This window comes from Perognathus longimembris, chromosome 2 (genome assembly GCF_023159225.1).
Source record: "Perognathus longimembris pacificus isolate PPM17 chromosome 2, ASM2315922v1, whole genome shotgun sequence".
NCBI classification, from domain to species: domain Eukaryota; kingdom Metazoa; phylum Chordata; class Mammalia; order Rodentia; family Heteromyidae; genus Perognathus; species Perognathus longimembris.
In genome coordinates this window covers 136,388,610-136,532,788 of record NC_063162.1, presented here as the reverse complement: position 1 = coordinate 136,532,788, position 144,179 = coordinate 136,388,610, and the positions used below count along the sequence as shown (strand labels likewise).

Sequence of the window (144,179 nt, the reverse complement as noted above, 5' to 3'; positions counted from 1 at the left end):
TGTCAGAGTACAAATGCCAATCTGATCATGCCAAAGCGCCCATGGCTTAGGAATAAAATCCTGATGCCTGCAGAGGGTCCACGATGTCTTTTTTTTTTTTTTTTGCAACGGGATCTAGCTTCATCACCAGTTGGGGCAAGAACCCCCTCCCCACCTCCCTTTCCTTCCCCCCTCCCTCCTTCCCAGCTCTTCAGTCACACCGTAATTACCTCCTTTTCCACACCAGGACTAGCAGTGCAGCTCTCATATCCGCTCCCATAGCAACCTGTGTTCAGCCACTCCATTGTAATCACCCATTCACTCCCTCCCTCCCATCCCCCACACCCTCCAAGTCCCCTGCACACAGCTCTAGATTTTTCTTTTTTTTTTAATCTTTGGGTTTCTAGCACCTTTCTCAATGTCCAGCACACAGTAGGCATCTCTGTGTTTGTAGGTGGGTTGAATAATGCACCCACCTCATCTTCCCAAGCTGCAGGCTGAGCCCTAAACCAGGAAAGAAGGGAGGTACTTTGCAAGCCAGGGAGCCCTTGGCTCAGACCTGTAATCCTAGCTACTCCAGAGGCTGAGATCTGAAGAACCTTTGCAGTCTTTGTCCAAAGTGAACTCAGAGAGCAAAGGTTTGCTATACTCCCCTTAGTCTGGCCCTAGCCATCAAACATCCTTCTTCTTTCCTCCTTCTTTCTCATACCCATTGATTTGACTAACACTTACTAAACCCCAACTAAGTAATATTACTCTTTTAATATTACTGAGCCTTAAAGGGTGGAGGGCAGGCAGCCAAGGAGACAAAGGTCGACCTATTAATGAGACCCCTCTGTACATGCTTATTCTAACCTGCCAGTGAACTGTATCGTTCTGCAGACATAGTCTGCCCACCTGAGGGCTTGCTCTGTAGAGGAAACTTTGGCAAATGCTGGGTTTGACTCGATCAACTGATAGTGAGGACAGACAGAAAAGCAGGCTTGTGTCAATGTGTGAAACAAGCCTGGTCTCCAACCACTACACAGCCCTTTCCATCGTGTTGGTGCCTCTGAGCCAGTCCCCTTTAAGATTCTTCCTCCATCATTGCCATAAATCAAGGAAACAATCATCGCTCCCCACTCCAGGCACCCTGACATCCACGGAATGATCTCAAGGATGGCAGTCAAAGCCTGACGCTTTGCAGCCTTCTGCCAGGCAGGGTTAGGGTTAGGATGGAGAGTTCAGAGCATGTTCCTGAGAAGGTCAACAAAGCCCCAGAGAGATTCGGGGCTGGAGACATCTGGGAAGGACAGGCAAATGACAACTCCAGAGGGACCACCAAGGTCTGTGCATATGTGTTTGTCAAATGCTGAGCCCCCCACATCCTGTTTTGAGGACACAGCAGAAGCAGAGAAATATGAACGTCAAAATAAAATAGGCTCAAAATGAGAAGTTAAGTTCCATTTCCTTTTGATGTGGCGGCCTCTTTTGTCTGTGGGAGTTTCTCCATTTTTGTTGGTGGGGGACTTAATTAAGGAATCATCCCACCCCTACATGTTGGCGGGGGAAACAGATGTGCCTGATGAAGGATAAAGGACTGAATGGATGTGAGTGTCACAGCCCTGGGGTCGCCTGGGAAAGGAATGCTGCTTAATGCGTTTATCCCTCGGCATGCGGTGTCAAGTGTGTGTGCCCTGGGAGGCTCCACGTTCCCACACTCAGCCCTTAGAGGAGATTACTGCTGAGCCACACATCTGGGAATGAGTCTGGGTGGATGCAATTCCACAGGTACAAGGGCCAGCCGCAGCATCTGCGGAAGGATGTAGCTGAGGAGGATTACCCTGAGCGGTACCCAAGAAAAAATGTGTTCCAGTAGGAATCTGTGCATCCAGCACATATCAGAGGGTCTTGGGGATATCCTTGTAGATGGAACAGATGAGCTGGAATTGCATGGTGTTCAGGAAAGACATTATTAGCAGGTACAGTGTCAAGTGGAGGGCAGAGAGGTCGGGGTGCCAGGATAGATTTCCCTTCATCCTCCTCGGTAGCTTATCTCCCAAAGCACTGCAGGGTTCCCCTGGACTTATTTCCCCATGGACCACCCCCCCAAGTCTGGCATAGCAGAGACACAATGGGGACAGGACAGAAAAGCAAAGGAAGCCATCAGAGGTTAGGGGAGACTCGGCAGTTTCCTTTTGTCTCTATCTTCCCCATTTCCTGCTTTGCTGCTAGCTACAAAGTCCTCCACAGGAGATGCACTCAAGACTCCTTCCTAGGGCCTCGCCATGAGCTCTCTCCCTGAACTCTGTCCTAGGTTTAAAGTTTCTGAGAACTACACAACTTAATTCCTTCCATGGTATGCCCATTCACATGTGGGGATACAAAAACAAATTGCCCACTTTTAGCCCATTTTTCTGCCATGATGGAGAAGAATGTGGAAGGCAAGACCCTCACCATACCAGATGGGACCTCACCTGGATGTCCTTTATCATGACGCTGTAGGCAAGGCCATGAGACCGCAGATACGCCTTGACGTCGCTCAGCTCAGAGAAGGGAACTCTCATGTCCACAGGGAGGCTGGGTCTGGCAGGCCCACGCCAGAAGTCCACCTGGGTCACCAAGAAAAGAAGAACACTTATGTTTATTGCTTTTCCCTATACAATGTTATAGGTGCCCTGGAGAGCCAGGGGGTTTTCTCTGATACTTAATAGGACTCCAATTCCATAATGAAAGCTCTAAGGTGAGCGGGAAGACAGAGACAAACAAGCATACTCTCCAAATGAGGAAAGTAACAGTCTCTTCTTTGATGCACCTGTGGCTCCCAGTCTCCCTTGCTCTCTCTCCCATTGTAACTTCACCTGGATCCACAGAGCATGAAAGAGTTCTTAAAGGGGAGAGTGTTCATCACTGGCACATTAACACAGACAAGGACTCAGGCAGAAAGCGGGAGGCCGTCATTGCTCCTGGAAAAGCAGAGCTCAGGTTCGGCACTGTTGTCACTTTATAAACTGTAGACACTTATAAAACGTCTCATTATAAGGACGTTCATACAAATAGAAGTAAGGGCTTTGGGCTACCCCCATAAATAGCTGGTTGTGTCTCCAGCTCTGAAACAAAATTCCTCTCCTATCATCGTAGAAACTGTTTCCCATTATGAAAACGTGTAGAGACAAATGTTCTTGAAACCAAACACTCCAGCTGGTAAGGAGGAACCCAAATAAAAGACAGGTTTGCTAAGCTAAGTCATTTCAATCAGAACGTAGAGGAGTCCAGTCCCAGTGCTGGATAGCACCCCACCAGGGACATCTGCACTTCCCATGTGGCTTTGGGACACTCCAGCTGTTTCCAGAATGCACTCAGCAACCCCCCCCCACATCTGTGACAGAGGGGAGGGCTAAAAAGAACACCCAACTTCGTAAGCCAGTGTTCGGGAGAGGAACCCTGTGTGATTTTCCCACAGTTTAGTAATCATTGGTAGATTCCTAGAAGGGCAAGTTTGGGGTGTGGAGAGCTGGACAAGGAGCCGAGGTGTAAGCGGCTGGGGGTGAGGGACAGCTGGCCCCGAACCCTGCGAAGTCCTCACCTTCTGGGGCTTCAGGCCCTCTAGATCCCTGAGAAGTGACAGCTGCTTCTCATCTTTGGCCAGGACTCGAAGAACCTGGTCCCTGGAAAGACATGGGGAAGGTAGAGGAAGCTGCAGAGGGTGCCCCCCTGGAGTTGGTGGCACTTGAAAAGGGTGGAGTGGAGAAGAAGCTCAGTGGTGGGGACCTGGCACAAGGGGCTCAGCGCTCTAAGAGCTAGACAATCCTTTAGCCTAGCATTGGTGGTCACTCCAAACCCAAGGCTAGATCACCCAAAGGACCAAATCAAGCCTATCAGAGAAAGAAAGGTGGCGGGGGCGAGGGGGGGAAGGACCGACGCAAGGGAATGGAGGGGAGAAAGACACAGATTGTACAAGGGTTCAGGGGAACAGTCATGGCCCTGAGACTGAACCTTTCTCTAGGCTGTGCCTCCTTTTCTCTGTGGAAAATGTATTGTTATATTCACAGGTGTCCTGGGGCATATACTAGAACTTACTATCATTTGAAAGACAACAATGACACATCTATTTGAGGCAGGGGTACATAGCCTTATAGAAACCACTAGATTCTTCAAGAAACAGAAAAGTTATGTACCCTTCACTCTCAAAGAAGTGACTATGACACATGATCTCAGAGGATTCCTGGAGCCCTAAAAATCACCTGAACCCTAGATTAAGAACTCCAGATTTGAGGAGGGATAATGACAGGGCAAGACTAGGGAAACTGAAGTAAGTTCTGGATGGGAACTCCACTCTAACTTCACCTTGGTCTAGTCCTACCAGGCCAGACACCACACACACACACACACACACACACACACACACACACACACACACCCCTCCCAGAAGGATCTTCTCACCCCCAGCCAGCCTTCCTTCCCACTGAACGACTCACCCTGTGAAATTCATCTGGCCCCAAGCTGATGCCAAGATAAAGCTGCAGACCAGGAGCGTCCGTCCATCCACAGGGGACAGCCCAGGCCCTTCCCTGGGGGTGCCCTGCATGCTTCTTCCTCCAGGCAGGCTTCAAGGGCTTTCCTTGTGCCCAAGCATGGTGCAGGCTCTGGACAGACAGACAGTACAACACATAAAGGCCAGCAGACCTGGCCTGAGACTGGGTAGTAGGCTGTGTGGGGACCCAACATGGGGTTCGCTGAGGTCAGGCCTTGGGGGAGCCAAGTCAAGTCCTCTCCCCACCCGCTGCTGAGGCCCATCTTCTCTTGGGATGAGCAGAAGGAAGCAAGGAAAAGGAGGCCATCTCCTCATCTTTTCTTTCCTCTCAGGGATGGGAAAGAGGTTGGCTAGGCCAGTTCCCTCCTGAACATCGAATCTTTCATCTCCAGAGAAAGAGGAGTAGTGAGTAGCCCTGGAATGACACTCCTTTCTTCCCTCCCCTGAAAAATTTCTCTTTTCCGTTGCTTGGCCTTCCCCATCCACTCACACTGTCCCCAGACCATATCTTCCTTACACAGAAAGGCATGGACGTCATTGAAAGGCCACTGGACTCAGAGACAGAGAACAGGGTGCTCAGGATCTGGGACCTGTGACCTAATCTAATCACAGTTAACTAACTCTCTAGTTAAGTGGGGTTAATAATATCTCCCCTCCCTACCTCACAGGGGCTTTGGGGCATTAGATGAGACAGCCTGCGTGAATAAGCCTGGCGAAGCCTACAAAATATAATGTATTATAATTTCAAAGGCATTGACCCTGAGTCACAGCTGCGGTCTGTATTAGGTCTGCAATGGAGGGGCAAGAGGGAAGAACAGAGAAGAGGATGGGGAGGGGAAAAAATAAGCATATATCATCTAGGGGAAAAAAACAACCCAACCAAGATGTTTTGTCTCTATCTTCTGGTTGACTACCTCCCCCCCCCCGCCCCCTCCCCTAATTATGGCCTGGGTGTAGTAGGAGGAAAGCAGAGAAGAAGAAAAAAAAAAGAGGCCCAAGTAACAAATTTAAAAGAAAATGTACTAGAGGTAGGACAAGACAGGGACAAAATCCACCCAACTTGTTGCACACAGGCTGCCAACAAAAGGCCACTTAACTGTCCCCAGAAGTTTTCAGAAGCCCCCCTCACCAGCCGTACTTTCCCAGAATGCCCAATTAACTGGCCATGTGCAGAGAAAGGGCTCTTCTGTTGCTAGAATGCCCTGGTCCTGGCCTCTCCTGCCCTACTCCATTACTTCATGGGTCAGCTGATGAGTTGCCCCAGGCTCTCCTAGAGCGGTGACCTTGGCAATTCTCAGACAGTAGCATTAGCAAAGAGTTTAAGGAAATGAGAAAGGAAAGCAATTATGCAAGCAACATGCAGCTTAAGCAGCAATGGGAATAAAAGAATGGGCTGGCGAACATTAAGTAGCTCAGGAATGAAGAACAACAAAAAAAAGTGAGAATAGTACTAGTCACCAAAAGCTCCCAGCATCTTCTTGTTCAAAAGCATCTTTTAAGTCAGTCACAATGAGACAACTATTCCTGGACTCTGGTTTAGGGATGAGAGAGACAGAAAGAATGAAAGTGAAAGCAAGAGAGAGAGAGAAACAGAGGGGAACCGTTTGGAATTCTTGAAAATTCTATGGCAGCACTTCCATAGAACTTTCTGTGATAATGGGAATGTTCTACATCCATGTTGGCCAGTACAGTAGTCATTAGATACTTGACGTGTGGTATACTTGGCTGAGGGCTTGAATTCTTGATTGTAATCAAATAAAATGTCAGTAGCTACAAGGCTACCATGTCGGACAGCACAGTACAATGGGAAGCCACCAACTGGAAATGCATTACCTCCGTGGGCTGAATTTGAAGCAAAGACCCAAAGCTCTGCTTCACCTAATGCTTCATAGTGGCTTCTCACTCATAGTTAATTACCCATTAATCCTTTGCCCAGTAAATAGGTACGGAACATTTACAAGGCACTTGCTGATGTCTAAGGAGTGAAATGGAGACTGACACTGCTCTGGCCCTTACATTTCTAATGTGGTAAGTAAACAATGAACTTTAAAAGCATACAGGTAAGGGACATGAGTCCACTTGCAGTCGCTGGCTTTCTGATAAAGACTCCCTGTTTGGCCTCTCCAGAAAAAAAAGGAAAGTTAGAACTAGTGTATGTGCTGTTATCAGGAAGGTACATTGTACCCTAGGACAACTAACACAGGCTTCCTAAAGTTTTCCCTCAAGAAATGTTGTCAGAGCACTTTTCTTTCCTGGGGATGGGCAGGTTAGATACCTACTCAATTCTGCCTGAATCAAACAGCTCAACTGTGGTGTAAGATACTTGAACAGTAACTTTTCTAATGGGTTGGCTTCTAATGGCTCACTGGGTTGGCACAAAAAGTGTTTGCAGATGCCAAACAGTTGTAGAAGGAGACCGGCAGACCTTTGAGAGGTGAGCGCGTTTCCCACGTGGATTTCTGGGAACACTGGAGCTCTGCCACCTTCTTCCTAAAAGACTTCCGACTTCCCTGGGCCGAAGCTCCTTTCCTTCCTGTTTGAAGTCTCTCTTCTCCAACTTTCCTTGAGCAAACGTTTCTTTGTATTCAGTTGAAAATTATTTGAAAGAGTTTTAATGGGCTTAGATTCTAGTTTGATTATTGCGTTTCTCTCAACATACTGAACAAAATATTCTGGCTTCCATTTTTGATGTTTAATTAGTTGGTCTACTTCATGTTTATTTAGGATGGGATTTTTTTTTCCTTATTCCCCATTGCTTTGAAGATCTCCTTGCTTTTGATGTTCCACAATTTTATTATGATATATTCTCCAGATACACCATTATACAATCTAGGTACTGTTCTCTCTTAGCTTGAGGACCATTTAGTTTCCTGTAGTTGAGTATCACTCTCTTTCCACTGTTTGCAGATTTTCTCAGCCATTATAATTTCCATTCCCTCTTTCCTGCATCGAGAGCTTTGGGATTGCTCCTTAGGCCTTCTCATGTTATCCTCCAAGACTTGGAACCATTCTGTTGTATTTTTATTTTATTGTCTCTCTGGGCTACATTTTAGAAAATTTATTTGTATCAAATATTTGTTTCTTTTTTTTTTTTTTTTTTTTTTTTTGGCCAGTCCTGGGGCTTAGACTCAGGGCCTGAGCACTGTCCCTGGCTTCTTTTTGCTCAAGGCTAGCACTCTGCCACTTGAGCCACAGCGCCACTTCTGGCCGTTTTCTGTATATGTGGTGCTGGGGAATCGAACCCAGGGCCTCATGTATACGAGGCAAGCACTCTTGCCACTAGGCCATATCCCCAGCTCCAAATATTTGTTTCTTTATTCCAGTAAATGATTTTTCCCATTGATTGAATTTAATGTGATTTAATCGATCTTCTAAGTTTCAAATTTCAATTACTTATAGCACATTGATTCTGAAACATTTTCCCCTGCATTTTAACACCTCAGAAATCAAGATGCTTCACACAATTTGTGACATATTGTAGTGATAAGTGGCAGTGTTTGATGGCACATAAAATTATGGTGCATCTATAATCATTTCTGTTTTATAGTCAACACAATATGGTACTCCCTTTTTCACTTTTAGAAGTTCTATTTAATATTTTTAGCTCAAATTATTCAAATTCCTTATATATTTTAGAACTTCTTTGCTTCTTTAAACTTACAAAACATAGCTATTGTATATACTATATGAGATCATTACAATTTTTTCTTCTTTTTTTTTTTTTTTTTTTTTTTTTGGCCAGTCTTGGGCCTTGGATTCAGGGCTTGAGCACTGTCCCTGGCTTCTTCTTGCTCAAGGCTAGCACTCTGCCACTTGAGCCACAGTGCCACTTCTGGACGTTATATATATGTATGTGGTGCTGGGGAATCAAACCCAGGGCTTCATGTATACAAGGCAAGCATTCTTGCCACTAGGCCATATTCCCAGCCTCAGATCATTACAATTCTAGAAGGCTTTGTCCTTCTGCTCATTCTCACTCATGGTACATCATTTGTGGTATAGCTGTGAGCTGATCCTTTGCTTTGATCATATATCTTTAGAAACCCTTTTAGGTCTGTATTCTTGAATAAGAAAATGCAATGTCATAAAATTATTCATTCTCCCTAACAAATCCAGAGAGTCAGTGTAGTTCCACCCAAAGAGCCCAATGATTATACAAAACTTACAAACTGATTTAAATGTATATGGAAAATCAAAGATCCTAAGAAGCATCAAGACAATCCTGAAGAAGGAAATAGGGGAACTTTCTACACCAAACATTAAAATGTATTAGAAAGCTACAGATATCGAGACAATGTAATACTGTGGAGAGACAAATAGATCATTTGATGCTCAGAAACAAACCCAAGCATATTTGGAAACTTCATCTTTTCAAATCTACTTGATAGTCGATCAATGTGGAACAGAGGGACTATATAATAAATGTTCCCAGGACTATAGATCTGTATGTGGAAATGAAATTAAATCCCTTTCATACCACATACAAAATCAATTTCAGGTAAATTAAAATTCTTAAATATAAAGGAAAAACTATAAAACACTAAGAAGACAATGTAGGGGATCTTTTTATGACATTGGGGTAGGAAATAGTTTTTATAAATAAGACACAAAAGGCAAAGAATAAAAATTCCCATGTAGAGAAAAATAGATTAAAAATCAGCTACATTAAAATTAAGAACTTGTTGTTGGGCAAGCCTGCATATCAGCAACTTGGAGGTTGAGGAGCCCAAGAGTTTGAGGCCAGCCTAAACAACATAGTGAGTCCCTATATCTTAAATAATAGCAGTAGTAGTAGTGGTAGTGGTAGTAGTAGTAAATTGCCTGGTATAACGGCACAAACCTGTAATTCCAGCATTGTGAGGCTAAGGCAGAAGTAACATGAGTCTGAGGGCAGGCTACACTGCAAGTTTCAGGCCAACTGGAGACCTGTCTCAAAAAGATTTAAGAAATAGAAAAATTAAGAATTTCTAAAATGAGTGAAGTTTCATATGCCTAAGATAACTTAGGCAGGAAGCTAAAATTTTAATGCCAACCTGGGAAACTTTGTAAGATTCTATCTAAAAGGAAAAAAAAAATCTGTTCCTAAGACTATTGATTGAGAGCAGAAGACATCTCAAATTGAGAGGATGTGTGTATAACAGAAAACTGGTAAAGAATTCATCCTAAGGTATCTACAGCACATCTGTGAGGGAGGGGCTGGACAAATAGAGAGCAAGTTGGGGAAACGCAGTCATAATACTCCACGAACCTAAATTGAGGGGAGAGGTTTGGATGGGAGGGATGAGGGAGGATGATGAAAAGGGTGACATTGATCAAAATATGTTGGGTACTCATAAACTGATATGGTGAATGGTAACCCTTTTGTGCAACTACTTACATATAATTTTTAAATGATTTTTTAAATGAACATCTGTGGATCAATCTTTCTTTCTCTCTCTCTCTCTCTCTCTCTCTCTCTCTCTCTCTCTCTCTCTCTCTCTCTCTCTCTCTCTCTCTCTCTCTCTCTTTCTTTCTGATCCTGGAGCTTGAACTCAGAGCCTGGGTACTGCCTCTTAGCTTTCATGCTCAAGGCTAGTGCTCTACCACTTGAACAGCTCCATTTTACAGGTCTATGTTGTTTGATTGGAGATCGTCTCATGGACTCTTCTGACCAGGATAGCATCAAACCACAATCCTCAGATTTCAGCCTCCTGAGTAGCTAGGATTGCAGGCATGAGCCATTGGTACCCAATATATAAATCAGTTTTAATGGGCAAAAAAACACGAAAGATTACTTCACAGAAGAATCACAAATTACAAAAAAAAATTGTAATCCGGGAAAAGCAAATGAAACACAATAGAATTGCTCTAGCATATCACCAAATTGGCAAAAGAGAGAGAGAAAGAAGAAAGAATCAGTCAATACTAACCATTAATAAGAATGCAGCAATACAATCTCTCATCTACTACTGATGGAGCTCTAAATTGAAGAAGTCACTAGCAAGAACCTGGTAGAATCAGGGACCAGGATATCACTCAGTGGTAAATCACTTGCCTAGTGTGCACAAAGCACAATTCCCAACACTGAAAATAAAATTGTTCAAGTCACTTTTCCTACTACAGTGGGAAAAATACTGTGCATCATATGCCTAACAAATCCACCACTACACATCCTGAAGAAACTCTTACACACACACACAAAAGCACAAGATGGAATAAATAAATGGAGCTGTCATCAAGCACAAGGCTCCAGCACAGCAGAGAAGATGGATCAATGGCAGGTTTATGTACGCACACCGATGACGAACTCAAAATGTGATGTGAGTGGAAAAAAAGCCAAATGAGACTGCACACTGTATGTTTACATTTATAGAAATCCATACCACAATATACAGCTTAGGAATATGTGTGTGCATGATCATTGTACGGAAATACATAGTTACAGAGCAATGATTTTGTGTGGGGAAGGAAAAGGAGTGTATCTGAGGAATAGGTCAAGGTTACTCAACTAGGATTGTGTTCTTGTCCTTCAGATGGATGGTAGGTAAGGATTAATTTCATTTTTAACACAACATGGAAGGTTTACAGGCTCTTGTATTATATACTTCAGAATAAATGAATAACCTTAAAGGAAATTTGGAAAAGTTAAATCTTTAGTTTTCAAAGTGAAAAATCAATAGAAAATGTCTAAAAAGGCTGGGTGGCAGTGGCTCATGCCTGTAATCCTAACTACTCATGAAGCTAAAATCTGAGGATTGCAGCTCAACGCCAGCCTGGGCAGGAACGTCTGTGAGACTCTTATCTCCAAGAAACTACGCAGAAAAAGCTGGAAGTGGTGCTGTGGCTCAAGTATTGAACACTAGCCTTGAACACAAAGACGCTCAGGGATAGTGCCATGCCCCCAGTCCAATCCCAAGGACGTGTGTGTGTGTGTGTGTGTGTGTGTGTGTGAGAGAGAGAGAGAGAGAGAGAGAGAGAAGAGAGAGAGAGAGAGGGAGGGAGGGAGGGAGGGAGGGAGGGAGGGAAGGAGGGAGAGAGAGGGGGGAGGAGGAGAGATGGGGGACAGAGGGGGGAGAGGAAGAGAGAGGGGGAGGGAGAGAAAGGGGGAGAGAGGGGGAGAGAAAGGAGAAGAGAGGGAGAGAGAGAAGGAGGGAGAGAGGGGGGAGGGAGCAGTAACTGGGTTGGAAAGAGCTGGAATGTATCTCACATGTTGAGAACCTGCCCATCAAGTGTAACATCCTGAGTTCAAACCCCAGTGAAACCAAAATAAAAGTAGTAGCAATATAAGTGCTTTATGTAGGTTTATGAATATGAACCCCAGGACTAAGAGAAATCATCATAGTTCCTGCCAGAGGGAAGGGCAGGGAGCAAAACTCTGCTGCCTGCCTTCCATTCCAAGTCTTGTAGAAAGACTGGACTTTTCAGACAATGTGCTGAGCAACTGATTAAGCTAAGTGGAACTTAAAAAGTGGTCTTGGTACCTGGAGTAAATCACCTCCGTAGAGAGACAGCAGAATGGCAGGTGCCCAGTGAAGGGTGGGCAGGAAGCGGGGAGAGGGAGTTGCTTAAGGGGTAGAATTTCAGTTTAGCAAATGAAAAAGCCCTGGAGATGACTGATACTGATGGTTGAACAGTCATGGGGATGTATTAATGCCACAACGTTATATGCTTAAAATGACTAAAACACTAACTTCTGTGCTATACACATTTTAACACACATACAGACACACAAATAAACCTTAAAAAAAAATCACAAACAGAAAGTGGCATTTGAGCTGTTGGGGAAGATGGAAGGAGTTAGCTAGCTGAGACAGGGTAGGGAAGTTTCAGGAAACCTGATTCTTGTCCTGAATCCCTTTCTCATTAGAGATATTAATTCTCCCTGCTGGTGGGGACCACCCTGAGGGGCTCCAGAGACCATGAGATGCTTCAACATTCACAAATAAAGCTCCCAGACTAAATTATGTTTAATCTCCAAAAGTCCCCTTTGGGTGCTTTATGGAAATTAAGATATCAAATGTAATCTTTAAAACAACAGAAAAACAGGACTGCCATCCTCCACACTGAATTCTTTGAATAACAAGAGGATTTACTCCCCCCGCCCCAAACTCTTAAACTAGCCGCTCCCAGGATGCTCAGAATGTTACTGAATTCACTAAAACCCAGGCTTAGCTCACCTTCCAGAAATATACCGAAGAGGTGTTTTCAGGGGAAATTGAGTATTGAAAACCCAGAAAACAATGACCCATAAAGGGGTGGGCTAATTCCCCAAGGACTGGGATTGGAAATCTATTTCCTCATTCAAAATCTCACCTAGGATTTCCCACCCCCTAGCACTACCCCCTCACCATATCTCCCCAATTTAGCTAATCATGCCTTGGGCTATTCTCGTTAAGCACAGACTAATGCCTCCCAGGAAGTCCCCAGTGTGCAGAGACCGGCCTCATGGGCTGGCGCCATGTCATTCATCCAAGTGACCCTAGGAGCCCTATACAGGGCCCAGGCCACTGCCTGGAACGTATCTGTTGCTTGATCTGTCAGTTTACTCATTGGCATGACCGACATCCCTGCCTCCCCACCAGCCCCAATGTTTAGGGGAACAAATCTCACTTCCTAGGTTTTGGTCACTACCTCTGTGTCTAGCTCTGTAATCCTTGCCTTAGAATCCCCAAATCATTGACCTGCTCCCTATTTTCAGTTACTGAATTCTCAGTGTCTCTCTCTCTCTCTCTCTCTCTCTCTCTCCCTCCACCCCATGTCTTCTCTTGCTGTCTCTGTTTCTGTCTGTCACACACACACACACACACACACACACACACACACACACACACACACACACACACCCCACCTGCTATCATCCCTAAGTACAGCCCTTCATCAAGACTGAACTATACCCATTGCTCTTACTGCTGGCTGGCCACTCCAGATCACATTAATGACCACCATGTAGATAGAAGTCTTGATCCCAGCAAGACAGGGAGGGATGTTGCTTCTTGTTCTAAGGAGGAAGCACAGCACAGGCTAAGCGCTGCTGCCCTGGAGATGCACAGGCCTGCGCGGACCTTTGAGAAGCAAAGGAAACACAGAAGTCACACACACACACACACACACACACACACACACACACACACACACACACACACACACACCCCTGACTAGGGCCTGTCAACTCATTTCTAGAAAGAGCCCAAAATGAAATGGTATAAAGCAGGATAGAACAACCGTTGTCACCAAGGAGTCTTTTGGACACTTCAATAAAAAGTAAAAACCATTCTTAACTGTAGGACAACAGGCAGAGGGTAGATTTAATCTGCAGACTGGAGGCGGTGTGCGCTGGCTAGGGAGGTTTCTGAATGTCTAGCCCTCAGATCATATAAGGCCCTCAAAATCATTTGGTGTGTGGTAGATAGACACAGAGGCTTCCTAGCTGCCTGCAACTGTCTGCCTGTATTGATAGTTTTGTGTGGCCCTCAAAAGATGTTATAAATATCCAAATGGCCCTTTGACAGCAAATGGAGCCCCCCACCCCCCATTCCTAGTTGAAGAGCAGCCATTCATTTCCCACACTATTAGAGGGAGCAAGTGAGTCAGACACAAGGACAGTGGGCTGGATTGCTGATGAGGAAATGAGAGTCATTCCTCCCCCAGGGTGAGGGGGTGGAGGGAAGATTAAGGCTTCTATTTTTAATCTCAATTTTTGTGTTTCATAAAATACAAAATATGAGTGCATGGTATTTTGCAGAATTTGTAAGTAATATAATTACATAGGTTGGATGTGACAGGCTAATTTTCTTTTTAATTATAAGGGTACACGATGGAAAAAATCCTGAAGAAAGCTGGCCTAATCTTACTTCAATTAATTTTGAAAAGCTTCACACTGTCTTGTCTTTGTTTCTATAAACATCCTTCTCTTGCATAGCCTTGGGTGGCAAAAATCTTGAGTTTTTTTAAATTAAAATTTAGTTAAATAAAAGTTGATAGATACTGGAGACTTTCACTATCCAGGCAATAAATGTATTGTGGGGGGAAATACTAGGTATTGCCATAAACAAGGTTGTCCCCACCCCCCAAGCTGAGGCTGGTGAGGAGTTTGAATCTTTACTACCATGTGTGGTCTTTCCCATCACTCCAGCCAGGCCTTTGGGATCAATCATCTTCAAACTTAACACTGGGGCCTTCAGGCTGGTCTTCACTCACACAAATGACATAGCAATGTTGTTTGTATGTGCTAGATTCTGTCTCTTGTACAAAGCCCGCTTGGGGACAGGCATGGAAGGAATGCAGGCAGGGTAGAAGAAGCTCAGGCTGCCAGTTCAGTTCCTCCTCCTCCTCCTCCTCTTCCTCTAAACAGCAGCATTTGTGAACATTGCATCAAACTTCATGGAAAATGGAATGCTGATATGATTACTGCCAGTGGTTAAATAGTTGAGATAAATTTGACATGATTGATGGGGCTGGGGATATGGCCTAGTGGCAAGAGTGCCTGCTTCATATACATGAGGCCCTGGGTTCGATTCCCCAGCACCACATATACAGAAAATGGCCAGAAGTGGCTCTGTGGCTCAAGTGGCAGAGTGCTAGCCTTGAGCAAAAAGAAGCCAGGGACAGTGCTCAGGCCCTGAGTCCAAGCCCCAGGACTGGCCAAAAAAAAAAAAAAAATTTGACATGATTGGCCTGGCGCTGGTGGCCCACACCTTGTCATCCTAGCTACTTAGGAGGCTGAGATTCGAATCTCCATTCTAAGCCTGTCCAAACAAAAAAATGTTCATGAGACTCTTAACCTTTAACAATTAACCAGAAAAACACTGGGAGTGGAGCTGCTTGATTGGCACTAAAATGGTAGAGTGTCAATCTTAAGTGAAAAAGCCAAGTGAGAAGGCAAGGCCCTGGGTTCAAGTCCCAGTGTGCCACCATGGGGTGAGGGTGGGGGGAGGGGCATGGAGAGGCTTGATGGGAGGCATAAAGAACTAAACACAGTGTAGGCAAATTATTGGCCTTACTTACCATGGATTGGATCAATCCAGATATGTAGGAGTTGGTTTGGATAGGAAAAATTAAAACTGTAAGAGAGTCAAGAACTGCAAAAGGTTTGGTTATTTTTACTTTTTTAAATAAGCTTAAAAAATGAAATGCCTGTTAAAATTTAGCGGATGCTGGCAGAAGACACTTGACTCTTGGGTCTGAGATCAAGACCTTTATCCCTTGTGGCAATATCAGCATTTATGCCTGTTTGCTGAACCCTGTTTTTCAGAGTCTGTCCAGGTGACACCTGCAAAGCCAGTGGATTGAATTACAGGACAGGAATCATAAGCACAGAGAACCTGAAACCGTGCATGATTTCTACTCTTTGAAATTTGCTGATCTTTTTATGGCCCCGCAATGTGGTCTATCTTCTTGAATGTTCCATGTGATCTTGAGAAGAATGTGTGTTCTATGGCTGTTGGATAGATTATCCCATAAATGTCGATTAGATCAAGCTGATTGATGACGCTATTCAACTCAACTATATTCTTACTGATTTTCTGCTCACTTTGCCTATAAATTTCTGGAAGAAGAGGTTTGATGTTTACATCTGTAAGTGAATTTATTTTCTTCCTCCTGTACTATAACACTTTTAACCTAGTAGTTTCCCTAGAGCTTGCAATATAATTCTAACTAATCTATGTCCACCTTCAAATAATACTATACTATGTCAAATGTTAGACACCCTGTAACAAATATTCCCAATTCCTTCCTTGACTCCCTTATGTCAATATGAAAGCTTATTTTATTTATTCATATGCTGTCATCATGGAATACCTTGTCACCATAATTACTTTAAACCACTGATCTTTCACATCAGTGAAGAGTGAGAAAAACATTCAATTTTGCCTTCAGTTAATCCTTTCTCCTTCTGTTTCTACATGTCTACTTGGATGTCTGACTTTTTTATCTTTTTCCTCCTCCCAGAGGCACTTTCAATATTGCTTGCAGAGCAAGCTGCTGGTGATGAATACTCTGAGATTTTGCTTGACTGAGACAGTATTGATCTTTACTCTTGAAGAATATTCTCAATAGATAGAAAATTTTAGCTTGGTGGGTCTTTCTTCCAACATTGTCCTCCACCACTCTTTTCTTACTTGCATAGTTTCAGACAAGAAGTTCACAAAATTCTTATTCTTGATTCTGTGTGGGAAAAGAAGCGGGGGGTCCCCTCTGGCTCTGTGTGTGTGTGTGTGTGTGTGTGTGTGTGTGTGTGTGTGTGTGTGTGAGAGAGAGAGAGAGAGAGAGAGAGAGAGAGAGAGAGAGAGAATATGTGTGTTTGTGCTTGTCTGTCCTAGGGCTTGAACTAATGGCCCAGAGGTTGTCCCTAAGTTTATTTAGAGATTCTGCTCGATCTGTCTTTGAACTATATTCCTCAGATCTCAGCCTCCTGAGTAGCTGGAATTATAGGCATGAATCACAGGTGCCCAGGAGTCCCTCTGACTTAAGACTTTATTTTTCTGTAGTTTGATTATATACGTCTAGGTACAGTAGAGATAGATAGATAGATAGATAGATAGATAGATCGATAGATAGATAGATAGATGTAGATATATATCCTGCTTCATGTTCTCTAAATTTCCTAGATAACCAGTTTGGTATCAATTAATTTTGGGAAAGTCTCAGCCATAGAATTTCAAATATATTTTTTCCTGTTCTGGTCTTTTTCCTTCTGGTATTTCAATTACATGTATGCCACATCTTTTGAAATTGTTTCACAATTCTTTGATGTTCTGTCCTGTCTTTATTTTGTTTCATTATTTTTTCTCTCTTGCATTTCAATTTGAGGAATATCTGCTGAATATAGCTTCAATCTCACTGATTCTTTCTCTGGCCTTTCCCATTCTACGACTAATGAGCCATCAAAGGAATTATTCACTCTATTACAGTGTTTCTGATCCCTAGTGCCCCCTTTTAAGAGAGAGAGAGAGAGAGAGAGAGAGAGAGAAAGGTGTGTGTGTGTGTGTGTGTGTGTGTGTGTGTGTGTGTGTGTGTTGCTGGGGATCAAACCCTGAGCCTTACATATCCTACAAGCACTCTACTACTGCACTACATTCCACATCTCTTTCCCTTAGTTTTCATCTTCCTGCTGTTTACATTGTTTATTTTTTCTATTAAAGCTCTCAATATAAAGTTTTTTTTAATTTCTGGCCTGGTAATTGAAATAGCATCATCATATCTGAGTTCCAGTGTTTTTCCTTGCCCTTTGGTATGTCTTGTAACTGTTTTGGTGAAAGACAAGATGTGATATATTGAGTATTAGAACTGAAGTGAGCAGGTCTATGGTGTGAACTTCCTATTAGTCCAAATAGGAGCTGGGCTCCTTGTTTGCTTTCTTGTTTGCTATAGATATGGACGCCAGAGGCTACAAATCCCTCAAGGGTTATTTTGTCACCTTGTTGTCTTTGAGCTTCTCTGAATATCATGCTCTTGACAGTATTTTACAGCTCTTTACAGCCCTGTTGGTAGGGTAGTATGGGGTGGGGAAATTAAATGCTCTATAACCTTTGGTTAAATCTTTTTTTGTGTGTCTCTGGGCTGCAATCTTTGCAAATGTTTTTCAGCTTCTTTCCTCCCTTGGGGAAGAGAGGAAGACCAAAGGTGCTAGGACTTCCATTTTCCAAAGTCAGATAAGACTGTTCTGCCAAGCCATGCTGGTAGCTCACACTTACAATCCTAACTGCTCATGAGGCAGAGATCTGAGGATTGAGGTTCAAAGCCATCCAGGGCAGGAAAGTTCATGAGATCCTTGTCTTCAATTAACCAGTCAAATGCCAATGGAGGTGGGGCTCAGTGGTAGAGCTCTAGGCATGAGCAGGAAAAGCTGGGCAAGAGCACAAGACTTGAGTTCAAGCCCTACCACCAGCCATCCTCACCAAACAAAATCATGTGTAGTCTTCATTCAGCAGACTAGGCTTTTTTTTTTTAAATGGTATATAATAAAACATGTGACTAGCAAGGTGCAGCTCTGAGTTCAAACCCCAGTATACTGCCAAAACAAAACAAACAAAAAATTCTCTCCACTGTACTATAGGCCTTTTCTTGCAAAGAATAATCTGGATATATTTCAAAATGGTTAACTTTCTTCTCCCCCTTCAAATATGGTAGAGAATTTTTATGGTCTTTCACCAGGAGAAAGTGTTGGGCTCTTAGAGGTAAGACCCACAGAGTATGGAAAGCCTGGGTTCTAGTGGCTCGCACCTGTAATCCTAGCTACTCAGGAGGCTGAGATCTGAGAATCACAGTTCGAAGCCAGGCCAGGCAGAGAAGTCGATGAGGCTCTTTATCGCTAATTAACCACCAAAAAGCTGTGGGGCTGTGTCTCAAGTAATGGAGTTCCTGCCCTGAGGGGGAAAAAACTCAGGGACAGACCCAGGCCTTGAGCTCAAGTTGCAGTACTGGTGTCTGCACACACATGCACATGCATGCACGTGCACGCACACACACACACACACACAGAGACCATGGAAGTGAGGGGCTAAGACTACAGACTCCCTCATGCAAATCCACACTCTGCCTCCAATTACTATGCAAGTCTTCGTCTCAACTGTGGTAAATAGATCACAGCCATGGTGCTGGACTCGGTGCTTATCTGGATTTCAGGTCCTCGCTTTGCTCTCTAGCCTCAATTCTCTGCTAAGTCAAAGAAAAGTCATTGACTTTCAGTTTGTCCAGCTTTTTGTTCATTAATAAAGCAGGAGTGACAAGTTTTCAAGCTCTTTATGTGTCAGAGCTGAGACCAGGAGTCCCCAAACTTTTATTACAGGCAATGAACCCAAGAGTCCTTTGCTCCTCCTTTGTAAGAGACATTATTTTTATGATACTAGACAGTAAATAAATCTGCCCTTCACGCTAGAGGGAAAAATTATGTATATTTTTTCTAAGGCTTTTAGTGTTCTAACATCCTTGATATGATAGTGAATGTGTAGAAACGTAAGAGATCCTCACCGATGGGGAAGTGGCACTGGAAATTGAGTTTTTAAATGTGGTCCTTGCTGGGTGCTGGTGGCTCACACCTGTAATGCTAGCTACTCAGGAGGCTGAGCTCTCAGGATAGCAGTTCAAAGCAAGGAGCCCTGTGAGACTCTCATCTCCAATTAACTCCCCAAAACTGGATGTGGTTCAAGTGATAGGGTGCCAGCCTTGGAACAAAAATGCTAAAGTTCAAGCCCCAGTACTGACACATGTGCATGGACACGCATGGACACAGACACAGACAGACAGACAGACAGACAGACAGACAGACAGACACACACACACACACACACACACACACACACACACACACACATGTCCAGAGGCCCAAGCATGAGTAGTTTGCAAGAACACCCACATGAGTCTAATGTAAAGCGTGAATAAAGATCACCTGTCATGTTGTGAGGTGTAATTAGCGATATTTTTCTTTTGCTCAGTGCTTCCCAAACGTTGCTGTGTATTTTAATTACCCGAGAATTATGCTCACTGAAGATTCTGATCGATGAGTCTGGAAGGGAGCCAGAGATTCTGTTTCTGACAAGCTCTCTGCTGTTGTCATTCCATTTTGAGCACAAGGATTTGGCTCATCAGAACTAACTTTCTCATTGTAATCTGTCTTCTGCTAGACTTTCTTACTCCAGGCTTTAGGTCCATATCCAGGAGCAGATTGTGCACAAGAGGAGAATCTGGTGTGACCCTGGAAGATGGTATTTGCAAGAAGAGGCCAGGCCAAGCTCAGTGTTCTCCCTCATATGTGAAAAAAAAATGAGTATATGACCTGATTGTTAGGGGGAGATGGTTGGCTGGGGAGAACCTCTGAGAACGGGGGAGAGGGGAATGGAGAAGGCTATGGAGAGAATATGATTAAATATATATATATATATATAAAGCATTAAAGTGTTATGAAAATAGCCTAATGAAACCATTAAAAACTACTCAAAAGGACTCATGTTAAGAATAACATAGGGCTGGGAATATGGCCTAGTGGTAGAGTGCTTGTCTTGCATACATTAAGGCCTGGATTCCATTCCTCAGCACCACATATATTGAAAAAGACAGAAGTAGTGCTGTGGCTCAAGTGGTAGAGTGCTAGCCTTGAGAAAAAAGAAGCCAGGGACAGTGCTCAGGCCCTGAGTTCAAGCCCTAGGACTGGCATGAGTAACATAGATGGGATAAATTCGGTCATACTATATTATATGTGAGGCTTATCAAGGAGACTGAGGTAGAAAAATGACAACTTCAAGACTAGCCTGAGCAATTTAGTGAGACCCTATCTCAAAATAAAATTTAAGACAAAAAGAGGGGGGCTCCTATAGCCAACCTAGCATTGTATGAAAGCCTGGGTTCAATCCCAAGTACTAGAAACCAGGACCACAGAAACACCCTACGTATTGGAATCCTGAGACAATTCGAGATATACTTTAGGATTTTTTTTAAAAAAAGGCATAGATCTTGAACACAGGACATTAAGTCCCAACCAACAGCTTCACTCTGAGCCTTACTACATGGCTTAAGTGTTAATGGTAGCAGCTAGGGCAGGATCTATGAATTTGGACCTACACTTCAGAAAAATAAAAGGTAAAATCTTAAGTTTCTGGAGTAAAAGTTCCATCAGGTATGAGCAAACTCCTTCATCACCACCACCATCAAAGAATAAATAAGACAAAACTTGGTTAATAGAAGAAAAAAAATCTCTATCTCCTCTTCACCCTTTCTCCCAGCCTCCTGGCTTGAATTCTACAGGCATGATATCATTGGCAATGGGGAAGCTGGCACCTGGACCCTTGCTCTGTAGCACTGGAAAGGAGTGGGAGAAGAAATCTTCTTCCAGGGCTAGTGTTGCTCGTACACGGGCCTTCCCTAGCTCAGGGATATGCCTCTCTTTCCAACTTGAACAGATTTCTTTCTGGTTACAGCGTAAACTGAAGCATTTTAAACAAGGGTCAGATGCCAGGAAGTCAGTCCTGAAGAGATACGGAGACACACTTGGGAGATATTGATCCTTTTGATGGTCCTGGCGCAGCAAGGAGCAGGGAAGGTCTGGAACCTTCTTATTGCCATCCTTCTTTAACCACATTAAGACCTGTCCTCTGGGAGCATTTTGGAAATACCATCTCACAATGAGGAGCTGGGTCAGCCTTTTCCCCTGGGCCTGGCCTGTGTGAGGTCTGCTGACATTGAAACAGAGGTCTTTGCGTTCCCTGACCTCTGTGTTTCAAACATCCATCAGAAAAGAACAATACCACGGCATACGCAGATGAAGATCGCTGCAGCGAGTTAGCCAAGTGGAAAGAAGACACTCGAGTGTCTACTGCCCTGGATGTGAGGGGGTCCCTACTGCAGGTCTCCAAGGACTCTATCTCTGTTGAATGCTCCATTGTGTACTCAGGTGCTGGCAATCCAAACTAAATAAAACCTTGGCTCTGCCCTTGAAGGGCTTACCTGGGTTAATGCATTTCTCATCCAGACCAAATCATTTAAATATTTACACAGAATATATCTATTTGGCTTGTTGAGAGAAGTGGACATTTTATTATCCAAGGTTGAGAGAGGCTACTAAAGATAGTTGTCCTTACAAGAAGACATAATGTTCCTCAACAGTGGAACTAGTCTTCAGCCCATTCCAGACGTTTCCTGTTAAAAAGTACCCATAGTTCCCTCCTGGAAGGTCCTGTCGGACCTATAGGAACAGCCATCAGTGAGTGGTACTCTCTGCCAGCAATGGCAGCCCACAAGTGAGACCTGGCTCTAGTTTTTTTCCCTAAAACTCAAGAAGCTGGACCAATAGTGCTGGACTGTGTGACCAGCAGGACTGCAGGAATTTAAAGCTACTCTCATTCATAAACCAATTCAAAACCTTGTGTGCTGTCTCAGCAATAATCTAGAACTAGTCTTGAAGACTAACTGTCCATATACATTTGGGCATGTTACTTCACTTCTTTAAAATTTCCTCCCCGCCAAATAAAGAGAGATAATACCTAGCCTTCAGAGATGGCCAGGTGGTTGTGATAATTTAATTATCTGATATCTAGAAAGCATTTTAAACTATTAATCATTGCAAAACTGCAAGCAATTTAGCCAGTATCAAGCCTTATCTCTGGATGTTTAATTTATGTTCTGTCTCTCTTAGAACTTAGGGACATGCATTCCAATCTGCTTTCCAGAATTCCACTTATCATATTTGCTGGGAAAAAAGCACTTTCCTTGCTGCCCTAACTTGTTGAGAATATAGTTTATGTGATTGTTAACTGGCTGCCTGCAGCAAATCAAATCTACAAATATTTACTAGCTGCTGAGGTTGGCCATGTAGAAGAGAGAGAGAGAGAGAGACAGAGACAGAGAGACAGAGAGACAGAGAGACAGAGAGACAGAGAGAGAGACAGAGACAGAGACAGAGAGACAGAGGGACAGAGACAGAAAGGCACAAAAGCATGAGGCTCACTTTCTGCATTAAAGGAGCAAATTGTCCAGCTGCACTGCAGTTCCCATATATATTCTGGGGGGAAGCAGTCTGAACTCCCTAGATACCCCAGTACACCTGGAGCTTTGCCTCCAATACAAGAAACAGCTGGTGTTCGTGATTTAAGGCTTAATACAAATAGCAGAGAGAATTTATTTTACAAGCTGCCTGGGTTGGCCAAATTCCAGAATTCATCAAACAGAAAGATAAGGAGGAGGAGGAGGAGGATAATGATTCTACATAGTTAGCCTTTATATAGTAACCTAAAATAAATTCCAAAGTTGGAACATACCCTCAACTTCACCCAAAATAGATTTATTAGCAGGACTTTCCCAGGACCTGTGAAATTCAGAGTTGACTTCATATTCTTGACAGAATTGGGTTTACAAGCTGGGCCTATGAAGGTTTCAGGCAGTGGTCTTTTGTTTTTAATCTCCTACAGGGACATCTATATACTATATACTATATATTATATAATATAACATATGGAGAGAGAAGTAGATATTGATATCGATATATCAATATATAGATCTATATCATAGGGAATGCCCAACTGGAGATTTCTTTGGGTTTGTGTCTGTGTGTGCCTGTACTGAGGCTTGAACTCAGCACCTGGGTGCTGTCCCTTGGCCTTTTCACTCAAAGCTGATGCTCTACCACTTGAGATATATCTCTACTTCCAGCTTGTTTTGCTGGCAAGTTGGAAATAATAGCCTCTCAGATTTATCTGCCTAGGCTGATTTCAAACTACAGTCCTTAGCTCTCAGCCTCCTGAGTAGCTAGGATTACAGGTGTGAGCCACCAGTGTCTGGCTCTAGAAAGATCTATTATAATAGGTTAGCTTTTCTTTTACAACAGAGTCTTCATTTAGAGAAGAGAATGTATCAATTTATTCAGCTAATGGAAAAAAATTTTACATATACTGCTCTTGAGAGTTTTCCATGTATAAAATGTAGATAATAAAGTCATACCCACATAAAGAAGTATGCAAAGAATATGAAAAATAAAGAATAATTAGCAACCCATGCCCAAATGCCATCTTCTCTAGATTTCTCCGTCTGGAGAGGTCTGCTACTACCCATCAATCTCTTATAGCAGCCTGTCTTCTTTTATTTATAGCAGCTCTCATTTATACAAATTAACTTCTTAATTTAGTTGTTATCTGCTTCCTGTCTCTCTAACTACAATGAGGTTCTACTCAAGAATGAATTTTGTCTGCTTATTTACCACTGCAATGCCAGCATCTAAAACCCATACCTGAAATCCCAGCTACTTAACTTGGCAAGACCCTATCTCAACCAATAGCTGGACATTGTAGCACAAAACTGTGGTCCCAGCTACTGGGAGATATAAGTAGGAGACCTGAGGAGCAGGAGATCTGAGACTGACCCTAGGCAAAAATGCAAGACCCTAATTGAAAAGTGACTAAAGCAAAAAGGGCTGAGGGTATAACTCAAGTGAGAGCATCTGCCTAACAAGTTCAAGGTCCTGAGTTCTACTAAAAAGATAAAAATAGAGCCCTACTGCTACCAAAAATATAAATTATATATAATAATAAATAAAATTGTCCTCAACACTTAAGAGGTACTTGTTGGGGTCAGCTGTGCCTTTAAGAGGCCACAGCTGGCCTTGGCCTGTCTCCTCCCCTCCTCTTCCGCCTTTAACAGGAAGAGAAGCCCCTGCTCCTGGGGCGGGCCCCCACCCACAAGGGAAGTCCCCTGACATCACTTGACGGACAGCTCTCGTGGCCAATCTGTTGCCCCTCTCCTGTGCCCGCCTTTGGGGTATATCTATGCCTCCTCATTTGAATAAAATTAGAATCATCCCAGAAACGTCTCCGAGACCCCACGTGTCCGTGTCTTCCTTGGGCTGGCGGCCAAGGGGTTCTCGCAACCACACACGAACTGAGGCTAATCCGGGACCCCACTTCCGCGTCTAATCCCTACCGGCCCGGGGAGACATGAGAGAGTGAGTATGGATCCCACATGGAAGAGATAGATAAGCCCAGGACCCCTCCCCACGTGGATGGGCGGAGTAGAGCAAAGCCCGGCAGGAACTCAATGCAATTTAAATATAAAGTTATTGTGCTAAAATTTCAATCATATATATTAAAATCTTGGTATCTTTGTACATATTTTAGCAATTGGACTCAGGTTCATATAAATAGATGAATCAAAATCTCTGATCAGTGATGCACTTCTCTGATCAGTTGTTAGCTTTTAAAAATTATTTAAATAAGTTTTTAAAAAAAAAAAAATAACTTACTGCCAGACACTGATGGCTTACACCTGTAATTCTATTTACTCAGGCTGAAATCTGAGGATCAAAGTTCAAAGCCAGCCCAGACAGGAAAGTCCATGAAACTCTTATCTCCAATTAACCATCAAAAAAGCCAGAAGGGGGCTGGGGATATGGCCTAGTGGCAAGAGTGCCTGCCTCGGATACACGAGGCCCTAGGTTCGATTCCCCAGCACCACATATACAGAAAACGGCCAGAAGCGGCGCTGTGGCTCAAGTGGCAGAGTGCTAGCCTTGAGCGGGAAGAAGCCAGGGACAGTGCTCAGGCCCTGAGTCCAAGGCCCGGGACTGGCAAAAAAAAAAAAAAAAAAAAAAAAGCCAGAAGGGAGGCTGGGGATATGGCCTAGTGGCAAGAGTGCTTGCCTTGTATACATGAAGCCCTGGGTTCGATTCCCCAGCACCACATATATAAAAAACGGCCAGAAGTGGCGCTGTGGCTCAAGTGGCAGAGTGCTAGCCTTGAGCAAAAAGAAGCCAGGGACAATGCTCAGGCCCTGAGTCCAAGGCCCAGGACTGGCCAAAAAAAAAAAAAAAAGCCAGAAGCATCAAAAAAGCCACTCCAGCTGTGGCTCAAGTGGTAGAGCTCTAGTCTTGAGCCAAAAAACTCAGTGACAGCTCCTCGGCCCTGAGCTCAAACTCCAGGATGGGCACAGAAAAAAAAAAAAAAGAAACTTCATATAATTGGACTGGAAATGTTGCTCAAGGTACAATACTTGCTTGGCATGCACAAAGCCCCTCATCCCCAGCATTGCAAAAATCAATCAAATTAATTAATTAATAGTCATAAACTCTGAGAAAGCAAAACCTAGAACACAATGTAGGCTCCTTCTTGGGACCCTAGGCCCAGCCTGTCATCCTCCCAACCCTCCTGTCTCCTCCCATCATCTTTTGGAATTACACTGATCTCAGGAGAAGGGCAGTGGGGATGGAGGAGGGGAGTTAAGCAAGGTTAACTTGCGTGAGTCTGCTGGGGCTGCCTGGGGAGCTCTGGAGCATGGAAGTGCTGACCCCCACCTTGAGGCAAAGAATAAGCTGTTATCCCTCAGCCAGACAGTGATGACTGATATTGGGGAGGTAGGTAAGGAAAGACGGGCACCTAGCCCTCCTGAATGAGGCAGGCCCTATTTGGCCAAGGGCAATTCTAGGGGAAGGAGCCTGAACTGTTGGCAGCCAATACAGCTGCTGGGTGGTGGTGGGTTCTGTACCTTAAACCAGGAAGAGGGTCTCTGGGCATGCCTGCTAAGCCTTGTTTCGCCATTCTGCAGTTTAATCAAGTTTTGTGTGTCTTCCTTAAAATTGCATGTGCATATGGATGTGTGTGATTTCTGTTGTTTATACCTTTCTATACATCATATCTTTCCTACTTAATTTTTGGAGGCACCATTAGGATTTGAACTCAGTATCCTGTACTTCTTAGGCAAGTGCTCTACCCCTTAAGCCATCCATGCCTCTAGTTCTTAAATTTTGTTTTGATTGGTGTCTAGCACATTAGTACTTCATCATGCAAGTATACCACACTTTATTCACCCATTCTTTCATTGATGGCCTTTGTAATTGTTTCTGGGTTTTTTGATGTTGATAAACAGTCCTTGAAGACCCCTGTAGAATAATTGCAAGAATTTCTTGGGTTTATTTCTGGGTTAGGAATAGCTGTATCATACGTATAAATGTCAGAAGATAGTGTGAAGTTATTTTCTAAGGTGATTTCACTAACTCATCTGCTCATCAAGAATAAACAAGACGGGCTGGGGATATAGCCTAGTGGCAAGAGTGCCTGCCTCGGATACACGAGGCCCTAGGTTCGATTCCCCAGCACCACATATACAGAAAACGGCCAGAAGCGGCGCTGTGGCTCAAGTGGCAGAGTGCTAGCCTTGAGCGGGAAGAAGTCAGGGACAGTGCTCAGGCCCTGAGTCCAAGGCCCAGGACTGGCCAAAAAAAAAAAAGAATAAACCGGACACACTACCATCCACTTCCTCTCCAACTTTTTGAATTTTAGAAATTGAGTGAGTGGAAAAAGACATCACAGCCTAGAGCCAATGGCTCCCCTTTGTAATCCTAACTACTCAGGAGACTGAGATCTGAGGATGCAGGTTCAAAGCCAGCCCAGGCAGATAAATCTGAGAGTCTTATTTCCAATTAACCGCAAAAGGCTAGTGGAGGAGGTATGGCTCAAGTGGCAGAGCACCAGTTTTAAGCAAAAAAAGTCAAGCAAGTACATGAGGCCAAGGATTTAAGCCCCAGTATTGGCACAAAAGTAACTAAAATACATCTCATTGAAGTCTTGTGTATGTCACAAATATCACTAGCCATCCTTTCATAAGCATATCAGATGTTCTATGTGAATAATTTGCTTTTATGTTTTCTCCACTTTTCTATTGGGTTTTATTTATACTTTGGGTTTTATTTATGCTTTTTTATTTATACTTTTCTCATTGATCTGTAGTTCTTCATACATCTTTTGTCTCGTGTGTAGACGGAGAATATTGTATCTTCTGCTGCTGTGTAACTTGTTTTCTCACTTTCTTCCTGATGACTCTTAATGAAATAAGCTCTTGATTTAATTACAGTCTCGGGTATCATTCCTTTTCTTTTCTTGTGGTTCTTGTTTAAGGAACCTTTCCCTCAAAAAAAGAAAATCTCCATATCAATCTCAATCTGAGGGCAGAAGATCCTATATGGAGCCAGGACATAGGCAGATCACACAGAGACAAACATTGTTGTGCCTACCAAGGCTCTATCCCCCTGAGACCCTGTCTAGCCAGCATGAGTGACCAGCTGGCTGGCTGGTAGGTGTGTTCTGGTTATAGAACTAGATATATCATGCTATTAAGGCTGGGTGCTATTAAAAATTCTAATCAGAGACTGTAATTAACTTTCCTTGCTCTGACGCTCGCTCACTAAGCAGCCTTCTGATTATAATTTGGCTTCTCATGTATCTTGCCTACCGGGAGAGAATGTACTGAGAATATACTGTTCAGGCCGACGTGAGGATCCAATCCATTAAACAGTTACATGCCATGATGTAAATTAATAAATTTGTATTCTGGTTTTATCATTTGCCTCATCTGGGCTCTGAAGGCGTGAGTCAACATCCCTGGGTCTAATCAACACAGACCCCAAGAATAGCAAGCTTCTGGGTTGAGAAATGAAGAACAAGACCCAGACCTAAGTGAAATCACCAAGATAGCATTACCCCAGAGGCCCCTCAGCCTAATCAAGAAGGCTTTCCTATGTGTCACGCGATATAGGCAGGGATTAGAATTGACTTTTGACATTACAAAGAGCTGCATATTCAAAACCATGGCTTGGTTCTTATTCAGGTGAAAGAAAAGAATAGAAGATGATCGTGAGGCTCATATTGAATATTTATTGGCTTGTGAGGACACACCAGATGCTGCACAGAGCCTAGGCAGAAGGTTAAGATTTACAGACATGTTTGAAAAAAAAAAAAAAAAAGCAAAAACAAAACAACACAAAAAAGGGAGGTGGTGACAGATGGTACATGCTAAGGAAAGATGAACTGAAAGGTTTGTGACCGATGAATTCTTGTTCCACAGAGGTAGCCAGGGTCCAGGATGCAAAATAGAACGTAAGTTTTAAGTGGGGGACGGGGAAGGCTCAGGAGAAGAGAAGGAAGTGCAAGATACATCAGAGCACAAGCAGGAATGTACTGCAGCCCTGAGTGTATCCAGAGCAGAGCTGAGGCACAGCCTGATGATTTAGAATCTGTGGGGTAAGGGCAAAACCTTTGAAGTGAGTTCAAAAAGCCAAGTGGAGATGAGCTTATCAGGACAAATAGGGCTAAGCGAGGAATCTGGCCATCCAGGCCGCCCTGCATCTGATATCTTGGGTGAGCATCATCAACAGTGCCACAAATCCCCTTCCAGGAGCCCAGAAACATTGAAGGGGAGAGTGCTAAGAACTGTGGGGTTTAGACACTCTGCACCTAATGATGGGAAGAGAGCCTCTACAAAATATTCAGGCCAAAAACATGAGGGAGGGGAGGCCAATACTGAAGACCCATCAGGATTTGTTGCTTAAAGAAATGTGTTTCTCAGGTGCACTGGCCAGCAACAAGGAGGCTGGAGGAAGAGACTCTCTTGAGCCCAGGAATTCCAGGCCAGCCTGGACAACCTCATAAGACCCTGTCTTAAAAAGATCAGGGAAAAGGATGGAGGGAGGAAGACAGCAAAGGGGAAAATATGTTCTAAAAGAGAAATTAAAGAAAGTTTTGAATCTAAAGGTGAGGTGCCGGGTTCGGGTCGCCTCCCCTGGCGCGGAGATCCAGGCTCTGCTATGCTTTAACAGCTCCCTTTCTCACCCTCTCCCCTGGTCACCTGACCTGCAGGTAAGGCCAGAGTGGAGTGGGGGGCTCAGGAAAGACCTCAGGTGCACGGGGCCGTACAAGATCGCTTTATCCCCCTCCTTACCCGTGAAGAAAGCCAGGCATACGCGGATCTCGGAGACGCTTCAAGAGCAAATCTGATTTAATAGGGAGGGGCTAAGTCTGATATGGTAGGAGGTGACGAGAGAAAGGGGTGATCGACCAAGGGCTGGCGATAGGCTGCGAGCTTGTCATAGGACCCCCTCATGAGCTAACATCACTTGGATAGCGCCACGCCAGGGGCGAAAGCTTGCGAGACTGGGGGGCACATGGGCTGGCGAGAAAGTTTGGGGGCTGTTCGCAAAGCCGGTTCTTCTGGTCCCGGACCCAGAGAATTGTGGCCTGCTTCCGCATTCCCCAGGGCTGGGGAAAGGGCGGCTTCTCAGGCGCGCTCTCCAATGCCCATCCCCCTCAAGGCCAAAGCTGAACCCCAACAGTGAGGTAGAAACATGCCACCGGGAAAGGATCACCCTGAGTATGGACTGTCCAACCAGCCACATGAAAGGAAAGGTTAAGCTGAACAACAGGACCAAACATGTTGGTGGATGTGTACGCAGGTGCCCCACCAGGAGTGGGGCTGGAAGCGGACTGGCCTGGCCAGGCTCTCTACAACCCAGAGGACTCTGACTCCCATGAGAAGGAATGATCGCCTTTACTTGTGTGAAGCTCTAGTAGAGGTTGTCCCGCACATGCTCCATGATGGTCTTTAGCCCTAGCCAGGTCTCCTCCGCGGTGGGGATAATCTGATTGGCTGGCAGGAGGAAACCGTAGTGCCCAGTGTCCCTCAACTCAAATGTGAATGAGTACTTGATGCCATTGTCATAGGCCCAGTCGATGCTGCTCCCACTAGCTGGATCTGTAAGTCAAAATAGTAAATGTTATTGAAGTCTAGTTGCCTTTAGGACTCAGAAAGAGCCATAGCGCTACTTGCCTGGGGTTTCTCAGGAGTCTAGAGTCATCTCTGCAAGCCGGACACATGGGCACCAACCATAGGTCTTAGGGCAATATAGCATGAGGGTCTGTATTCATTTTAAACTAAGAGTCTTGAAATTCTCCCATCTCTCAGGCTACTCAAAACTAATCTCGTGGACAAAGTATATGGTAGGTACTTCCAACATAGCCCAAGGACCCTCGTCTCCTGTAGATCACACCCTTATGTAGCTCTGGACAGCACGGAATAGGACTGGCCCCACCTTGTAACTAACAAGCCAAAAGGAAGTTGTCATGAAAGACCTCGGGGTTCTGCCTTGTTCTCTCTTTGGGTCACTCGCTCTGAAGAAAACCAGCTACAGTATTGTGAGGACACTCAAATAGCCCAATCAGGAGATTGATGTGAAGAACTTTGACTTCCTGCCAATAATCAACACTAACTTACCAGACACTGCTCCCCCACACACACACCGGAGTAAGCCACGGCTTTTCCAAGCCCTGTCAGCCGAGGGTTCCCTATAATCCTGCAAGACATCCTGACCCCAGCCCCAGGGGAGACCTTAGGCTACAGCCTCCCAGTTAAGTGTCTCTTGACTTCCTGAACTTTACAAAGCATATAAGGAAATAAATATTTATTGTGTTAAGCTGCTAAGTATCAAAACTTTTTTAGATAGCAAAAGATAACTGGTTAGCAGAGCAAAGGAAACACATTCCTTCAGAATCCCTATGCCAAAAGGCTTGAGAAGGGTACGAGACCTATTTTTTCTGTTTCTTCTCAGTCAAATTCTACTACTACTTAGGCAAGATGGGTTAAAAGTGAGCAATGTTGCTGATCTTGAATGATAAAATGATGTCAACAATTGCTATTGTTTATTCAGTATCTAAGTAATGCTGGTCAATGTATTTTAAAAGTTTATATTTATGCCCTCATTGTCTTTTCAAACTTAAAGGAAGGTATTACTATCCCTGTTTTACAGATGAGGAAATACAGGGTGAAAATGGATTATTTATCTAGAAACTTACAGGTGGAAATGACTATTCTGGAACCTAAACCTAGGTGGACCTGAGCAGAAAGTCCTGGATTTCTCCGGTCTACTTAGGTTCCATCTATATTAACATGGCTGTTCAGAAAGCAAGTATGTTCACCTTTCTCTTATTCCCAGGAGATGTTTCTATAGGGAAACAACCCTTGGTGCTTCCACCAAGATTTTTCCCTGAGGCTCTTTTATCCTCTGAAATCCTTCTGCTGTTTCCATAGCTTCTCTCTACCCAGCCCAAATAGACAGTGATATTTTAACTTTCTGGAGATTCTTTATAAGTTGAACTCAAGAATCTCAAAACATTTTGATTCTGGAAGGCAAAAAACAGCAACAAAAAGGAGTATAGCTTGAGGTTAAAAGTGATCAAGTTCATGAACTTCACTTTAATTCCCTGCTCAATGTCCACCTCTTCTTTAAAAAAAAAAAAAATAGAAGTGGTTCTGTGGCTCAAAGTGGTAGAGCACTAGCCTTGAGAGAAAAAGCTCAGGGACCGTGCCCAGGCCTTGAGTTCTAGCCTCAAAATCAACAAAGACAAACAAACATGGGAACATATTTTTGTTTGTTTCATACAAACAAAACCTAGGTTCAAACTTAGGGCTTCGTACTTGCTAGGTAGGCACTCTACCACTTGAGCCACACTTCCCACCCCTTTTTGCTTTAATTAATTCCTGAGTAAGATCTTGTCGTTTTTGCCTACACCAGCCTAGACAATGATCCTCCTATATATGCTTCCCAAGTAATTGGGATGACAGGTGAGAACTACATTCAGCTTTTTATTGAGATGAGGTTTCATCTCCATTTTTTTTTTTTGTCTAGACTGGCCTTGAACCTTGATCCTCCAAACCTCTACTTCCCAAGTGGCTGGGGTTATAGGCATGAACTACCATGCCTAGACACCAGTGTACTATTGACACTGTTCTGCGCACTGTATTTCTCAACCAGCAATTGAATGTTACTCCCTGTTAGCACATCTTGAATGCATAAAAAGTGTTTTTATTCAGGACCCTCCTGATTGGAGTTTTAGATGTTCTTAGTCTTTCCTGATGATAAATAATATTGTCTCAAAGATCTTTAATACTCATGATATATCCATGAGTCAGATGAGCCCCAATGAATTTACATCTAAGCCCTTGGTGGATCAGAATGAGTGAAGAGGAAGGGAACTAGTTGCTAAAGGCAGTTGGCCTTCAAGCAACAGCTGATTGTCTGACAGAAGGGAGAAGACATAAAACTCTAAAAAGCTGTTGCAAGAAGTAAAGGGACAAAACAAGCTGGAGCTATTTAGCAGAAGGTCCTTAGCACCCAACCTAGCCAAGCAAGACTTCAGGATATAGAGACTCCTGCTCAGAAAACCACTCAGTCCTGACAAATGGGGCTGAAATCTCTTCTGTGAGCTCTGTTTAAAAAGGCAGTGAAGTTTGAAGTCTATTGTAGAATTGCTTTCACTGAAATGGTTAATCTAAGAAGGAAAGATAATTATCAACTACTTCCATATTGCATGCCAGAACCCTTTGAGGTTAAATAGTATGGTTATGCAAAAGAACAGAAAACAGGGCTGGGAATATGGCCTAGTGGCAAGAGTGTTTGCCTCGTATACATGAAGCCCTGGGTTCGATTCCTCAGCACCACATATATAGAAAAGGCCAGAAGAGGCACTGTGGCTCAAGAAGCCAGAGACAGTACTCAGGCCCTGAGTCTAAGCGCAAGGACTGGCAAAAATAGAATAAAACAAAAAACACCTTTTTGGGTTTTGGGAAAGCCTACCAAGAATACAGAAGATGGGCTTTGAAAATGAGAGGAAACTGATGGCTCCTAGACACCACTCGGAGAGCCTTCCCACCCTCCTGTGGGAGGCGTCTGGTGAGTGTCCCTTGATTTAGCACAACTCAGGCTGGAGAGAAGGATCTGTTTGATGTGGGAGTACAAGGTCATGCTTTGACCCCAAACAGGGACCCTGGTGACTCCCCCCACCCCCCCCCCCCACACAGATCTTTGGAGGGGCCTCCTCCTTAGGATCCTAGCAAGTCCCCATGGCTCTAGGATTGACTAATGAAGCAGAGAAGGTGGAGAAAGTCTCAGAATGTGTCCTCTAAAGAGCTCCCATTTCACAGCATCAATAACAATAAACCATGAATAATTAATAGATTGTTGCTGCAATTAGCAACACAAATGCCAGCGTCATGCTAACTGCTTTGAAGACAAGGGCTGAAGGGAAGGCAGGCACTGTGGGATGGTGGGGAGGGGCTGAGTTCCAGGGCTGAGGAGGGAAAGGCCCACAAGTTTGCAGTCTCTGGACCTGCCAACAGTTGGAATACTCAGAGAAGGCACTGGAAAGGGGGCCACTCCCTTAAAAAGCGTTAGAATTGTGCTTTACTTGCATTGGTGTCTTAAAATATGACCTTTTTTTCCCCCAACAGAAGCATTAGGAGACCGATTCCCAAAACAAGGGATGTGAATTGCTCTTATGAAATATTTCATCAAGGAATCAAAACAAAGGTATCTCCTCAGTATAAGGCTTCGGGGATCGAACTTCAAGTGTGATCCACAACAGTACTCCCAGCACTGGGGAGGCTTAAAAGCAGGAGGATTCAAAGTTTGTGGCCAGCCTGAGCTATAGGCGGGATCCTGTTTGGGAAAACACACACACACACACACACACACACACACACACACCAGTTTTGTGGCTTGGTAGATTTTTTTTTTCCTAGATAAGGGAGGACCCCCTAATCCTCCTTGTTCATTTCTGATAGGAAAATAGACCCTCCACCCCACCCCTACTACCGCTACGAGTAACCTACCATGGCAAAGATGGGTTCCCTTTGAAAATATAAAGACGGGCTTGCTAAACCTTTCAGTAAACTATGTCAAGATCCTTAATGCAAGATGAAGAATGCAGCTTCTCCCCAGCTGGCAGGACATAACTCATAAAGGCACGTGATAAATAGCTGGAGCGTAGAGGGGATGCTGGTGAAGACAACTGTCTGCTGCCGCTAGTGGCATGCAGGCTGGACATAAATCTCATCTATTACTAACCACAAAAACAATCAGACAGCATCAGGGAGTGTAATTTGCCCCTCCAACTCCTTTCCTCTCAGAGCACTGTCTAAAGAGCTCTCTCTCACACACAGCAAGTACTCACAGACGGTGGTACAGGTTGGGCCCACTTGGTACTTGGTGCCTGACAGTGAGGCCAGGGCTTCGGCCGCTTGCCTGGCCACATCATCCTGGGAAGGAAGCAGCAGAGTGAGAAAGGACAGATCCTGAGTTCTGACCCTGGGAGAGAAATGCCATGTCCCAGAGCACAAGGGAAGGCCACATTACCAAATGGAAACTCTAGAATGGAGAGAGCCAGAAACTAGTCCCCACCTATCCATGAGCCTGGGTGGGGCTTCCTCTGCCTGGGGATTGTGGGCTGGCTGTGGCCTATGCTCATGTCACACGGCTGATCTCAGCCCTGTCCTCACCAGTCCTCCCCATTCTGAGGTGACTCACTGGATGTGATACTGAACTCCCCTAGACAATGGCCTCCACCTTCTTTCCCCCTCTTCCTTGACCAAGGCAAGGGTATCTCCCCCTTGTATGCTATGGTGCAAGCACAGCCCTTAGCAAACCATAGGTACATGATATGCTCCAGTCAGGAAAATAAGTGAGACAGCCAGGCAGGGTCAGGGTTTTTGTTTTTGTTTTTGTTGTTTTGGGTTTTTATACCAATCCTGGAGCTTGAACCTAGCGCCTAGATGCTGTCCCTGAGCTTTTGTGCTCAAGGCTAGTGTTCTACCACTTGAGCCATAGTTCCACTTCCAGACTTGGGGTGGTTAATTAGAGATAAGAGTTTCACAGACTTCCTTGCCTGGGCTGGCTTTTGAACTGCTATCCTCAGATAGGTGTGAGCCACAGGCTTCTGACTATCAGTTACAGTCCTTGAAAGTGATAAGAGCCACAAATAAGAAGAACTGTCTTCCTCCTGTCCCCAGTAGGTCTGATAGCACATCCCAAGTCTAGGCCCTTACTGACACTTACTCAGACTTCTACACTTGCTCTTCAGCTGTAATTGGCCACTTTGGACCTCAAGGTCTAGAAGCCTCTGGGCCAGGTAGAGACTGCCATCACTTACCAGCTCTTCAGCATCCGGGGCCTTCTTCATGGAGTACCCATAGGGATACATCAGCAGCTGAGAGTAACTGTGCAGGTCAATGAAGCATTTGAAATTCCCATGCTTCTGAATGAAATCTACCACTGATTTCACCTCTACTTCAGAATTGGCACGGGGGCCATGGTATACTTCAGAACAAGGGTTATCACTGGCTCCGGTTCCTGTCAGGGAAATCCAGCCAGAAACAGTGACCCACAGGCCAAGATGACAGAAACGAGGACACTCAAATCCTAACAGAGCTGGGGTAGGAATAGACAGCCACTGGTAGATGCCCCCATAAGAACCTATCAAGGTGTGCAGCCTGGGAATGGGAGGGTAGGAAGGGAGAATGAGGGTGTCGGAGCTACCACAGTTGACAAGGAAAATTGTTGGGACTTCTTTAAATGGATAGAGTTGACCTTGTATTGTGCCAATAGCTGTTGTCATCCATAATTAATATCATACTTGAGAATGAGTTGTAATTAATAAGTACGCTAGATAATTAATATGAATACCAATAAATAATGAAAATTACTCCATTTATTCTGGTGTCAACTTATTCTCTTGGTTCAGATCTTAATGGCCAACCACTGCCAAAAATAATCTATTGTTGTGGCTAAAATTTCTTGATTCTTTGACAAGCATTTAGAAATATTGCTTTCGGGTGAGTTCACCATACAGCTCCCTGGGGGGGGGGGCATGTGGGGTGTGTGTGTGTGTGTATGTGTGTGTGTGTGTGTGTGTGTGTGTATGTGTGTGTGTGTGTGCGTGCATGCAACCACCCCTGGTATAGGAATATCTGGCTTGACTTTGACAACCTCAGGTCCCACATTCATAGTAGCTCCTTTCCTATGATTATGATTCCCTACCCCCAATGATTTTTGTGGTATTTCTATGCAACAGGAGATGGGTACTTCCAAGAGGATGATGCCAAGGGCAGGGGGTAGAGGAATGAAGGGGGGAAGGAGGAAGAATGCAGTCAAGGATTTACTGTAAAATGAACTATATAACTTGTGAGTGGGAACAAGAGGCAAAAACTAAGAAAGAGCAAGGGAAGGGGTGACATTGTTCAAAAAGAAATGTAATCTTTACCTGACTATGTAACTATAACTACTCTGTATATTACTTTTATAATAAGAAGACTGGGAATGTAGCTTAGTGGTAGAGTGCTTGCCTAGCATGTATGAAACCCTAGATTAGATTCCTCAGTACCACGTAAACAGAAAAAACCAGAAGTGGTGCTATGGCTCAAGTGGTAGAGTGCTAACTTTGAACAAAAGAAGCCAGGGATAGTGCCCAGTTCAAGCCTCAGGATTAGAAAAACAAATTAAGGAGAGTGAGAGTTTATCTCAATGAACTCCAAGAAATAGTAATAAGAGGTTTTTTTAGTGTCCTGTTTGCAGTTATTTTTGTTTCTTTCTTTTCCTTTGGTTTATTCCCTGTTGTCACTGTCTTTAATTTCTGTACCCTTTGTCATATATAAGTTTATCTGATTTGGGGAAGAGAAGGGGAATCAAAGAAATGGTGGGACAAAGGGTGAACCGATGCAACAATGATACTCACTAGACACTGCTGGAAATGAACTTTACAGCCTGGGGTGGGACAGGAAGGGGAGGGGGAAAGTGGGAGAAAAGGGTGACATTGATCAAGACACACTGTATTCATAAACTTTTGTTGAATAGCAACTCCTTTGTGTAACTACATAAAGATAATATAGGGATGGGGGAGGTGCTGTTACAAGGATCCACCTGGGTAGGAACAGGAGTCATATTGCTCCCTCTCTTGTGGGAAAGATGGCCTCTCTAATAAACCTTATAAACCTCAAAAAATAATAAAAATATTCAAAAACTTTGGGTGTGATGGCTCACACCTCTAATCCTAAATGCTTAGGAGTCTAAGATTAACCTGGACAAAAAGTTCATGAAATCTCAAACAATAAAAAGCTGAGCACAGTAGCAGTTGGCTGACGCCTAGTGTGGCAAGAATTCTAAATAGGAGAATAGCAGTCTAGGCCAGCCATGTTAAAAAGTGAGACCTAGTCATAAAATAACAAAAGCAAAAATGGCTGGGGGGCATAGATTACATAATAGAGTGCCTAGGCCCTGAATTGAAATCCTAGTGCTATAAAAAAAAGACAGATAAAAACGTATACATACGTAAGCCAAAAAGAAAAGAAAAAATTAGCATGATTAAATACAGTGCCAAGACTCTCTGCCCCAATATTGTCTCAGGAGGACAGGAAATACTGAATCATTCTCTTTCAAGATTCCAATAATATTTTTTAAAACAATGTATAAATGTGAAGAACCTAAGACCTGGGAGCTGGCTCTGTGTCCCCGGCTCAGGACACGGGTGGACAGCTTTGGTCAATATCATCGCCCACCTACCTGCAAAGCTAGCATTCCAGTTTCGGTTTGGGTCAGTGCCAATGCAGCGGCTTCCAGGGTTCAGGGACCGTGTCTTCCTCCAAAACCGGTTCTAAAAAAAAGCCAGCAAACAGAGTAGGTCACACTGGAAGAGTGGTGAGTGGTTTTTCTAGGGAATAAGATGGAGATGACCACAATAGATGGCTGAGCTGCTTGTGACCCTGCCTGGCTCCTCTCCTCACTGCCCATGTAGTCTGGTCTCTTCCCCCCAGACCAAGGAAGGTTTGGACGTTAAGAAAGAGACACCACCCCGTTGAGTATGGTAGCTCAAGCCTGTCAATCTATCTACTTGGGAAATGGGAAATGGGGGAGAGGGGTGAAGGTTCAAGGCCAGTCTAGTCATAAAAGGTTCGTAAGACTCTATCTCAACCAAAGGCTGGGCATGGTTGGACAAGCTAGTTATCCCAGCGACAGAGACATGGTGGTATGGTGTGTTCCTATCATCTTCAGCAACACAGAGAAGCATAAGTAGAAGGATCTCAGTCCAGGTCTGGCCCAGGTCAGATCCTAACTTGAAAATAACCAATGCAAAAGGCCTGGAGGCATGACTCTAAGGGTAGAGCACCTGCCTAGGAAATACAGGGCCCTGAGTTCAATCCCCAAGACTGCCAAGAAAGAAAAAGAAGAGAGAGAGTGTGTGTGAGGGAGGGAGAGAATGGGACTCTTCCAAACGCACTGATGAAAAACTTTGTGTGCAAGTTGGGACCAAGCTGGTCCCAAGTGCATCTCCTGAATAACTTGTGGCCTCTGCAGAAGTGAGATTGATGGTCCTTTACCTTGTGATTACCAAGGTCACAGCACCTATTCCATTCTTGCCTAAATAACTGCATCTGAAGTCAGTCAAAAGCTCAACCAGGGAATAAGGAAACAAATTAAGTGGCACAACAAAGAAGCTATCAGCCAAATTTGAAATGTGAGACGTTATACAGGAAATTATTTGGTTTCTCCAGCAAATGAATGACGTTTTAAAAGGATGTGTGTGGGTGCTACAGCGGAGACACAGCCACCAGATGCAGCGTGCAGACCTTGCTGACTTCAATAAATTGACTCCTAAGAGACATTTTTTTAAGATAATTGGGGGTGTGAGATGATATTAAAGAACTTCCATTAATTTTTCAAATGTGTCAGTGGGGTAGTGGGTTTAGGGTTTTTTTATTATTATCCTTATAATAATAGCTAGAGATGCATACTTAGGTAGTTGTGGGGGAATGAACATGTGTAGGATTTGCTTTAAAATACTTCAAGGAGAAAATTGTGTAGGAGAGAAAAAGATGAATAAATAATTGGTAAAATGTTAAAAAAAAATTGTTCCAGACCCATAATAGAGTATTCCTTAGGCTATTCTCTTTAGAAAAAATAAATAACTTATAATACATAGATAAAGTAGTCTCTGGTGACTCTCAGTCCTGAGAAAGATGAAAAAGTAAAATTGTCATGAAGCTCATAACATTGTGTGGGTAGAGGTTCTCTCGGAAGCACTAGCAAGCAGGGACGTCATAAAGCCAGTTTCAGCCCTACCCTGCCATGTGCGATTACTCACTTGGGTGTGTGTGTACACGTATCCATCAGGATTGGCCACAGGCAGCAAGAAAATATCCATTTTCTTTAAGATGGAGGTGATAGCTGGATCCTTCTGGTAATCAGATACAATCTAAGCAGAAACAAGATGCTTTCAGTCAAGCTATGGCAGGCTTAGTTGCTAGGTCTAACCTTATGTCTTCCCAGGACACCCAGTATCTAGAGTGGATGCTCCCAGAAGAGCCTCCACTGTTGAAAGCTTCCCAGGATTCGACACCCCGCCGGGGGGGGGGGGGCGGTGGAGGGGGCAAAGCTCTCTGAGCCCCCTCAAAATCCAGGGACAAGGCTTATGATTGTGCCAACTGCAAAGACACTAGGGATGTTTGCTTTCTTTGTGTTTTCCAGGAAAGAGATGCTATATGTACACTGCTCTTCCCTCTCACTGCTCGCTTGAAACAGACTTTCTAGAAGATGTTAGCAAAGACCCTGAGGATGTGTGGGGCTTGGAGGATTAAGACAAAGCTCCTCTGACTTTGGTGCTGAGGGCTGCTTCATTCCCTTTGCTGAGCCTGTGGCAGATTAGTGCTTCCTTCGGGCCTACTTTTGCTGCACATTAGCTTAATCACAGCCACTTTGTCACTTAGCCACAGTGGGCTGGCCAAGGAGCTTTGACCATTTACTTGTCACATCTGAAGAGCTCCTAGCTTACTGGGGTCCCAGACCCCATTCTACACAGAGCACCTTCTCATTGCATCCCTTAGACCCAGCCATATGGGACTCCTCTGCCCTGCAAGGGTTCCCTTGGCCCCACTAGGATCCTTGGCTAATTCCAAAGCGACATGACCTTCCTCGCCGTCCAGATGGCAGTAGCCTGTGAGATCCACTCTCGGGAATGGATGCCTGCATTCAGCCAAATGGCTGGCCGCCGCTTGTCTCCTCCCGTGCTGAACTGCAGAAGAGAAGAGGCCAGAAAATGACCTGCCTGCCCGAGTTTCTACTCACCTCTCCTCTCCCCAGCTCGCTCCTATTCATTTAATTCATTTAAGATAATTCAGAGACCAAATGTTCCTGAGGGCCCCATCTATTTATCAGGCTTAGCCGTGACCAGGGAGTTTAATTGGTTGGCTTCAGCTCCAGGCAGCCTGAACCTCTCCAGCTCTGGGAGCAAATTGGGAAGGAAAACCAATTGTTATTGTGGATTAGAATGCTGGTGCCATTAGAGATAATAGTATGTCTCTGAAAGGCCTCAAATAGTATCCCAACAGAGACAGACACATGGGTGTGTGAACCAGGCTGTTGGGTTGATGCAATAAATGAATTCAGTTTTAAATTAGGAAGAAGACTGCTTCACTGTAGCTCTTTGTAAATGGCAGTAATGAATTCGGCCTCCTGTTTTTGCCATAGTGTTTGGGCCCCTTAGGTCAGAGCTTGGTGCTAATGAAGCCAGGGTCCCCATCAGATGGGCAAATAATCTAAATGTAATTATTTGAAAGCAACCAGCTCAGTGGCAGGTCTCCCTTCCTACTGGTAATTTGCTATAAATCTGGGGTCTTTAAAAGCTTATGGGAAGTTAAGGGTTTGGCGAATTCTTAAGCCATCAATTGTTCTATGGTATAGGCCCAGATTCCTTTTGATTTGTTCAGCTTGGTTGTTTATGTAATTTATGTCATTGTCATCATTCTCTATCTTCTTTGCCAATACAGACCTGAATCTGTTAGAAATATATGAAAATTAAGCTTCATGCAGCCAAGCATCAGAGGCTGGGTGTAATATTATAACAACCCTAAAATTATCTACCTAAGTAACTTTTAAAAACAAGTAGAATAAAGTTCATAGGTCTATTCTACCTTTCCTTGTTTGGGAATGAAGGCAAGACTGGCTTTCTAGAACATTCTGGAATACTAGCCATCTCCTCTCTGATCCTGTCCCTCAGCCAAAACATGGAATGGGATATGCTCCTTCTAACTGTCCTTTATTTAGCAAAGAAGCTCTGTCAGGTCCAAATCTAGAGGAGAGAAGATGATTGCTATTTCCTTCAGTGGTACAATAGCTGGATCCTTCTTGGACCCAAGGAGCCAAAAGCCTACATCCAGTCAGGACCTTGCAAGGGCCCAGGGCCTTACCTTCAGGACATACATTGGCCTCTTTTCAAATGTCTGTCCAATCTTCACTCTTTTTGCAAGGTCTGGAAAATCTGTAGCAATGCTGTCCATCTCATGGTAAATCTGAAGCAGAAAATAGGAAACCCAAAGACATTTTTAATTTTTAACAGGTTTTTTTTTTTTGAGACAGGGACTCATTACATACTTGGCCTCAAACTTAGATTCTTCTGCCTCAGCTTCTCAAGACCTGGGATTTCAGGTCACAGTGCTTGGCTCAAGGAGACCTTTGTAAAATATGTTCATCTCTGGATAGGTAGGTGTGAACTTTATCCTGTCAGTCTTACAAGATATCTTCAGGTTGACCATACTATCAGCATGGAATGCTTATTACAAAGAAAGAACCTAAAGAGTCCTTTTTGAAAGAAAATTATCTTGCATTTGTCCACAAAATTATAGGCCACTCAACTAGGTAGACTTAGACAGATACTGATACAAAGTGTGGTCTTCCATTCATCCATCCTGTGTTGGACCAGTGGAACCCCATTAAGCACATTCTCTAGCAGCAAAAATAAAGCCTGGGCCATTTATCTCATACCACACAAATAAATCATGTACATTGTGAAAAAAATTTTAAGAAATCAAAATAGTTGCATTCAAAAATGCTATATTCATTCTGTTATCTATCTCTGTGGGCCATCTTGCTTAAGATCTCCTAAGTTGTAGGCACCCCCCTTCCAAGTGATAAGGACTTGAAAATGGTAGCTAAGAATGCTAAGGATACACCCAGTTGCTTTCAGAGAGAGAGAATAAAAAGAAAAGAACATTTTATTTAAATAGGAGTTTATCCATTTTCATTTTTCAAGCCATTTGAAGGCCAAAAGAAGGAAATGAATTTGTTTAGTCCTTAAGATTGGACAAAAGAGCTATACACAGAAGGAAAATGTGCAATCAATACAGAATAAAATCAAGCTTAAAGGGTTTATAGACTGGCAGTCAATATGGCAAACTGAACAAAAGCAAACAAGTAAGCAAAAATCAACAACAAAAACCCAAGCTCCCAAATACAAAGGCAACCAAATAAAGTACAAAGGAATGACTCACGATCAGTTTATAAGCTCAAGAAGGGGAACCAGAGATGGCAAAAATGAAGAGGAAACTACCGTATTAGAGAATGGAAATTGATCAATGGGTACATTTGGCTTCCAACTCAGCTTGGAAACTTTATACCCATCACTGACTCCTGGAAAGATGAGGAGAAGCAAGGTTGCTCTTCTGGACCATGAAAGGAAAGAGAATCACCCAGGAAAAGTTAAAATACCAAAGCTATATCCAGATGTGAGGTTCAAAAACCACACTGTCAACTACCGCCAGGACACAAACAAAGGATCTAGAACCAAAATTCTGGCAGAAACAATTATGAAATTTTCACTAATAGGCTATGAGCTGGTTCAAAGTTGTTTTTAGAAAGAACCCAAAATGAGCACAGGAGGAGGCAGCTGGCTCAGAGATACACAGCAAAAGACCTTGAAGGAACAGGAGATAGTTGGGAGACAGGTGCCAAAACCAAGAACACAGGGGTAAGTAGATGAGAAAGTGAGGCTCAGACAGCCAGCAGGTGAGGAGATGCCCTCCTCCCAATCCTCAGGGGACATTTGCAACTAGTTAGCTCCACTGGGGAGAGTCCCAGGGCCATGAGGCTAATGTCATAGGTTTGATGGCTATGTGAGCCTTAAGTTCTGCTTTCCTCCATGGCCCAAGACTGAACTTTTAACTTTATCCATCTGTTTGGCAGATGTATGTCACTGGTCACAAAAAGGATCAATGGCAGTGTGATTTATACACACAAAAAACAAAGCTACCAACAATCATGAGAAAGAAGTGAAAATAGTCGGTCAGCTTTTGAAATAATCACTCATTCTGAAAAGCAATTTAAAGTACACATCTCATGAAAGTGTTCCAGGAACATTGTTTATACATGAAGAACATTCATTAAGGCAGATGAAGGGAGAATAACATACGTGTGTGTGTGTGTATGTGTGTGTGTATGCGCACGTGTGCCAATATGGCGGCTTGAACTCAGGGCCTGGGTGCTGAGCTTGTTCACTTAAGACTAGCACTCAACCACTTGAACCACAGCTCTACTTCTGATACTTCTGATACTTCTAAGAGCCTCATAGACTTTGCTGCCTGGGCTGGCTTTGAACTATGATCCTCAGATTTCAGCCTCCTCAGTAGTTAGGATTACGAGCATGAGCCATCAGAACCCAGCTGAGGATATAAATTTTGATTTAAGAACGAGTTTCTGAGCTACTAAAACTATCACATTAATGAAGTAGACTCAGGGGGAGAGGGTGCATATGAAGATGCTGTGTACTTTATGGTATGGTCCCATACTTACAGTCTCTTTTCATTTCTCAAGTCCCTTTTTGATTTCTCCCTTTTGATATTTAATTACTCTGCTCCACACTTTTCATTTTGAAAGTCTGGCTTACCTTGAAAGTTATCTATATAAAGTGGTTTCTAACTAAACACACCAAAATGCATTATGAAACAAATATTATACATTATAAGTTGTCCTGATAAATGAATGGAAATATTTGGTTAACCTCGGAAATAGCCACCTATCTACTTGCCTGGAATAAATAGTATTTTATTCCAGGCAAAGGATTATGGCGGGGGGGGGGGGGTGGCAGGGCGGGGAGAGAAGGTTGAACTACAAAGACTAAAATGGAGTGCAATTGTTTCATAGATTTCTGCAAGAAATTGCTTAAGGAAAGGAGGATGGATGTGGGGGGAAATGTCCTGTTTACATTTCACTATGCTCTTAGGTGCTGGTGGGAGTTAAACAGCCTGAGAATTGGAAGAATGAAAATGCACAGGTGTTAGCCCCTCAGTAAAAAGATATCGTTCTGAAGCTGGAAAAAAAAGGAGAGAGGTTGCCAAATTCAGGAAGCACTTACAGCGTCTAGAGAGTGGTAAGCTCCATAGTTGAAGTTACTACCACCCCGCTCTTTCCCTTCATTGCGTCGCATTTCTTCATCTTCATTATCTAAAAGGGCCTGAACAGAGACACAACATGTTGGTAAATTGATCCAGTAAAGATGGAAAATCTTGCTTTTTCCTGCTCTGTCTTGATACAGAAGCCAGACAAGATGGCAGCCCCCTTACCACAGAGCAGCCCAAGTGTCGAGGCCAATTATACAAACTAAAGATCAAAGTAGGAGGAAACAGAAAATCATAGTATCTGCTTCTCAAAGAACTTTTGATTGTCACAGCAACATACTTTATAATCTCACTGGTTTATAAGGGGTTTGACTCAATTCTGTGGGATAGAACAACAGAACATCTGTGTTCATTTCATCTAAGATGACTATCCTCTAACCTTCTCAGGTCTGCTGAAGCATTCCAGTATATAAAAATACCACAATGCTAATACTCAGGAGAAAAGTCATTATCTTCTGTATTCTGATCTTCATGATCAGTATGGTATGGTGTAAAACTTAAACGATCTGGCCAGGCACCAGTGACTCAGAGCCCCTAATCCTAGCTACTCAGGAGGCTGAGATCTGAGCATCGCAGTTTGAAGTCAGCTCAAAGTCCAGCAGGAAAGTCCATGAGACTCTTATCTCCAATTAACCACCAAAAAGCCAGAAGTGGAGTTAAAGCTCAATTGATAAAGTGCTAGCCTTGAGTGAAAAAGCTACAGGGCAGTGTCTGCCCAAAGTTCAAGCCCCAGTACCGGCACAAAAATTAAATATACATGTATCTATGTATGTTTAGTATATTATGCTGCTCTTAAAAAATAGAGAGTGGTCAGATTTATTTCATGTATCCATAAAACTTTCCTTCTTGGTGTCCAATTTATATTCCACCATTCAAAATAGACTTACTCCCTCTATGGAACATACATGCTATTTGGTTATTCTATAGTATGAAATCTCTAGCCATCAGCCTGCATCTGGTACCCAGTGCCTCTGAAAAACGTAGCTTGGGAAACCATTCAGAAACAAAGAAATTCTTATAACCACTCATACTTTGAAGGTTCCTGGCAGATGTCTGGGACATGTGAGGATGATTAGTAAGCCCGCAGCTGCTCACACCATCAGGAAACTCATGGGCCAAATCACCAATTAGTCCATAACCTACCTCGGTGAAGGAGACAACGTGAGCCAGACACTGTCCTGCTGTTCAATACATGACATGGGGCTAGGTGGTGACGGTCTCTCTTCTGGGCACAGTGGGTGACATTCTCCCTTTCATGAAGGGCATTACTTTTTACTGGTCCCCAGTATCTTCCCACCCACAACTCCTGCCTCTTAACTTCAAATACAAAAGGAAGAGGCACATCTATGATGTGCCAGGTACTGTGGAACATTTTATGTACCTTGATTATAGGATCTTCTCAATCCAGTGCATGAAATGAGTATAACCATTGGTAGCTTAGTGATGAGGAAATGGAGGCCCAAGAGAGCCAAACTTGTCCAGAGACACAAACTAGAAAATTTGGGATTTGAATCCATGCATTATTCCTATCTACTGTGACCCACTGTTTCTCTAACAAGTTCCTGTACTTTCATCTGCCTCAAATTGCTTCATCTAGCAAATGAAAAAGGATGACACCAGACCTTAAAAATCTCTAAAGTCTTCTCCTGACTGGTGATCAGTGTGAAACCATGACCTACTTACCTGCAGGTCTTCAATTGTCACTGAGTACTCCAAGCCCTGAGACTTCAGGAAGGATTTGACTGGCAGCAGACTGACAGATGGAACCAGGACATCCACAGGCCGACCAAAGGTAGAGGGAGATTTCCAGACATTGAGCTGAAAGGAATAGAAATCAAACCAGGCTAAAGGATAGTTCAGGTAAAACACACAATCAGCTCATTCTTGTACAACCACTACCAAAAGCCAAGGTGATCCCTGAGGGGCTGAGATCTGTTCAAGGGTAAACAGGCTCCATTTCACAATTGTATCTAGTCAGATCTACCCAGCAGGCAATGTCTGGCAGAATCTAAGAAGTAAATCCAGAGCAGCTAGAAGGATGAAGCTCAGTACTCAGGCCTTCGTCTCTCTGGACCATCCACTGTAATCTACGTCCCATCTCCTCCTCTTGCAATCTTCTCAATGGTACAAAAATCTTCGGCAATAAAAGTAATAATTCCAGTAGTAGGAGAATCTTCTCCCAATGAAGTCAAGAAGTCTAAGAAGAACCATGTACCTTGAAGTCATCCGAATTCACTAGCTGAATCAGTTTGCTGATCTCCTCTCCATTTCTGACATTAATCCTAAAAACTTGGTCCCTGAAAAAGGGATGGGAGAGAGGAGGGGAAAAAAGCAAAAGATAATGGTGAGCTTTCAGCTGGCAAATAAACCCCAAACCCACAATCCCAGACAGAACTGGGCCGAATGAGAGGAAATGGTCTAGTCTTTGGTTATAATGTATAGCCATTAAAAATAAGACTATGTGGCAAATTTGAAAAAATGCTTATAGTATAACTTGAAGGGAAATATTAAGTGAAAGAACAGGACACAGAATTGTATGTATGCCACGATTGCAAGTATGGAAAAAGCAGATGCTGTAGAAGAAAAACAGACAACAGAAATATACCAAATGCTGACAGCGCTCAAGTTCGGGTCATGGGATTATGGATGGCTTACTTTTTTTTTTCCTCCTTGTATCTGTTTTCTGTAATGTGGTCATATTACTTTATAATGAAAAACACATATATAATTTACAGAAAGGAATGTTCTTGGGTTACACGCAAAGCTCACTGAAGACATAAAGAATACTTCTTCACTGTCAGAGGTGAGGGCTAAAACCTCTGGGCTGGGAAAAGCTAGGAAATCAAGCAGACCCTCCATCCTGGGAGGGTGGGCTGCTCCCTTCTTCCAGAAGAGAGAAGCTGGGAGCTCGCAGCCTCCTCTCCCAGCCCCAGAGCCCAGGATACGTGTGCATTCTGATATGAACAGTGAATGCAGCCCTGGTGTGAAGCTGAACTTTGGATCCACTGATGCCTGCCAGGTCCCGCAAGGCTCCAGAAGGGGCCCACCATAGCAGCCCTCTTTGTGGTTTGTCTTGCATTTCTTTCATATACATTATTTAGCTTCTGCAGCGTTGGCAGGGGAAAGAGGCCCTGAAGTCCTGTGTGGTGAGTGAGAGAAGGCTGGACATGAAAAGCTGCCTTTGAGCTCTCAGCCTGCTCAGGGAGCCAGGGGAGCCATTAGGCGGTTGCTAGGTGACGGACCCAAATGAATCTGCTCTAGATGCTGTCACATGCGTCATCTCTTTGACACGAGTGAGTGCAGGAAGAGCTGGTGGAGAGAGCTGTGGGCTGAAGGACCTGTTGACAGAGTAAATGACTCTGTCACAGGGAACTAAACGTACAGCCTCATGTGACAGCTCTTCATCAGAAAAACTGGTCTAGACCAGATGGCCCCTCAGGGTTTTGCTTGGTTCTAGAAGGTCCTAAGGTCCAGAGGTGTAAGCAAGCCCCAAAGTTTTAAGGCCCCTGGTAGAGCAGCTCCCACTGCAGGTGGCTGGTCTGGAGGAAATGCCAGTGTGAATGTTCACTTTCTCCCTCCCCAGCTGGTCCCCACAGGGTCTTAGAAGGAGACAGCTAAAAGCACTCCCAGGTACCTGGTAGAGGAGCTGTGGTGAGGCAAGGCTTGCCTGTGCCTACTATAGGATGAATATGGTTCTCGGGTGTACCCTAAGGGTTCATGTGCTACAAGCTTGGTCTCCAGTATGGCGACTCTGGGAAGTAGTAGGTGCTTTTAGAGGTGGGTTCTGCTAGGCCCTGGGAAGGGATGAATGTTGATCTCGTGGAGTTAATTCCTGTGAAAGTGGTACTGGCACCTGAATCTCTCTCTCTAGCTTCCTGTCTTGCTCTGTGATCTCTGCCTCCCACACAGGCATCTATCACGGTACCATCTGCCATGTTGCGGTGCAGACTGGGAGTCCTTACCAAACAGATGGAATCCTAGACTCGCCATCTTCCAATCTGTAAGTGGAATGAACCTCTTTTCTTTACACATTACTCAGCTCCACGTATTTTGTTAAAGCAACAGAAAACAGACCATAGAACATGTCACAAAGAGTTGTACAAAACCCCAAGAAGATGAAGAGTCAAGGAAAACAGCCTCAAAAAGAAGAGAGAAGGATATTAAAATAGGAAAGGCTGAGGTCTAAGACCAGTCTGCTAAACTCATACTGTCACAGCCTACTCCCATCACTCCAGAAGAGAAGCAGAGTCTCAGAAATAGGCATTTTAGAAAGAGTATGCACATTGACAACTCTAGTGGCAAAATCAGGCATTTGTAAAACAGTACTGTCTAAAGCAATCACAAAAGAGGGAGAGGGAAGAAACAGAAAGGGGGGTAAAGGAGCAATATGAAAAAAAAAGGTTGGGGGGAGGGGTATGAGAATCCTGGCACCTGTTCTCTCATAAACAAAGTGTATACACTTTACTTTGTCCATAGTAGTAACTTTGCAACAGAATTTCCATACTCCGGCCCAGTCCACAGCAATAGAACACAGTGATTTCAACTAGTCCTAATGATGACTAAGTCCACAACCCATTTCATCAGGATCTAATCCACCAAGCTTAGAGGTTAAGGAAACAAAGGTGTGTAGTAGCAAGAAGATATCAAGAAGACAGGGCAGAAGAGCTGGCTTCCACCTCTTCATATCCTCTCAGTTCCAGGCCCCACTGAAACCCCAAACTCATCATGTACTTTGTCCTGTGTAAAAGTGATTACTGCCTATAATCCTAGCTGTTTTCCTTCACTGCAGGCCAATCTCTTACCTAGTCTCGGGACAAGCTCATATCACCCATGAAGTTTTCCCTAACCAAAGACAAGTACAGTTTTCAAGGAGCACTGAACAGCAACAGTGATGGTAGGGTCTAACATTGTTTTCATGACCATCGGCACATGATACCTGAAAACAGATGGAAAGGGCAGTCCTTCTCATTGTCCTCGTTGTTCTGGTCTCCAGGTCATGAGGGTAAAGATGGTTGCCTACATCCAAAGGATCTCCACTAGTTGGAAATTCTAAGACCTTGAACTTGAGCTCCTCCTAAAGAGGGGAGTTGAACTGGGAAGGGGACCATGTTGGGATATACAAATTGCTGAGTCTAACATTCCTGTTCTATATGATCTTCTGATAGCTCTGCTGGCTCTCTTCAATACCCAGTTGGCTGTTGGCAGTGGTGGGTATTGATGCCTACTCATTCACCCTATTTGTCCCATGATCCAATCAATAATTGCTTTAGGGACTGAGCTCCTATCCTTTCATGCAGGTAGAGCTAAGCAGCTGGTTCTTTGTGCTTCTCTTGCCTTCATCCCCAACCAGGCTCAGCAACCACCATGAATAGTATTAAGAAATGGTTTTGCAGAATTCTTAGTTGCTTGCCAATTACCACAGAGACTATAACCAGTTCTGCAGCTACTCCCTGTTTTCTGCTTGCCTGACACCTCCAGATGCCCTGGCCATTGTCTCAACCTTAAAATGACTAAAGTCTAGGACAAAAGACACTAGCAGAGCAAGAAAGAGAGGAGAAGCAAGAAGAAGGGAAGCAGATTGAGTGGTAGAAAGGAACTATCATCTTCACAACTACCCAAGCTCCTGCCCAGTCTCCAAACCACTCAGATACTCAGATGTCAAGTTGTCTGTGCTATACATGTTCATTGAACTAGGTGACCAGAACATGTTAATGAGATAGCCCTCCCCTCAAAAAGATTCCCCTACGTTTTCTGGGATCCCTACTGTGGAGCAAGAACAGATTAGGAGGAGGAAAAAAGAATGATACTATTGGTTAAAAACCATCTGCAATTAGCAATCAACTTAGACACATAGCCCTTCCTGTGTTTAACTCCTGCAGTAAGCCCTCTGGGGCCCTGCCCAGCTGTCTCAGCCCAGGTGTATCATCAGAGAGCTCTGTACCCTGAGCAATAGAGATTTTTTTCAGCCATGTGAATTGCTTCCGTGGGGGCCTGACAGTGCTATGCGTCAGCTCACACAGCAGCAAGTGCAGCTAGGACACACCTACTGCTGAGCTGTTGGTGGAAAAAAAATCTCCCTCCCTGGCCACCTGCTATACCTAACCCCTTTGAGCTATTTGGCAACACACAGAGGTATGAACAGTCATCGCTATAAAAATTACTCATATAAATAATCTCATATAAATAATTGCTTCAATCAACAGCTCCCAAGTTCCCTTAGCCAGATAGTATAATACAGAATAAACTAATAGATATAGATAGACCAGTGAGACAGAGGATTCTATTTGGAGAATAACTTATGTTATAGGAAGACAAAAAAAAAAAAGAGGCTTGGGTTTTGTATTCCATTCCAGCTCCCTTGTGTACCAGCTAAATAGCCTTGGGCAGGTTCTTTAACCTATCTAAAGCTGAGGTGTTTTTTTCATGTGTAAATTGAGGAAAATAACACCCCTGCCTGGCAGAGTGGTTACATGATCCAAAAGATAATGTACATGAAAGCTCTTTGCAAATAGCAACACATTATGCAGTAATGAGTTATTATAATGTAATCTTCTAACAAGGCACCAAGCATCTCTTTCATCTCTCCTATCACCCAAATTTCCTCTCCTTTGCAAACCTCAAACCCTCTATGTGGAGCCTTTGAGCATGTGTGTGCAACACATACACAGAGTTCAGGTGTGTGGCCCTGCCTGTCAGTCCATAGCTGCGGCTAGGCAAAACCTGTTAGGGCTCCTTGTCCCAGAAGTCAATGCAAAAGTGCCAGTTTTTGCCATTAGTGGAGAGGAGAAAGCAAGGAGCCTGAAACCTATATTTCTCTCTTTCATTATGACAAAAGTTCCCAACAAGCCATTTCTAGTCATTATTTAGAATTAATGATGTAGGATTATGAACATTAGAGGTTGTTGAACCAACTTTACAAATAAGAAAAAAGAAGGAAAAACAATTCCCAAGTTAGGGAGCTGGAAAGGGTCTGTAAGAGAGTATTTGCTCTAATTTCACAGACAAAATCAGGTCTCACAGAGCAGTCATTTATCCAAGATGTCACAGGACAAAGGTGAGACAGGTCCCTTCCCCCAAGACTCCACTAAGACATAATACTCTCTCCTTTTTCAATTTTACGACTGGTGGCATGGCTCAGATGGTAGCATGCCAGCAGTAATCGAACAAGCCAAGCAAGAGCTTAAGGACCTGAGTTCAAAACCCAATACAGGCAAACACATACACACACACACACACACACACACATACACACACACACACACACACATACACACATCCAGACCATACTGTCATACTGTTCAACCTCAATTGGTTCCCATATTGCTGAAATAATAAGTACAAAAAGAACTTACCCAAAAAATTTTTCTCGGCTGCAGATGCCAGACCCAATAAGGGCCCCAAAGAACACTATCAACCACATGTCTGAAGAAAAGTATTGGCCACAATGACTGAGTCAGGTTGTATTTATAAGGAGCCTAGGGCAGACTCATGTCCTCAGAAATGCTAATATGATTTCCAAGCACCCTTGCAACTCTGCTGGGCGGAGCCCTTACCAATGCCTCTTCCATTCCTTTCCAGTGATAAAGGCCAGCCTCTCCATTTACATGGTCAAGAATTCACTCCCAAGGTTAGAAAAGTCCTTACTAATAATACCATATTGCTTACCAGATGATATCTAGTGATTATAAAAAATTAATGAAAAGGTCTCAAACTGGGCATGGTGGTTCAGGCCTCTAATAATAACAACTCAGGAGGCTGAGATCTGAGGATTGAGGTTCCAAATAACCCTGGGAAGGAAAATCCATGAGATTCTTATCTTCAATTAACCACCAAAAAGCCAGAAGTGACTCTGTGGTAGAGCACCAGCCCTGTGCAGAGGGGGAAAAAACTAAGGGATAGCACTTAGGCCTTGAGTTTAAACCCCAGTGCCTGGGGCTGGGAATATGGCCTAGTGGCAAGAGTGCTTGTCTTGTATATATTAAGCCCTAGGTTTGATTCCTCAGCACCACATATATAAAAAATGGCCAGAAGTGGCACTGTGGCTAAAGTGGCAGAGTGCTAGCCTTGAGCAAAAGGAAGCCAGGGACAGTGCTCAGGCCCTGAATCCAAAGCCCAGGACTGTCAAAAAAAAGATAAACCTCAGTGCCAGCACCAAAAAATAAATAAAAGTCTCATTATGGTGGATGATATTTATACTGATAGGAAAGGCTACCATGTAACCCTGAGCTGGAGTTACCTCTAGAGCAATACCAGTGAAGACAAGCAACGCCAAGCCAGCTTAAAGATCCTGTGTTTGACAGGCCCAGCCAGAACATTTCACTAGGGCAGCTCATAATGAACACTGCTTGTGGCCTCTTTTATGAGTCTGAGGCCTAGTTCTTGAGTCCACTAAGGAAATAAAAACACATGTGGTAAGTGGTATAGGAAGAATTGTTATTCTGAATAACTTTTCAATTGTCTTTAGGTAATTGTCTTTAGGTAAGTCTCATTGGAACTATTAATAATGTTTTTGCTAGTCTCTATGTCTTATATCCTTTATGCCAACTCTTAATAAATGGAAGATAATCATAATTTCTATGGCTTTTTAAGCTCTAATGCCTTTGGATCTGTGCCAGGAGCCTCAGTTCCCACAACCTTTCCCCATCCCACTGTCCCCATCAGAGATAAATAACTCTTACTGTACCTACACATAGGGAGTAGATATGACCCAGGGTCATTGTTGGACACTTGATAAAATAATAAGGAAGACATTCACGGCTACTGCAGCTGAGATCAGTAGCTCAAAGCTGTCATCCTAGCTAGCTGGGCAGCAGAAAATGGAGGGATAGAGGTTCAAGACCATCCTGGGCACAGAAGTTCATGAGATGCCATCTCAACCAATAGTTGGGCAAGGTGACTCATGATTCATGCCTGTTATCCCAGCTATAGGGGAAGTGCAATGACTGGGCACAATGATGTATTCCTGTCATCCCCAATGATAAGGGGAAGCACAAGTGGGAGGATCAGAACCCAGGCCTGCCTTGGCATAAAAAGACCTCAAAAATAACCAAGAATTCAAAAATAACCAAGGCAAAAAAAAAGGCCTGGAGGCATGGCTCAAGTGGTAGAGTGCCTACCTAGCAAGCAAGAGGCACTGAATGCAATCTCCAGTCCCACCAAAAAAGAGTACTAAGGGTCAGGACTTCAGTAATATGAGAAGCTCATTGTTCTCAAGTCCCAAAGCAGCAAAGACAGCAGAGTGAGGGGATCTATGCATGGAAAATCACTCAGAGGAAACAGCAAGACAAGAGGATTCTTAACTAAACTGGCCTAACAGGTAGGCCAAGAAATCACAAGAACTTGGTCAGCTATCCAGGTGGGGGGTAGGGGATGACTTATTAGGACCCTTGCTAAGACTAGTTCTGACAGGGCCCATGAACCAGACTGATTTAAAGAAAGGGGAGTGGGGCTGGGAATGTGGCTTAGCAATAGAGTGCTTGCCTAGCTTTCATGAAGCCCTGAGTTCGATTCCTCAGTACCACATAAACAGAAAAAGCCAGAAATGGCACTGTGGCTCAAGTGGTAGAGTGCTAGCCTTGAGCAAAAAGAAGCTCAGGAATAGTGCCCAGGCCTTGAGTTCAAGCCCTAGGACCAGCACTAAAAACAAAACAAAACATCAGGAGGCTGAGATCTGAGGATCATGGTGTGGAGTCAGCCTGGGAAGACAAATCTGAGAGGCTCCTATCTCCAATCAACTAGCACAAAGCTGGAACTGGAGGTGTGACTCATGTAGTAGAGCACTAGCTCAGGGGCAGTGCCCAATCCCTGAGTTCAAGCCCTAGGGCTAATACACACACACACACACACACACACACACACACACACACACACACACACACATACTCTCTCTCTCTCTCTCTCTCTCTCTCTCTCTCTCTCTCTCTCTCTGAAGAAATGGTGTTCTCAGATTCTGATTAGAAAAAAGAACTATCACAACCCAGTTTTGCTTTAAACCAAAGAGATTTTTATTATGTTTGTCTACTCCACAGATCCCTAATAGGGATGGTCTCGAACATGCTCCATGATGGTCTTCAAGCCAAACCAGGTCTCTTCTGCAATGGACAAGATCTGCTTGGCTGGCAAGAGGAAGCCATAGTAGCCCATATCTCTCAGTTCAAAGGCAAATGAGTATTTGATGCCAGAATCATAGGCCCAGTCAATGCTTCCACCACTGGCTTGGTCTGATAGACAAATAATAATAAAGTCTTATTATATTCCTCCCACTGTCCCCTTATATAACTGCTAATCAGACCCTATATGCCCTAGCTGCAGGAGCAGACAGAGTTTAAATAGACTCATGCTGATGGGAAAAAAATTACGAGTCATTTGAAGAGCAACAGGTCTTACTCCAACAGATATTGTAGTTAGCTTTTCTGTGGTGTTCTTGGGAGCCTTTGACTTTACCCACCCTTTTGGAATCCTGCCTGCTGCCCTAATTGGCATCTTCTCCAACTTGTGGAGGCCACGTCACTTCCTTCATTAGAAGACACATTGTTTTCTCTCGTGGGAGAAGATGGAGCGGGAGAAGATGGAGCGAGAGATGCGGTCCCGGCCCTCAGGGGTTTCTCAGTCTAAAGATGGAGCAGGCACTGCTCTAATGTCAGATCTAATCGCCAGCAGCACCTTTGCTGATGAGTTAAGCCAGTATAATAATGTACGCCTGAGAGATGTGTGGCCACTGACGTGACAGATGTTGACGGAAGATGGCATCATTCTATGAAGGCTGAAAGCATCCATGCCTTGGAAGAGCTGAGCAAGGGACTGGCCCTAAGACTCCCTCCCAGGGAGGTCAGGTATAGGTCAAAAGGAAGATGTGGCTAGGACACTTGGGGGAAGTCATGTTGTGTCTATGAACAGAGGTTTGCCAGGAAAGGAAGAACTAATAGGTTAATACGGATTACAGTTTACTAATCTGGTTAATATGAATTACAGTTTAAGTATCCCTTATCCAAAGTGCATGGGACCAGAAGTATTTTGGATTACAAACTTTTTTTTTCAAATTTTAGAATATTTTTATAAACATAAGATATCTTGGAAAAGTCTAAACACAGAATTCCCTTCTGTTTCACATAGTCTATATACATATCACTATTTATTTTGTATACTTACTTCTCTTTTGTGTCTTACTTGTGATTGAATCCAGGGCTTCACACATGTGAGGCAAGCACTCTACACTGAGCTATCTCCTCAGCCAAGGTACTTGGGGATGGGGGGTCAGTACTGGGGCTTAAAGTCCTACACAAGTGCTATGCCTCTTAAGCCACACCTTTAACTGTACCTGTGGTTTGACTCAGACCTGCCACCTAAGGTCATGTGTGGAATTTTTCACTTGTCACTGATGCTCAAAGAATTTTGAATTTCGTTAGAGGGAGAAGAAAGGAGGGACTGATGGAGGGACTGAGTCTGACCAAGGGATATAGTATGCACGTACGGACATGTCAGAATGAAACCCCCTTGTGAAACTAGTTGATGCTAATAAAAATGGGGCGGGAGGGATTGAATTGGGGAACATTTTGGATTTTGGATGAGGGGTATTAGACCTGTAATGCTGAGAACTTGTATGACTTTGACTTGGTCTTCCCCCCTCAGCAGCCATCACAGTGTCTGGTAAGTAAAATGCCAAACATGTGCTAACTTGAACTGGGTACCAAAGTACTACCTTATACCTTCAATGCTGTTACATCCACAGCTAATTCTCCTAAGAGGTGCAGAAAGGATCAAACACTGGCTTCAGCCTGAACCCTGACCCTGCAAATCATTAGCTGATGACCTTCCAAATCACTTAGTTTCCTGAGCCCTAAGATGCTTAATTTAACCAAAAGGGATGATATACTTATGACATAGAACAGTGAGACTTAAATGCGATAATGTGATGGTTAGAATTATAACATTTGTTGAGTGCTCATATGTTAGGCGCTTGTTAACTTGGCTTATTTAATACCTACCTTAATCCAGGTTAGGTATTACTAGTATTACTGCCTTTTCACAGATGAGGAAACTGAGACTTTGAGCAATTAGGGGAAGGAGTTACAATAATATATGCAGAACAGGTATTCAATAAGTGTCAGCTGTAATTAGAACATCATTCTCAATTAATGACTAAAATCTGGTCAAGTTAGAGCACATTAAGAGTCAGAGCTACTTAGAGAAGAGCAAGTCACCAGGCAATTGAGTAGTAGTCAATGTTTATATAGCACTGTGAATACTTTTAATCCATACATTATCTTTTTTTGTTGTTTTGCCAGTTCTGGGGTTTGAACTTAGGGCCTGAGCACTGTCCTTGGCTTCTTTTTGCTCAAGGCTACCACTCTACCTCTTGAGCCACAGCACCACTTCTGGCTTTTTCTGTGTATGTGGTGCTAAGGAATTGAACCCAGGGCTTCATGCACACTAGGCAAGCACTCTACCACTATGCCACATTCTCAGCCCCCTATACATTATCTTTTATGCCTCTCAATAACTCATTTTATAGTTGAAAAAAAAAAAAAACAAGAGAGAATGTGTGGCTTGTATAAGGTGGTTCTCCTGTGGCAGAGCCATAGCTCAAACCCAGCACTTTTTCCATGTGTCTCTTTTCCTGGAAAAGAACTTTAGGGATGACTTCACTTGGACCAGACACCAATGATAGTGCAGCTCTTTGAAGCCTTTTCTAGATGGGAAGATGCTTAGGACATCTCACCTACCACAGACATGCAGCTACCTCTCAAGTAGACAGAAAAGCAAGTGGTCAGTTCATAGTTACCTACCAGCCTGGGCTAGGAGGCAACAGGTACTTAACTGGGACAAGTCCTTAGAGGTAGTATTTGTCAGTACTAGAAGTATGGTTAAGATTATACAGTCAACTTTAGAAGAGATAAAGCCAGAATTTGCATGAATAAATGATCAGCTTCCAAAAGGTCACACAGCACACCCTATTTATCTGATGGTTGCTTATTAGATGGATGTTTATTTGTACATATGTGTGTGCCAGTACTGGGGCTTGAACTTGGGGCCTCCCACTCTTGGTTAGCTTTTTCATTCAAAGCTGGCATTCTACCACTTGAGCCACACCTCTGTTTCCACAGTTGCTTATCAGAAATGTCTTTGCTATCTGTCCCCTAAACAAGAAAACTATACTAGCCTCAATCTTCAAAAGTCTACCTTATTCACTTCCAGACACAGTGGGTGAGAAACTACAAGAGTACACAATACATTCTGCTTACATTCTGGGCTCCACCAAAAGACATTGTCAGCCAACCAGACAAAGACATGTACTCTTCAGTCTTAAGTTGTTGTCATTGTCTCAAGCCAGGTGTACCTGTCTGGGCCTACTGCCCCCTGCAGAACCCCACCTGATAAAAGTGAGGATAGGTCTATATGGAATGGAGCTTAAACGATCTTAGTAACTGTGCACATTAGTCGTCCCAAAGAACAGCCTAAAATATATGCTTTTTATAAAAAGCTCCAGAGCTGTTTATTCTATTTAATTTGGTAATCTTGCTTTGGCAATGCATTCTCAAAACATCATCTAATAGGAAAGACTGTTTATAAATACATGTTCATAGTGCCCCATTTCTTTTTGTCAGTTCTAGGGCTTGAACTGGGGGCCTGGGTGATGTTCCTGAGCCTTTTTGTGCTCAAAGCTAGCACACTACCACTTGAGCCACTTCTAGTTTTTGAGTGGTTAATTGGAAATAAGAGTCTCATGGGGACTTTTCTGCCCAGGCTGGCTTCAAACTGCAATTCTCAGATCTCAGCCTCCTGAGCAGCTAGGGTTACAGGCATGAGCCACCAGCACCCAGCTTCACAGTGCACTATTAAATGTTGAAAACCACAGTTAACAATCAAATGGAATAACAAATACCTAGAATGTAAATATATAACACACAACATGAAATAATATTAACTTTAAGCAGCTGAATATACATTACAAAGACATTGATTCCAATTGGATAAATGTATGTATGTCCATTGACAAACATCATTAATTAAATTGAATAAAGCATGCTGATCATTGGGTTCTTTTCTCCCATAAAGTTTTTTAATGCATCATAAAAAGAAAGAAAGGAAGAAGGAAGGAAGGAATGAAGGAAGGAATGAAGGAAGAAAGGAAGGAAGGAAGGAAGGGGCAAACTAAAAAATCATAATCCATAATCTGAGAAAAGAGAGACTTCTCTGACATAGAATACCAGATCAGTTTCACGTTTCCATAAAGTATGCTGAATCTAATGAGTAAAATATTCTTTTGCTGTCCTAGATTTCCATCAGGAAAACCATGATAACTAAGTGGTTACCAAATAGAGCATTCCCTACTTCCAATCTGTCACATCCTGTAGCCACCACACTGCTGCTAACATGTTATATCTCCATATAATGCCTCAATTCAGTGCCCTGTTGAAAACTCACCAATGGTTTCCAGAATCCTCTGAGTGGGCTGCAAGCTCCAAAACAAAACTTACAAAAGCCTGGATTCCCTAGAATCACCTTCTTACATCTTTCATTCCAGCATTCTCAAACCTACATGAAGTTCCAAGAGCCCTTCATGAAACTTCATACTTCTATGTTCTTAGATGTGACTAGCCAAAAGAATTCCTCCTTTTTCCTTTCTCTAGCTATCTGATGATCAACCTCTTCCTATATGAAGACTCTGTCACTGTCAAATCCCTTCAAATTCATGTTTTTATACCATGTATTACCTACTATTGTACATATTACTTTGTCCTTCTAGTCATCCCTCCTATTGAAAAGTAAGTTGTGTCTTTAGGCTTGGCACAATGGGTAGCACAACGCAGGTGCTTCATTAAAGTAAATTGAATAGAATGGGTGCCTATTAGAGAAACCAGTTTCCAAAAGATCCTTGGGTATAGGAACACTAAGGAACTCTTAGACACTTAACTATGTAGTCTTGCTTGAGCTATAAGAAAGAGACTGTTCCTTTGAAGGATTCAAAATCTATACCAGGGTACAATGAAATTTCCCGCAGCATTGTACTTCAATCTAACAGAACAGAAAAGAACCTGATCTTATCCCACCTCCAGACCCTACCGGGAGCCAGATCCATCCTGTACCCACCCACTGTCCATAGGATTTCTCAGGGAATGAAGATGCTCTTGGCCATGAAAAGTAATAAAAGCATAACTTTAGGGCTGGGTTCTAATAAAAGCCCGTTTTTAGTCTGAAACAGCTTAAAGTGAGCCATAGGATCTTGACAAGCCCAGGAGAGAACACAAAACCCACATACTTAGTAAGTTCTTTGTAAACTCTAGACATCACATACTAAAAAAAAATCACATGGAGGATCCCAGAGGGAAATTGAGTAAGGTTGGATTCTATGAATGAAGACTTATTCCTTTTACATACAGGCATTTAAAAGTTTTGGCTGAGAGATGCCCCTCCACAGACGAATGGATCCAAAAAATATGGTACTTATACACAATGGAATACTACATAGCGATTAGGAATGGTGAAATATTGTTATTCGCAGGGAAATGGTCAGAACTCGAACAAATAATGTTGAGTGAGACAAGCCTAGAACACAGAAAACAAAGGGGCATGATCTCCCTGATATATGACTGTTAACAAAGGGAGATGGAGAGACAGTAGAGACCAAGTCTGTGAACACTGTATATGTGCTTGATACATTGTATATTGCATATGGGTCTACCTGACCTAGACAAGGGATGGAAAAACAGGTTGTAAGATATCACAAGAAATGTACACACTGCCCTACTATGTAACTGCACCCTCTTTGCACAACACCTTGTAAAAAAAAATTATGTTCAATTAATAATTTAAAAAAATATATTAAAAAAATAAAAAAAAAAGTTTTGGCTGAGGGCTGGGAATATGGCCTAGTGGCAAGAGTGCTTGCCTCCTACACATGAGGCTCTCGGTTCGATTCCCCAGCACCACATACATGGAAAACGGCCAGAAGTGGCGCTGTGGCTCAGGTGGCAGAGTGCTAGCCTTGAGCGGGAAGCAGCCAGAGATGGTGCTCAGGCCCTGAGTCCAAGGCCCAGGACTGGCCAAAAAAAAAAAAAAAAAAAGTTTTGGCTGAGCTGGATGTAGATGTACATGCCTATTAATCCAGCACTCAAGCTGGAGGTAGGAAGATGCTGAGCCAGCCTGGGATACATAGAGATACTCTGTCTCAAAAAAAGAAGAAGAAGCTGGGTGCCAGTGTATCACACAGTTTGAAGCCAGCCCAAGCAGGAAAATCATGACACTCTTTGCTCCAATTAACTAGTAAAAAGCTAGAAGTGGGTGTGTGGCTCAAATGGTTAAAGCATTGGCCCCGAGCATAGCTTAGGGACAGCCCCCAGGCCCTGAGTTCAAGCCCCAGTATTAGTGCTAAAAACAACAACAAAATAGAAAATAGAAAACCTTCAGTCCAAGCTCACCTGGCACCTATCTTCTTAGTGGATCATTTGTGAAAACTTCAGCACAATAAGATACTTACAGATGACTGAGCTGATTGGTCCCACTTCATATCTGGTGCCATGCAGGCCAGTCAAGGCCTGTGCAGCCCTTTGGGCCACTTCATCCTAGAGGGACATAACCGAAGAATGATGAGAGAATAACAGCTGTCTCAAGAACTTGGCTGCCCAATAGATGAATACAGACTGGAAGTTCTGGTTAACTGAGACAGAAGCATATACCTTTTTTGTTTCAGCCACCTTCACTGAGAAGTAAGCATAAGTGTACTTTTTCTGGCTTTAGAATTCCAACATGAAAACTTTCATTGTTTGTTTGATTATCCAGGCATTTTCGATCCTCCAAGCTTTATTATTATTTGACCTCTCCTTGTTCAGGAGTATGGACAGAAACTGGATGGGTATAAGGGGACTAAAGAGAATGCATACTAACCCCAGGATGTACCCAGAAAGTTGATTTTTTTTTAACTACATCCTTACTTTGGCTTACTTCCCTGTGATTGTCTCTTTTTCCAAGAAGTAGAGCTCAGCAACATATTTTCCATTGCTTGAGGGTTCCAATTTTGACTGATTGAGGCTTTACTGTCCTTGCTAAGGATAAATGTAAGGTCTTGAACTTAGGTCCAGGAAAACAACTCTACAATTACCAGATGGAGGGAACCTGGCTCAACTGAAGCCTCAGAGAGCCTGAGGGGGGCAGGTTGGGGGGGGGGGGTCCAGTTGTCAATGAGCCCAACATGAGTCAACACCATAATGCTACTGCCAAAAAATTAATGTGACCCTCAAGTGCATTAGCAAAAGTGCATGTCTGGATGACAGTGTTTATGGCCGTGCTCCTCTCTACACTGGTTAACCCACAACACAAGTTTCATATTTATTTTTGAGTCTATCCTTGGAGAATACAGGCAAACCAAATCATGTTCAGAAAACAGCCATGAGAATAGTGAGGGAATTGAGGCCTATATTGTGAGTCATTAAAGAACTTGGGGTGATTTAAACAAAATAAGGCACGATAGCAGAGAAGCAAGTTACTGCTCATTTAACTGATGGATCTCACTCCCAAAGGGAAATATACATGCTCATCAGCACCAGCTAATAAACCAAAGCTGGCGGAAGAGACACAGAGAAAAGCTTTTAGCTGTCCATAAAGAAGTCTAAACTGGAGTGTTTGTGCCTCACACTTATCATCTAAGCTATTCAGGAAGCTGAGATCTGAGGATTACAGTTCAAAGCCAGCCCAGACAGACAAATCTGTAAGACTCATATTTCCACTTAACTAACAACAAAAAAGTCCTCCACCAACCAGTTATACCCCCAATATAAAATACGTTTCCATGGAGGCAAAAGCCATCCAATGATAGGTTCAAGGACTATCTGGTAGATACTTGAGCATCAGGTTTGAATAATTTAATATTATCTGGGTCTATTAAAAGTGTATTTTAGAGTTGTAGGCAAAATAAAATAGAAGTGTGTTTTAGGTTCCTTCCAACTCTGGTGTTCTTTTTCCCTACTCTCTCTTTGGTAATAATAAAATCAAAACCCTGAAAAGTGCCCTGCAGGTCTAAACTCCAACTGATGAGATAAAAGATATGTCTGAAGTGGAATAATCTATCCCATTTTTGCCTGGGGCTTATGAGAATAATATATTTGAAGGTAAAATATCCAAAAGGTCCTAAATCTGGGCTTCTCCCTAACATATGAGTTTCAAAACTCAAGCCTAAAAGCCAAGTTGGAACTACCAGCACATTCCCTTCAGCTGGGGATAACTGTTGCTCAATTGTGTACCGACTACTGAGATATCACCATCTGATCTAAGGCTGTGGCCAATTAATTTATTCCTGATAAAGGAAAAATGAGAGAAAGAATCAAATGAGGAAACAGTGTTTTGAACCTTACATTGTATACCAGTACATTGTCATGGTAGATCATGGCCCCAAGAAAGTAGTTTTAGGTGAATTACAGAGAGCACCACTACCTAACATAGAGCATCTAGCCACCAGTCCAAGAGTCTCAGACACAAATTCAAGTGAGAGTTTTTATTCCCCTAAGCAGCAGAATTAATGGCCAAATTAGATTACTGAAGTTCATCAAGGTTATACATGCCTGTAAATCCTAGCATCTGGGAAGCTGAGATGGGAGAATCTCAAGTTTGAGGCCAGCCTCCAACATAATGCAACCCTAACTCCAAAAAAATAAAAAAGAAAAAAATTAAATTAAAAACACGGGTTCTTACTTGTCTGAAGTAACAATAATTTGATAAATTTAATTTCATAAAGAAACCAGTTAGGAAAGTCCAAGCTTTGATAACATCACAATCTTCTCAGTAGCTGAGCTTAGGCCTCACCATCTTTGAGACCTATCACTAGTACACCTCTTCCTCGGTGCCAAACTTCATGACTGCAACTCATTTGGCCAGACAATAAATACTGTTACTAGGCTAAAATGTTTCAGAGACTTACCAGCTCGTTAAAGTTGCCTATCTTGGTACATTTATATCCATAGGGAACCATGAGCAGCTGAGAATAGCTATGGAGGGTAATGAATGCCTTCACTTGTCCATGGCTCTTGATGAAGTCCACTATGGATTTCACTTCAACCTCTGAGTTGGCCCTAGGTCCACGGTATGAATCAGAGCAAGGGTTGCTACTGGCTCCAGGTCCTGGTGAAAAGCAGAAAAGACTCAATAAGGATAGTGAGCTTTAAGAAGACACTGAAAGGAAATGTCTTATCACACCCATTAATAAATTCCTCCTCTGGGAATCAGAGCAAGATTATTATCATTGTCTTAGATGAAGTTTCTTTCTAAGGGCATGGTACAGAATCCTAACAGATGTGATTCTGGACAAATCTCTTAAAAAATATGCTTCTTCTATATGGCAGAAAGAACTACCCAATTAGATCATCTCCTCTCAATGGGAGTTGTTGGAAAGGAAGCTAAATTTAATATTATAGATGAAATTCCTCTATTTGGGTGTGAGTTTATCATGTTCATTTTTCTGGGCTATCTTCCAATTTGTAGAGTCCAAGAGTAGAAGTTTCTGTGCATCTGTATTCCCAAGTTACAAAACCACAAACACAAGGAACCTCTGGCCCTCTTTCTGTGGTGAGGAAACACAAGCACATTTGACATGGCCACCATTGCCTTGATTCTCTCCAGAGCCAGTGTTGCTCAAGATCACTAAGGGGGATGGGTCACTGTAAGCCTGCAGGGACTCTGAATGCCAGAGAAAATGTTAGAAAACAGGTAGCGCTTAAGATTCCTCAGGCTCTCTACCTTATATGGAAGTATACATACAACCTGTGTCATCTCATGTCAATAAGAATAATATATCATGCCTGTGCCAATGGGTCATATATGTAATCCTAGTTAGTTGGAATGCTGAGGTCTGAAAACCCCAGTTTAAAGCAAGCCCAGGCAGACAAATCTAAGAGACTGTGATCTCTAATTAGCAAAAAGTCAGAAATGGAAGTGTGGCTCAATGGGTAGAGTGCCAGCCTTGAGTGAAAAGCCAAATAAGAATGCAAGACACTGAGTTCAAACTCCAGTACCAACGCGCGCGCACACACACACACACACACACACACACACACACACACACACTAAAAAGGAAGGATAATATTCCTGGGGTGGGGGCTGGGAATATGGCTTAGCAATATAGTGCTTGCCTTGCATGCACGAAGCCCTGGGTTCAATTCCTCAGTACCACATAAACAGGAAAAGCTGGAAGTGGTGCTGTGGTTCAAGTGGTAGAGTGCTAGCCTTGAACAAAAAGAAACCAGGGACAGTGCTCAGGCCCTGGGTTCAAGCCCCAGGACTGGCAAAAAACAAAACAAAACAAATATTCCTAGGATGAGGGAGAATGGTCGAATTGTTGGGTACTGTTCAATATTTTTGGTCTTGTACTTTACTTTTCCCTTACATAAAAAGAAAGAAAGAAATTGTATTAACAATGAACAAAATTACCACTCATGCTTATTCTGTCACCAATTCCCTAATGTGTCCTGTCTCAGTTCCATAACTCTCATTCATTCATTTCTGTTACTAATATTGAATGATTGCCTGCTATGTTGCAGACTCTGTTAGGAATTCTACAGAGAAACAAACCCAGCTCCTTCACTCCCTGTAATTGTAGACTAGTGAAGAAAAACCAAACAAATTCCAATTCCCCCAAAGCAGAAGAGCTACAAGTCAACAAAATCAGAACAGCAAGCTAATATTTTGATTCCAAATCAATTTCTTAATCCTATTTGTACTTCTTTTATAAGTTTTCCTTCTCAAAGCACCCATAGATGATATAATGCTTCTCCTCCAAATAGATCTTAACCCCCTCTAGTGGTTGATGTACGGCTTCCTGAGCTCCCGCCATTGTGCAAAATCTGGTTTTCTCAGCTCAGAAGCCGAACCCTCTTTGCTTGCTACGGCTTGTGGGAAACCCAAGGTGTGAGATAAAATATATTAAATGCTGCTCAGAGCTCTGTGACAGACTTGCGCTCCTCTGAAGAGAATTTAGTGGAGTGTTTTTCAAGGAGGTTTTTTAATGGCTTGCATCTTAAGTGGACTGAGCAGGCTGATGCACTGCAGAGTTCTGTAAACCAGCTAGCTGGCCATCCCTAAAGATAATTCCTTGTGCTTACCTCTAAAACCTGCATCCCAGTTCCGGTTAGGATCCACACCAACACAGAGGCTGCCAGCCACCCTGGATCGGGTCTTTCACCACATACAATCCTTTAAAAAAGATTCAGATAAAAGGAGGATATTTATTTAGTTCCATGAGACAGACAGCTCTTTTTGCATTGTTCCTTTCCTTCCTACCAGGAAGCCCCCTTTTAGTTGCAATCATTACCCTTGACCTCAGAGGTATGAGATGGTCCTCATACAGGACTCATTTTGGATTTTCTCTTCTCAAACAAAAACTTCTCAAGCCATGTTCCATAAAACACTGGTTCTGTTAAATGCTAGCAAGTACCACAACAAAAAAAGCCAAAGGAACTAGATTACAGGTGTGAGCCACAGAAAGCTGAGATCTGAGGGTTGCAGTTCAAAGCCAGCTCAATAAGCCACCAAAAAGCTGGAGGTGGAGTTGTGGCTCAAGTGGTAGAGTACCAGCCTTGAGTCAAAAAGCTAAGGGACAGGACCCAGATCTTGAATTCAAGCCTTAATACTAGTGCGCTCTTGCTCCCTCTCTCTCTCTCTCTCTTTCTCTCTCTCTCTCTCTCTCTCCCTCTCCTTCTCCCTCCCTCCCTCTCTCTCTCTCTCTCTCTCTCTCTCACACACACACACACACACACAAAATTAAAGCAAGGAAGAGAGTTTTGTGGCAGAATATTTTTTTTGAAAACATAGGGCTGAATTGGTGAGGTTACTGCAGAATTGCAAAGGTTTCTTCATGTTTTCATGCATTTTATGACTCTCTAAGAACATGGTGGACAGCATCTCCTAGACCCGCCTGTGGAGCCTTTTATTCACATGCTATCTATCTATCTCACAAGATGAGTACAAATGTTAGTATGAGTTTCTTTGACAGTGCTACTGCCATCATCAGCACTCTACAAGAATAAACTTGAAGCTCTGATTCATTTCAAATACATGAAGGGTCACAATTGCCACAATAGTGTTTTGTAATGAGATTTTTAAAGGGGGGACAAAACCTCTCTAACTCCTTTTAGAGATATTATTGAGGATTTCGTCTAGATGCTAAGTAAATGCTAGGATGCATTGTACTGCCTACCTAAATCCTACTGCAATCTAATTGTCAGCAGGTAACATCCGCCTCCTCTTTTCTATCAATTCTACCACACACACATAGGGGGAAAAAAAAAAAAAAAACCAACGCAGAGATAATTGGAACAAATCTCCTAGGTGACTCATGGTGAATACTGTGCTCTAATAGCCCAGCCTAACCGCTGAAATGAGCTCCAGCTGAGACGACATGTAAAGACATCATGGGTTGGAATAAAAAGTGATTATAAACACCTCTCTATGCCTCATTGCAGAGCCACTACTGAGAGATTAGGCATTCTGTTTAGAGTAAATCAAGAACAGAAAGATGACTTTTATTTGGTTTTTGAAGTTCCTACACATCTACCTAAGTCCTTGTGGAAGAAGGGAAAAAAAAAAATCCAGGCTTACATTGGTCTGAGAGAACACATATCCATCAGGGTTTGTAACAGGCAGCAGGAAGATATCCAAGGCATCCAGAATAGAAGTGATGGATGGATCTTTTCCATAATCAGAGGCAATCTACGGAGAGACACAGACATGTGAACCTCACGCTCTTCTTTTGCTGGGGAACAGACTATTAAGACAATGTGTCTTTTTCCAACTGTGAGTGAGAGATCATTGTTGATCAATGAGAATCTGCCAAGTCCACTGCCATCCAGTCTCCAGCAATGTTAATATTTTATTTTTTAAATTATGTTAGATAGTTCTACAAAAATATTTCAAGTCAACACGTTAATTTATGAATACAATGCATCTTGGTCAATATCACCTCTCCCATCCTCCTCCTCCCCATGTTAAATATATTAAATATATTAAATATGGCAGCGTGTATACTTTCATTCTAGTCACAAATAATTTACTTACATGAAGTAAAAATCAGTGAGGGGGCTGGGAATGTGGCTTAGTGGGAGAGTGCTTGCCTAGCATGCATGAAGACCTGGGTTCGATTCCTCAGTACCACATAAACAAAAATCACTGGAAGCGGTGATCTGGCTCAAGTGGTAGAGTGCTAGTCTTGAGCTGAAGAGCTCAGGGACAATGTTCAGGCCCTGAGTTCAAGCCCCAGGACTTGCAAATAAAAAAAAATGAGTGAGTGGATCCAATCTCTATCAAAAGCAGTAGCATTCTTCTTACTAACTCAGGTGAAGTGTCTGAAATAGTGAGGAATGGTTTGTATGACTAATGGCAAGACATGAACCAAAGAAAAAGTTTTTAATATTCCTTAATCCTCATCCAAGGTAACTTTCCAAAAGAACTCAAAACCAACTATGTAAATATGTGAGGACTTTGCTAAAGATGCAGAGAACCAGTTAAATTCTATTCAGGGGAATTATATTTTTACTTGTAATCAATTGCAGTAGAGTTGAAGTTTCTGCTGGATTAAAATTTATTCATTTCCTGTGCTCAGCCATCCTAAGGCATTATTATTCAACTGTTAAATATCCATTTCATAATACCCTAAAGGTAAGCGCATTTTAATTGAAGGGAAAAATGTATCAGTCAGTATGCACGTGGTTGCACATGCTTGAATGATCTGATGTGGATTGATTTCCTTTGCTCATGAATTAACATTCTGATTTATAGCATGTCATTTTTTAATTACTTAAGAAATACCAGACTAAGTCACACCCAGCCCCGTGTCCTGACTCTTGTGCCAACAAACATGTGGAAGAAAGATATTGCTACATCTTCACTTCAAAATCAGATTTGGGAACTATTCACAACAACCAAACATCCTTAACTAGTTCCACTTCGGGTCTGTAGGTCAAAGGAAACTGTTCTTGTACCTGTTTTTATTTTTCATCTGCGCCTCCCTTCATGATTGTATAGATTTCTAGCATCTCAGGACTCAGCCCTCAGAGGTCCAAGCAACAAAGATTTTTCTCTAATCTGTTCTTCCACTAAAATCTCACCCTGGGGGTCTGCCTCACGTGTCTCCCCTCCTCCCATCTCCTCTGGGTTGCTCTATCTTTTAACTGAGAGCCCATGGAAGGTCCAGAGGCACAGTGCCATGGTCCCTGGATGGGGCAATACCAAACAAGGTTGGCCGGGTCTGTTTCCTGCTTGTGTGGTAAGAGAAGGGCTTGGCTGAGAGCACTAGCCAGCCCCAAGGGCCTATTGTGTGCTTGCTTAGTGAGCCTGGCCCCAGAAAGACTAAGTAAGAGATTTTAGGCAAAATAACCTTATTTACAGTCCACAGTGCGGTAGCTTGTGTAACCCACTCTGGAGCATGGATCCCAGCGTCCAGCCAGATAGCTGGCTTGTTTCCTCTGGTGCTGAACTGCAAAACAAGGCAGGCAATGTAAAGAGCCCCACTGCTGAGGGCACCTCACCCACCCCTCTTTCCCTGTCTTCTCTCTGTTCTCAGTGTGATAGAGGGAAAGGATGTAAATATGATACTGTGGATTCATTCTTCTCACTGAAGGTTTTTCCATCTCTCCTCACTCCCTTCATTTAATATACGCTTAATTCAGGCTAGCAAGAGAGGCAGACTTCCTCCTTTGGTATTTGTTTGGAAAAAAATCATTGCAGGGCTAGGAATGTGGCTTAGTGGTAGAGTGTTTGCCTAGCATGCATGAAGCCCTGGGTTCAATTCCTCAGCACCACATAAACAGAAAAAGTCAGCAGTGGTGCTGTGGCTCAAGTGTTAGAGTGTTAGCCTTGAGCAAAAGGAGGCCAGAAATAGTGCCCAGGCCCTGAGTTCAAGCCCCTGGACTGGCAAAAAAAAAAAAAAAAAATCATTATAGATAATGTAATGGCATGAAAATTATGTTCATTTATTGTAAACTAGGGAGCAGGGGAAACAAGTTACAGAGCAGGATATCATGTGTGTGTATGATTTTTTTAAAAAGGGAGAGAAATAGGAAAACAGATAAAGAGGAGAGGAGGAAAAACAATATTTATGGATACTATAACATGTCAATAAAATTAGAATTATAGGAAATTCTTTTCTTTGTATTTCTCTATTTTCCAAACGTATGCAAAGATTGTATTATCTTAATTCAAGAATGATCATGACAACCTTTTGAGTGCTTCACCAAAAATAAATAAATAAATAAATAAATGAAAAATGAACCAGGATGGCAAGCTCCAGAGGTGCTTTCCAGAGTTAAAATTTTATGATCTAAGTGGCTGGGTTTAATTTGGAACAGTGGCTTTGCCAATTGGATGCATAAATGGGGAGGAAAAGATTATTTTTGCACCATCAACTCCTATCTCTGTGCAGCATCCTAAACACAGCAGATAAGGTAAATGAGAAATGCAAATTCTCACTAAAATATTACATTTCAGGTGTGGGGAGTTTTGGTTGAAAGTGACTTGTGTCTTTTACTCCAGAGAGTAAAAACGTAAATGTAAAAAGCAGAAAACTTTCCAAAACACAGAACCAAGCCAGATGCCTGTGGCTCATGCCTGTAATCCTAGCTACTCAGGAGGCTGACCTCTGAGGATTGAGGTTCAAAGCCAGCCCTGGCAAGAAAGTCTGTGAGACTCTTATCTCCAATAAGCCACCAGAAAGCCAGAAGTGGCACTGTGGCTCAAAGTGTTAGAGCGGTAGGTAGCCTTGAGCTGAAGACCTCAGGGACATTGCCCAGGCCCAGACACAGTTCAAGCCCAGGATGGACAAAACAAAACAACACAGAACAACTTCAATCACATCAAACCATCTAGAAAAGGAAAATCCAAACCGATGGCTAATCTGGAGTTTTCCAGACCCAGTGGCAGGAAAAATAGAGTAAAATGAGAGAGAGAGAAAGGGGGTGGGGGTGGGGTGGCGATTAGCAAGGGTACACAGGGTCACTAAATAGGCAAACTATTCTTCCCAGACTTGCTTTGGGAAAACCCAGCTCCGGAGAATTCCATCTGTCCCAGTTAGTCAGTTTGGTTCTCAGCCATAATGTTTCCAAATTTAGCAGGAAGTTGTGACATTACTATCTGCTCCCCTTAACAAACTCTTTCTAGGAAGTCTGGGGAAATAATTTTCACTCTTTCTCAGGGCAAAGTGTAAAAGGTTGGAACCATATCAGTACTGTTAGAGCTAACAACTTGCAGTTAAACCTTAGCCTTTTCTCAATCCATCATGTTTAAAACATGCCTTCATTTCAGTGCATTCGCCTTTGCAGTTTAGTGGCCTTCTCTGAGGGGAGGGCACACTGTAGAACTGGGGGGAGGGGAGTTATTTATTTGTTTTCTTGCGGCTCAGGCAACTACTCGGTGCTTTTTAAATTCTGTTCAAACTAGCTTTGGGGGGAGGGGGGAAGGTAAAAGGAAAAAGGAGAAACAGGAAAGAATCCCCACCTTGATTAATCTAAAAACACCCATCAAGCTCCCACCCTCCATCTCCCTCTCCTCTTCTCCCTCCCTCTCCGTCTCTCCCCTCCTCCTCCCTTTCTCCCCCACCTCCCTCTGCCCCAGCCTGGCCCGCACCTCCTCCCACTCCTCGGTTCCTATTGGCGAGCACGCCCGGTTCCGGGGAACGCATCTCTCAGGACCAGAGTATTAATTCTCTCCCGCAGACCTGCGTCAGCCTGCGCAAGAAAAGAGAAAAAGAAAAGAAAAAGGGGGTGGGGGTTGTGGGGTGGAGGATGGAGAGGATGCTCAAAACCAGCAAAGACCGGTTAGGAGAGGGGATTTGAAAAAAAAAAAAAAAGAAAGAAAAAGAAAGAAAGAAAAGCTGCTCTGCAGGCCAAGCTAGGAAGGGCAGGATTCTAGAAGCCTAGGGAAAGCAAAAACCCACGGCCAGCTGGGTGGGTGTACCTTGAGCACGTTCATGGTCCTGTTTTCAAAGGAAGAACCAATATTCACTTTGCTCACTAGATCGGGGTGCTCAGCCACCAGGCGATCCATTTCTTGGGAGATCTGAAAGATGTTTCAAGGGAGGAGATAAGATATTTGCAGAGCTGGGATGGTGGTGACCTTGTCTCCCCTCCATCCCATCCCCCTGGGAAGCATGGTGTCATCGTGTCACCTCCCTGCAGGAACCGAGGGTTCTGGAGGGGTGGGTTGGGGGGCCCCCCCGTTTATCTCAGCTCCGGGATGCTGAGTCATTTGGACAGGAGAAGCCATTTTGCCGCAGTACAGACAATTCTGTACACACCAAAATGACACTTGTCTGATCTGTCTGTAGGTTCCCTCCCACCCAGCTCTGAGGTACAGCTTCTCCAAACAGAACTAGCAGAGCACAAACAAACTGGTGTAATTGCACGGTGGGGGGTGGGGGGTGGGGAAGGGGGAAGAAGAGGTGTGGAGGCCGGTGCTACAAAATGCAGGGGGCCAGTACCCGCTGGGGGACCGAGGGACACCAGCCCCAGAGAGCCTCAGACAGCTGGCCACTACAGATTTTCAAGGTTGAAATTCTGTGAGTCCTCCAGGCAGCTAGGCTGTGTCCCTTGCTGGGATTGAGACCAGCCTGGGGAACACCTGCAGGGTTCCCAGGATAAAAACAGCCTCTTCCAGCTGTCGCCAATGTTTGTGGTCCCACAGACACCCCAGGATGTAGGACCAGTAAGAGGAGGAGTGAGTCTTGTTTCTTCCTCGTGCCAAACTAAAACATAGATTTTTTTTTTAATTGACGGAGAGATTTGCCTATGTTGTGTACTACCTGTGAGCTGTTGCTTCATATTTAAGCACACTGATATTTCTGGCAGTGAAACAAATTAGCTAGTCAGGTCAGATTTTAGCCTCCAAATAAGTGTAGGTCAGAAAAGGTTTGACTAGCAAGTAAAATTGACCAAAATAAATTTCAGAGCTCTTCGCATCTTAAAATTGAATTAGAGACTTGCTTCCTACCAGATAACTCCTCTTTGTCTCTTTTCTACCTGCCTTGCCCCTTAAGCCCAACTTCCATCTTCACATACACACACCCCTTTCTCCTCCACTCTGAAGTCAGCCAGTACAGACAGACCTCTAAAATCATGTTACAAAGAGGTAAATGCAGCCCACCTAGTACCATGTGACCCAAGTAAAGAAAGGGACCAACAACACTCAGGAAAGACAGAAGAGTCTATATAAACTTTGCTACCATATGGCCTTGGAGGTTAGGCAGGCTGGGAGACCCCACCCTTGTCTGGAAGTTAGAGGTGTCAAAATGCCCCATAACTCTATCATGAGTGGCAACCATAAAACACAGCTGTCTTATGGGAAGTACAGGTCAGAAATGAGCACCAGAGTTTTGAGGAGAAGAGTAGGGAAAGGCTGTTTGTTAGCTCACTTAAGACATTCTGAACATTTCCATAATAACTGCGTGGATTATAGGCAAGTAGACTTCAGGTCCTACATTAAGCCAATGACATAGTTACTGCCTGTGAAATCCTATGGAAGCCTGGAGAAACTAGGACAAAAATAGAAAATAATGTCTAGGTCATTAAGTCACCACTTGGTCCTCACAAGAAAAAATGGCACATTTCTCTGATATTCATTTTGAAATGCCTACTTCTTCCAAAGTATGGTAGGCCCCAAAGTTGAAATTACCATTCTGCTCCCTTCTCTGATTAAACAGCATTTCTTCATTCTCTTGGTCCAATAGCACCTAAGACAAACCAACTGTATGTTAGTTGACAGAGGGGATTTCTGTTTACAAGTTTGAAGGGAATTGTGATCCTCAGTCCCCACAACCAAGCTTTTCTCATCCTGTCCTTAGGCTCAAGGTCATGTCCTTTCCTTTATCTGGTAGCACTTTGGAAGAAGACAAGGCATTCATGGAAGCCATTGCCAGTACCAGATGACAGTGCTCAGAAGAGCCTGTCTTTCTGAGTGAATCTCTAATGAAAAACTAATCAAATAGTGGCTGGTTTGTCTCTGTGTTGACTAACACTCTTCCATTTACACTTTACATTTCATGCTGAAGTCTCTCTTTTGCGCCTTCCCTTCAATTCTTTGTTACCATATTTTACTTATACCCAATGCATAAGAGAGAGACAGTGCCTCTAAAAGCCCACACCCTAGAAGGCCTCAGTGACACCCAGGGCTTTCCTCCCTGACAGAGTGAGTACTCCGGGCCCATAATTACCTGAACATCTTCAATCATGATGGAATAATCAATTTTCTGAGACTTCAAGAAAACTTTGAGTGCCTGGACACTCAGATATGGGTTTTCTCTCCTGGGATGGTGGGTGGTTCCTAGAAGTCAAGCTGAAAAGGATAAAGGGCCAAGCCAATGCAAAGAGTGGGGCTTTCTGGGGGAAATGGATAGTTTAGTATTGATGGATTTCAGGAAAACAATTTGTTACCCAGATTATTTTGAGCCCACATAACCAGAATGATTATAGAACCACTATTATACCAACAAGAGTTTCATAAATATCCACTCATAGGAAAATGTGTTATGTCTCCCTCTCATATATGGTTCTTTTTTTTTTTTTTCCCAGTCCTGGGCCTTGAACTCAGGGTCTGAGCACTGTCCCTGGCTTCTTTTTTTGCTCAAGGCTAGCACTCTGCCACTTGAGCCACAGCGCCACTTCTGCCAGTTTTCTATATATGTGGTGCTGGGGAATCGAACCCAGGGCTTCATGTATATGAGGCAAGCTCTCTTGCCACTAGGCCATATCCCCAGCCCCTCATGCATGGTTATTAATGTCCCCCTCTGACAGACAGACAGACAGATATTAAAACTGTCTGAGAAAAAACTTATTTAAAACTATGGTAGGAGTTTTAGTTTGGGCTATACTGGGTTTGAACTGAGAGACTAGCATTTGCTAGGCAGATGCTCTACCATTTGAGCCTTCAGCTCTAATGGCAATTTTTTAAATTGGCATTTAAGGGGTTAGGAATATGGCCTAGTGGCAAGAGTGCTTGCCTCATATACATGAAGCCCTAGGTTCAATTCCTCAGCATCACATATATAGAAAATGGCCAGAAGTGGCGCTGGGGCTCAAGTGGCAGAGTGCTAGCCATGAGCAAAAGAAAGCCAGGGACAGTGCTCAGACCCTGAGTTCAAGGCTCAGGACTGGCAAAAAAAAAAAAAAAAAAAAAAAAAAAAAAGGTATTTAAGTGATCTAATTTATTTCATAATCAGACATTAGTTAGACATTAATTTTATGGGGGAAATAATGTTAAAGATGTTCAAAATAATCACGTTTAATGTCCAATCTCATTCTTACAATATACCTCTGAGCTAGGGGAATGGTAAACCTATCCCCATTTTTCTGATCAGGGAAGTGAGTCATAGGAAAGAAAGGTGGTTTGCCCAGTGTCATGTAGTTCACACGAGAGCCCAGTTTTTTGGAATCCCCACTCCATGACTTAGTGTCCTATGCTACAATACAGTCCAGAATACAGACTACAGAATGGATGTCAATCATCCTGACTGGCTGTAGAGTACTCCCTCTGGGAAACAAAAGCCATTAATAGGACAAATACCTGGAGATGTTCTTCAGCCTCCAGCTGCATCAGGCTTTTAATTTGTTCTTCATTGTTTGGGACGATCTCAAGAACTTGGTCTCTAAAGAATATTAACCACAGACGTGACCTTAAGAGCAAAACTCGGGCACTGTTTCCTTTATTTTCTGTTCCTATTAGCCTCTGAGTATAAGTGATGAATGCAACAGTCAATAATCTCTTTGACACCCCAGAAGCTAATAAATAGCATACTGACCCACATCTCCAGGATGAAGAGGTGACAGAATGGCTTTATTTCCTCCAAGGAAATGTTATCTAAATAATAATTAAGAGGCTATCTGCTCCTAGCAGGGAGCTTGCCATTAAAGTTACCCTTCCTTTAGCTAATGAGAATTTGTCAAGTCGCACCTGCTGCTCATAACATTGGCTTTTAAAACGTGTCTGTTCCTGTTTTTCAGAAAGAGGTTTTTAAAAAAGGATAATTAATTTTGTGCTTGTAAGAGGAATTGGATTCACATCTGGGTAGACTTAATGTGATTTTTTTTCATTGTTTTGTTTATTTTTGAAACTGAAAATGTATCAAAGCTCCATCTGCAAACCCAAATTTTAGACAGGAAAAGTTGAGGCTCAGATCAATTAAGGTGTACTTGTGCCTCTCCTTACACACACTCAAGTACACATGTACACACACACACACACACACACACACACAAGGGAGAAAGGAAAAAGGAAGAGAGATCTCAAAATTAAGAAATAGAATCTTAAGGAAAGAGGTTGGGTGGAAGAGCTGGATTCTTCTACCCCTTCTCCAAGCAGGCTAATTTCCTGTCCATTTGTGCAATAGGGAAGAAACAGGTACAAGTCATACATAGAGGCCAGAATGTAGGTCTTCTGAAACCAAGCCCAATACAATTTCTAATAAACTTTACTAGAATACACAAGCTCTTCAAGGCTCTTCTGCCTCTACCCATCTGCCACATATGCTCTAAAAATTCCTCCACTGGGATCTCATTACTTTTGGCTAATGCATAGGTATCCAAGAGTCCTCCTTTAAAAGGAGGAGATGCACACTTAGGAGGCTGAAATCTGAGGATCACAGTTCAAAGCCATCTGGGAAAGGAAAGTCTATAACATTCTTATCTCCAGTTTACCTCCAGAGTGCTAGCCTTGAGCAATAAACCTCGGGGACAGTACCCAGGCCCTGAGTTCAGGCCCCACAACCAATAAAAAATGAAGGAAAGGAGGGAGGTAGAGAGGGAGGGAGGGAGGGAGGGACAGGAAGGAAGGAAGGAAGGAAGGAAGGAAGGAAGGAAGGAAGGAAGGAAGGAAGGAAGGAAGGAAGGAAGGGAAGGGAAGGGAAGGGAAGAGAAGGGAAGGGAGGGAGGGAGGGAAGGAGGGAGGGAAGGAGGAAATGCTGTGAAAAACAATATATTATTAGGCTATCTGGTGTGTGTTATAAGGAAGAGAGTCTTTTGAGTTGCTCAACCAAAGGTAGAGTGTGTGTAGTTTTAAAAACCAGAGTCCATGTTGCAACCCAGATCCTCTCTTTTTGTTTTATAATGTCAAAGTTCTAGAAATCCTTTAAGTTTGTTTTGCTGTCTGATTTCATTATTTGATCACTTGCTTTGTGGGGGGGATCAAATTTATCTGTGTCATTAGTTCTCTGGAACACTCTTAAAAAAAAATGCTGCCTAAAGCCCTTCATAGAACTGTGCTTGCAACCAGGTACTGGTGACTCACATTTACTACTACTACTACTACTACTACTGCTGCTGCTGCTGCTACTAGCTACTCCTAGCTACTCAGGAGGCTGAGATCTGAGGATCACAGTTCAAGACCAGCCCACCCAGGAAAGTCCATGCATCTCTTATTTCCAATAAAGTACTTAGAAAAAGCCAGAAGTGACACTGTAACTCAAGTGGTAGAGCGCCAGCATTGAGCACAAAAAAGCTCAGAGACAGTGCCCAGGCCCTGATTTCAAGCCCCATGACCAGCAAAATAGAAAGAGAGAAGGGGGAGGGGAGGGGAGGGGAGGAAAGGGGAGGGAAGGGAAGGGAAGGGAAGGGAAGGGAAGGGAAGGGAAGGGAAGGGAAGGGAAGAAGGGAAGGGAAGGGAAGGGAAGGGAAGGGAAGGGAAGGGAAGGGAAGGGAAGGGAAGGGAAGGGAAGGGAAGGGAAGGGAAGGGGAAGGGAAGGGAAGGGAAGGGAAGGGAAGGGAAGGGAAGGGAAGGGAAGGGAAGGGAAGGGTTGTGCAAGCAAGGATTAGGTCTAAAAGCACAAAAGGAGCTGCGCTGGGCTGGGAATATGGCCTAGTGGCAAAAGTGCTTGCCTCCTATACATGAAGCCCTAGGTTCAATTCCTCAGCACCACATATATAGAAAAGGCCAAAAGTGGCGCTGTGGCTCAAGTTCCCAGAGTGCTAGCCTTGAGCAAAACAAAGCCAGGGACAGTGCTCAGGCCCTGAGTTCAAGCCCCAGGACTGGCAAAAAAAAAAAAAAAAAAAAAAAAAAAGGAGCTGGGCTGAGAATCACAGCCCTGGTCTTCCTACTTCCTGAGGTTCCACCATCCAGACACTAAATCTGAAGTGGGTTACACACAGAGAGAGAAGCAGGTAGAACAGGCTGACACTGACACTCACGATAAATGACCAAGTATCATGATCTTCCCTGAGATCTACCATTTTCACGTTCTGATTACTGCAGGGAAAAATAAGGACAAAGAAATTATGTGTGATCCACTTGCTGAAAATTCATTATTCAAAATGGAGTCATCCCTGTCACTCTTCACTAAATTGGATTCAGGCTTGTACTCTAGGAAAGAAAAGGCCCTCTCCAGGATTTATCTCACAGAACTGCCTGCCCTATCTTTAAGACCATTTTTACTTAGCAACTGATAAACTGCCAACTGTGACCTTAACACTAGCTTTACCCAGTTACTGCCCCAACTTGCCAATCATCATGGCAGCTCCCACTAGCACTCAAATGGACTTATACTGAAAATCACTTGCATAGATTTATCTGTCTAAACAAAAGTCTTAACCTTTCCTCTGTTGTCCAGACATACCAGAGGCCAGTCTGACCTGACCATATGTGCTCTTTATTCTCAAAGAAGAGTCCTTTTATTAGTTATCTATTTCTATATTTGCACAATTTGTGTTCATTTATCCTTTTTAATGTCATTCATTTCTTTTTTTATCACCTCCCATTTTTCCCACCACAGTTCTCCCCCAGTCCCAGCCAAGAGAGCTTTGAGAACACTGAACAGATATACCCATTATCCTGTACTATCCAATGGGAGGCACCAAGAATAAGGTAAGTAAACTTCAAATGAGCACCAGAAAGCAAAACTTACCCCACAAATGTTTCTCGACAGTAGATAAGCCCAAAAAGGGCACCATATAACAGGATCAATCTCATGGTCAAGGCTTTTCAGAATCCAGAATTCAGAGTCCTTCTTGAACTTTTATTTATAGGTAGAGAAGCTGAGGCAGATCTGTTGGCCCTCTGAGAATGAGAAGATTCCCACCTGCATGGGAAAGTCTCAAGGTTGCAGACAACACCCACAGGTGTTCTGTTAACAGTCTGTACATTTTGCATTCCTAGGATGAGATAACAAACTTTGAAGGAAAGAAAACAAAATCGCCAGAGCATACCAAGGGCAAATCATACATTTATGATTTAGAACATAAAGTGCCACTAGCTCTGCTCAGTGATAGAAGCCAGATTAACAGACCTAGAGGTTAAAGTCCTTTCTGGGACTCTTACACACACACAAAAGGGCAAAGCATTTATAGTAATTACTCAGGCATCCTGTCTATCACATTCCATTAGTTTGCTCATTTGTTTATTTTTATAGTGTTTACTCTGAAACTGCAATGCTCAGTCCACATCTGCTAAAGGTCCCTATAGATGTGGCCTGTTCCAGTCCTCTTTCTATATTAAATAAACAAAGCAGAATGCCTTTTAATATTTAATTTTGCACTGTCTCTAAAGTGATCCATCTGCATTTACACCAAATTGATATCCCTATTTCTGCACATTTTCCCCAAATGAAAATGTCTTTCTGATTAAAACAATGAAATTGCTTGTTATAGAAAAGTTTAGGTTAAAAGGAAGTATTTTTATTTAATGGTTAGTAAATTCCTTCACCCCCAAAAAACCACTGAGTACTTACCTTTCCAAAATTTTTTCAGTGCTCTAGAGTTTGCCTTTTGTTTGTTTATTTGGTTTTTGCTAGTCCTGGGGCTTGGACTCAGGGCCTGAGTGCTGTCCCTGGCTTCTTTTTGCTCAAGGCTAGCACTCTACCCCTTGAGTGACAGGGCCACTTCTGGCTTTTTCTGTTTATGTGGTGCTGAGGGCTTCATGCATGCTAGGCAAGCACTCTACGGCTAAGCCACCTTCTAGATCCAGTGCTTTAGAGTTTAAGCAAAGATTAGACCATATTACAAACATCTTTTTAACAAAACTAGTTTTTTTAATTTAAAGGAAGCAATCTCTCTTTGTCCATAAACATAGTCTGACTGGCTTTGTTCTTCATTGCAAGAGAAGAAAACACACGTATTTTCTTTTTGAGTCACACTTCATTGCTTTGAAGTCATTCACACCCATTATATTCAGCCTAACAAAATTCAAGCACCAACAACTGCAGTTTTTCATCTGTCTCTGGAGTGCCCAATTTTTCATCTGCATATACTTTAAATCTCTGGCTTTTCAGTGCTCAAGTGCCTATATGTATGCATATATATATATATATATATATATATATATATATGAGAGGGAGGGAGGGAGGGAGAAAGGGAGAGGGAGAGAGATACATATAGGTTATTTCTGGTTGAAGAAATTATTGGATTAACTTGGTTCGTTCTCTTTAGAGAGAAAACAAAAACTAAGAAGCAAAGACTATCATGCATTCAAAAAAGTAGTCTGACGGATTGAAATGAATATGCTTGGAACATCCATTGGAGCTTTCATGGAAAAGACAAGGCTCTAGATGAGTTTTAGGGCTGGTGGGATTTGTCTGCTAGTTACAGGAAAACAAGGTAAGTAGAGAATTGGAAAAACACATACACTCACCCCTGGGTGAAAAAGAAAACCTGCTCAGCCAGAACAAAGATTGGAACCTGGAAGTGATGGGGACTTAAACTATGAGAGGGTAGGGACAGTTGGTAGAGAAGAGCAGTTTGCTCCTGCTGAAATGCAAAGATTGAGAATCTTGGGAGGTTCTGAGCATGTAAGTGATTGATGAGACAGCTTGAATGAATGAACCTAGTAGCCTGGGTGGCCACACAGAGCTCCTCTAAGCCTGGAGCCCAGAAGGAGCCTCCTGGGGAGACCCAGTATTAAGATGCCAAGTGTGTGGATGGGTGATAGGCAGAGGGCAGGTACTAAATGGGCCTAGAGGTTATCGCAGTAGAACAATCCAAATCTGTGGTAAATAACTGATGCCTGTGACAGGAAAGGTGCTTTCCAGAAAATGTTAAAAGAAAATCAGGTAGCCATTCCCCTCCACAGCTGGCCTGCTAACTTCTCCCCACCTAAATATCAAACTGTATGATGCCTCTCTAAGATTTTGTGCTCCTACAATAAGAGTTCAAAGTGGGATTTTTACTGAGAAGAACCAAAAGAACTCAATCCAGATACATTGGCTCTTTTTTCTTCCTGGAAAAGACTGCATTGTTAGAGTCTACAAGAGGCATCGCCACTCACTCTTAGTGAGTACTTGAGGATAATGTCTGACTGGGAAAAATGAACATCTCCCAAATAGGTGGACATGGCAAATTATTTGGAGGTATTGGAGTTCAAACTCAGGACTTCACACTTGCTAGGCAAATGGTGCTCTACCACTTGAACCACACCTATAGGCCTGATGCTTGGACAAAAGCAAATAGAAGATAGAGGGAGAACAATGAAAAACCACTTGTTTCCATATTGTAGAGTTCATTTTGCTTAGCATCATCTTATAGGATCATATGTACATAGTCATTGAGCTATTGTGATCCTCTGCTAGGACTATCGTAGACATATACTAATTATTAGCAATGAGGGAAAACAGAGTCTATATTTCTTTGGGTCTGGCACACTTTACTTGTGATTTTTTTTCATTGTTGTTGTTATTTTTAATGTCCTATGTGAAGTTGTTTCTTTTTTCTTGTGTTTTTCTTCCCTATGGTTTAGCCCCTGTTGTCACTGTATTTTATTTGATTTTGGTACCCTGGGTATTGTATATACATTTATCTGATTTAGGGAAGAGAAGGGGAACATCAAAATGGTGAGACAAAGGATAAAAGGCAAAGCAATACAACAGCGATATGTACAAGACAATATGTTATAAACTAACTGTACAACTGGGGGGGGGGATTGGGGAGGAAGGAAGGTGGGAGAAAAATGAAGGAGGAGGTAACAAATTTGACAAGAAATGTACTCACTACTTTATGTACATACCTGGAACCCCTCTGTGTGTCACATTGACAATAGAATTAAATTTAAAAATAAAAAATAAAGTTAAAATAAAAAAGTTGGAGGGAGAGTTAAGTATATCCTTAACAGGAAGTTGTAAGGAAAACTCCAGAAAGTCCCCATAGTTCCGTTCCTACCACTAAAAATGATCCTTATCCAATAGATTATTCGCTGGATGAAATCTGTGGAGTTTTGTTTTGGATTTGGGCTGTACTGTAATTTGAACTCTAGGTTTTGCACTAGCCAGGTAGGCCCTCACTTGAGCCATTCCCCAAATCTTTTTGGCTTTTAGTTATTTTTCTGGATAAGGTCTTGAATTTCAGCCTGGACCAACCTCAAGACAATGATCCTCCTACCAGTTCCTGCTGTGTAGCTGGGATTGGAGGCATGCACCATCATACCCAACCCTGAAATCTATTTTTTCTAAGTTGCACCAAACTACACATGACATATTATAAACCACATATATTTTAACTTTTATAAGTTTTGACATTGGTATATACCCAGGATGAAATGATCACCACAATCAACATCACATATCACATATCCTTCATCCCCAATAAACTCTGTTTCTAAGAGAAAATCCCCAGCTGGAACAAGATCATTAAAGCCCCCATGCTATGGGGAATAAAGGAATGAGGCCCCCAGAGTGGAAGGACTTACACAAAGCCCCAAGGCTGCACTGAGGTAGAGCAAGCACCAAGATTCCCTTCTCAGTCCCTGGTTGCTGCTCTGACACTCTGCAGTGCCCCCACTACCCCAGGTAATTCTACGAAGCTCTAGGACAAGGCCATTTTAGACAAAATGCTTCTTTATCTGCCCTTCCCTGGGGAAGCTACAATTTAGAAAGGGAAAGATGATAGCTCTGTTAGAAAAGTGCTCTAATGGCATGTTGCTTCCTATGAGGATGATGTTAGGCACACTTTTCAGGGTTTTGCCCTTTAACCCTAGAAGGTAAGCTAGCCTAACTACAGGGCAAGAAGGATACTGTATGACACAACAGTAGACATGACCACAATTAAACCTTTCAATACAATTTCCAGACTCCAAAGCTTTTCAGAATCAAACTTCAGAATGCTTTTGCCCATCAAAACATGGTTATTCATAGTAAAATGGGTTTTGCATTATAATGAATAAACTATTACTGATATTTCAAAGAAGTAGACTTTAATGCTTTGACTGGAAATGCACAAAATCCTGGTTTTTGAGAGGAGAAAAGTGCTCCAAATATAAAAAAATTTCCATCGCAGAAGATGAATATCATACCAGAGCTGCTTGATCCTCTGCAGCACCTTTAAAACCCTATGAAATTTCCATTTATTTTGACAAATGAAGCATAAACACAGTGTTAATGTTAGGAGAAATTGGGCAAAGGTATACAGGGGTGCTCTCTACCATTTGGATAACATTTCTGTAAATCTAAAGTTATTCTGAAAATGAGATTGAAATAGAAAGTTTATTTTAAAACCTAAAATCTTTTTAAAAGCTCCACCCCAAAACCAATGGAAAGGCAAACAATGTATAGGAGTAATATTTGCAGCATGTATGATTAAGAATTAATATCCTTATTATAGAGAGAGCGCTGAGAGTGTCTATAAGATTGCAAAGTATCTTGTATCTTTTGATGAATAAAAAGTAGTGGATGAATAGAAAAAGAGGCAGGACACACACACACACGCAGAGAGAATATGAGCAAATATTTAAAAAAAAAAAAAAAACATAGGTCAATGCTGGGGTGTAGAGCATTTGCCTGTCACAGAAGAGGCTCTGGGTTCCAATCCCAGTACCAGGAAAAGAAATAGTTTGTCATGTATTATCACCAAAGAAATGTCCATTTTAGAGCTAAGTATGGTAGTACACACCTGTAATCCAGCATTCAGGAAGCAGAACCACAAGGATTTTGAATTTGAGACCGGCCTAGGCTAAGTGGCAAGACTCAAAAAAAAGAGGCTGTTTATAAAAGATGAGATGCCACTTTTTTTCCCACCAATTGAATTAGTAAAATTGTTGGTTTTGTTTTATTGAGTGTTTTTTTTGTCAGTTTCTCTGATATAGGTCTATAGTATCCAGAATTGGCAAGGATTTATGGAAATGAGCACTGAGGAAAGAGTGTATCCAGTTACAACCTGTCCAAGAGCAGAGTTTGGCAAGGCAAATCAAACACTTCCATGCCTATCATCCCACTTAGGGAAACTTGTTCTCATGAAATAGCATTGAAAATACACAAAAATTCACTTATGATTTAGGATGCTTAAAATAATTTTAAAACATGGGAAAATCTTAGTGTCTTCTAACTGGTAGTTGGTTAAATCAGGCACAGTAAATCCACACCATCAGTTCATCTTACCAAAGATGAATGAACCATTAAAAAGGTGTACAGGGCCAGGCGCCGGTGGCTCACACTTGTAATCCTAGCTACTCAGAAGGCTGAGATCTGACAATCACAGTTCGAAGCCAGCCAGAGCAAAAAAGTCTATGACACTCTTTTATTATTATTATTATTATTATTGTCATTGTTATTGTAGAGCGGTTCTGGTTACATGAATCAGGTAATGAGTAATGAGTACAATTCTTTTCAAACCATGTCTCCTCTTGGGTCGCTCTCTCCCAGTTTTTCCCTCCTGTCCCAACCCACCAGAAGTGGTAGAGCTCTAGCCTTGAGCAAAAGAAACTCAGGGACAGCATCAGAGCCCTAAGTTTAAGCCCCAGGATCATTAGAAAAGCAAAATAAATAATGTGTGCAAGTATGATGATATAGCTCCAGTGGTAGAGTGTGTGTTTAATTTGCACGTCCTAGATTCATCCCCGGGACTATTTTTTAAATTTTGTATAAAAAGACTATGATTTTTAGATTCAAATAAATGTTCACAGAATGCTAAGGGTGTGCTTTTGTTTTTTTGTTTGTTTTGGCCAGTCTTAGGGCTTGAACTTAGGGTCTAGGCACTGTCCCTGAGCTTCTTTTGCTCAAGGCTAGCACTTTAATACACTTGACCCACAGTGTCACATCCAGCTTTTTCTATTTATATGGAACTGAGGAATCAAACCCAGGGCTTTATGCATGCTAGGCAAGCACTAAGCCATATTCCCAGCCCTGTATTAAGGTTTTGTAAAGAGCAGGTTACAAAACAAAGCATGCATTTATAATGATAATCAGAAGGAAATGCATTGATTTGGCTACACAAATCACTGAAACTACTTTTTTTTTTTTTTAACAATTTAATCTTTTGTTGTTGTTCTCATCCTAAGGCTTCAACTCAGGTCCTGGATGCTGTCCCTGAGCTTTTGTACTGCGGCTATCACTTAAAACATAGCTACACTTCTAGCTTTTTGCTGGCTACTTGGAAGTAAGTCTCTGAGCGGACTTGGAATCCCAATTCTCAGAACTCAGCCTCCTGAGTAGGAAGGATTACAGGCATGAGCCATCAGCACCTGGCTTAAAATTTTATTTTTTAAAATATGTGCCTGTGGAACCATCACCTGTCCTTACTGTTCTATTTCTTCTTCTTTTTTTTTGACATATTATTTATTTATTCATTTATTTATTTATCTTTAGGGAGTTGTACAAAGAGGTTTCAATTCAACACATCAGTTTATAAGTACAATGCATCTTGGTCACTGTCACCCTTCCATTGTTCTCTCCTATCTTTTCCATCCCCATTACACCCTCAAGTACTACAATTTCCATGAGCAAATGATATAAGTATCTTCCTCATGTGAGTAATTTAAGTAAACACCAAACCTATTGACATGATAAGGAAAACCATAGATTCTTAACACCTTCCTGGGTAGTATATACCCTCATCCTCTCCTGGTTTGGCTTCTCTCTGGCCACTGTGCTTTGTAGCCTGGCTTTCTTCTTGATGTGAGTTCTTGATTTGGATTCACCCTTATGCTCACATATGCTTATTTTCACAACCCTGCCCTTTGGGACTCCCGGGGGCTTACCACCCCAGTGGCTCTCTGCTGCCCCCTTCTGCCCCCAGCTGACAACCACTGTCAATGCAGCCTCCCCAGGCCTTTTTCCCAAGTCAGCCTTTCCCTTGTGTGAACCTCAGAGTTCAGTACTCAAATTCTCTAAGGGTTGTTTTGTTTATTTGCCAGTACTGGGGATCGAACTCAGCCCCCGGGTTTGTCCCTTAGCTTTTTCACTCAAGGCAAAGCTCTACCACTAGAGCCACAGCTCCATTTCTGGCTTTTTGGTGGTTAATTGGAGATAAGATTCTCATGGGGCTGGGAATATGGCCTAGTGGCAAGAGTACTTGCCTCCTATACATGAAGCCCTAGGTTCGATTCCCCAGCACCACATATATAGAAAATGGCCAGAAGTGGCACTGTGGCTCAAGTGGCAGAGTGCTAGCCTTGAGCAAAAAGAAGCCAGGGACAGTAGTCAGGCTCTGAGTCCAAGACCCAGGACTGACAAAAAAAAAAAAAAGAATCTCATGGACTTCCCTGGCTTTGAACCACGACCCTAAGATCTCAGCCTCCTGAGTAGCATCAGGGCCTGGCAATTTCTCTGTTTTTATTAAGTCAGTTGGAAAGAACAAACATATTTCCTCCACAAGTCATTTGCTGCATTCAACAGCCAACTCAAAAGACTTGCAATTACAATCATTGTTCTGCCCAGGAAGAGGGAAACATCACCTTCATCACCATTTATCCATCCACGATGACTCCATCCCAGGACCCAAAAATGGATTCCTCATTTATGGATTTCCTACCATATACATTTCAGTTGGAGAGTTCTCAAGATGAGAAATACTGATTTTTATCTGCTTAGAACTCAATGTCTAGACCAGCACAGTCCAGGGAGGATGTTCTGTTTCTACTATTTGTCCTGGGACTACCAGCCACATGTGGCTATTGAGCGCGTGAAAGGTATGACTGAGGCGCTGATTTTCTTTCTTTCTTTCTTTCTTTCTTTTTTTTTTTGCCAGTCCTGGGCCTTGGACTCAGGGCCTGAGCACTGTCCCGGGCTTCTTTTTGCTCAAGGCTAGCACTCTGCCACTTGAGCCACAGTGCCACTTCTGCCCGTTTTCTATATGTGTGGTGCTCAGGAATCATGTATATGAGGCAAGCTCTCTTGCCACTAGGCCATATTCCCAGCCCCTGATTTTTTTTTTAATCTTAGTGTTAACTTAGTTTTAAAACTAAAGCAGTATAAAACATCTTTCCTTCAAGCATACTTTGTCGTGTTGGCAGGACCACTTTTTTTTAAGTGTAGAAAATTTATCAGCCAAATTGAAACATGTTCTAAAGTGTTAAATACACACCAGATTTTAAAGACTTAGTATAGAAAATTCAATGTGTAATAGCTCATCAACATTTTTATATCTCATAATATTTTAGATATATTGAGTTAATATGATATGTTATTAAAATCAATTGACCTGTCCTTTCTATCTTGTTTAATTTGCATACTAGAAAATTTTAAATTACATAAGTGGTTTATGATACATTCCTGGACATCACTAGTCTAGACAAAAAGATATATGACTACATAGTCTCCTAACATACATGACAGGTTCTTAGAAATGGGTTTATAAAAAAAAAAGTCTAAACAGTAAAAAGTAAATCCTAGGCTTACCTGATGTAATAGGGTGAGGTAGTTACTTTTCAAGAGCAAGAGCTAAAAATATTAAATCTTTGATTTAATTTAACCTGAGTTAAACAAAATCCTTCTATCTCAGTTGTAAAAGTAATCATGATGTTTATTCCTGTGCTCCTAGTTACTCAAGAGGCTGAGATCTAGAATCATAGTCCAAAGCTAGCCTGGGCAAAAGGGCTATGAGACTCTTACCTCCAAAAAAAAAAAGCCAGAAGTAGAGCTAGGGTTCAAGTGGCAAAGTGTTAGCCATGAGCTAAAAAAAAAAAAACCTTAGGGACAGCACCCAGGCCCAGAGTTCAAGCCCCAAGACTCAGCGCGCGCGCACACACACACACACACACACACACACACACACACACACCATGAACTGGGTAGGAGTGGTTCATACCTGTAATACTAGCTACTCAGGAGACTGAGAATCACAATTCAAAGACAGCCCAGGCAGGAAAATTCATGAGACTCTTACTAGCCTAAAGCTGGAAATGGAGGTATGTCTCAAGTGGAATGTCAGCCTTGAGTGGAAAAGCTAAGGGATAGAGCCCTGAGTTCAAGCCCCAGTACTGGCACCAAAAAATAAACAAATAAAAATTAAAATATTTATGAGGAAAGATTTTGAATAGTAGGAGAGTAAAGAGAAAACAATACACATGCAAAATATTATGGTAAAACTTCTTGGTGCAATTAATATACACTTAAAAAAACCCTAAAGTATACTTTAAAAAAAAATCAATGACAGAGCTAGAAATATGGCCTAGTGACAAGAGTGCTTGTCTTGTATACATGAAGCCCTAGGTTCGATTCCTCAGCACCACATATATAGAAAAGGCCAGAAGTGGCGCTGTGGCTCAAGTGGCAGAGTGCTAGCCTTGAGCAAAAGGAAGCCAGGGATAGTGCACAGGCCCTGAGTTCAAGCCCCTGGACAGGCAAAAAAAAAAAAAAATCAATGACACAGAAGTAAAAACAGGCTGAAATTCTTTTAAGAAGGGAGATGAGTAGGATGAGAGAGAGTGGTAGAGGGAGTAAGGCTGATGAGACATATTGTATGCCTATGTGGAAATTTCATAATGAAACACCCCTTGTACAACTAATGTATGCTTATTAAACAAATTTAAGGAATTCATCACATACAAGGCATAGTGATCACATATATGTAATCCCAGTACGTGGGAAGCTTAGGTAGGATCATCACAAGTTCCAGGTCAGCCTGGGCTACATAGTGAGACAATGACTGAAGAAAGGAAGGAGGGGAAAGAAAGAGACCAGGGAAGGGAAAAGGGAAGAGGGAAAAAGAGAGAGAAAGAAAAGAAAAAAGGAAACAAACAGGAAATAAGACCTTTAAGAGCAAAAATAAATTATGTCTATGATATACCTAGAAGCAAAAATTAAGGCATGTTATTGAACAATGTATGCTACAATTCAACATTTGAAAGAAAAAATGATGCAATTATTCCTAGCTATCAAAATCTATTTGTTTCCAAATTGAAACAGTAATGGTTAAAGTTTAGTCAGTGAATTCAGATTATATTTAATATTAAATTTTCTCAACATTCAATTTCTAAGTTTTGAATAGCAAGTGGCTAGAGTTGAAATGTGGAAAATTACATCCCAAATGTTTATCTGAATCTATTTGGTTCCTAGGTTTGTAAAGCAAGAGTTCAGATTATTACATGTATTTATGCATAAAATGGTATGGAAATAATATGCATGCTGTTAGTAGTAATTATCTTGGATAGTAAAATTTTCTTTCCACTTTAACTGTTATTTGAATATCTTACAGTGTGCATGAGTGCTTCTAATCAGAAAACAGCACAATAAAAGTGCATTTTTAAAAAGCAGATTCTTCTAGGCGCTGGTGGCTCACACCTGTAATCCTAGCTACTCCAGAGGCTGAGATCTGAGGATCACAGTTCAAAGCTACCCTGGACAGGAAAGTCTGTGAGACTCTTATCTCCAATTAATCACAGAAAAAGCCAGAAGTATCTCTGTGACTCAACTGGTAGAGTGCTAGCCTTGAGCAAATAAACGCACTCAGGGACAGCATCCAGGCCCAGAGTTCAAGCCCCAGGATTGGTTAAAAAAAAAAAAAAAGTGGGGGAGGTGATTCTGATAAACTCGAAACCTAAACACTGACAAAACTATAGTGAATACCCTTAGTATGTGACCTATGCTTTTGTGCAAATGTAGGGATATTCTTTAAAATGGAATTGCTGGCCATACAGTGAACATTTTTAATATTCCAGATTGCCCTCCAAAGAAATTATAACAATTTTCTTTCTCACCAACATTGCTTTTCAAAGAATCTACTTCTGGGGCTGGGGATATAGCCTAGTGGCAAGAGTGCCTGCCTCGGATACACGAGGCCCTAGGTTCGATTCCCCAGCACCACATATACAGAAAACGGCCAGAAGCGGCGCTGTGGCTCAAGTGGCAGAGTGCTATCCTTGAGCGGGAAGAAGCCAGGGACAGTGCTCAGGCCCTGAGTCCAAGGCCCAGGACTGGCCAAAAAAAAAAAAAAAAGAATCTACTTCTCATATTTTCCTAATATTAGTATCAGAAAAAAAATGGAGCTACATGAATCTAAAATAAGAAAACTTTTTAATTTTTTTCCTTTGCATTTCTTTATCTGTGAAGTTGAACATCTTTGTTTAATATTCCTACTGGTCATTTGGAATTCACTTTCTGTGAACTTTCTATGCATATATTCAGACAATTTTTTTTCTTTCTTTCTTTCTTTTTTTTTTTTTTTTGCCAGTCCTGGAGCTTGAACTCAGGGCTTGAGCACTGTCTCTGGCTTCTTTTTTTTGTTTTGTTTTGTTTTGTTTTTGGCCAGTCCTGGGCCTTGGACTCAGAGTCTGAGCACTGTCTCTGGCTTCCTTTTGCTCAAAGCTAGCACTCTGCCACTTGAGCCACAGCGCCACTTCTAGCCATTTTCCATATATGTGGTACTGGGGAATTGAACCCAGGGCTTCATGTATACAAGGCAGGCTCTCTTGTCACTAGGCCATATTCCCAGCCTGTCTCTGGCTTCTTTTTGCTCAAGGCTAGCACTCTACCCTTTCAGCCACAGTGCCATTCCAGATTTTTTTTCTATATATGTGGTGCTAAGGAATCGAACCCAAGGCTTCATGTATATGAGGCGAGCACTTTACTACTAGGCCACATTCCCAGCCCTATTCAGACAATTTTCAATGAAGTTTTTTTTATCTTATTGTTAAAGCTCTTTGGGTTCCAAAAAATGTCCCAGGGTTTGTCTCCTTATTTTATTTACTAAGTATTATTTTGTTCTCACTGCAAAAGTTTAAATATTTTCATGGAATCCAAGTATCAGTCTTTTCCTTTGAGGCTTCTGGATTTTATTTATATTATCCTTGGAAAAGTCTCCCTTTCTTTTGAGTTAGATTAGAAAATTTTTGCTAGTTTTGTTTTCTTCCCTGAGACTTTTATAATTTCCTTGTATTATATCTCAATTTCTCTCTGCCTGGAATTAATTTCCATATAGCAAATTAGTTCACACCCCCTTTAGATATATTCTTCAAGAATATATCCTTCAACATTTTCTCTGCATTCTTTCATTTTGATCCTTGTTTCACACATGAATACAATCAACAGGCTTAAGTCCAAATATGTGATTGATTCTAAAGTGGATCCTTCCAACATTTTTAATGATTTCCAGCTTGGTCTCAAGTAAGCTAAGTTTATAAGATCTACTCTTTTTATCAGTAACATCGAGTTTTTATCAGTAACATCAACACATTCACTTTTCTATGTATAAATAAATGTCAAGGACTAAATTCTAATCAAAGTACAAACACAAACATATACAGATATCTGTGCATTTGAAGCTAATCCTCACCAGGAGGTGATCTGTCCTTTAGGCCAAGGCCTGAAGCACGCCTTCACTCAGGCCACCATCCACTCACCTCAGCTGTCTTCCCAACTTCTCCTCCCTCAGTCCAAACCCTCCACCTCCCTCAAATTTCCAATACACAAGAAAACATTATTATACAAAAAAAAAGCATTTCTTCAATATGACTTAAAATTTGAATCCCACATCCTCTACTCTCCAAGGTCTAAGACCTTGCACATTTGAAACTAATTAAAAGATTTGTGTACCGGAATTCCTAACTCAGCAGCCATTCGTACATGTCCCTGAACCTTCTGTGAACTGAGAAGTATGTTATGTGTTGTGTTCTTTATAGACAGCAGTTTACTGGAGCCATCTTAGACCAGCTCTCCAGAGCCAAAGCACTTACCTCTTCTCAACTCCACATGCAGTAGATGGCACCTTGGTAGCTTGAGATCAGTGCTAGCAGATGCATCTATATCAGGAAAATCAACAAGTCCACAAAATAGGGCTGTGAATACTCAGGACCAACTGTTACTTAACAATATACTACTAATTTAATAATTGGTTTTTGTTGTCGGTGTTTGCTTGCTTTAGTTTACTGTAGCACAGACACATTTGAGCTAGCATAAGCAAATGGAGGACATTATTGTAAAATCTGCTAATGAAGTGTCACAGTGTCTGGAACATGACACCATGATGTCATGATGTGGGTAACATCCGAATTCTCAGCCTCTCTTTTTTTCTTTTCTTTGTGTTTTTTTTTTTTGTGTGTGTGTGTGTGTGTGTGTGCCAGTCCTGGGGTTTAAACTCAAGGCCTCAGCACTGTCTCTAAGTTTCTTTTGCCCAAGGCTAGCACTTCTAGTGCCACTTCTGGCTTTTTCTGTTTATGTGGTGCTGAGGAATCGAACCTAGGGCTTCATGCATGCTAGGCAAACACTCTACCACTAAGCCACATTCCCAGCCTCTGTCTGCCTTTCTGATTCCTGCTTTCTTTTCAGTTATAACCTACTTCTCCTCATAGCTAATCTACCTAGAAGGAAATGTGAACACCCCCACCCCAAAGGCCTGTATTAGGCCTAGTTATCTAGAGAGAAACAAATTGCTTTTTTAATCCCAAATCCAAACTCTCAGAAAAGGATTCAGCTTGGAAGAAAGTTCCACTGAAAGATCAATGCCTGGTCAAAGTAAAGTGCATGGGAGATGGCAGGAACATGCTGTAGCAACATCCATGACATTGAGGGGAAGAAGAGGCACCCAGACAAGGAAAGAAATGAGGCAGTCAACACCAAAACAAAAAGGTCAACACATTCATAAAGACTTTTTCTCAGCTATTAATTGGTCCTCTGGATCAATAGCTATACCCTTATGAACACGTAAGATGAAGCTAAGTGAAATGAACTCCATGTTATGGAAACAATTGTTATATCATTGTTGTAACTACTTTCAACGTGCTATGTGTAACTGTAGCTTCTATTATTGATGATCTTCTTGTATCCCCTTCCTGTGGTTGTACCTACACTATCTCTGTATCTTATCTGAGTATACTGGAAACTGTGTATACTGGTATTAGAACTAGGAAATTGAAAGGGAATACCAAAATCGAGAGACACAGGGTAAAAAAAAGACAAACAACTACAAAAAGCAATACTTGCAAAACTGTTTGGTGTAAATGAACTGAACAATTCATGGGGAGGAGAGGGAAAGGGGGAGGGGGGAGAGGTAATGAGGGACGAGGTAACAAACAGTACAAGAAATGTATCTAATGCCTAATGTATGAAACTGTAACCTCTCTGTACATCAGTTTGATAATAAAAAAGAAAAAAAGAAAAAGAAAAAATAAATAACCACATCTACATGTTCTAATAAATGAACTTTGTCTTCAAGCCCCCCCCAAAAAAAAAAATCTCAGGAACAGAGTCCAGATACTGAGTTCCAGCCCCAAGACCATCAAAAGAACTAAGACTCTGTGTTTGGCAACTCTTGCATAAAACTTCAAGCATCAAGAGTAAAAGGAGATACAACTTAACTGTCTACTTAAAGATAATAAAAATACATTAACTGACAAAAAAAATGGTCCTCTGTTAAAAGGCCCCCATGAAAGGGATCCAACCCACCCATATCAGCCAGTACCACATCTGCAGAATCAACCAATCCAGCAAATCTTGCTGGGGAAAAGAGAATTATATCTGTACTGGATATTTTCAGACTTTTCTTCATGTCATTATTCCCTAAATAATACATTATAATGGCTACATACATAGCTTTTAGATTGTATTAGGCATTATAAGTAATCTAGAGATGAATCTCAGTACATACAAGAAGGGACTTGAATGTCCAGCTTTGGTATCTAAGGAGGTCCTAGCACGGACCTTCTGTGGATATGGAAGGACTACCATACATTCATGTTGTATCACTGACAATTCAAGCATTATAGAGCAATTCCCAGACAAAAGAATCTGCTCTATAAATCATAGAGAAAAAATTAAAAGAGCACAACGTCTTGGTCCAATTGTAAAGTATCAATCAGGAAACCAACTGATAATGCTTAAACAATATGAAGAATCCTCTCATGACCAGGAATTCCAAAAGTAGAATGGTTTCAGAAATTGTTGATTCATCAGCTCAAGACCTGCTTCTTTTCACATGACCACTCTATCGCATTCAGTCATGTCCTCATGGACACCAGCTAGCAGTCACTGGAGTACTTATCAGGTGCAGACTAGACACATCTACCAAAGATAAAAGGCCATTTTTTCTCTCTGCATGACCATTTTAAGATGAAACTTTTTGAAGCATGTCGCCATCACCTTCAATTCCCTTTCCTAGGATGAAATGGCAATCCACAGCTTGAACCACTCATCATCAAATGGAATGGTACTATCATGATTGGCTCAGAACAAGCAGGACCTATCTCTTAAGTTGTGTAAGAGGAGAGGGACATTGGAACAAAATGAGGTTCTGCTAGAGTGGGAGAAAAGAAAACAATCAACAGGAGCTCCCCAGATGCTTTCTGTATGTGAGGAAGTGCAATCAGAAAGGAGACAAGTACTCTGGCCCTCACTGGCATTTCTCCAAGTCCTTTGCCTCTCTAACTGAAAAAAGTCTTACTAACCTTGGCTATATAGACCCTTCTCTGGAACCTGGTTTTTATCCTTCTACTTCCACCAATCTTTTGATTTATTCTAATTAGTAGCAGAGTTGGCTCTCTGCCTGGTGTTTTCACTGCTAAATCAAGATTTTGAACATATGAAACTTTATGGTGACAGAGAACCCTAATAAACAAAGACTATTGTAGACAGCAGCCCCCTGGTAATAAGGCAGCGTAAGGATCTGACTGGGAAAGAAGTCAAGCTTAAGAGATAGATAAGACCTAGAAAACAATATCGCCAGGATTACAAAACTTTTGCCTCAAAAAAGTTGCACATAATTCCTTTTGTGCAGAGTAGAAATTCACAACATAAAGTTGCTCAGTGTAGGTTAGTATGGAGGAGGTCCCCAGTACCCAAAAAAAAAAAAAAAAAAAAAAGCAGTTGTACAAAAGAGAACAGGTATAATTTTAGTTATAATGCACCTCTTTTGCCATCTTCCCTAGGTCAAACAACTTCTAGTCTGCAATTTTTAATGCTATTTTCTAATTTTATCTGTAACATTTTAAAATTTATGCATTACAGACAGCTCTTTATTCAAAAAAGATGCCTTTAATATATGATAGATATTTTTGAAAATAGGTATTTTTCTCTCTCTTGAAAGCTTGTGCCTGATTTGTGTTTCCTCCTTACCCTCCCATCCACCTCTTTGTCCACATGTTCCTGATAGAGAATATCCAGGTGGCCTGTTACTTGGAAATCTGTCAGATATTGTTCATTGCAATAAAGAACACATCATATGAGTCTTTGGCATATTGTTACAGGGAAACCTTGTTTAGAATTCACTAATTAGAAATCTGTGATAATTTGAGGAAGGACTAGCTGAAGTTAACTTTTGCACTATCTATGGGGGGGTAGAGTTCACTGAAGTTCTGAATAGTGTAAACAAGATTGGAAGAGGAATAATTATCTACTTACAAGAACCAGTTGCTTTGAAAGCTTTCGAAGTATCCTTTTACATACAAACAGGGTAATTATGATTTAAACAAAGGCTGGCCTGTTTCTTGGACTTCTTTGAAATGTCAGTTACAAATTACTCTTGTCTATTCACCAAGGCAAAACCCACCCTTGTGTACTGGGTCCACAGTTGGTACTTCCCCTTACTGTATTTGAAAATGATAAACTTGAAGTTGTTTTAAAGTAATAATTTAATTCAAGCTTTTCAATAACCTTAGACAGTTGATCCATCCTATAGTGTGGGTGAAGACTTACTAATTACTAGCTTATGACAATTGGGAATGCAGAGAAGGAAAATTGCCCTAACATAGACTGTAGCAGAATAAAGGGAAATCTCCAAAGAAAACTACTCTACAGCACTGACTTTTGTTTTCTAGGCTAGCCCAGTCAAAAGCACATTTCGCCTTGCAACTCACTGTACACACACTGAAACAAAAACAATTCCCCTATGTGAAATTCTCCATTATTTTTTTGGAAAGTGTTATTCCCAACCATTAAATTAATTTCACTATTAAAGCAGTCCTCACTTGTCCACAGAGAATATGTTCCATGACTCCCAGAGGATGCCCAAACCACAGACAGCACAGAACCCTATTTGTAATGTGATTTCCCTATACATACACACCTATGGTAGTTTAACTGTAAGAAATAAAGTGCAATTCCAACAAGAAAGTACAATTTTAACAGTATGCTGTAATGTATTATGTGAGTGGTCTGTCTCAAAATATTTGACCCACATGTGCATATATATGTGTATACAGATACATATATATGGATATATGGAGATATAGATGTAGATATATAGAGATATAGAGATGTATGGTTTGGTATCCAAGGTTGAGCATGGCCCTGAAACCACAGGTACATCTTTTCATTCTCCTCTCAACCCCTTGACCATGGGCCTTGTTAGAAATGGTTCCCGATGTGGGGTGACACACAGGAATAAAAAAACCATCTCGAAAGGAACTCAGCAAGACAAAGTTTACTTTTATATCTGGCAGGCAAAAATATCAGGCAAAAACCTGGCAGGCAAGCATGCAGAGCAGGCAGGCTGCTCCCTTTTTATCCTGAACACAGCAGACCCTGCTTCTCTGCTCGATTTGGCTGAATGCAGGTTCACAATCTGCTCACAACTGGCTAGTCTGAAGAGAGTAGGATGTATTTACATAAAGTGACCGTTAAGACTTTGAGATAGAATTAGTCACACCCTCTGCTGCTTTCTTAGACTGTGTGGTGTGTGTCTTAATTCCTCGTTTCAGGAACAACCAATTAAGACAAAAACCTTACATTTTTTAAAATCCTTCCTCATCTAGAAGCATTTCCTCTTTACCTTTCTTCACTTGCTGATATTGTCTTAGCAGAATAATTAACAATAACCAAAGCAGGAACTTTGAAGCAGCTGGCTTTGATAGAAAAGATGATTTTTCTCACCTCACTGCTCTGGGACCTTATGTGTCATGCTTCCTAATATTCAGTACCAAGTTCCATTTCCACTTTCCCACCCTTCCAGCTCAGCCTCCATTTCTCCCCTTTGTCTTAGGCTGGCCAGGCTTGCCCACTTCAAAGGAAGGCAAGTGGATACTGAGAGGTCTTCCTTGCTATAAACTACCATCATCTCTATTCAGTTTCTAGTGACTTGGCTGAATTTCCACTAACAGTCTTCTGGTATGTCTGGATTGGATTTGATGTTTGGTGTCCCAAGTTTTTATGTAATTACAAAAATGGATAATGTATTATCATGGGAAACAAAACCATATGTGGTGACCTGCTCATAGTCTCCAAACTCTGATATCTGATCATTCTTGGTGGCTAATCAAATTCCTCACCTTTCACAATTAGTATAAAAACCCTTGGCCTTCACAATAATCTTGTTAGGAAAGTTTAGCAGGGATTATCCTATCCTTGAAATTCCCTCAGTAATCTTCTATCCACTGATCTCATCCTTCCTCTTGGTTATGAACCTCTACTTGTCTTGTATTTCCCAGAGTAAGGTTGTTTATCCCTGCTATTAGTCTCTATTACAATAGTCTTGAATAAAGGCTTCCTATTTTAACAAGCATCAGAGAAAATCTGAATGATTGCCATGACCTTGGGACTACAGTTGTGGACAGCACATCGCCCAGATATCTTTCTTCTTTCTTGGTAATGCTTCATCCCCACCTTGTTCTATTCTAGGAATCAGGCCTCTCTTCTAGGCTTTTCATCTCTTCCTCAACAGCCCCTAATGGACACTTGTAACAACAAAGCACTGGTAGAATCACCTGAAACTATAAACCTTGAGAGAATGGGCCAATCTATTCCAACCAACTTCGCCTAGTTTATTCAGTAAATGAGATAATCAAAATGTGAACAAATTGAAATCATTTGCAGGGTGCCAGTGGCTCACTCCTGTAATCCTAGTTACTCAGAAGGTTGAGATCTGAGGATCAAGGTACAAAGCCAGCCCTGGCAGAAAAGTCCATGAGACATCTCCAATCAACTACCAGAAAACCAGAAGTGGTGCTGTGGCTCAAAGTGGTAGAGCACTAGCCTTGAGCTGAAGAGCTCAGGGACAGTGCCCAAGCTGAGAGTTCAAGCCCCATGACTGACATAAAAACAAAATTGAAATAGGTTCTCAATATAAACACATTTTCCTTATTTGTATTATAGATATAAAATATGTATACTCTGGGCTCATTTGAATGAAAAAAAGCATAATGGATGCAGATCTTCAGTGTTCCAAATGATGCCATAAATACATTTTCTGGTCTTTTGGCAAATAAAGAATTGTGTCAAATTCTATCTCTTGAGTTCCAAGTATGTTTTTGTTTGTTGTTATAAAGGCTTTATTGTAAAAGTCTCCTCACCTAGGACTCTGATGATTTTTCACGTTTTATTCATCTGTTTCGTTGGGCTTCAAGTAAAGAAAGAGTGACAACATTCAAAATTTACTGAATTTTGTATTAATGTCAGGCATAGAATTTTCCTCTTGAGCATCTCCCTTCATGGGGGCTGATTCTGAGTTGGTTTGTAGGAAATGACGTGTCAACCATTCGTTGGTTCTCATGGCTTTGCAGTGGAGGCAGGGCTTGTCCCTTACTTGGTAACTTCCCACATTCCTTGGCCTCTGGGCCGTTTTTCTTCTTTTAATACTGGCTGGTGATGGGTGGTGTTCACTTTCACTCTCTTTCCATGAGGAGGCCCCCGAATAAGATTCTTCACTGTCACATTCAGTAGTATCGCTGTCAGGTTGGATCTGATTCACTTGGTGGAACTGAGCATGGCGCTTGGCTCGTCTTTGTTCAAGATACGCACTTACCAAGGCCACTTCTGAGTCAGTTACAGGGGAAAGTTGGCTCTGCTTTGATTTCTTCATTTGTGACGAGTCCCAGAAATGATCTTTATGTTGCCTCTTATAGGAGGAGTCTTTGCTTGCTAACCAACAAAACAAATGAATAGGTTAGGCATATTATTGATTATTATAACTTAACACTACTCAGGAGGCCTACAGCATATGTGATATCACTGTTGAGTGGCCAACTGTCAAGTCACTGTTTCTCCAATGGTTTACAAATACTGGCAACTAACTGCATTTTACCATCTCCTAAGAGCAAGGAGGGCACATAGATGCTTGACATACATATTACTTTTGAAGTTTTATAGACTCTAGAATGTAAGTTTAAAGGGAAAGGTCTCAAAATTTTTCCAGAGAAAGATACTTAAGTCTCTTATCCTGATGTTTCAGAAATTCAAGGGCATATCTGAATGTAATTTGAGTAGCAAGAACTATAATGGATCCTTTCATGGTGTGTTGGCTTCTATCAGTTCACAAAAGCTGCTACATTTTCAAGAATTGTTAACATGGGTAGACATTTTTGTCATTACTAAAAATTATGTAAACTTACAATTAAGTCAATCTACTTTTAAAGGGTAATCATTACTCGACACCCATTACTTTCTCATTATCATTTACAGTTCATTAAACTGCATAGTTTATTAAACTTCATGATCTTGATGCTATGCATGTCTGTTGTTTATGGATTTGGGAAATACTATGCAAGGAAGTACTATTGCACATCTCTCCCCAACTCCATGCTCAGTGACAGCATGTGAGTAGCTTGAAACTTTCTGGTAAGAGTATCCATAGCCTGAAAATGAGAAAACTCTAGACAGCAAGGCTTGGCATATGGTTTTGATGACTGCTAGGCTTAAGAAAATAATAGAGAACATGTTGATAATGCATATTTCAATGTCATGCCTGCAACCACTACATTGTAAATAGTGCACTGGAATGAAAAAACAGTATTTCTTCCAATATTCTATGGCTACTGCCCATTTCAGCAAAGAAGGAAGTCACATCACTGACAACCAAGTTAAGTTCCAAAATACATTATTATTTGTTTCTTTTTCATCTTGTTAACTCTAAGGGAAATAATATTCATGCTGGAACTATACTTGTTCATCATTTGTACATGGTATGGCTCACTGATGCAAGGATCTAGCAAAAACCAAGGCAAACATTTCAGGTGAATTAGTTGGCTATATAGAATTTACCATAGTCTCATATTTTTTTTATTTATAAGTTGTATAGTAGGTATCCTTTATATCAGAAAAGTTAGTAATGAATATATGTATGCATACAAATATGCACATTTTTGGAGAGCCATTCAACAGCATAGCACTGCTTCTAGATTATTGAAAAATGGGTTCATTTTCCTGTCATAACATTAGCAATGAAAGGTCTAGCACTAGCAATGAAACCACGGACAAGGTCTGTGAAGGGAACGTGCTTAGGAATGAAAAGAGCCTGAACTACGGCTGGGAATGTGGTTTAGTGATAAATGCTTGCCTAGCATGCATGAAGCCCTGGGTTTGATTCCTCAGCACCACATAAACAGAAAAGGCCAGAGTGGCACTATGGCTCAAGTGGTAGCCTTAAGCAAAAAGAAGCCAGGGACAGCTCAGGCCCTGAGTTCAAGCCTCAGGACTGAAAAAAGAAATAAAAAAAAAAGAGCCTGAACTCATACCAGTAGTTCACAGCTTCTGGTGGTTCTGATAAAGCAGCTAAGTTGCCCTTCTGCACTAGCAAAAAAAGCAAGGAGTTCACCCAGTGAAGGCTGGAGAGGCCTCACAATGCCCTTTGCTTTCCACACTCAGCACATAATTCTCTCATCATGTCCACTATCAAGTATGCACTGGCTCTCACCTTTACTTAGTGAAGGACTTGTCCCACTATCTTCATCCTTTTTATTCTCAGACATCTGTTTCAGAAATATCAATAAGTTAGGATGACCTCAGGTGTTTCTCACCAGTACTTACTTAAGAAGCACTATGGCTTAAGGACCTTTGATAATACCTAATGTTAAACATTCAGCACAGCTAAATAAATGCTCATTGTGATCTTGTTATTGCAATCCTACTTTTGCTGCCAGATTAAAAGGCCATGCTTTCAATAAGAGGGAGCAGAAATTGGAAATAAAACATCAAAGAGCTATATAGGTTGTAAGGTTTTCCTTTATCTACTTATTTTACAGAGCAATTTTGTTTATGAACAAATTTGATAATACTTAATTTTTTAAACCTGGAGTGATGGCTTATGCCTATAATCCCAGCACCCCGGAGTCTGATGCAGGAGGACTGAGAGTTCAAAACCAGTCTGTGATAGTTGGTGGTACTGTGGGTTGAACTCAGGGCCTTTGCACTTGCCAGGCAGGTGCTCTACCACTTGAGCCATGCCTCCAACTGCTATTTGCTTTGGTGGTTTCATTTATTTATTTTATTGTCAGTGATATATAGAGGGGTTACAGTTTCATACATAAGGCAAGGAGTACATTCCTTATCAAACGTGTTACCTCCTCCCTCATTTTTCTCCCCACCTTCCCTCCTCCCCAATTCCCTCTCCCTTGTCCTCCCCCACAATGCCTTGGTGTTTTTTTAAGGTAGAGTCTTGCTTTATGCTTATGCCAGACTCGGCTGTAATCTTCCTACTTGTGCTTACCATTGTCACTGGGGATGACAGGCATGTACACAACTACATCTAGCCTATGTCTCCTGTAGCCAGGATAACAGATCCCCACCACTACACCCAGCCATTGGTTGAGCTGGAGTTTCTCAAAACTTTTATGCTTAGGCTGGCCTCAAATGGTGATCTCCCAAATCACTGCCTTCCAAGGAGCAGGATTACAGGCTTGAACCACTATTCCAAGTGAGTTCTTTAAATAAGATGTCTAATATGAGACACAAATATACAAAGATTCTTTACTTGATAATTATTAAGATACTTTAAAATAATACTTTAGTACTCCATGAATATTTTAAATATGTACAGAGACAATTATTTAAAATATTGGAAGTTTATAAACCTAATTAATTATTAATAATTCTTTTATCTTGCACAAAGCTCTCTCCAAAATGCAACCATATTATGTGTGCATATGACAGTCAGAAGAAATGGATTTCTTCAGATAGTACCAATTCTAAACATTCTGCCCTAATACTCCACAAATATAATTGCCCCATTTTTCACATACTGTCTCACTTTCTGAGGCCAAAAATTATTTTGCCAAATAATGCCAAGTATAAAGCAACTACTTCAGAATGGACCAAGTATTAAAAACTATTATACCTTGGGGTTTTTTGTTTTGTTTTTGAGACCAACGTATCTCTATATTTCCTAGGCTGACTCTCAGCCTCCTGAGTGCTGGGATTATAGTACTGTGCCATGGATCTGCTCACATTTTTGTTTTTGTTTTGTTTTGTTTGTTTTGCCAGTCCTGGGGCTTGAACTCAGGGCCTGAGCACTGTCCCTGGCTTCTTGTTTTTGCTCAAGGCTAGCACTCTACCACTTGAGTTACAGCACCACTTCCAGCTTTTTTCTATATAGGTAGTGCTGAGGAATCAAACCCAGGGCTTCATGTATACGAGGTGAGCACTTTACCACTAGGCCATATTCCCGCCTTGTGCTCACATTTTTTATATATATTGATACATAATTCTTTCCTAGCGAATCTATCACCAGAAAATAAACCCCCAAAGAAAAAAACTTTGTCCACAGATATTTTCATCCCATACTATTGAGATGATATAGACTTCAAAATTCACAAGTAGACAATGGATAATTATGAAATAATCATATAGAATATAATCGCAAAATCCTGATTAAAGTATGCTATAGCACAAGGAAATATATTTCAGTTTGGGGCTAAAGAGATGCAAATCTGTGTGTAATGGTTGATCACAAGTTAGATAACATGAAAAGAAAAAAGACTTCTAGGGACATTTATATAAATAGTAGCAATAGTGGGCTTTAAGTGGTAGAATTGATTTTTTCCTTCTATTTTTTTCAAATTTCCTACATCTTGGAAAAATTGAAGTCAAACTGCCTTTGGATTGAAAAGTACCACACTTAGATGTTTATAACTGCAATTAAGATCCCTGGCCTTTCACTTAAAAAAAAAAAAATCTCTAACAAGGCAATTTGTTGGCTTTCTGGGTTACAGTAATTCTGTGAAAATCTTGAAAGAAAACTTCTCTTTAAGATACTTTAAAATAATACCTTAGTACTCCCTGAATATTTTAAATATGTACAGAGATGATTACTTGAAATATCAGAAGTTTATAAACCTAAAAATTAATCATAGTTAGCTATGTTTACATAAGATGGGGTGATCTGTATTTCACTTTCTTGTCTGCTTTCCTATAGCTCTTCATTTTATATGTGCACAATGGAAGAGAAGGATGTTTAAAAATACTTATTATATTCATGTCATTTCCATAGAAAGTGTTCATATTTGTTGGCAAATCAAAATAATAAAAATACAAAACAAAACAAAAAAACAAAATATATAGAAAAAGTTGGAAGTGGCGCTGTGGCTCAAGTGGTAGAGTGCTAGCCTTGAGCAAAAAGAAGCCAGGGATGGTGCTCAGGCCCTGAGTTCAAGCCCCAGGACTGGCAAAAAAAAAACCCAAAACCAATCAAATCAAAATATAGCCACAAAATCAAAAGAAAGATTCTGCATCAAGCTAAGTGGAATCATATGAACATTGGTTATGAAAAGCATTTTATTAACTGTCTTTGTGTGTGACTTAGTGAGTGAAAATAGCATGATGCCTGCCCTGAGAGGCAAGATAGAAAATGTGGGAGATGTTCTGTCTTTCTGCCATGCATCAACTTTGTGATCTTACAAACTCATTTAACAACATCTCCTAAGCTCAGTTTCCACATATGCAAAATAATTTCAAACTAACACTGTCCAGAAAAATACCAGCAATAGCAATCTGAATAAACACTGAACAAATATATAAACTAAACAGTTTGGGGTCTCTGAAAGCAAAAGGGCAAATGGATCTGAAAGAGTAGCAAATCCCCAGGAAATCCAGCAAGACTCATGTTGGGGGATAATTACCACCACATTGCCATCACGCTTTTACCATTACTTCAAGGTTTGTAAATGAAGGCCCATAGTTTAGCAAAGAAAATGAGGAAGTTCAAAGTGAAGGGAAAATTCCATCCTCCTCAACTAGCTCTCATGTGGTTCTCAGATTTCAAATCTGGGACCCTTCAGAAGAAGCAGTCCAGCCAATTGTAGCTGCCACGAGGGTACAAAGGGAAAGATGAAACCTCTAAGATAATTAAGTTTTTAATCAGCACTGAGTAGATGTAATTCAACATTTCAAACTATGCTTTGAAGTAAACAAATAATATGGCAGGAAATCTGGGTCTTTTCTGCTTCTATCACTCTGTCACTAACCACTTATGTGACATTGGACAAGTCACTTAATTTCCTTGAGCGCTGTCAATTAAAAATATATATAGTAGGGTGGGTATCTTACTTGTCTATAGACTGGAGGCTGGCTGAACCACATGTTCTCACGAGCTTCTTGAATTTCCAGGCTCTATGAATCCAAAGAGCCAATACAAGGGAGCAAAGGAATAACTTAGACCTCCTAAGTGATCTTGATGAAATTGCCAATGATCTATTTCAATTTTTTGTTAATTTTCTAAAGTAGCTTTTCTTGCCAGACCAAATTTAATATACTTAGCTAGCTAGTCTATCACTACTCTAATTCCCCTTTTGGCAAAGTATTTACTTTAAGAAGCAGTTAGACTTTAGAGGAAACTTCCTGGCCAGGAGGTGGTAAGGGGGAAGAACCTTTGATTATTATAATGGAACCCAGCTGCCATAGAATTAACAAAACTTCTCTCCAACTAGAGCTGATAGAGCATTCCCTTTAACTGACCATTGCCAAAGCAGGGCTCTGGCTGTAGTGTTAAATCATGGTGGCTTGATGAATCATTAGCCTAGTATTAATAGCCAGCAAAAATGTCAACATCAGCAACTTAGAAGGGCGTGATTGCTCATATATTCAAGCAGCACAGTCCAAATGAAGTAGGCTAAACCATTCCTATGAAAATGACATTTTCTTCTTCTAATAGTTGGCCCAAATTGCTGACTTTAGTTCTGTTTAATCTAATTTTGCATCTTACTCTATTCAGAAATACATTATCCTATTGTCTTATTTTAAAATACCCTAAATCCTACAGCATGTATCCTATGAATGTGAGAAACTTTTATAACTTTGATTAGAATTGCATGGCTAGGAGAGGAATTTGGAAGTAATTAACCAGTAGGAAAACTTATCTCAGCATTATATAGCATATGGACAAATTGCAAACAAATGCCTCAAAATTACAGAATTTTTATGGTACAACCACAAGACAGAAAGTTATGCAATCAAAAATGCTGCTAAATGAATATAACTATTTACAATAGGGCTGGGAATATGGCCTAGTGGCAAGAGTGCTTGCCTCACATACATGAAGCCCTGGGTTTGATGCCTCAGCACCACATATATAGAAAAAAGCCGGAGGTGGCACTGTGGCTCAAGAGGTAGAGTGCTAGCCTTGAGCAAAAAGAAGCCAGGGACAGTGCTCATACCCTGAGTCCATACCCCAGGACTGGCAACAAAAACAAAACAAATTTAAAAAAAAAACTATTTACAACATATTATTACTTTTAAGAGACAGGATATGAAAATATATACAATATAATGTCAACTGTTTAAGAGCAAAGACAGAGATATAAGAAGACAAAGTAAAAACAATATCTAGGATGTTCTCCAAAACATTATCTCCGTGAAATAAGATTACTTAAATATTCTTTATCCTTATTGATATTTTTAGATTCTCTAGAGTGAAATGGCATTATTTTCAAAACTGAAAAACTTTTAAAAAGTACCTTTCATGAGAGTAAATTTATGAAAAAAAATCCCCTAATATACATTAAAGATATTATTTAAAATGAAAAAGGATATCCTACCCAGATAGAAAACCGAGAAAAGATCATCAAAACCATTATGACGACAAAATACCAAAGCAGGAAGCTCCCTATGGTCCCACAAGACTCATCCTTCTGGCATTCATGATCCTGATTTGGAATGGAAAAACTTAAAGGTATGGGAGGAGGATCTACCTCCCAAAATAAAGAAAAAAGGTCTCCCATGGTGGCTTCTTGCTTAGAAAGTAAAGCATGCTCAAATGGATGGAAGTGACCTGTGACCCATGACAACTTCCCTGGCAACATATTATGACATACATCTAAGCAACTATTACAGGACTGGATAGATATTTCTTGACTTTGTAAGATTTTATAAGATTTATCCAAATTACTTTGCTAAAAGTTTATGATGCTTCTCCTCTGCCCACCTCTTTAAAAAAAAAAATCTCAATAGTTCTCTGCCTTAATCTTTTCTACCCTGAAATTTGTATATATTGTATTGTCATATCTTTAAATCTAAATGTTTATGGTATTCGTTATTTTTAATGTCTTTATGTATCACACCCTTGTAGATTAACATACATAATTCATAATGTTGAAGTCCTCATCAAATTGGCTATAATTTTTTTTTTTTTTTTTTTTTTTTTGGCCAGTCCTGGGCCTTGGACTCAGGGCCTGAGCACTGTCCCTGGCTTCTTCCCGCTCAAGGCTAGCACTCTGCCACTTGAGCCACAGCGCCGCTTCTGGCCGTTTTTTCTGTATATGTGGTGCTGGGGAATCGAACCTAGGGCCTCGTGCATCCGAGGCAGGCACTCTTGCCACTAGGCTATATCCCCAGCCCCAAATTGGCTATAATTTGAAGATAGGGCTTTTAAAGAGGTCATGAAGGTTCAAGTTGTAAAAATGAAGCTCTAATCTGTATTAAAGTAGGTAGCCAGGGCGGGGAATGTGGCTTAGTGGTACAGTGATTGCCTAGCATACATGAAGCCCTGGGTTCCATTCAGCACCACAAAAACAGAAAAAGCCAGAAGTGGCACCCTGGCTCAAGTGGTAGAGTGCTAGCCTTGAGCAAAAAGAAGCCAGGGACAATGTTGGCGCTGAGTTCAAACCCCAGAACTGGAGAGGAAAGTTTATTCCCAAACTGGGGGCCTGTGGCCCAAATGATGGTGACAGGAGAGAGAGGCTAAACCACAAAAGGGCCAAGCCTTATCTAAGGGAGGGGCAGGAGGAATGGCCAGGTGGATTGGATGTGACCTCAGAGAAGGGGGAGGTAACTGCCTCCAGGTGTGCCAGCTACCTAGGTAACACAGGTACTGGGTGCAGACTTAAACAGGGGGTAGGAGAAGCATCTGCATGGAGGGAGGGGGATGGACTTTACAAAATCTGTATAACTAGCATTCTCATAAGAAGAGGAAAAGAGGCTGGTTGCTGGTGAATCAATCTGTAATCCTAGCTACTCAGGAGGCTGAGATCTGAGGGTTGTGTGCTAAGCCAACCTGAGCAGGAAAAGTCCATGAGACTCTCTCCACTTAACCATCAAAAAGCTGGAATTGGAGCTGTGGCTCAGATGATAGCGCATCAACCTTGAGTAAAAATGCTCAGAGACAGTGCCCATGCCCTGAGTTCAAGTTCAAGCTCCAGTACTGACTGGCACACCCCCCCCCAAAAAAAAGGAGGAAGAGGAGGATTTGGATGAAGAAGAACAAAGAGGGGGGAAGCAGGGAGGAGGAGGAGGAGGAGGAGGAGGAGGAGGAGGAGGAGGAGGAGGAGGAGGAGGAGGAGGAGGAGGAGGAGGAGGAGGAGGAGGAGGAGGAGGAGGAGGAGGAGGAGGAGGAGGAGGAGGAGGAGGAGGAGGAGGAGGAGGAGGAGGAGGAGGAGGAGGAGGAGGAGGAGGAGGAGGAGGAGGAGGAGGAGGAGGAGGAGGAGGAGGAGGAGGAGGAGGAGGAGGAGGAGGAGGAGGAGGAGGAGGAGGAGGAGGAGGAGGAGGAGGAGGAGGAGGAGGAGGAGGAGGAGGAGGAGGAGGAGGAGGAGGAGGAGGAGGAGGAGGAGGAGGAGGAGGAGGAGGAGGAGGAGGAGGAGGAGGAGGAGGAGGAGGAGGAGGAGGAGGAGGAGGAGGAGGAGGAGGAGGAGGAGGAGGAGGAGGAGGAGGAGGAGGAGGAGGAGGAGGAGGAGGAGGAGGAGGAGGAGGTGGCAGCACTGAGTCACCAGAATGGGAGGGGGGGGGAGAGGAAAGGGGAGGGGAGGAGGGAAGCTATAAAAACAAAATGAGATTTTCTACAAACCTAGGGAACAAGTCTCAAGAAAACTAACTCTTGGTCTTGATTGAAAACTAGACATCTTGGTCTTGAACTCCCAGTCTTTTAAACTGTGAAGGAAAATGTCTTTTTAAAACTAACTCTGGTTTGTTCTTTTTAAGGGAGAGGATACACCCAATTAGTCTATGTTATTTATGGTACGCCTAATACATAAGAGCAACCTTAAAATTTGGATGGTAGTGTTCTTTTTTAAACCTTGGATTAAAAGAAATATATAAGTACATGTTAAAGATCACATTAAATGTATGCAATTTCTTTTAAAGAAGTCTCCACATGGGGTTCTGTGGGAACCTGGCACTTTAATTTTTACTGTACATTGAGTTGAATCATCCCTTCGAATATTTTTCAGAATTAGTTCATCTCTACATCCACAGCTAGAGCTAAACATTGCTGTAAGGCAACCTAAAATTGCTTTTTTTAAGGTTCACTTAAAATCAGCTAGGTAGTGGAGCATTGGGTGGCTCACACCTATAATTCTAGCTATTCAGGAGGCTGAGATCCAAAGAGCTTAGCTTGAAGCCAACCCAGGAGAGTCTTTAATGGTTATCTCCAATTAACCACCAAAAAGCTGGAAGTGCAGCTGTGGCTCAAGTGGTAGAGTGCTAGTTTGAGGAAAAAAAGCTTTAGGACAGTGTCCAGGTTCTGAGTTCAAACTATACACACACACACACACACACACACACACACACACACACACACTGGCTAGGTCTTTTAAGAGCATGGCTGATTTTCTACTGATTTTCATGTGCAATATCACAAACTTCATTCTCTTCATTCTCTTTAATCTTGGAATCATTTTAGGAAAAATTATAGTCACTGGGATGTACATGAACCGGCTTATTGTGACACGAGTTATTCATTTTTTAAAAATGGACACACTGGTTTTTTGTTTGTTTTGGTTTTTCCAGTCCTGGGCCTTGGACTCTGGGCCTGAGCACTGTCCCTGGCTTCTTTTTGCTCAAGGCCAGCCCAGCACTCTGCCACTTCAGCCACAGCGAAAACGGACACACTTATCTATATGCAGAATGAGTGCCCAGGGCCCACAGATTCAGACCTGGTGTTACTGGAGTTATTTATTCCCAAGAAGGTGTGAGCCACCTCCCATAGCTCTGTGCCCACCTGATTTGCCCCTCCTTATCCCTTTTGGTATCTACACAGGCTGAGCTCCTACAACTCAGATGGTTTTTTTTTTTAATCTTAACTCGTTTCTTATCTTCGGCACCAGGCTCACCACACTCAGCCAGGCTGCTGGCAGCTCGCGCCTATAATCTTAGCTACTCAGCAGGCTAAGATCTGAGGATCTCAGTTCAAAGCCAGCCAGGGCAGGAAAGGCTCTCATCTCCAATAAACCACTCAGAAAAGGCAGGAAGTGGTGTACTGTGGCTCGAGTGGTAGAGGCTAGCCTTGCAAAAAATAGTAACAGCTCAAGGAACCACAGGCCCTGGGGTTCAAGCCCCAGTGCCAACAAAAAAGAAAACAAAAACAAAAACAAAAAAAACCCTCCACTCCCTTTTGAACTTTTTCCACAGAATTGGAAGTTCTGGCAAGTATTATTGGGGTGGGGGGTGGGGCTTAAAATATCAACCACTGGCAACTTCAAGAAGAATGTGGAGCTTTGTTGATACTGCTGCACCTTCCTTACAGAGATATTTAACAAGTTGGTCAAGACCAATGGAGGAAAACATAGTTTAGCAAGGGGAAAAGAAACGCTTTGTCGTTTGCCTGAGCACACCCTGCAAGCTGTACCCTAAGCAAGGGGAAGCCATAAGAGAAGCTTCTGAAGGAAGCAAACACTCTAGGAATAGGTGCAAACTTCAACTCCGTCACCCTCATTACTTCCCACAGCGGGGTCAGAACCTGGTCTGAAGTACGCTGGTTTCAGCTTTCACTCCACAGCCCACCCGAGCCGGAGCCACAAAAGCCGAGGGCGTTTCCTTGGTAACGATCGTGGCCGCGCCCGCGCTCAGCCGGCCTCTCCTCCCCATGCTCTCGCGAGAAAAGACAGCCCAGTTCTTCCGGTAACTGTAGCCTCCCCGCTCACCCGCCCCCCCTGAGCGCTTTGCTTTGCGCATGTGCAGTAGCGAGTGGCGCGAGCCCGCGGTTTCCGACTGGAGAGAGCATGGTGCGTTTTGGTGGGAGGGGGGTGGGGGGGACGGGTAGGGGGTGCGGCGGGGAGGGTTGTCTTCCCGCACGTGGAAGCTACCCCGACTTTTGAGTTTCGCGCCTACGGATCTGCCCGAGGTTCAGCCAAAAGAGAGTGTGACGATAGACGTCCTGCCCTTCGCAGTGGGAGGGAGGAAGGGAGCAGCGTGGGGGACCCGAGGTCGTGTTGGGGAGTGTTGACCCGGGCAGGATGGCGGGAAGAGGCCTGCTCAGCGAAGTGGGCTCGGACCCTCTAAATGGCGGGAACCGATCTTCCCCTTGTCAGCAACTGCAAAACAAAGGACATGTACATTCCAGTGTGCCAAAACAGTGTGTGCACACTTCCCACGCCCGTGAACCTTCGCCTCCTACACATTTTACACACTTGGGGGACCCTTGTACCCTCGGGTGCAAGGTTATTTAATTTAAGGCTTGGCACTTGTAAGGGCTGCTTCTGATGGACGAAGAGTCTAAAGGAATTACAAAGCACAGTTTGTTTCATTTCCTTCCTAAAGTTGGTATTTGGAGTTTCTTAAACCTCGGTCCTTGTGACATATTCTAAAGACAAAACGTGAAGTATCTACACATATTAACCAACCCTTAAATTACAAAATAAGACATCTTTATTTATTGGAAGTATTATTCGCCAAAATAACCAGTTCTCTCTGATTTATCTAGTGCCAAAGGAAGTAAGAGTGTAAGGTTCCCTTTTCATATACTAATGTCAAAATGGAAAACACGTGGTCAGACATTGTAAAGGCAAGGGAAAAGAGTGTAGTTTTTACTTGATAAAGGATGCAAATTTCTTGAGTTTTGATTAATTCCTATGTTGTTGGTTTGTTTTTTGTTTTTGTTTTGCATTTGAATAGATGCAAGGAGAGGGAAGCCCTAGTACTTCCCTTATTGACAGAACCATCAAGATGAGAAAAGAAACAGAAGCTAGGAAAGTGGTTTTGGCATGGGGACTCCTAAATGTATCTGTGGCTGGAATGATATATACTGAAATGTAAGTTAATCAGCTTAAAAAATAAAAAGTGAAATACAGACAGGCAATGGCTGGTTCCATAGCATTTTGTGTTCAGTTTGATTTTTTTTTGGTGGGTTTTAGGTGTTTTTGTGTGTTTTTTTAAGTTTATTGAAAAGCCTTTCTAATTTTTTCAGGACTGGAAAGTTGATTAGTTCATATTACAATGTGACATATTGGCCCCTGTGGTATATTGGTAAGTAATTTTCACTGTAATTTAGATTTACTGACAATGAAAAAGTTGCTTGCAGGTTTAATGTAGTACAATGTTCTGTGTTCTTTGAACTGGGAATAGAGAGAGAATAAGGTAACAACCCTATAGAATGTTCAAGTAGAGGAGACAAATTAATAAACAATACAGTATCAATTACAAGTCTCTTGAAAAATAAGGCTTGGAAGTGATCATTATGTGTTGATCATTATTGGAAGATCGTTATTTGTAAAGGAGGCAAGCACTCTTTTCACTAGGCCATATCCCCAGCCCGAAGAACGTTATTTGTTACTCTCCTGAATGCCCTCTCCATATTTTCACCATTTAGAACCAGCTAAGATTTCTACTTCATGGATGCCTTCCTCAATTTCTTCATTCCTTCCTTTTCTGTTTGCTCTTCCAGCATCCTGGTATAAAGAGTTCTTATGGATGTTAAAATAACATCTGTATATCCACATTAATCTAAAGTCTGTCATGTTATTGGTGTGACAAGTAGAAGAGCAAAGAATTTGGAATCTGAAGGCCTGGGAGTCGTGGCTTATTCACAGACTGGGCATTCTTATAAATCTCACTTGTCTTCTTCATGCCTGTTTGTTTGTTGACAGTCCTGGAACTTGAAGTTAAGACCTGGTCACTGTCTCTGAGCTTCTTTTGCTCAAGGCTAGCACTCTACCACCTGAGCCAAAGCACCACTTCTGGCCATTTCTGTTCATGTGGTACTGAGGAATCGAACCCAGGGTTTCATGCATGCAAGGCAAGCACTCTACCACTAAAGCCATATTCCCAACCCTTTTTAAAAACAAGTTGTTCTCTTCCAGAGCTTGCCCTTGCATCTCTCTTCAGCCTTAATGCCTTATTTGATTTTTGGAGATACTTCAAGTATACTGTAGCACCAACAAGTCTGGTTGTTAGTCCTGGACAGCAAACACTTTTAGGATTGAAAACAACTGGTAAGTACTTTATGTCTCTAGCAAAGGTGGGAATTAACCTCATAATTTTCCCTTTTTATAGACTTAAGACCATCTGGTTCGTGTATTAAGCAAATCTATAGGAAATTATCTTAAAACCTGTGATTATCATTGCCATTTGTAAAATTTATTGGAACTAACTATTCAACAACATCATAGAAGCATGTTCTGTTGTTGAATAAAATTAAATAACCTAACTTAGTACATGGAAGTCAATTTCTTGTTTTGAACTCTGGAAGTGGAAAAAAAGTAACTGATTTGTGTCTTTAGTATTGATACATGATATAATTTAATAAGTCTTTCTGTTAACTTTTTCCCAAAGAAAAAGATAAAGTTCCTTAAGTTGATTTTATAAAATTTATTTGCTAATATACAGAATGAAAAGAACTCCAAAGATAAGCAAACAAAGGACCCTCCTTAATTTGTCTTATAGTATTTAGAGGACTCTATATTCTTCACCTCGCATATGGTACATATGTATGCACATCTGAGGGAAGATGGGAGGAGGGCACAGAATGAGTAGAAAGCAGGTAAAAAAAAAACACAGTAGAGGGCCCCAACAGCTGCAGTGGACATTGATGAAAGTGAACTGAGCAACTCAAGGGTGGTGGGGGGAGAGAAGAGATGAGAGAAAAAGAGGGAACAGATGATACTAAGCAAAAGGAAAGAAATGTACATATCACCCGATCTGGAAGAAATTGTTTTATTGTTAATGTTCATAGGGCTCATAAAGTTTGTAGATTAGAATGACAATGTCCATTTTTGGGAGGGTTGAACTGTATACTGTGAAATTTGTGTAGTTAATCTCAATAAAGGAAAAAAATTTAATTTACACTGGGGAGCCTGAGGCAGGAAGATCTCCCAAGTCTAGCCTAGCCTGGGCTACATAGTAATTCTCTGTCTCAAAATACAAAGCAAAAACATTAATATGTACTGTGTATATACACACATGTGTGTATATACATATGTGTAGGCATATGTGTATGTGTGTGTATATAATTTTTTCCCTTTTTTTCCCTAGTTGTACAGACCACTCCTCCTCATGATCTGGCAGTCCCTCAGATCCCTCCCTCTCCACCTTCCCCTTCAATTCAGGGTCAGAGTGTGTTGAGTTACAGCCCATCTCGCTCACCCAGTACCAGTCCCAAGTTTACCGCCAGCTGTATGACTGGATACAGCCCTCAGCTGCAAGGTCTGTCCTCAAGTGGCAGTGGTTCTTACAGTCCTGGAGTAACCTACTCACCAGTTACTGGCTATAATAAGGTAATAACTTTTTTCTCTTGGCCAGTCACATTATTTTAGTATAGGGATATGTATTAAAAATCATCAACTGAGTCAAAACTTCTTAATTGATGAATGCTGAGAAACAGTAATTCATTTAGGAACCAAGAATAGAGCCAAATTTCTTGGTACCTTGTCAAAACTTGTATAAAGGGGGTTGGGAATGTGGCTTAGTGGTAGAGTACTTGCCTAGCATGCATGAAACCCTGGGTTTGATTCCTCAATACCACATAAACAGAAAAAGTCAGAAGTGGCACTGTGGCTTAAGTGGTAGCATGCTAGCTAGCCTTGAGCAAAAGACGCTCAGGGACAGTGAGTGCCCAGGCTCTGAGTTCATGCCACAGGACTGGCAAAACTAACTAAATAAATAAATCTATAAGCAGTATCTTAAAATGACAGAGGAAAAAGATTAACATATACAAAAATAATGAAGTACAAAGCTAGCCTTGAGTTCAGGACAGTGCCTAGGCCCTGAGTTCAAGCCCCAGGACTGGCATACACACGCAAAAAAGAATTATGGCAGATAATAGAATTTAGAAAAAGTTATAGAATTATAAGAAATACAGTGATAATTCATAGCCACCAGGTAAATATAACTTTTTAAAATAATTTTTTCACAAGGAAAGTACTATATAATCATTAGAGGTAATTAGGAAAATAAAATAGAAAGAAAATTACTCCTAGTTCTTGTACCCCAAATAATCTATTTAATAGCTATTTATTATTCCTCTAATATCCATGGTTTACTCATGAATATGTAAAATATTTTCATTTAAGAAAAGACATGAGGGGCTGGGGATATAGCCTAGTGGCAAGAGTGCCTGCCTCGGATACACGAGGCCCTAGGTTCGATTCCCCAGCACCACATATACAGAAAACGGCCAGAAGCGGCGCTGTGGCTCAAGTGGCAGAGTGCTAGCCTTGAGCGGGAAGAAGCCAGGGACAGTGCTCAGGCCCTGAGTCCAAGGCCCAGGACTGGCCAAAAAAAAAAAAAAGAAAAGACATGAGAAGTAGTTCTGTGTATATAGGTGCAGTTGGCTACCCAAATGAACTAAATAATTATATTAGTATAGATATATGAGTATTCATTTTACTACACTCTTGGTCACCGTTGTTTTTTTATGTTTCTATAATTAAGAAAAATGGAAGTGTTCTATTTTAAATTCTTTTTTTGCAAAGCCACTAAACAGTCATTTTCCCTCTCTATTTGTCTTTTGGGTCTCTGTCCTCTGATTTGTTTTATTTAGATTTCTATTTTAAGTTTATAATTCATAAAGATATTCACATAGGGATTTAAAAGTTTTAATAGTCAAATCTGTTTATCTTCTTGAACTTCGTTCCGGTCTAAATTTAGAAATCTCTTCAGTTTGAGAATTGATCTTTTTTTTAATCTTCTAATGGAGTAAGATGAAGGTTTTCTTGTTTTTGTTTTGCTAAAATTAGTAACAAGTTAACCTAGTATCAAACATTTAAGCTATTTTGCCATCACTTACTTGTGATTCATTCTATATATAATAGAAGGGAGCTTTGGGGGAGCTTTGTGTTCCTTTATATGTCGATTCTTTATATAGCAATTTGCACTGTAGAGTAAGAGAATTGACAGAAAATGTCAAATGCAATTGCTTTTTAGCCTCAAAAATAAGTAAATTGTGGCTTATATTCTAGCTGTACAAAAGAGGGGAGACCACCAAAATATCAAGTACTATGTTTATTTTTAAGGAAACTCTTTTCTTGCTTTAGCTCCTTTTTCCTGTTTGATCTTTTCAGTCATCTTTTCTTCCTTGAACATTTCTCCATTTAAAAATCAGATGTATCACCTTCCTGTGGTTGTACCTACACTATCTCTGTAACATTATCTGAGTATATTGGAAACCATGTATACTGGTATTAGAACTAGGAAATTGAAAGGGAATACCAAAATTGAGAGACTCAGGGTAAAAAAAGAAAAACAACTACAAAAGCAATACTTGCAAAACTGTTTGGTCTAAGTGAATGGAACACCTCATGGGGGGGGGGAAGGGAAAGGAGGTGGGGGGAGGGGGGTATGAGGGACGAGGTAACAAACAGTACAAGTAATGTATCCAATGCCTAATGTATGAAACTGTAACCTCTCTGTACATCAGTGTGATAATAAAAATTTGGAAATAAATAAAAATCAGATGGAGGGCTGGGGATGTGGCTTTGTGGCATGCAGTACCACATAAACAGAAAAACCTGAAAGTGGTACTGTAGCTCAAGTGGTAGAGTGCCATCCTTAAGCAAAAGAAGCTCAGAGACAGTGCCCAGACCCTGAGTTCAAAGCCCAGGACTGGCCAAAAATAAATAAATACATAAGATGGAAAAGCTGATGAATTAAGATTTTTCACCTTATTAAGCTTTCTTGTTTAAAATCTTAAAAAGATGCATCAGGAAGGGGGCACTGGTAGCTCATACCTATCATCTTAGCTACTCAGGTTGCTGGGATCTGAGGATTATGGTTCAAAGCCAACCCAAGCAATGAAGTTCATGAAATTCATATCCATTTACAAAAAAACCAGAAGTGCAGCCATGGCTTAAGTGATAGAACACTTAGCCTTGAGCAAAAAAGCTCAGGGACAGCATCCAGTCCCAGAGTTCAAGCCCCAGGACTGCTACCCCCCCCCCCCCAAAAAACAAATTATGCCCTGGCTGGCCTTGACTGGTGATCCCTGGATCTCCACCCTCATATAGCAGGATTACAAGCTTGAGCCACTGTACCCAGCCTTAACAACAGACTTCTTAAGAGAAATTTTAGGTTGCAGCACAATTTAGAGCTAGGTACAAAGATTTGCACACATTCCCATCATCATGTCATGCACATGTTCCTCACATCCATTATCAATAAAAGTTACATTAAAGTGTTAAATTAATTACAATTGGTAGAATATCGTTTGTCAAACAAATTTTTAAATTCCCTGTGCTCCATGTGTTCATCCTTCTTTCCTTCCTATTTCCTTATAATCATTGATCTGTTCACTTCCCCATGATTTTGCCTTTTCCAAAATGTCATATAGTTAAAATCGTACACGTCAAAGACTTGACATTGCTTCTTTCACTTAGCATACGTATTTAAGGTTCCTCCATGTATTTTCATAGCTTGATGACTTATTTGTTGTTTGTTTTGCAGAGCTGAGGACCCAACTCAAGGCCTTGCACTTGCCAGGCAAGTGGGCCACTGAGCTAATTCCCCAACCCCAGCTCGTTTGTTTTTAACACTGAATAATGTTCCATTGCCAGGGGAACAATTGCTAGATGGTGTGGTAAGAGAATGTTTCATTTTTAAGAAACCACCCTGCTTTTGGAAATGGCTGTACCATTTGGGATTGCCACTAGCATTGAACAGTTAAATCTGTTCCATAACTTCTCCAGCCTTAGGTTTGTCAGTGTGCTTAAGTCACTTTTTTAAAGTTACTTTTTTTAATAACAAAAATAAATTTCAATTAAGGAAAAATAAAATCAAATCTTCTATTTTGTATAGCTGGCAGGCTTTAGCCCTTCTTCTCCATATCCTACCACTGTTGGCCCAGTAGAGAGCAGTGGATTGAGAGCTCGCTACCGTACTTCCCCCACAGTCTACAACTCACCAACCGACAAAGAGGACTACATGACAGACCTACGGACCTTGGACACTTTTCTTAGAAGTGAAGAAGAGAAGCAGCACAGAGTTAAGCTGGGTACATATTTTATTTTTTATCTAGTGTACATGTTTTCATTGTCACCTCATAATTCTTGACCTGTTCTCATTATTTTGGTATCTGTACATTATTTTTTAATGTTTTACTAATATACCTTTTAAAGCCTGGGATACATTTTATACTATGCAGTTAGAAGTAACTCCAAATTTAAGAAGTATAACTGAGCTAAGAAAGTGTAAACATTTCATCTATAGTAAGATTGAAAGTCTTATCCTATAAGTTAAATTTCTATTTAAAAGTAAGACTCAAAAATATTGTGGGTTTGGTTTTCCTTGTTGTTTGTTTGTTGTCTTGCCTTATTGCAGCATGAGGAATTGAACTTCAGGCTTCCCACTTGGGCTAGGCTGGTAGTCTATGGCATGAGACATACCTCCAGCCCCCAAATAATATTTTTGAAGTGGGGTATAGTAAACCTTACTCAAATAATGGTTCTCTCTTTTCAGGGAATCCTTGGGAAGGCCAGAGTGGTAGGGCAGGATGATAAAAGAGCATGTATTCACCCTAGGAGTGTTGCTGTTTTTACAGTAGTTTTTTAATTTGTCTTATAGCCTATACTTTTCCTTAGGAAACAGTGTTAGCAAGTCTTAATCTATTTGGGGTGGATTTGATTATTACAAAGTCAATTATTTGAAACCAAATTAGGTTATTGAACTGAGTAATGATTTTTCCCCCTCAGGAAGTTTCACAGAAAGCACATTAGGTGCTAAAGCCTGGTGAGGAAGCCAAGTTATTGGACCATGGCTCTTTGTGTCGCTTGAAATCTCTCTAGGGATTTTTAATTTAATTCTGCCTGAAAGTGCCACAAATGTCACAGGAACAAATCAATATTATCTTGTTACTTTGGGTACATGCTTTTTAAAATTTTCAAGTATTTCCAAGTCTACTGAAAATTAGAGACTATAACACAAAGAATACCCCTACAAGTCTTTGTGATTTTCAGATATTTTCTAACTTTGTTTTTATATTTGCATTGACCATAGAAGTTAAGTATGTAGTAGGATTGTTGTTGATGTTTGGAAATTATTGATGTTGCTTTTAATTTTTAATTTTCAAGCCTGAAAAGACCTGGTTATCTTTATTTTCTCCTAAGCTAATTGTACTATGTTCAGAGATTCTGATCTATGGCTGCTAATTTTTGTAGTTTTTCTTTTTCTTTTATTTTATGTGTGGGTTGTTTTTTTTTTTTTTAAGGAGGAGAGGGAGCTGAAACTTCTAGGCTTGCTGCATGATCAATTTTTATAAGTGGTTTTGGTATATTGAAAAGAATACATCGTCTCCAAATTTTGACCTTTATATTTGTTCATTAACATTCCTGAATATTTCTTTTAAAATTTTTTTTTACAGTACTAGAGTTTTAACTCTGGGATTTGCACTTGTTAGGCGGGCACATTACCGCATATTACCACTGGACCAATGCCCCCAGCCCTTAATTTTATTTTATTTGTTTTGGTCAGTACTGGGAATTAAAGTCAGGACCACCCACTTGCTGGCTGGGGCCCTACCACTTGAGCCACACCTCTAATTCCTCATCTGGTACTTTGGCTAGCTGGATCTGGGACTGGTATGTTTCTCCTAGGAGTCCCAATATTTTTCATTGGAGAATGATAATTAGGAGTTGGTATCTGTTATGGGGTTTGAGGGAGGAGATTCCACATCCCTCCAGGAGTCCACCACTCAGAGACAGTCTCAAGCAAAAAGATGGATTTATTGGGGAATCAAAAAGCCAACTGACTGGCCAGGAACACAGCACAGACTCAGGAGCTGAAACTGCGACCCCAGTAACAGACTCCCTAACAGTCCAGTGAGCTGGGGTTTTTAAAGGTAAAAGCATAGCACAGATGTAGGAGGTTGATGCAGGGAGTAGGCAAGCAACAAACAAGCAAGCCATTTACAGAAACAGAATTTTGTGTCAGGTTGACCTAATATTTAACTTCATTTTAATGATTGCTACCATGTTTCCCTAATCAAGATGGAGTCAGCTCTACTCCCACAACATTTGCTATTATGTTTCCCTAATCAAGATGGAGTCAGCTCTACTTCCTACAGCAGTATATACTCTAAGCAGTTAGTATGTTGTTGTTACTTATCTTTACTCTAGGCCTTCACACCATACAGCTAGGAACTAGCACACATTGGTGCTCCAACTCCATATCTGTAACCAGGCTAAGATCTGAAGATCCCTGTTCAAAGCCACCCCAAGCAGGAAAGTCCATGAGACTCTCTTATCTCCATTTAGCCACCTGAAAACCAGAAGTGAATCTGTGGCTCAAAGTGGTAGAGTGCTAGCCTTGAGCAAAAGAGTTCAGGGACAGCACCCAGACATGGCTCAAGCCCCACAACTGCCCCCCCCCCAAAAAAAATTAAAATGCTTTTGTACCTTTTTTCACTGATGCTATTGTGCTTCTTTGATCTTCTAATCTAGTGCATTGGTAGGGAGTAGTGTGAGGGGTTTTTTGCTTTTATGACAGGCTTTCCATTTTGAAGAGGTCGAGCTATTTGGTAAATTTGGATTTGTCTGATGATTTTCTCTTATTAGATTCAGACTATTATTTTTCTGATAGGAATACAACTTTTATGGCATGTCTCCTTCAGTGTATGACATCAGTAAATAAATGATGTCATTTTGTCCCTTTATTGGTGAGATAAGATGGGATCACTTGATCAAGGTGATGATGGCAAGCAGATTTTTTTCATAACTTTCTGTAGGCCAGAAATGTATTTCAAGGTGAAGTATTTCCTAGTACACACAGGCTCTGGGGGGTCAGTTCTTAGTATCATAAGGCTACCAGAAGTATTTCCCTAGTGATTCATCAATAAGCTTGCTTGATTGGGTTAATGCAGTGGTGGTTGCAAAATGGAGACCTTCTAGTACTTCTATTTCTAGCACATTTAGTAGTTTGACTTTCTTCTCCAGAGAACAACCTTCTTTTTTATCTCTCAGCCCAGTTTCTTTTAGCCACTTTGGACTTATGGATGGCTTGTTCTGTTTTTAGTTTGCTTCTTTTCATTGTTTGGATTTGGTTCGTTTCAAATATGCGTACTTTATACAGGGAGATATCCTTCTCTTTTGTTTTCTATTCCTTTTTCTATCTCTGTGACTTTAAACCAACTTTCCAACAGTTATCTAAAGTTCTTGGAGGCTAAATATTGACATATTTGTCTTGCTGTTGTGCTTGGAGGCTTGTAGTGATTTATGTGATTTTTATTTGTTTTGTTAAACAGCCTTCAATTTCTATAGAGTTTTATCAGTGCTTTGTGTGTCCTTGGCGGACAGATGGAAGCTTTGTCTCAGCTCATCCGTTTGTATTTGCTCAAGGAATATCATTGACCTTGAGGTAACTTAAGTAAGTGAAGAGTAAGTTATACCTCTAAAATCTCAGAAGAAATAAAAATAAACACTATAATCTCAGATTTTAGTGTTTGCTTTGTTTTGTTTTTATCTCAACAGTCCAAGATAGATAAGCTTCCTTTAGCCCCTAATGCCAGTGGGAAGATTTTTTTTTTTCCTTATACACAGAGAATGTGGCCCTTTGCTGGAAGAAAGGAAATAGTATGATTAGGAGAAAGGTCTCATTGTGACTCTGCCTTTCCTGGACTTAAATCCTTATTTCCAGTTATCTGTTTGTACCCTACAAGCCGGTAGATGTCTCGTAGATATCTCGAGACTGGCAGAATTCTCTGGAGCAGCCACAGTATCAACTAACTAATTGATAGTCCCTTGAGTTTTCACTTCTCTCTTCATTTTTAGCTATTGGCTACTTATGTGTGTTTTTTTTTCAAGCTCCACCATTCACTAATTTGAATAATGTGTTTTATCTAATAAACTGCTTTAGCTATTTATAAGTGTTTGAGGTTATTTGGTTTTCTCTTTGTGCTTTGCTTCTTAGGTCTTTTTCAGGTGCTGGAGCTTACATTTTGAGCTATTTTGGTGGTAACGGTGGTAGGAGCAGTCATTGCCAAAAGGCACTATTATGTCTCTGCTTTTAAGTGACGTGGGCTACTGTACAACAGGTGTTAAAACTTCCTGTTTCTATTCATTATCTAAAGCCACTCTGTTGAAATTTTAAGTTCAAGTTTTTTCATAGAAAGCTTGATCATTTTTTTTAAGGGTCTGGGTGCTAGCACTCCACCCCTTGACCCACTTCCAGCTTTTTCTGCGTATGTCGTACTGAGGAATTGAACCCAGGGCTTCATGCATGCTAGGCAAGCACTCTACCACTAAGCCACATTGCCAACCCCGGCTTGATCATTCTTAAAGTTAATTGTCAAAATGATTAATCAAAACAGGATAGCAGCTGGTGCTAGTGCCTCATACAAGTACTCCTAGCTACTTAGAAAGTTGAGTTCCCAAGGATCAAAATTGCAGGCCAGCAAAATACAAGGCTCAAGGTGGGGGTCAAGTAATAGAGTATTAGCCATGGGAGTAAGCAAGTTGAATCAGCACAATCCCCTGAGTTCAAGCCCTGGTACTTAAACACACACACACACACACACACACACATACACACATACACATACACACACAAACACACACACGCAAACCAGGATGACAATGTTTCTTACCCCCCTAGTTCTGTTCTTTATTTAGTACATCATATGTGTTGATTTATAGTCTCATAATTAATTCCTGTAAGTCACTTTTGTCAGAAGTCCTACTTGAAAATTTAGCCCCACACAAAGTATATAACTTTGTTCTGTTTTTTGCCAATCCTGGAGCTTGACCTCATGGCCTGTTTTTTTTTTTTGGGGGGGGGTGTCAGACTGGCTCCATCTCAGATTAGAGAGGGCAGAAGCTGACCCCACCTTCACTAAGATCTCCCCGGACCCCTGAGCTTCAGAGTTGAGGGTCCTGCCCTGGCCAGGGAAGAGTCCCTTCGCTGAGATAAGATTGTGTAAACTGCTTGACCACCTGAGTTGTGGAATGTTCAAGGTTAAACCTGTGCCCTCCCATCTAGGAGCAGCTCTACCCCACCTCCATTAGTAGGTGTATCCACCTGCATCTTGTGGGCACCCACCAAATCCGCATGCCAATTCTAACTAGAATGATAGGTTGGTTCAAACAGTTACCATGGGGCAGACTGTAACTCCCTTGGCCACTTTCATGTCGTGTGACCACGTTCTATAAGTGTTGTAACCTCATTGGCCACTTGCGTGTGGCTGGCTGGCTTGACCATGTGGTATTTGCCTTTATAACCTTACCCAGGCGCCCTAGGTCCCAGCCCCCAGGTTGGGCTGGGACCCTGACCGGTCAGTTTGCTTTTTACTTCCCCAATAAATCCATCTTTTTTCATCTTTTTGCTTGAGACTGTCTCTGGGTGGTGGGCTCTTGGATGGATGGGTAATCCCTTCCCTTGAACCCCATAACAGCCTGGACACTGTCCCTGAGTTTCTTTTGCTCAAGGATAGCACTCTTATCACTTGAGCCACAGTGCCACTTCTGTGTTTTTTTCTATTTTTGTGGTACTGAGGAATTGAACCCAGGGATTCATGCATGTAAGACAAGCACTCTACTACTTAAGACACATTCCTAGCCCCTAGTTCAGTTTCTTGTATAGTTACTAGTAATTACATATATCAGTATCTTTCAGTATTTTCCTTTGATTTTCCTGTAGTAGTTTTAAAGTTTCAGATCTTACATTAAGATCTCTGATCCATTTTGCACTCGTCTTTGTGGATCGTATGAGAAATAGGAGTCTACCAGGTTCAGGTTCAGTCGTATTGCATGTAAATTACTGGTTTTCCTAGCACCTTCTGAAAAGGCTATAGGTTGTCTTCTCCAATGTTTACTTTTGGCTCCCTTGTCAAAATTCAGATAGCTATAGCTATGTAGGTATATTTCTGTGTGTTCCTATTCCATTGGTCTTCATATGTTCTTTTTTGTACAAGTACCATTCTGTTTTTGTTATTATGGTTCTGTATTACAATTTGGAATTGAATATTATGATAACTCTAGTGTTCTTTTTGCTCAGATTGATTTTCCTATTCAAGGTCTTTATGGTTTTTTGTTGTTGTTGTTTTTTGCCAGTCCTGGAGCTTGAACTCAGGGCCTGAGCACTGTCTCTGGCTTCTTTTTGCTCAAGGCTAGCACTCTGCCACTTGAGCCACAGTGCCACTTCTGGCCTTTTCTATATATGTGGTGCTGAGGAATTGAACCCAGGGCTTCATGTATATGAGGCAAGCACTCTTGCCACGAGGCCATATTCCCAGCCCTTTATGTTTTCATATAAACTTAAGGGATTCATTTTTTTTGTTTGTTTCTGCAAAGAATTACTGGGATTTTGGTGGGAATTATATTTAACCTGTAAGTTGCTTTCAGTGGTTTAGCTATTGTCACTATATTAATTCTGCTAATCCACAAACATGAGATTTATCTGCCTTCTGGTGCCTTCAGTTTCTTCAAGGTTTTGTTGTTTTTATTGTAGAGGTCTTTCATGTTCTTATATAGATTTATTAGCAGAAAGGTTTTTGTTTGTTGTGAATGAAATTGTTTTCCTGATTTATTTCTCATTCTGTTGTTGGTATATAGAAAAGCTACTGATTTTTGTGTGTTTATATCCTGCTACAGTACTGAAATTTTTTTATCACATTTAGGAGGGTTTATTTTGGTGGACTCTTTAGAGTCTTTGAATATAGGATCACATCATCTACAAATAGGAATAATTTGATCTCTTTTCTGTTTGAATCCCTTCTATTTCCTTCTCTTGCCTTATTGCTCAGACTAGAAATTCCAGTACTATATTGAATAAGGATGAATAAGGATGTCTTTTTCTTGACTTTAGGAGAAATGAGTTCTGGATTTCCTAGTTAAGAGTGACATTGGTGTATGTTTGTCAGATATAGCCTTTATTAAGTTGAATTTCTTCTATTAAGTTGCATTTTTTCTAGTCCTAATTTTTCATTGTACTGGAGTTTGAATTTCAGAGTCTCTGTAAGACAATGCTCTCCCATTTGAAGCATGCTCCATCCTTATTTACTTTTGTTACTTTTCTAATAAGGTCTCACTGTTTTGCCCGTATCAGCCTACATGGCAGTCTTCCTATTTGTGTTTTCCCACATAGCTGGGATGTCAGACAGTCCATTTTTAATTGGTTGAGATGGAGTCTTTTGAACTTTTTGCTTTTGCTGGCCTTGAGCCATGCTCCTCTTGATCTCAGCCTCCTGAGTAGCTAGGATTACAGATGGAAGCCACCATTCCTTGCCTAGGAATCCTTTCTTTTATCATTCAAGGCTGCTGTATTTTGCCAAAGGCTTTTTTCTGCACCTGCTGAAATGATTTTTGTCCCTGATTTGGTTTATGTGTTGTATTACATGTATTGATTTGTGTATGTTGAACTATTCTTGCATTCCTGAAATGAACTCAACTTGTTCTTGTTGTATAATCTTTTTAATATGTTATTAAATTCAGTTAGTATTTTATTAAGAGTTTTTGCATCTTTTTTTTTCTCTTGTCAGTCATGGGTCTTGAACTCTGGGCCTGTGGCACTGTCCCTGAGCTCTTCAGCTCAAGGTTAGTGCTATACCACTTGAGCCACAGCCCCACTCCTGGTTTTCTGGTGGTTAATTGGAGATAAGAGTCTCACAGATTTTCCTGCCCGGCTGACTTTGAATCACGATCCTCAGATCTCAGCCTCCTGAGTAGCTAGAATTACAGGCGTGAGCCACTGGTACCCTGAGCATCTATATTAAGGAAATTGGTCAATTTCCTTAATAATGTTCCTTAATAATGTTCTTTGTGTTGTGTCCTTGTCCAATTTTTATATCAGGATATTTCTGTCTCAACAAAATGAATTTGACAGTATTCCCTTCCTTTCTGTCCTGTGGCATGGTTTGAAGAACATTAGTGTTGTTTTGAGATCTGAAGGTATTCATCAGTGAGTCCATTCCATCCTGAGCTCTTCTCTTTTGTGAGACTATTACTGTTTCAATCTCATTACTTGTTATATAGATCTATTTAAGTGGTTTATAACCTGTGTTCAATTTTGGTTAATAGAATGCATGTAGGAATTTATCTATTTGGTTGATAAAATGCATATAGGAGTTTATCCATTTCTTCTAGATTTTTCAGTTTATTAAAATATGCATTTCCAAAGTATTCTATAATAATCCTCTGGATTTCTATTAATTCAGGTCTTTTCTCTCCTTTTGATCAGTTTGGCTGGGGGTTTATCAACCGTATCTGCAAAGAACCAGCTGGTTTCATTGATCGTTTCTGTTGTTTCTTCAGTCTCTGTTTCATTAGCTTATGCCCTAATTATTATTTCTGCCTGCCAATTTGTGGTTTGGCTTATATCTTGTTTTTCTAGATACTTAAAAGTATATTATTAGGCTTTTTGAGATTTCTCTGAAAAGAATATATTATTTTATTATAGTCATTTCTTTTAAGAGCTAGTTTTTATTTCTGATTTTTACAAACTTTACAGTATGATCAATTGATATTTCTGATATGTGTTAAACCCTGCAAAAAATGCCCTTCATAAGTATAATTGTTATTCCTTGTTTCATATTCAGGCATTGTACTGCTGTCCTCAAGGAGCTCAGATTCTCTTTGGGAAGCAATACAAACTATAATCTCAAATGTGATAAGTATCCTGGTAGAGACATCCATAGAAGTAGATTTGTCAATTTTTACATTTCCTAAAAGTAACTATAAATTCAGAAGTGTAAAATGTAGATAGGTTTTTAATCAACACAAGATTTACTACAGACTAGTAAATAAAACACAATGACTACAACCCATAGCCCAGCAAGAAGTCAATTAACAGGAGATTATATTTATTCCATTCAGCAGGAGCCTCTAATAATTCAGGCAGGCAACTTACTTAGCCTACTTAGTTCTAGAAGAAGTATATTTGTTTCTCACTGAATCACTTAAAAGTCTTAGGGAATGAACCAAGTTAATTTTACAACAAAAATAACAGACACATTTAAACACAATTTTTAGGGCTTTTAAGTTCATATTACTTAAAAAGTCTTCTCAATTTTTAACATAAGGAATCCATGCTTTCTCGCTAGAGAAAAAATAATGTTGGAGAAGAGGTAGGTAGATCATGGTGAGGGTTATCTCCTTGCGTGCTGCTGCCTCAGCCCTAGGAAACTCAGTGTCTATGGGTTACTTACTGCTAGTTGCAAAACTTACTATAGCAGACTGAAACTTTTATTTCATAATTGTAGGGAGCCCAGATTCTACATCTCCTTCTACCAGCCCAACTTTCTGGAACTACAGTCGTTCTGTGGGGGATTATGCACAAACTTTAAAGAAGTTTCAGTATCAGCTTGCCTGTAGGTCTCAGGCCCCATCTGCTAACAAAGATGAAGCTGACCTCAGTTCTAAACAAGCTGCAGAAGAGGTAAATGGAAAATAAAAATGACTTAGTATTTATCATTTTCAGTTTGCTAGAAAGTATTCTACCCTTGGAATATGTTTTTTCTGTAATCTCCATGTGTACTTATGTAGAAATATAAATCTGACATGATTAACAGTGGAAAGGCTTCTGTCTTAGTTTTGTGTACCTAAAACTAAACTATATTGTTCGTTTTATTCTTTATGATACTTTATTTATTTATTTATTTTTGACAGTCCTGGGACTTGGACTTAGGGCCTAAGCACTGACCCTGGCTGTTTTTTGGGTTTTTTGTTTTTGCTCAAGGCTAGCACTCTACCACTTGAGCCACAGCGACACTTCTGGCTTTTTCTATATATATATGGTGCTGAGGAATCAAACCCAGGGCTTCATGTATGGGAGGAAAGCACTCTACCACTAGACCATATTCCCACCCCTATGATACATTAATGATACCTTCCTAAAATGTTTCTACATTCATAGAAAGGTTCCCAAGTATCTAATTATACTTTATATAAGCAGATTTGCTTTTATTTTTTTTCAAAGTATTTAATGTGTTGGTGACATTTTATCGAAAAGCAAATTACAGGAATCTGCTTCTAAGAGTGGGATTGCATCTAGTCTGACAGATAAAATCAATACAAATTAGCCAACACATTGTCTGTACTCATATAAAACTTAGAATGGTTATTATTAACTTTCTTCATATCTGCCCCATTTAGTTCATAAATTCAAGACAATCATTAAGTATCAATTATTAGAAACTAAAATTTATCTGAACTTACAGATTTGCTTTTAAAACATAGTTGGAATAAAGTATTTAGTAATATATAGTTTTACTAGTTTCCTACTAAATACAGAATTTTAATTTTGTTCTAAAGCAAGAAAACCAATCATTAAACCTACAGATGCAAGAAACTTTTAAAAAGACATGTCTGTGCATGAACACTAAGTGGGTTGTTTTTTTTCCAAGTTCATCAAATATTTCTAAGGATGTGGAAAGAATGATGATTTCTATCCAGATTTTTTTCTCACTCTTCATTTAAAAACATATTTTTAATAGGTTTGGGCAAGAGTGACTATGAATAGACAACTTCTTGATCACATGGATTCATGGACAGCTAAATTTAGAAATGTAAGTGGGTACCATTGCTCTGGACAATCTCAGTGCTTCTTAACATGAAAATATATTACTCAACTGTTTTTTAGAATTGTTGGTTGTTTAGATAGTATATATAAAAGGATAAACATGACATTTACCTTATGGTGTCCATTTTCATGGGGTTGTTTTTACCTTCCATTTTTAGTAAATGAGTGCATTTAGAGAAATAAAGGTTATTAAAATCCTCTTCCCTTCCTAGTTTTTCAAGCTTTTCTGTCAGAATCTGTTATGTACCAAGCATTATAAAAGAAACAAGTAGGTGTCTTTGCCCTAAGAAAACTTATTTATTTTTTGTTTTTGTTTTATTACTATATGTTGTAAGTGGTACCACCTCTGTCATTCTCCCCTTCTTAAAACAATGTCAACAGGTTTCCTAGTTCTGTTTTCATACATGCAAATAGACTGGGTTGACCTAGTTTATCTTCCTTCCCCTTCTTTCTTAGCCTTCCCCTCCCTCCATGCCTATCCCCTCCATCAGAGCTAGCTTTACTTTACTTACCTTTAACCTGGACATGAACTTTTCCACACAGAGAGGTGGCTCATGCCCATGTTTTCAATCCTGCCTATTCCCTATTCCTTGTAGCACCTGTATGTCCCAGGTTCTACAGGCATATTGGCTCCTTCCTCCACTAATTGTGGCTGTTGCTGCTTTGTCCTTCAGCCCCCACCCACTCCATTCTGAATGAAATTAGAACTACATTGTCTTTCCTTACAATTTATTTGTTTGTTTATTTATTTACTTATTTATTTTGTTGCTGGTCCTGGGCCTTAAACTCTGGGCCTGGGTGCTGTCCCTGTACTTCTTTTGCTCAAAGCTAGTGCTTTACCACTTGAGCCAGAGCTCCACCCAACTTTTTTTTTGTTGCCAGTCCTGGGGCTTGAACTCAGGGCCTGTGTGCTGACCCTGAGCTTTTTGCTAGCACTCTACCACTTGAGCCACAGTGCCACTTCCCGGTTTTTCTGTTTATGTGGGGGGTTTTGCGGGGGGGAGAGGTTGTTTATGTGGTCCTGAGGAATTGAACCCAGGGTTTCATGCATGCTAGACAAGCACTCTACCACTAAGCCACATTCCCAGCCCTCCACCCAACTATTTTTTTTTAAGTTTTTATTATAAAACTGATGTACATAGAGGTTACAGTTTCATACGTTAGGCATTGGTCCACCCAACTTTTGGAGTAGGTAGTTTATTGGAGATAAGTGTCTCACAGACCTTTTTTTACCTGGGCTGGCTTTGAACTGCTATCCTCAGATCTTAGTCTCCTCAGTAGCTAGGATTACAGATGTGAGCTACCCACTGACTTTTACCGTGCTACTTACTCTAATTTAAATAGGATATCAAGAAGGAAAGGTAACTGGCCAGGTATAATGGCACATGCCTGTAATCCCAGTACTCAAGAGGCTGAGACAAGTATCTTGAGTTCAAAGCCAAAACATTAATTAAAAATAAAACAAAAACTTACCTGTAGTTCTAGCTACTCAAGAAACTACAGTAGGAGGATTACTTGAGCCCAGGAATAAAGTTTTAGTTTAATTCTAGAACTACTCAGCCAGAATTTTTGGGCAGGAGTCATAATCACTTTCCTGGATATCTTAGTTTTGTTACAGCCAGAGTAGCTGGCAAGTAGATTGCATGTAATACATGTTAAATGAATGAGACCATAGCCTGAGGCTGTATGCTTCTTTATTTCCAATTATAAATGAATCTGAAAATTCTAATATCTATTTAAAATACAAAAACTTACCTGCAAACACAGTTCCTTATCTGGATTCCTTAGGATACTGTATTTTGAAATAGAGTTCTTTGGATTTCTTTTTTTTTTAAGTAGTGTTCAGAGGCTGGGGTGTAGCTCCTAGAGGTCTTTTATAGCATGCCCAAGAAACTGGGTTTCATCACAAAACAACAAACAAAAATAAGCAACAACCAAAAAGAGGCTTTGAAACTTGTTAATAAGGAATTATGCACATGTATTTAATCTGAAACTTTTTTGTTTTTTAATGACTATACTAGAACTTTCCTGCCTGGGCTGGCTTTGAACCAAAGATCTCAGCCACCTGAGTAGCCATGAATATAGGCATGAGCCATGAGCACCTGGCTTTTATCCTTCAATCTATGATTAAATAAGATAAAAGTGTGAAAACAGGAGTGGTGGTTAAAGTTGTCACAAACACTCATACAAGACATAACACACACACACACACACACACACACACACACACACGTCTTTTCACATCCAGAATTAGTTTTATGCTAACCATGGAAAATAGAATTTGAAATTCCATCTGAGAGCAATATTGCAATATTCCAAACTGTTGCAGATATAAAACTTTTGTTTTTTCACATATGTAGGATTTGGGAGAGCTTGTTGTGATATTTCAAACTATTTTAATAATTTCAAACTAATAGAAATTATGTTAATTAATGTGTATAATTAACTTAGAAATGAAACTGAAGATTATCTTTTATCTAAGAATGATAAAATAGAGCTTAGTTAATTTGCACTCTAATAGCACATACATTTAACTCTTGAGACTTCAGGTGATTGCCATTTTTATGGTTTTACTGTATTTTATAATGCCATTAATATTCAAATATAAGAGAAAAAAACTTCTTAGCGTTACATTTGAAAGTATTTGAGAAGTACTTTGGAACTCTAAATACAAAATACCTCCTTTCTTCCTAGTGGATCAATGAGACAATACTAGTGCCACTTGTACAAGAGATTGAGTCTGTCAGCACCCAGATGAGACGAATGGGCTGTCCAGAGCTACAAATAGGAGGTATGGGAAGTCGAACCTGGTATTTGATGATGTTCAGTAAAGCACCAAGTAGAAAGTATCTCCTTCTAATGGGCTATTTAACAACTTCCTTTGTTATCTCCAGGTAAAGAAGAAAAACTATGTCTCTATAATACACTTAGTGTGTTTTAAAATTAGCAGCTGGAAATGTAAATTACCTACCATAAAGTTTGCCATTTAATATGTACAGGCTAAAGTTGCTTGTACAACTGTCGACACAGTTGATTCTAGAACATTTCATCACCCGAAACAAGAAACTCCATATCCTTTAGCAGGTCACTCACTTCCAGCCTGTGTCATACCAGTCTGATATGTCTGTACAGGTAGACCTGTTTTATGTATGTCAGATAAGTTATACCATTCAGTTTAAAGTACTTTGTTTTTATTTATTTATTTATTTGCTGGTCCTGGGGCTTAAACTAAGAGCCTGGGTGTTGTCTCTGAGCTTCTTTGCTGAAGGCTGGAAGTCTTATCACTTGAGCCATAGCCCTACTTCTAGCTTTTTAGTGGTTAAATAGAGCTAAAAGTCTCACTGAGGGCTGGGAATGTCATATGTATAGTTAACAGATTTCTATTATCTGGAGTTTAAGGAGGTTTTTTTCCCTGTTTCTTTTTTTTTTTTTTTTTTTTTGGCCAGTCCTGGGCCTTGGACTCAGGGCCTGAGCACTGTCCCTGGCTTCTTTTTGCTCAAGGCTAGCAGTCTGCCACTTGAGCCACAGCGCCACTTCTGGCCATTTTCTGTATATGTGGTACTGGGGAATCGAACCCAGGGCCTCATGTATATGAGGCAGGCACTCTTGCCACTAGGCCATATCCCCAGCCCTTTTTCCCTGTTTCTAATAATATCAATGTCCTTGTATACCTACATTTTTGTGTACATTATTATTTCCTTAGGATAATTGCTTATAGAATTGCTCGACGTGTGTGTGTGTGTGTGTGTGTGTGTGTGTGTGTGTGTGTGTGTGTGTGTATTTTTTCCCCAAGTCCTGGGGCTTGAACTCAGGGCCTTAGCACTGTCCCTGGCTTCATTTTGCTCAAGGCTAGCACTCTACCACTTGAGCCACAGTACCACTTAACGGCTTTTTCTGTGTATGTGGTGCTGAGGAATCAAACCCAGGGCTTCATGCATGCTAGATGAGCACTCTGCCACTAGGCCACATTCCCAGCCCCGCAAGAGCCACTGGCACCTGGCTCTAAAAATATTTTTTTGACACTAGGTGTGTTACAGGTACACAGACCTGTGATCCCAGCACTTGTGATTTCAATGCTGTCATAAATCCACTTAACCTGGCATAATGAGCAACTTGTAACTCAACTTATTTTGAAACTTATTAGTGTTATCTTTTTATACATGTAGAATAAAAATCTTATATCTTAGTTGCTGATTTGCCAACATGGATTTCACTGCTTCTTAGAAGTGTGTATGTACATAAATCTAACTGAAATAATAAACTAAGGCTAAGTAGATAATGAAAATTAAGATAAACTATTAGGGCTTTTATTCGTTCAACAGCTACTGTGTACTAACCATGTATAGATTCTATTCTTGGCACTGGTGAAAAGGTTTACAGGAAAATGACCCAATCCTTGCTTTCATTGAGCTCTAGTCTAATAGATAAGACAGTAAGGGAAAAGCAAGTGGTTAATGCTGAGGAAAACACAGGAGGATGCTATTAATCATGTACAGAGGAAGAGTGAAATCTGTCAGGAGGTGTCTGTGGGTGGGAGGGTCTTACTGATTGTGTAAAGACCTGAAGGACAGTGAGGAGCCAGCTATTTGAACAGGTGAGGAAGAGCATTTTAGGTTGTTTTGAGACCTTCGTAAAGAGTAACTTGTGTTCTCTGTGTTTTATTTTAACAGAGGCTAGTATTACTAGCTTGAAGCAAGCTGCCCTGGTCAAAGCCCCTCTCATTCCCACTCTGAATACGATCGTGCAATATCTAGATTTAACACCAAATCAGGAATACTTGTTTGAAAGGATCAAAGGTAACTGTCTGAAGGGGGGAAAGGAGACTTTTTCCATGACATTGAGACTTTACAAATGAAAAACAATGACAAGAGAGAAAAAATGGGGGGGGCAGGGATTAGAAGTAAAGCTGGGAAATGGCTCAAGTGCTTGCCTAGCCCACAAAAATGTCTTGTAAAAACATCGATGTAATTAATGATCATATATTTTGTAAATATATATGATTCAGGACTTTATCTGAACAAATTTTCGGATCCTCAGTTTTGCACACTAATATCCAAAGAACATCCCTGGAGACTGGGTGCTTATGGCTCATGTTATAGTCCTCAATCACAAGGTGGAGATTGGGAGGATCACAGCTCAAGAATAGCCCAAGCAAAAAGTGTGAGATTATACCCATCTCAACAGAAAAGGCTGGGTATGGTAGTATACACCTGTTATCCCAGTTGCAGCAAGAAATATAAATGCCAGGCTGGCCTGCGCAGGCAAAAAGCAAGATCTTATTTCACAAAACACGCACAAAAAAAATTGGGGGGCTGGGAATGTGGCTTAGTGTTAGAGTGCTTGCCTACCATGCATGAAGCCGTAGGTTTGATTCCTTAGTACCACATAAACAGAAAAAACTGGAAGTGGTGCTGTGGCTCAAGTGGTAGAGTGCTAGCCTTGAGCAAAAGAAGCTCAGGGACAGTGCCCAGACCCTGAGTTCAAGCCCCAGGACTGGCAAAAAAAAATTAAAAAAAGGAGTAAAAATTGAGCGCTGGTGGCTCACACTTAGAATTCTAACTACTCAAGAGACAGGGATCTGAAATTGTGGTTTGATGCTAGCCTGGGCAGACAAATCTAAGAGACTCTTACCTCCAGCTAACCAGCAAAATAGCCAGAAATAGAAATGTGACCCAAGTGGTAGAGCACCAGCTGTGATTGGAAAAAAACCTCATAGGAACATGAGTTCAAGACCCCGTGATCAAGCCCCAGTACAGACACCAAAAAACAAATAAAAATAGCCTGACTGTGTTAAAATTAGTAATTTTATTCAGTGTAGGAAACTTAGATGTGAGGTAAACAGATTCAGGTGAATATTTTATTTTCTACTTAGACTACCAATAGGATTACCTATTCTTGGTACAATAATATCAACATGCTGTTCTGATTCTTTCAATTTCTGTAATTCCTGTTTATTATGCTACTTGTTTCTGTTTCTGTTTTATTTTGACATGGGGGTAGATGCAGGTCTTCTAAGGAGACTGACTTGAATCAGAAGTTCAACCTCTTGACACTCCTATACCCTCTGTTTATCCTCTCACTGAAAGAAAAATGCATTGGGTTAGAATTTTTCTACATTCATAAAAATGTTCTTGTCTGAAAAACAAGCTTTAAAAATAGATTTCAGTATGCATTTTTTTATACATCTTCAGTTTGAAAATGGTACAGTTCTCTCCCTTTACCTCCTTAGTTTGGATTGGGATTCCGAAATAAACTTTTTTCGTGACTTTGTGAAAACTTGCCACATAAGAAATTTCAAAACATGCACAAGCCAGGCACTGGTGGCTCACACCTTTAAACCTAACTATTCAGGAGGATGAGATGCAAAGACCACAGTTGGAAGCCAGCCAGGGCAGAGGACTATTATCTCCAATTGACCACCAGAAAAACCAGAAGTGGTGCTGTGACTCAAAGTGGTAGAGCACTAGCCTTGAGCAAAAAAGCTCAGGGACAGTGCTCAGGCCCTGAGTTCAAGCCCACAAACAACACCCCCCCCAAAAAAAAATGTACAAAACTAGACAAAATAGTGTTCGTGACCCTCTTGTGCACACACCCAGTCCTAGCATCCTGCAGTTCCTGAACCACCATGGCCATCTTCCTGCCCCAGTCTACCTCCTGCCATTATTAGTATTCCCTGTATGTCTCTAAAAGTACCATCACACACCAGGGCGACAGGGCTCATACCTGTAATCCTAGCTACTCAGGAGGCTGAGGCTCGTGGTTCAATGCCAGCCCGGGCAGATTAAGTCCCCAACAGATCCTTATGCCAACAAACTACTTTAAAAAGCCAGAAGTGGCACTATAGCCCAAGTCAGAGTGCTAGCCTTGAACACAAAGAGGCTCAGGCCCAAGCCCTGAGTTCAAAGCCCCAGGTCCAGGAGAAAAAAATGCCATCATACACCTATACCTCACAATATCACTATTGCATCTAATGTTCTTTCTCTGTGTGTGTGAGCATATGTGCGTGCACGGGCCAGTACTAGGGCTTGAGCTCAGGCCTTCATGATCTTGCTTGACATTTTCCTCTCAACTGATACTCTTCCACTTGAGCTATAATTCCTCTACTGCCTTTTTGCTGGTTAATTTGGAGATGAGAATCTCCCAGACTTTCCTGCCCATCCTGGCTTTGCACCTTAATCCTGGGATCTCAGTCTTCTGAGTAGCTACTATTACAATAGGTGTGAGCCACCAGTGCCAGTACCCACCTTGCTTGCTTGCTTGTTTTTCAGAACTTTATTTTGGCTTTTCAAACAAATTCTCTTGCAGTTTCTCCTGCTGGGTCAGCTTTGAACTATATGGTCTTCCTGTCTGTTCCCCTTGTAGCTAGGATGACAGTTGTATATCACCAAATGTGGCTTAATGGTTGAGTTGGAGTCACACTAACTTTCTGCCCAGTCTGGCCTAGAACCATAATCCTTCTGATCTCTGCCTCTAAGTAGCTGGAATTATAAGTTTGAGCTATTGCACTTAGCTATTTTGTTTTGATCCTGTTTTTAAAATAATGTACTTTGTTCCAGGTACATTACCTATAATCTCAGTACCCAGGACACTGAAGTTCTTAAGCCAAGTGCAGGTGGCTTGTGCCTGTAACCCTAGCTAGTTAAGAGGCTAAAATCTGGAGGATCATCAAAGCCAGTCTGGGAAGAAAAGTCCATGAGACTAGAATAACCAGCAAAAGGCTGAAGGTGTTGAGCTAAACAAGTACAAGACCCTGAATTCAATGCTAGCTGGGAGTAGGAATTGTTTAGGGAGACCCTACCTTAAAAAAAGAAAAAGAACAATTACTCAATTACCGTAATGTTACAAATAATTACAATGACTGTAATATCCTGTCCTTTTTAAAATAAACATTACTATCTATCTTTTAAGGCTGGGTGTAGCTCATTTGGCAAAGTGCTTGCCTAGCAAGTGCAGCGTCCTAGGTTGGATCCCAAGTACCAAAAAAAAAAAAAAAAAGGTTAAAAATTTAGCTCATAAGTGTTACCTTTGTTGCACAGAGCTTTCTCAAGGAGGCTGTATGAGCTCGTTTCGATGGAACAGAGGTGGAGACTTCAAAGGACGCAAGTGGGACACGGACCTGCCCACTGACTCTGCTGTAAGCCCAAACTTCTGTACTATCTTATTATTTTTCTATTGTATGAATGTTAGAATTTAGACACTTAACAAAAAACAGGTAGTGATTAAATAGATTAAGTCTGATTAAATTTAATTAGGTTCTCTGATTAAATCAGGATCTTTTGTTCTTAAATCAGCCCAATCTCAGGAAAGGTGGTTACCTGTAAATCACCTGCTAGCTTTAAAAGACACTGGTGTGGGGGAAGTAAGAATGTGAAGCAATCCTGCTGTTATTGTTGGCTTTGTGTTACTTTTTTTAGATTATTTTTTGTGTTATTATTTTAACTAACATTTTGTTCTAATTGATCACCTGAGGCAAGCAGTTCCTCTCATCATTTATGAAGTAAATAAGAACTGGAAAAAAATTTAGAAACTAAGATACAAATCATTTAAGAGTAAAATCATCTTAACCTAATCACCCAGGCAAACTTTTTTTTCCTCTGTCTTGCTTGAACTTGGGGCCTGGGTGCTGTCCCTGAGCTTTTTTGCTCAAGGCTAGTGTTCTGCCACTTCGAGCAACAGCTCCATTTCTGGTTTATGAGTATTATGAGTAATCAGTGGGCTGGCTTCGAACCACCATCTTTAAATCTTAACCTCCTGAGTAGCTAGGATTTACAAGCAGTGAGCCACCAATACCCAGCATCACTACTTTTTTTTTCTTTACATTTTTATCATAGTTTTAATCATACTGTATATAAAATTACATTTTTTCTACATTTTGAAATACTTAAATATTTTTCCATTATTGCATACTATCATTTAGCTATTCTTATTGGTCCTAAAAGATTTTGGGGAAGAGATTTTTGTTTCTCCATGTTGAATAATGGGCAGAATAATAATGATACATACTTCTTCCTACTTAAGATTATTAATTCCTAGTGTCAGATTTATAAGATCAAAGAGCATAAAAGTGTTTCTGCATTTTTTTAATGTTAAAATTCAAATTAAGAACTGAATGTAAAGCTGGGCACCAGTAGCTCACTGCTCAGGAGGCTGAGAACTGAAGATTCAGTTTGAAGCCAACTCTCATAGGAGAGTCTATGAAATTCTTATCTCCAATTAACCACCAAAAAGCCAGAGCTGTGGTCCAGGTGGTAAAGCACTAGTCGTGAGCGCGCGCACGCACACACACGCACAAGCTTAGGGACAGCACCCAGGCCAGGCCTTGAGTTTAAGCCCCAAGACCACTATCCCCCCTCCCCCCCCAAAAAAAATGGGCTGGGAATGTGGCTTAGTGATAGAATGCTTGCCTGGCATGCATGAAGCCCTGGGTTCGAATCCTCAGTACCCACATACACAGAAAAGGCCGGAAGTGGCACCCTGGCTCAAGTGGTAGAGTGCTAGCTTTGAGCAAAAGCAGCTCACAAACAGTGCCCAGGTCCTGAGTTCAAGCCCTAGGACTGGCAAAAGAGAAAAAAAATGAATGTACATTTAATCTTGGTTTTTTATTTTATTTTGGTCAATTGTATGAATACAATGAATATCCTTGATGTTTTATCCACCCCTGGGTCACATGTGTGCTCCAGGCCCCACAAGTAATGGTGACTATAGTTTGGAATGTTTTCTCTTTTCAAACTGAGAAGATGACCATCAAAAGATAAGATGATTGGACAGCAAATACTTTTCAATTTTGAATGGAGGGGGCTTTGGGTTATTTGTTGTTTCTTTGTGTGATGCTGGGCGTCACACTCAGGCCTTTTCATGCTGTGTAGGTGAGTGGACTTCGAACTATGTCTCCTAACCTCACCTTTTTCTTTTTCCCATCTCTCTCTTTTTTTTTTTTTTTTATCAGTATTCAGTGTAAAAGGGATCTTACTGTGATTAGTCCATAGGTGCCTGGCTTCTCTTAAAGCAGACTGGATTTTGTCATGATTTCCCAGAGGGAAAGATTCTATTAGTGAATTCCTTATCATTATGGAAAATACTTCAACAGAAAAGATTTGTTACCTAAATGATGTGATTTTTGTCTTTTCATTCTGTAAATTTCATCTTAAATGACCACTTGAAAGCATTTTTGCTAATTCTCTCTTTAGGGTAAAAAAAATTTTAATTGTAATCTTTAACAAGCACAGATGTTTTAAAAGACCTATTTCCATATTAGACTTGACACTAACTTTGAGCAGCTGTTTTCTCGTCTACAGATCATCATGCACGTGTTTTGCACCTACCTCGACTCCAGATTACCTCCACATCCTAAGTACCCGGATGGGAAAACATTTACTTCTCAGCACTTTGTTCAGACTCCAAATAAACCAGGTACGAGCTTCTCCTAAAAGAATGAGTCAAGATTTTTCACATGAAAAATCTCTAGTGGTTTTGTTTTTCAATGTAACATATTTTCTTTACAGATGTTACCAATGAGAATGTTTTTTGCATTTATCAAAGTGCTGTCAACCCTCCTCATTATGAGCTAATCTACCAGCGCCATGTCTATAATCTTCCAAAGGTATTTCTCTATATAGAAGCTGTTAGAATGTTATGGATGACTTACTTTTTTATAACATTTAAAAAATTAGAATATCTTGTTTATAAAGTGCTTAGTAATAAGCTTTTTGGAAAGTTTCTTTTATATTCTTTTTCTTTTTTTTTTTTTTGGCCAGTCCTGGGGCTTAAACTCAGGCTCTGGGCACTGTCCCTGAGCTTCTTTTGCTCAAGGCTATACTCTACCACTTGAGCAACAGTGCCACTTCCAACTTTTCCTGCTTGTGTGGTACTGAGGAATCAAACCCAGGGCTTCATGCAAGCACTCTACCCAGTACTGAGCCACCTTTCCAGCCCACTTCAATGCACTTTCATGCCAAAATCTATACATACATTTTGTGTGTGTGTATCTGTCTGTCTGTCTGTCTGTATAGGGGCTTGAACTCAGGGCTTGGGCACTGTCTCTTAGCTTTTTTTGCTCAGGGATAGCACTCTTGAGCACTCACTTGAGCCATAGCTCTACTCCTGGCCTTTTGGTGGTTAATTGAAGTGGTTAAATGGAGTCCCATGGATTTTCCTGACTGGGGTGGCTTCAAGCCTTAGTCTTCAAATTTTAGCCTCCTGAGTACAGAGGATCACAGATATGAACCGCCCACATTCAACTATAAAAATATTTTTTAAAAGCAGAATGTAAGACTGTATAAATGATTTTATTTTGAATGTAGCCGGGCACTGGCTGCTCACAGCTACCTAGGAGGCTGAGACCTGAAGATTACAGTTTGAAGCCAGCCCAGGCAGAAAAGTTCCTGTGAGACTATTATCTCCAATTAACCACTCAAAAACCAAAAGTGGAGCTGTGGCTCAAAGTGGTAGAGCACTAGCCTAGAGCAAAACACTCAGCGTCGGTGCCCAAGCCCTGAGTTCAAGCCCCACAACCGACCAAAAAAATAAATAAAAAGCTAACAAGAGCAGCCTTGATGAATAATTTTTCTTATTTTTTCACTTTTCTAAATTATACACGTTACTTTTATAGAAAAAAAGAATATAAGGGCTGGGAATGTGTGTTAGTGGTAGAGTGCCCTGAATTCAAGCCCCAGGACTGGCAAAAAAAAAAGTGCATTAAAGAGCATTGCACACTTATTTTGTTAAGTAGCATTAAGTTTCAACTACCAAACAGTACCCTGTGAAAACACATAATATTGTCATGCTATTCTTTTGTCAGTTGTGGGGCTTGAACCCAGGGTCTGGGCACTATCCCTGAACTTTATCTCTCAAGGCTAGTACTCTACCACATCACTGTAATTTTGTTGTTTGGGTTTGGGTTTGGGTTTATTTGAGATAAAGTCTATTGAGGGGTTGAAAGGGAAGGGAGAGACACTGGGAAGGGAAAGGAGTGACACTGATCAAGATGCATTGTACTCATAAGCTGATATGTTGAATGCTAATCCCCTTTAAACAACTACTAGAAAACGATAAAAATATTTTTTTAAGTCTCACTATATAGCCAAGGCTGGCCTCAAATTCACAACCCTCCTGTCTCAGACTCCTCAGTTCCAGCAGGTGTGTACAGTACAACTTACTGACAATATGTTGTGTTCTTACCCCGTTGCTCAGACAGAGTTAGTACTAAGTTCATTTTTTTCAAATTTATTATTTGAACCACTAAAGTTCCTATGACTAACTCATGCAAAAATTTTTGGAGAAACATGTTTTAAAAATTATACTTCTTCAAATTCTTTAGCTTAAAACATCCTAACTCTGAGTTAGCGAGTGAAAGTTAATCAGTAAATTGAGAATATAGATTAGCTGCTTTTATAGACCAGCAATTTGATATAATAGCTTGGTTTTAGAGCCAGCACATACTGCCTAGTAGTCCCTTGTAGACAAAATAAATGTCTATTTAGCCTTTCTCTTATATACTGAGGTATATTATAATGTACATTGTTGTTAGTTGGAGAATAGGACATTTTTTGTATATAGTGCAGGTGCACCAACTTGCCACTTTTTCAGCCTTACCAAATAATGTTCCTCCCATGAGACCATGCCCCCCCATCAATATGTCAACTTCCTGCTCGTGTTCCAGATTCTACTTTAAAAATCTTCTCCTTAAGCAATCCTTGCCTCCCCCGTCTAAATGAGATGCCTTCCTGTGTTCCTGTGGCATCCAGCACCCACTCTGGACATTCTGCACACACCATGGAATTCTTAATATAATGTCTGCTCTTCCTGCTCACTGTTAAGCTCCTCATTACAAATTCTATCTTATGGGCTGGGAATATGGCCGAGTGGTAAAGTGTTCGCCTCGTATACATGAAGCCCTGGGCTCAATTCCCCAGCACCACATATATAGAAAAAGCCAGAAGTGGCGCTGTGGCTCAAGTGGCAGAGTGCTAGCCTTGAGCAAAAAAGAAGCCAGGGACAGTGCTCAGGCCCTGAGTTCAAGCCCCAGGAGTGGCAACAAAAACAAAACCAAACAAATTCTATCTTATTCACCACAGAATTGCTACTTCCTAGTACGAAGTATAGGCTCATTGTGGAATGCATGAAAGTCTGAACTTTGTGAAATTTTGAGCTGCTAGAATATTAATTGATAAGCTCTGAACTGACCTACCTAAATCTTTTTGGTTTACGTTAAGTCTTGTCTTTTGTGTCCTGGTTCTAGGGTAGAAACAATATGTTTCATACATTGCTGATGTTTCTCTACATAATAAAGACCAAAGAGTCAGGAATGCTTGGGTAGGTATTTATAAATCTAAAACATAAGCATCTAGTTTATGAACTGTTTTGCTTCCTATGTTAGTATTCTTCATGTTGCAACATTATTTAACAAGATTTGTGGGCTGAATTGTAAGTACAGCCCTATTGCCAATGGTGTGTACTATCTTGGGCAAATCCATTCTCCTACTAGCAGAAGTTGAGTGGACTGCATCCTTGCCTTTACAGTTGTGTTCCCAGGAACTGCCCGAGATAGATCAATGGGTCAAGAGTATGATAGAGCATGCTCTTGACACTAATCATTTTTTTTTAAACCAAAAACTTTAGTCTGTCTTTTTTTCTCCCAAGCCATCCCATTTATTTTAGACACAGAGCATTTTGCAAACCATTTACCCTTCCAGAGGGCTGAGTTTGGTACTCATTCAGACTGTTAATTCTTATGGAAAAAAGTAGTCCATGAAACTGTTTATGTACTTAATGAAGCTCATGTATTACTTCAAGTTCAGAATTATTATATTGTCCTTTTGATGATTCAAAATTTTAATATAGGGGCTGGGAATATGGCTTAGTGGTAGAGTGCTCGCCTAGCATGCATGAAGCCCTTCGTTCGATTCCTCAGCACCACATATACAGAAAAAGCCAGAAGTGGTGCTGTGGCTCAAGTGGTAGAGTGCTAGCCTTGAGCTAAAAGAATCTAGGGACAGTGCCCAGGCCCTGAGTTCAAGCCCTAGGACTAGCACAAAAAAATTGTTTAATATTATCAAATGCTACTTGAAATAAGTGGGCCCCACGGCAGTCTGATGGTGTGACCTGGGAGTCTAAAGACCTGTGTTCTGGTCTGTCTGTCATACCGAGCACCCAGGGCTGATGGAACATCATGGCAAGGCTCAGCAGAAGATATCTGCTGGCTTTCAGTGCTAATAGACATGCTTCTGTTTGTTAAGTTTGTGATTTAAACGTGTTCTCATGCTGCACTGTCCCAACACAGTGGTCACAAGCCATCTGTGCCACTGAGCACTCGGAACATGATTTGTCTGAATTGAGATGCCTGAAAGTTTCAAGTATATATCAAGTTTCAAAGTCACAGTACCAATAAAAATTATGTATGCCAATAATTTTGGTTTTTTTTATTACAGACTGAAAGACTTTGGATATATTAGTTAAATGAAATAGAGTTTTCAAATTAATCTTAGTTGTTCCTTCTTAGTTACCTAGGTGTTGGCTAGAAATTCTAAACAATATTCTAGAATAAAACATACTTTTTTTTATTTATTTGGTTTCTCGTAACCAAAGAGAAAACCTTTCAAATTATTAACTTGCTTGATATGACTACTTAATCTTTCTAATACTCTCAAAAACAAGTAATTAAAGGCAGGCATTGTAGCCTAGAACTTGGGAATCTAATGCAGAAGAATAGTGGTTCTTAAAGTCAAAATCTGTCTCAGAAAAAAAAGAATCCATCTGACAAATAGTTTAAAAAAAACTAGCATCCTTTAACTTAAAAGGAAATTAGTGGCTCAAATAAAGTCTCTTTGAAAGTGAGACTATAAAGGTGCTGATTGATCCAAATACATTATCAATTAATTGCCAGGTGTTTGTGCAGTTACTGGAATTAGATGAATGTTTTACTTCCAAAAGGGGGGAAAAAATCTAGCAGACTTAACTACACAGTAATTTAAATGTTTTGTTTGGCAAGACACACCATAAATAAAGTTTAATGCCAAACAACAACATGAAACAGAGCATTATGCTACAACATATAGCAACACAAGTTAACCATCTGTCATGTATAAAGGACACATGAACTAATTAGAATAGAAAAGGACAGTAAAATGGGGGAAAAAATCATTAAAGATTTTCTCAAGAACGTATTTGTCCACAGACAAGCATTATTTCCTATCAAATTAAGATTAATCACTTACATTGTTGGTGGCAGTATGAAGAAATAGGGAAAGGGCATCTTTGATATCATAGCTATGTTTTTAATTTTTACCATAGTTAATACATTTTTATAATATTAGGGCATACAGAGTTAAAAGCTCCTGACAAAAACAAGCAGTTTTCTATCTTCCCACAACCTACTGCACAAAAGTAGCTGCTTCAAACCTTTAGTTTGTTTTTCTAGTAAGACTTGTAGTTCCAAATAATAATACAGGCACTCAGCTCTCTTTCTTTCTCTTGATTCTTCAGGTTTAGACGTTGTTGCTTACTTTCTTAGATGAGTGATTTCTTTCTTTTGTAGCTCTCTTCTCCTTCAACAAACTTTAAATACAATTGTATTATTCTCTAGAGTACAAGTAGATTTGCCTTCTTGTCCTGTGCAATAAGGCTTAAAATACATCAATAATGCACATATGCAAACTCACTAAAGAAAGCATCCCTAATAACTAGATTCTTAATTCAAAATCAAGCAGGCAAATTTCTCTATAGCTTTCTTATTTTTATTCAATTGACACTTTGTTCTTACTGAAATTATTCTGTTAGCTCTGACTGTTATTGGGCATCATTGTTCTTGGAGCCCACTGAAAAACGACATGTCAAGACAGTGAAGGAAGTAGTTACTGTTAGACTGTTACTTGCATTGCATTTACCTGATAAAGTGTGTGGATTGTAACTCACTGCAGAATTTCCATAAGTGTCATCCGTTAAGCATATACTCCGTATATTCTGGTTGTTGTTATTAGCAAAAGATCTCTGCTACTTGGCAAGCAATCCTACAACACTTCTTTGTTTCTCTTTACAGGAGAGTGAACCTTGGTCTATCTGGTGTAAATATTTTATGGATTTTTGGCGAATAGTAGATCATCAGTTTGAAACATTCGCCTTCCATTTGGTTGTACCAGTTGAATCTAAGCATCTTTAGCCACCTCATCTTTTAAAGTAGGCGTGGGTGTGTAACGTCTACTCTGCAGAACATTACACATTTGATCTTACATCTTGTTTCAAAAACCTAAGTGAACTGTAAAACTGCAATGCTGCAGGGGGGGTGGGTTGGTGGTGGTTTTTCATCGTGGGGTTGTTGTTGGTTTGGGGGGGGGGGTTGGTTAGTTATGGGGTTTCAGCTCAGAGCCTGGGCACTGTCCCTGAGCTTTTTTGCTTAAGGCTAGTGCTCTACCACTTTGAGCCAAAGCTCCACTTCCAGTTTTCAGGTGGTTAATTAATTAAAGATAAGTGTTTCACAGACTTTCCTGCCCAGCCAGTTTCAAACCG

The 144,179-nt window shown here is 41.3% G+C and overlaps 5 protein-coding genes across 5 annotated transcripts in view; 1 reads left to right on the top strand and 4 right to left on the bottom strand.

The window, feature by feature from the left end:
- The window catches only part of Cpa5 (carboxypeptidase A5), a 20,716-nt gene extending 15,045 nt beyond the window's left edge, over positions 1-5,671 (bottom strand). Inside the window, exons 1-4 of the mRNA XM_048340226.1 lie at positions 5,590-5,671; positions 4,437-4,604; positions 3,545-3,626; positions 2,436-2,570 (exon numbers count right to left, since the gene is read on the bottom strand). Coding sequence (XP_048196183.1) covers positions 2,436-2,570; positions 3,545-3,626; positions 4,437-4,546 — 327 coding nt within the window. The 5' untranslated portion in view covers positions 4,547-4,604; positions 5,590-5,671. The remainder of the gene's footprint in view (positions 1-2,435; positions 2,571-3,544; positions 3,627-4,436; positions 4,605-5,589) is intronic.
- Positions 5,672-30,193: 24,522 nt separating this feature from the next.
- Positions 30,194-52,192, bottom strand: Cpa4 (carboxypeptidase A4). The gene is made up of 11 exons (XM_048340227.1): positions 52,117-52,192; positions 46,980-47,061; positions 46,448-46,582; positions 44,722-44,820; positions 41,783-41,884; positions 40,504-40,608; positions 39,682-39,792; positions 38,103-38,193; positions 35,698-35,897; positions 34,723-34,807; positions 30,194-30,469 (listed from the first exon to the last, which is right to left on the bottom strand). Exons 1-11 carry the CDS (start codon positions 52,182-52,184, stop codon positions 30,282-30,284), a joined length of 1,266 nt encoding a protein of 421 aa, XP_048196184.1. The 5' UTR covers positions 52,185-52,192; the 3' UTR covers positions 30,194-30,281.
- Positions 52,193-54,785: 2,593 nt separating this feature from the next.
- Cpa2 (carboxypeptidase A2) lies at positions 54,786-78,693 on the bottom strand. The gene is given in 12 exon segments (XM_048340223.1): positions 54,786-54,984; positions 61,242-61,326; positions 63,675-63,874; positions 65,851-65,941; positions 67,346-67,456; positions 69,120-69,218; positions 71,693-71,794; positions 73,368-73,463; positions 73,944-74,026; positions 74,029-74,065; positions 75,293-75,374; positions 78,621-78,693. Coding segments are annotated over 12 exon segments (1,239 nt in total). The 5' UTR covers positions 78,686-78,693; the 3' UTR covers positions 54,786-54,796.
- A 19,239-nt stretch (positions 78,694-97,932) lies between these two features.
- Ssmem1 (serine rich single-pass membrane protein 1) lies at positions 97,933-106,041 on the bottom strand. The gene is made up of 3 exons (XM_048340225.1): positions 105,578-106,041; positions 100,465-100,519; positions 97,933-98,693 (listed from the first exon to the last, which is right to left on the bottom strand). Exons 1-3 carry the CDS (start codon positions 105,839-105,841, stop codon positions 98,200-98,202), a joined length of 813 nt encoding a protein of 270 aa, XP_048196182.1. The 5' UTR covers positions 105,842-106,041; the 3' UTR covers positions 97,933-98,199.
- Positions 106,042-109,872: 3,831 nt separating this feature from the next.
- Positions 109,873-143,929, top strand: Tmem209 (transmembrane protein 209). Its single transcript, XM_048340222.1, has 15 exons — positions 109,873-109,972; positions 110,862-110,998; positions 111,154-111,212; positions 112,046-112,177; positions 113,217-113,458; positions 116,973-117,168; positions 126,361-126,536; positions 127,594-127,665; positions 130,374-130,470; positions 132,350-132,475; positions 135,716-135,813; positions 137,975-138,089; positions 138,182-138,279; positions 140,917-140,990; positions 143,713-143,929. The coding sequence occupies exons 1-15, from the start codon at positions 109,970-109,972 to the stop codon at positions 143,765-143,767; spliced, it is 1,680 nt and encodes a 559-aa protein (XP_048196179.1). The 5' UTR covers positions 109,873-109,969; the 3' UTR covers positions 143,768-143,929.
- The last annotated feature ends 250 nt before the right edge of the window (positions 143,930-144,179 follow it).

Bases quoted from the DNA above. Each gene is read 5' to 3' on its own strand.
- Ssmem1 (XM_048340225.1), bottom strand. From the start codon at position 105,841: ATGTTGCCAGGGAAGTTGTCATGGGTCACAGGTCACTTCCATCCATTT. The intron at 100,520-105,577 runs GTAGGATATCCT...TTTCTGAAACAG, and splicing joins TTTCTCGGTTTTCTATCTGG to ATGTCTGAGAATAAAAAGGA. The intron at 98,694-100,464 runs GTGAGAGCCAGT...TTTGTTGGTTAG, and splicing joins AAGTCCTTCACTAAGTAAAG to CAAGCAAAGACTCCTCCTAT.
- Cpa4 (XM_048340227.1), bottom strand. From the start codon at position 52,184: ATGTGGTTGATAGTGTTCTTTGGGGCCCTTATTGGGTCTGGCATCTGC. The intron at 44,821-46,447 runs GTAAGTAGGTCA...GTCTCTGTTCAG, and splicing joins TGACAATTGAAGACCTGCAG to GCCCTTTTAGATAATGAAGA. The intron at 30,470-34,722 runs GTGAGTACTTGC...TTTGACTTACAG, and splicing joins CCCAACCTGTACCACCGTCT to ATCCAGCTAGTGGGAGCAGC.
- Tmem209 (XM_048340222.1), top strand. The intron at 110,999-111,153 runs GTAAGTTAATCA...TAATTTTTTCAG, and splicing joins GGAATGATATATACTGAAAT to GACTGGAAAGTTGATTAGTT. The intron at 127,666-130,373 runs GTAAGTGGGTAC...CTTTCTTCCTAG, and splicing joins GGACAGCTAAATTTAGAAAT to TGGATCAATGAGACAATACT.